We start from the raw sequence: 122,736 nt of genomic DNA, 5'->3' as shown, positions 1-122,736 counted from the left end.
AGAAAATGGGGAAATAGCCAGACTTGCATAAAGCACGATACCAATATTGTTTTGGGCACTTTTTAATCATGTCTATAATTTCTCCAGAGTTCACCTTCTTCCCTTTTGGAACAACTTTTTTAACATTTCCTAAATCTAAACAAATATTTTGAAGTATTTAGACACAGTTTTCCTAAAACACCTAACTTAAATTAAGCTGATTTTAGGGGGGGGGGAAGCATTTTTAAAAATAAAAAAAAAGTCGGAAAGCAATACTGGAGCAATGGAAAAATCACTGGCTTATTCAGCAGAATTCAGAAGCTAGTATGTTGCAAAGTTCATAGCAGTGGTGCAGATGGCAAGCAATGGGAATTAAATTTAAATTGGGAAATAAGAGGGGTTTTTTGGTGTGTTTTTTTAAAAGAATAGTCTTCCCTTCCATCCCCCAAGGTACATGCACAGGTATCTGAACTGTTTAAAAAACCTTTTATTTGAAATAGTCGAGAAATCATTCAGGTCTCTGCCTGACAACACTCTGCCCCCTTTCCCTGGGAACACTCACAAGGTAGTAAGTTTCTCAAATACTGCGGAATTGTTCCAGCACATGAAAAAAGTGTATATAAGTTCTTTTATTATATTAACAAACAGTTCACCCTTTTGCGTTTTCTCCCTTTCAGAAATGCCCAGCGACCCATTTTTAACAACAAAGTAGAAAAAATAGCCTTTTGTGTGTGTGCATAGGTAGCCGATAAGATTTCAAGCAATGCTGCAACCCAAACTGCCCTTCTATCTACTCAAAAGTGGGATTGTAGCACCTTTGAAAACAGAGGCAAAAACATTTGTTTTACCGCAGGGCAGGGCGGTTCTGTTTTATTTTTTAACTAACAGATCTATAGCACATTTTGTGGGCTGGAAAAATATATAGACTGCAGGTGTTTTACAAGTCCGAAAATTTTCTCAACTCTGCAATACAAGCCAGGACTCTTTGATATGCAATTGCTCCCAAATCATCCTGATTCTTAATGATGCAAAGACAGAGATTGCACAGACTAGACATTAGAAGGGTTTGGGGAGTAAAATCTCTGCTTGGTTTTTCTTTTTAAAATGACAATGGCCCAACCAAAAGGAACAGAACCACCCACGCCATCCAAAGTAATAATAATAATAATAATAATAATAATAATAATAATAATAATAATAATAATATTTATACCCCGCCCATCTGGCTGGGTTTCCCCAGCCACTCTGGGCGGCTTCCAAAAGAATATTAAAATACTATGGTACATCAAACATTAAAAGCTTCCCTAAACAGGGCTGCCTTCAGATGTCTTCTAAAAGTCTGGTAGTTGTTGTTCTCTTTGACATCTGGTGGGAGGGCGTTCCACAGGGAGGGCGCCACTACCGAGAAGGCCCTCTGCCTGGTTCCAATATGTATTTCTTGAAGTAGTCCTTTCAAATCTCTACACATCTCTCTCTCTCTGCCCTCCATTCAACTTTAAGAAGAAGAAAAATCCATACTTCCATCAGTTTCTGCTCTCTTCCTCTCTCCTCAGTGGAAGTGAGAAACATCAGTAGATTTATCAAGTGAGAGGGAAGGCTGGATGGCCCCTCACACTTCCTGTGTATGCATTGTGAAGGGGAAAGAGCTCTACGGAGCCTATGGGTACCGTTAAATGCAGAGACTGTACCTATAGGATGGTCCATGCCCATTTTATTCTTACCCACCCAGAACCCCAACATACAACCAGCAACAGAGCTTCAGCATCATGCTTGAGTGACTGACAAAAATTTAGTTTAAAAGTCTGCATCACTGATATGTTCCCTTAGTATAATTGTCTGTACCAGGGCATTAATGTCAGTCACACGGCAATTTAAGGAATTGTTTGTTCTCGTGGCCTTATGAAATAGATCTCTCCCAGTTTGGTTAAGCTGTGGTTTGCAAATGGGCGCTAAAAATATAAACTTAATATAAACTGGAAGAGATGTCAAGTTTGGACTTTCAATATTGTAATATTCAGTGAGGTCTACGTCTAGGGACACCCCACCCCCTGCCATCAATAAATGTAGACTGTAACAGTAATTTCCGTTTTTCCGGTATTTGGCAGCCATACTCTGGTCTCTCTTCAGATCGTATTCAGCAAGCATTCTGACAAGGGATCAGCAAGTTTTGGCCAAGCTGTAAAGCACTCCGGACGTGATGCGAGAGTGGACAGTGGAGAGTGCAAAGACTGACCTCAGGACTGCGTATTATGGAGGGTATTTCTCCATAATATTTCTCCATTTCGCCTCACATGGTGGGTTCAAAATAACAGCCCAGACAATTTTATGGTGCACTAAAGCAGGTTGCTGTGGGTTAAACCACAGAGCCTAGGGCTTGCCGATCAGAAGGTCGGTGGTTCGAATCCCTGCGACGGGGTGAGCTCCTGTTGCTCAGTCCCAGCTCCTGCCAACCTAGCAGTTCAAAAGCACACCAGCAGTGCAAGTAGATAAATAGGTACCGCTCCAGCAAGAAGGTAAATGGCGTTTCCGTGCGCTGCTCTGGTTCGCCAGAAGCGGCTCAGTCATGCTGGCCACATGACCTGGAAGCTGTACGCCGGCTCCCTCGGCCAATAAAGCAAGATGAGCGCCACAATCCCAGAGTTGGCCATGACTGGACCTAATGGTCCCTTTACCTTTAAAGCAGGTTTCAGCTGATTTTTCTTCAGAGGCTCTTAGACATGTACTGACTTCTGCAATGCACAAGAACACTGGACAATGGATCTGAGCTATTTACCTGTCAAACGGTCCTGATTTCGCCCACCCCCCAAGGTTCCTTGAATTCCTGAGTCATTTGGCAGAGCGAGATCTTGGCACATAGAACCTACCGATGCTACGACAAATGCATTCGCCCATAAGGAGTCACATGGCTTTATAATAAACCGCTATTTATTTATTTATTTCAAGAATTTAGCAGATTTTTAAATTTCCCAGAGTTATTTTCAGCATGTTTCAATAGAGTTGGGGGGGGAGGAGGGGGGGAGGAGGAGAGAAACCAGAAAGAGAAGTTCCATTGTCTATTGCATGTGGATTCCACAATGTTACAAGACACTTTTAATATCGACATTCATTCACAGACATTTAAGGCAACTGGTTAAAGAGATAAAATCAACGATTTCCCCGCCCCCTTCCTTTCATAAAAAAGTGAACATCGAATGAAAATGGCCTGCGTTATGTACAAACAGATCACGTAAAACTTGTCAGAAGGTCACGTCGTGCTAGAAAGGGCGGGACGAAGGACAAGCGATGGTTGGAAGATCACGGAGCTTCATGGGGGCGAGAATAACCACCCGCGGTTGACTTCTCCTTCGTTCCAACCATTCTCCGTCATCCCTGCCCTTGCTACAACCTGAATACTTTTCCCTGCAGACTCTACTCGAGGCTCAGGAGACCAGAAGCACAGTGGAAAAATACTGCTCAGAGAACACGCTTTGGCAGTAACAACCGCTTTTCATTATTCTGCATTCAAATACAAAAATTAAAGAACACTTTGATTGAGGGTAAGCTTTAAATGGACTAGCCAGAATCCATACTTAAAAAAAAAAATCAAAATGAAAAAGAAAACAACCCCTAGGTTTTCTCTTACGTTGCCAGGTTTCCTGGCGGACAAAACATACGGTACTCAGTTAAATAACCTCTGGTGGGCAAGCAAGGGGTGGAAAGGTGGGCGGTAATTTTGGGACAAGTGGGATTGTAAGAGGCTCTGCGAACACCGTGCAAAATTGTACTATGGAGTGACAATTCTGTTTTCTGCTGTGCCTGTGATAACCTATTTCATGCCCATGGAGGCTGGCTTTTCTTATGTATAAATGTGTTAAAAGCTGCTTCTTCGATGTTTTTAGTGTAAATAGTGTAAATCCTATTTTTGGCTCCTACTGGCCATTACCCAGGTAAAGGCAGGTAGAGACAAGCTGTTTCTGCACCTGACAGTTTGCTGGGCTAAGCACCAAAGAGGGTTTTTCTCCCCTCCTTTTTCCTTTTGGACAATTCCTGTCCAGTATGGCTAATCTGAGCAACTATAGATTTCAAGTTGGTGCAAAGGGGAAAAAAAGTGGCCTCAGATATTGATCGGGAAGGAAAAGAGTAGAGAGGCAAATAATCAAAATGGGATTGTGCTGCTGGGTTCGTCGTCTTTGGAGCTTCAAGTGGTGTGTGTGTGAGAGAGAGACAGATGAGGGTATGAAAGATAGAATCCTATGCTATTAAAAAAATTATCTCTCTGTGGATAAGGCTGACATGCTTTACATGAACAAATTAGGGGCAGGGGCGATAGAAAATGCAAAAAGCATAAAAGCCCAAGCTATGGAGAACACTTTGAGAGTCTTAACACAAACACTCCAATTTCAAACAACTGGGTAACTCCAACATGTACGTGATATAGGTAACCTCAGTTCTGTTAGTCTGAGTTTTTCTGCAAAGGGATGATAATCTGAAATCTCATCTAGCAAGTGGGGAAAATAAAATGAAATGAAATAGAGGAAGGTCGTGGTAAGCATAGAATTGTCATTTTTGTAATTCCCAAAGCAGGGAAAGTGAGTTTTTAAAAAATCCCACAATGAAGCACATGAGAACACAACCCCAGTTTGAAAGAGTTTTGCAGGACACGTTTGATTTAGCTGGCCTATATAGCTCAGTCACTAGAGCATGAGACTCATAATCTCAGGGTTGTGGGCCTCAGATTGGGCAAAGGATTCCTACATTGCAGGTGGTTGGACTAGACAATCCTCATGGTCCCTTCCAACTCTACAATCCTATGATTCTATGATATATAAAACTGTTTGATACACAAAGCTAGCACTTCATTTGTTGCCCATGTTTTGCAGCTTACAGAAAAAGGTTTTCAGTAGCACAGGCACAGTGGCGAAGAACAGTATAACAGCCAGGGTTCAGCTCTGCTTGGTGAACCTTCAGTTGCAGCAGTTAAGGAAAACAAAATATACAGGGCAGAAAAAGGGGGGGGGAACTGTCTCCTACACACTGACACCCCATTGTGACAGGAATGGGAGTTGTGCTCTTGTGTGATCTCCTGCACTCCTTTCACTTGGGGGGGGGCCTGGGCCCACGCTTCTTAACAGCTCAATTTGCATCTTTCGGTAAGGAAGGAATTCAAGCTTAATAAATAAACCCCCATTTGTCGCCGATGCTTATCGGTAGCTCACCGCTAACAGCATCTGAAACACCTGGCAGTTGTGCGTTAGCTAAGACAGTACAAGACCCTCTCTCTTTCCCCACCTCTTGAAGGTGCTGAAGAACTCCTTGCCACTGTGTGTTTATCCCATTCCGTTTTGTCGTATGCAGTCAAAAAATGCAGAGATACCCTAAGCTATGTGCAAAACATGACTCAAATTAGTAAGACAGTTGCGTCACCAACCTATATATAACCCAGATGACTTTCTCCTTGTATAGATTCCTGAACCTTTTCAAACGTGACACAAGCGCAGCAAATGCAACCCCAATGTCACCATCTTGTAGGCAGGACCTCTTTCAATTTTTGCCTTCGTCTCCATATATTACAGTGCTCTATAAAAAGATTTCCAACTTTCTCTCTTCTTCTTAAAGCATTTAAACAATACAAGACTAAAAGATGCCTGGAAATACGCCTTAATACAAAAATGTCTCTTTTTTTCAAAATCTGAAAACAACATTCAAAAAGGCACTTCATCGTGGAAGAAAGACAAGTTCAGAGTCAGGTCAACTGCTCTTATAAGCACGGCGGGGTGGGAAAAATGGTCTGCATAGCAGGAGGGCTTGGGTGGGGGGAAAGGGTTCAGTCGACTTGCTGAAACATCAAGCTTTCAATATATATATATTTTTGGCATGTTTTTAAGAAAAAAAGTGGATCCTGTAAATTGTGTCCGTTTATGAAATTCATTAAAACAGTCCCCATTCAAAATGGCTTCTTTTTAATTTTCTTCCTCTCCAAGTAGTCTCGTTGCTTTGACGGCATCAATATTCCCATGATTTAAGTCGCATCGATTCATGATTGTCCTTCATGCACAGCAAGTTAAGAGGGAGATCGAGAGCATCGTGACTCTTGACAACTCGAGCTGCCTCTCTGAGGTGCTGCGCTGGGATTGGCTGTCCTGGAGCGGCTACGGTCAAGCAGAGGCGTGGCCCTGCAGGGCTACCTGTTGCAGAGTTTATGGAGCATAGTGTAGACTTCCTCCTCTTTGCTTAGTCCTTCGAAGAAAGGAATGAGGTCTAACAATTCCGTGTCTGTCATGTCATCAAACCACGACTGCACAGGCACCTGAAACAAACAAACAAGCAAACAAGCAAGCAAACAGTGTCACATTAAACACATTCGTTGAAAACAAATCAGCTACCCTCATCCCCAAAGGAAGTGTCTTGAATGAAACTTTAATTCAAGGTATTTTATATATGGCATAAAGGTAAAGGTACCCCTGACCGTTAAGTCCAGATGTGGATGACTCTGGGGTTGCGCGCTCATCTCACTCTATAGGCCGAGGGAGCTGGCGTTTGTCCACAGACAGCTTCCGGGTCATGTGGCCAGCATGACTAAGCCACTTCTGGTGAACCAGAGCAGCGCACAGAAACGGCGTTTACCTTCACGCTGCAGCGCTACCTATTTATCTACTTGCACTTTGATGTGCTTTCGAACTGCTAGGTTGGCAGGAGCAGGGACCGAGCAACGGGGGCTCACCCTGTTGCGGGGATTTGAACCGCCAACCTTCTGATTGGCAAGCCCTAGGCTCTGTGGTTTAGACCACGCGCCACCTGCATCCCATATACGGCATAATGGTTAGAATAATTGTGCAGAGAATAAACTGGGTACAAAATCCATCATAAAATGGGACTTAAACCAAAACACTACTTTAAGATGCCTGCTGGAATAATAAAAGTCTTTGTCATGTGCCTGAAACTCATCAAAATCTGTGTGCCAGTCTGTTTAATCTGAGTTGGAGGGGGTTCCACAGGCTTCTGGCCCGCAACACTGAACACATGTCCACTAGTAGTCATGAACTGTGCGTCTGAGCCACAGGGTAGCTGGGTGGGGGGGACAGAGTCATCACTGGGACAGAGTCATCACTGGGGAGTCATCACAGACTCCCCAGACTCTATGGGATCAGGCCGGGATATATAATTCAGTGGGTAAAGAACTCTTACTGGCTACATCAGCATGCCATGTCTGCGACTGGTAGGACGCTGATGGTTGTGCACCAGGGTAAGGGGAGATGGAGTCTGAGTCGGGCAGGGGGAGCAGTGGTTTGTGGGAACCTGTACCAGCCAGGAAGGAAGAATCATAGGCAGAGGAAGCTGCAGATCTGGAGGAAGAGGAGGAAGAGGCAGGCCAGGCTGGTGAAGGGCCAGGTGCTTCCCCACCCTCCTCTATACCACTCTCTCCCAGAAGCAGTAGAGAACTGAAGTGGGAAGAGCAGCAGCAGCTTCCGTTCTGGCATAGTCTCTGGCTACGTCAGGGGGAGGTACATAAACAGATGGAGGGGGAGTGGTCCCCAGTTGCTGCAACTGCTCCATAGAGCGCGGAGCTGGGAACAACTGTCTGAGGGCTAGACAGGTGCGCGCAGGTCTCCAGAGCTGAGGAAGCGACGGTGTTATCGTTGACAATGAAGAGTTAAGTCTCTGCTGTGTGCACTCCTCTGGCTGCGAAGCACCCTTGGCAAATGCTAAGCCAAACTGGAGCACTGGATGAGTGCGCTGGCTCCCAGGGAAGAGATTGCAGTCGCTTTGCTGCTCCACAGGCATTATGGGACCATGTGGTGTAGCAGCAATGCTGAGGTTTGCCAACAGGTCATGGTTAAGGAGAAGAGACCCGAAGAACCACGATCCCAGGTTCGGACAACCCACTAAGCCACGTAGTAGTAAGCATCAGTATTGTCCCACATCCAAGGAGGAGCAAAGCGGCTGTGAGCTTTTCGCTGGCTTGTTTGTGCTGTCGCAGTAAGCTATACTCTGAGTTCACGCTAACATGCAAACTCGGTCATTGTAAAATCGCATACCAATACAAACTCGATTATCTCTGGTGCTTCTGCAGGTGGCTCTGTACTGCTAATTCTCTCCGACATATACAGATAACTGTAAGGTTGTGAAAAGCTCTTGTCCTCCCTCTGCCTCTCTGTCACTTTCAGAGTTCATTCACAGCTCCACAAAAACAAACATTTGGTATCATTCAGATTCTGCCCCCCCCCCCCCGTTGAACATTTGGTACCTTATGTAAGATAACGTCTAGCTGCTCTAAAATTAAACAACCAATGAAGAATTTGAAAATACCAGCTTTCCAATGGTCTCAAAGAGCTGAACAGTTGGAAGAGTAAAAAACCTGTAATATCGTTAAGAACTGTATGCATGTTCCTTCGACTCTCAAGCTTTCCCCAATTTTAAGGGGGTGAGTGAACAGGAGCCCCTAAAATCCAGGTGCCTAGTTGCCATCAGGCTAAAAAACAAACAAAAATAAAGGGCTCGGCAGCTCTGAAATAGGCTGCTGAAAAGAGCCACAGCTTCTTCTCTTGCCGCCTCTCCCTATTCCCATTCCCTTCCAGGATTCCTTAAACTATAGCAGAGCTTTGGCGCAACTTAATTATAGTGCAAGGTAGCAGAAAATAATAAAATAATGTGGCCATGATCCTCTGCATAAGCAAGGCAGGGAGGACAGGGAGAGGAGAATACCCAACGAGAGAAGAATCCTCTCTCCTTACTGGCACACTGTGGAGTAATAATCCTTGTATCCTTGATTTAAATTCACCATGAACTCCTGCAGATGGTGGTTTGGATATCTGGGATTAATGAGGAGGCGGCTGCTCTCCTCGCAAGCCCTCTGGGGTGGGTGTAGCCAAAAGCGGGTGCGGCCACCCCAAATATGCAGGCCTCTCAAATCTGTGTGGATCAACTGGTGTCTGTTGAGGGGGTGGTCACCACTTTTCCACTCAAAAGAAATTGGGGAGAGTGTTGCTGTGCTCAGGCCCTGTTTTGGGGTTTCCTGCACAGCATCTGGCTGGCTACGGTGAGAAGAGGATGCTGGACTAGGTATTCCTTTGACCTGACACAGCGGGCCCTTAAGCATCCCCACTGGGGCACTGGGTTTTGTTCTTCCCAGCACTATTAAATTATAAAATTTCATTTTGTTTTCACTACCAAAATCAACTGGCCTAAAATGCTCCCAGTGCCTTATATATACAGGGTGCGCTCTCTCTCTCTCTCTCTCTCTCTCTCTCTCTCTCTCTCTCTCTCTGTGTGTGTGTGTACGTACACCCCCCCCAGGTTGTCTGCTCTGAAGATCCAGGAAAAAGAAAAAACCCCTACTTTCCTGGTCAACACCTTGGCATCTTTCAAGCAAGCCCAGAAACAGAATGCAATGAGTTTCTGACACAAACAAAAGAGTTCCCATCTCTTGCCTCTTAACACCTAAGCCAGGGGTCAGCAAACTTTTTCAACATTGTCTCTCAGACCTTGGCCGGAGCATTTTTTTTTGGGGGGGGGGGGGAATGAACGAATTTCTATGCCCCACAAATAACCCAGAGATGCATTTTAAATGAAAGGACACATTCTACTCATGTAAAAACATGCCGATTCCTGCACCGTCTGCGGGCCGGATTGAGAAGGCGATTGTGCCAGATCCGCCCCCCGGGCCTTAGTTTGCCTACCCATGACTTAAGCATTTTGTAGCATTTGCTCCTCAGGCATTGATGCTGTTGCCGTGCTCCATTTTACAGTAGCGAGAGCAAGCACTCGTGGATCTTAGCAAGCAGCAAATGCCTGAATAAACAAACCCAGAGACAAAAGAATTGACTCCCATCTATTGCAAAGTGCTAGTACTTACTGCATTTTCAGGGTGGAAGATGTAAGACGCAGGGGAGTTGTCCACTATAATAACTTTGCTCAGCTCCCGCCCAAGCCGGCTTAGATCCTTCACGTAATTCCCTCTGTGGAAAACGCAGGATTCTCTGAAGAGCCGAGCTCTGAAGACGCCCCAGCGATCCAGCAAGTCGGCCACGGGGTCTGCATACTTTGATTAAAGGAAGGAAGCGGGAGAAGAGGAGGACACACGGTGAAGACATATGTAACCCTGTGAAAACCAAGCAACTCTTTTCGACATAGATGTTGAATGAGACAGAAGGAAGAAGAGGAGGAGACATGGCTTTGATAAGACTCTTGTCAGATGCCTGCGACATGAAGGTGCAACAGGAATGGGGAGCACTCCTGACCCCCCCCCCCCCGCTCTCCGTGAAGAGGGTTTGTGGTGCTCTGCACATGAGCCAAATAGCTTCCTCCAGAATAAACCTTCACAAAAGGTGCTGTGGATATCCTTTAATACAGTGACCCTCCCTCAACAGAAGGGCGAGTGACTGCCCCAATCTTTCAACACACACACACACACACACAGACACCTTTGTTCTATGTGTTAACAATCATTTAATATACTTTTAATGTCTCAACACAGTCAGGGCAGTCAAAGGCAAGGTGCACACAGCATCTGCGACAGGCAAGTTATTTAAAAATTTACTTCTGAGAGATAGTATACGTTAGACCCATTTAAAAACATCCCCAAGGGCCATGTTAGATTACGAAAGAGGCTCTGAGGCGAAAGAAAACACTCCCGACTCCATCCTTAAGGCTAAAGTTCACCAAATGGCTTTGTGTAAGGATTCCCACAGGGGAATACAGAGGGAAATAAGCCGCACAAATTGAAAGTGTGCCGAGGATCTTTCAGGAGAACCGTGAAGAAGGAGGACAGAGGAGCTGCCTGCATGCTTTTCTCCAGTGAAACGGCAGGGCGGAATAGCCAAGAGCTGCCCATGCTGCCAGCTTCGCTTCCAATTCAAGGTGCTCCCATTAAGTGTTCAGAGCAATAAGCAACTCAGGCCCCAAATACCTGAAAGTCACCCCCCTGGTCCTTCGCTGCAGCCTCTTTGGATATTAAGATTGGCTGAGGGGGCCCTATTGGTTGTTCCACTGCCCTCAGAAGCTCGGGAGCGGGGCCCGATCCAGGAAGAGGCCATTCTCTGCTGCAACCCCTAAGCACTCCTTCCCTGCAGAGATGTGTAAGGTATCTTCAATACACAGCTTTGGGCAATCGCTGAAGACACACCTCTGTATCTTGGCTTCTGATACCTGAGAGGCATATTTTTAGGACCCACCTGATTCCTGGGATTGTAAATTGTTTCAAACCACTTCTAACATTATACCTGAAGGAGCCCAGTATACCTGAAGGAGCGTCTCCACCCCCATCGTTCTGCCCGGACGCTGAGGTCCAGCGCCGAGGGCCTTCTGGCGGTTCCCTCACTGCGAGAAGCAAAGCTACGGGGAACCAGGCAGAGGGCCTTCTCGGTGGTGGCGCCTGCCCTGTGGAATGCCTTCCCATCAGATGTCACAAGAGATAAACTACCTGACATTTAGAAGACATCTGAAGGCAGCCCCGTTCAGGGAAGTTTTTAATGTGTGACATTTTAATGTATTTTTAATCTTTGTTGGAAGCCGCCTAGAGTGGCTGGGGGAAACCCAGCCAGATGGGCGGGGTACAAATAAATAATAATAATAATAATAATAATAATAATAATAATAATAATAGTCATATCCTGCCCTGGGACCTTTGGTAAACAATGATGATGATAAAGGTGATGTTCTCTCGAGTCCAGGTTGCTTCTGGTTAAAAGGGACTCAGGGAGAATATATCTGTCTTTTGAGAGCCACTGCTGGTTCATGGAGGAGAGGGCTATCGATGGCTACTAGCCATGATGGCTATGCTCTGCTTCCACAGTTAGAGGCAGCAATGCTTCTGAATAGCACTTGCTGGAAATCACAGGAGGGCCTGATCCAGCAGTGCCCATCCTGTGGCCTTATGTTCAGAAGAGACCATATTGACCCAGATAGTCCAACTCAGGGGAAAAGCAGCTCATCCCTTTTATGTAACTGCACATTAAATTTGCAGTAGCCCAGCAGGATTCAACAGCTGCACTGATCAGTTTCTAAAACAGCCGTGAAGCATGAAGGTGTGGTGGGGAGCTGCTATTTTCAAGGAAAGCAAGGCTAACACCCCCCCCCCCGATCTTGTGGAACAACTTTCACTGGTTCTTGGGATCCTGGCCACCGACTCTCTCTTCTCAGCTAAAATGCTGCCCAACAAGTCTAGCAAATTATTCGACAAGCACAGCCACAGGGTTAAGTACAGCCACGATATCCGTTCTAAGCTACTTCGTACCAAGTCTGGTTCCAAAGACAAAGGCGAGAGAAGCCAACTTGGCCTGGGGATCCTGGTGTGGCTTCTCCAAGGCGCCATATGCAGAAGTTGGTGGCATGAGCAGGAAATGGGCCCTCAAAAAGTTCACAGGAAGAGGTGGGGAAAAGTCATTGCACAGATATCAAATATACTTTGCGCTACCGGTGCATGAAGGAGTAGTGTCTTATTGTGGTCTTCCTTAAAATGTACCTTATCACATGGGGATACAGACTAGGGCCGAGGCAGGCCAAAATTAAAACAACACACTGCAAACCCTACACTCAACTTTTATATCATCTCTCAACCAAACCTACTACCTCGCAGGGTTGTTGTGAGGATAAAATATGGAGGTGGAAAAGGGGAAACCATTTATACTATTTTGAGCTCTTTGGAGGAAAGGTGGGATATAAATGTAATTTTTTTTTTTAAAAAAAGAAAACTCCTATTTTGCTTCATCAGGTGGAATTTCAGGAGCAGAAACCTGTTTTCATTGCTGAACTGAAGAACAACAGCCTGAGCTACAAGAGGCTCTGGTGATTTTGAGTGGAAAGTATGAATTTGTTCCTATTTTGGTCCAGCACAAGAGACAACCCAGAAACTTCTGAAAGTATATTGGTGAAGTCTGTTTGAACATTACTAGGAGTGAGGGAGGCGGTCAAAGCTGCCTAAATTATGAAGGAAGGAAGGAAGGAAGGAAGGAGCCCATGTGCTTTTGTCAGAGTCCTGGGTTCAAGGTTCTTGGGGTGAGAGCAGAAGCTCTCTTGTAGCAGTGACAGTTCATAGCTAATCTGAATTGTACGTTGGATTTGCACCACTGGACTCAGATTGATGTGGCACCAAGAGGAGAGAAAGCTTGGGGCTTTCCAAACAACTCATAATCACTGCAGGGATAATATATGTTAATGATTATAGTATGCTATAAAAAGGTAAAAGGACCCCTGACCATTAGGTCCAGTTGTGACCGACTCTGGGGTTGCGGCACTCATCTCGCTTTACTGGCCAAGGGAGCTGGCGTACAGCTTCCGGGTCATGTGGCCAGCATGACTAAGCCGCTTCTGGCAAACCAGAGCAGCGCACGGAAACACTGTTTACCTTCCCGCTGGAGTGGTACCTATTTATCTACTTGCACTGTGTTGCTTTCAAACTGGTAGGTTGGCAGGAGCAGGGACCGAGCAATGGGAGCTCACCCCATTGCGGGGATTCGAACCGCTGACCTTCTGATCAGCAAGCTCTAGGCTCTGTGGTTTAACCCACAGCGCCACCCGTGTCCCATAGTATGCTATAATTTTTTATAGTCTATTATAGCATACTATAAATACTATAAACATTCTATTTACAGTCCCCTAACTATCCCCCCCCCAGCTAGTTATCGGACAAAGCAGGCAACAAAATTCAAGTAACAGGAAATCACATTAGCAATGTAGGCAGATTGTTAACTAACAAGCAGCCTCCACTGTATTACAATGTGAGAGAACTTCTCAGAAAAAGTCCAACAAGATCTTCAGATCTTTTTAGAAAAAACCCCAATGCAAAGGCAAAAGCATACTTCATCAGATCAAAGTCTACAAATTACTGAAAAGCAACAATCTAATTTGAGGCTAAGAGTTGTGTAGAATGCACAACTAACACCAGGCCCACAAAATTCATGCTCCGTAGAACTGGAAGTTCACATCCAAACAATATATTTAGGGCACTCTTATACCATTTTAACTGTTATGGATTCCTCCAAATAATGTTGGGAACTATAGTTTGCTATAGAGTGCTGGGAATTGTAGTTCTGGGAAGGTTCTCCTACTAACTCTCAGCACCTTTAACAAGCTGCAGGTGCCAAGGTTATTTGGGGGGAGTGTTAGAGCGGCGTAAGAGTGCTTTAAATGTGGTGTGGATGTTATCCAAGTCTTGAGTATCATCTCCTAAGCTACAGAAACCGCCTCTATCTTCTGAACAGGAAGAAGATTTAATAGGCAAGCTCGAGGATGCTGTGGCGACTTCACCCCCAAGCACTCACTGCAATGTATGCAAAAGTCTACTGGAGGGTAGGGTATGGGGAGGAATTAAGCCAATCCCGATTTCTCACACCCCAAATGCTGGGGTGCACCCCCCCAGCCATGTTTCTATGCATATGCTAAAAACGAATGGCAGGTATATATCAACCCTGGCTATATTGACTTGAATAAAAGATTCATTTCATGGCAAGTTTAACTGAAGCGCTTGAAGGCTGTAGCCGAGAAAAGTGATTGCTAAAAGACAACAAGGGGAAGAATTGAGCTTGAGCTTTCTCCTGGCAAGTGCCCACCCGGAGACTGCGCCCAACAAAATGAGCTTGCGTGAAGCCAGGAGCAAAAAAGGCTGCTTTGCAGGAGCAGTACATGTGCCCCCCAAGTCCTTGTTGCAAACAAGACGCTCTTCTCCAATGACCAGAGAAGCACACTGCCAATGCGTGGAAAGCCTCTTCCAATTATCTGCTAACCGAGGCAACGTAGTTGGCCCCCGCCTCCCAGTTTATCCAATACGGTGGGAGTTTGCAAAAGTTTGACTTTGTTTTCTACAGGAACGTGCTGCTATTGCCACTACAGACATCACTGGCAAACATCACGGCTGCTAGAGACGGCTAAATCTACTGCAGAGCTTGTGCTCTACGCACTAGCATTTCTACAACTACTCCAAAGTGCACACAAAATATTGAATTATCCCTGGCTCCCCCTGCCACAAACCCGCCAATGCAAATATCACCATCAAGCTTTGCAAGCACTTATACGTTATAAATGCTGCTTTGGTAAGGTGTGCTCTGTAGTCTTCAATCAGCTGGAGCCCCGACTATTTGTTGCCTGTATGGGCACTGCATTGGAGCCCGGTACACTTTATTTGTGTGCAGCTTTAGGAATACTACATTATGTAATAAGCTATTTATTCCCATTCTCCTCCCCACCCCTCCCCACCCTCCATAACCATGGCAACTATATATATATATAAAAGGCCTTTCATATTGCCATCATGAGCAATACATGGAGGCTACATTATGAGACAAGCCCATATGTGATATTGTTACCATGGGAACACTTACCCACACACTAGCAGACAAAAGTACACGCTGCCAAATAAAGCAAGGAGGGGAGAAAGGGGGGGAAATTAAGACAATTATTTTCTCTTCAATGGGAAAGAAAGCCCAATATATTTATTTTTTTAAAGTCCTCGAAGGGGACTTCAGGCATCGCGAAGGATAAAGAGAGAGAGGGGTCTGCCTACGCTGGCAACACCCTTGACCCAGCTGAGCTGCTCTGGGTTCGGGTTTAGAGAGACGCTTGTTCGGTGACTCTTCTGAAGCACTTCGCCCTGTAATTCTGAGGGGCGGCTCTCAAGAGAAGCGGCTCTTATATATTAAGTGGCAAAGGTTTTCCAGCCGTTCTGAAAGTTTGCTCCAGCCAGTTTCTGAGGTACCTGGAAGGAGGTAAAATATACCAAGACACACAGAGAGGCACTGACACACGACCTACCTTTGCTAGACTGGCTGTGAATAGCACACATTCAAAGAGTTCTCCCATCCTCTGGAGGAACTCGTCCACGTGTGGTCGCTTTAATACATAAACCTGGAAGGACGCAGGGAGGAGGGGAGGGTGGGAAAAGAAGAGAGGTTGAGACTCTGGGACAAGCGGAAACACACCGCGGAGATTAAATCGGCAGAGAAGAGGTGTTGATGGGCCCTATTATTACTTGCTGCACAAAAGGCGACAGGCAAAGCAAGCTTGCAAGGTGGGTAACTGGAGTAGAAAATTGACAGTGGCGTGGAAAGCAAGGCAGCTGCGGTTGTTCTTTATTTTTCTCCATTTGCAAACAATCAGTTTTTAACGGAACCAAATAAAAGAGCTGTCTTTCTAAGCCAAGGAAACTGCAGTACACCTGGGACATTTAGTGCTTTCAAGGAACATCTGCTTGAAACGGTGTTACATCTGCACACTGAAAAATGAGCATCACAACAATATAGCACATGTTCTCTCCCCTCCTCTCCATGTTTAATGCAACGTTGGATCCTTGATGGTGAAGCAGATAAACATAGCAAAGTTGCCCTTGGTACCCAATATATCTGGTTGCTGGTCTTCTTGCTGTTAAAGAGTTAGAAGACGCGTGGACTGGAACCTCTCAGCACCGCCTTCACTGTGTTGTGGCTACCTCCCAGTGCAAGTAATCAAGGATAGGCCATTTAGAAGGCACACAGCCTATCCTGGATTACTTGAACCAGGTCACAGCCTCTTCTGGAAAGATCATTCAAGGAGGACTGCCCTTCAGGGAATGAAAGTCATCACATACTAAAGTCATGCACACAGCTTTCAAATGACATGTTCCCCGTTCTTCTTATTTCCCGCTCGCTATTTTTGCGGTTAAAAAAAAACAAAAACCAGAATCCTTAGCTCAAAAAAAGACTACTACTGTTCAAAACAAAGCCCTAGATCACTGGGTCTTATGCAGAGCTATGCTGCTACATTTTGTTTGAGCTCCCCACCCCGATCATCCTGGACAGAGGATGGAGAATGACTTCTGTGTTCGAGAAAATGCAGCTCTCTCCAATCATTATTTAGTGGTACAACGGTTTATATTGTGAAATGCAATTTAACTCATCACAAACACCCTTCAAATCAGAACTTCATAACTGGGGGAAAAAAAAAACCTTTTCAAACAGCAGCGATTCTCTGCGCAAAGAAAGGAGGCCTTGGATGTTTCTTAAGACACCTTTTAATGCACTCCTCAGTCCTTCTCCATGCTAATGTAGGTAAGCCTGCTGGGCAGGGACACAGCACTCTGAAGGCAGAAAGCCGTGCCAAGTGGTCATGGGACTGGAATAGAAATTTACTGAGCGACTGCAGAAGATGCTTTGTTATTCAGATGGGCAAATACAGTAGGCAGCACCTGCAAAACTGCTGAAGGATCACCCTGTCTGTAGTAGAGGACAATATGGGATCATGATCATCTTGTTCTCTTTTTTTTTGGGGGGGGGGAGAGAAAATTGTCCCACTTGTAAAAAAAAGCCTCTTGCTCTATGCTGGCAATTTACAATTCTACCCCATAAGTTTTACACTTCTTATCTTTGGAAAGCGTTACCTTGGCACGTGAGGCTGATTAGGCAGAGAGAACTGGTAAATAAAGATTGGAATTTGTGGGTGGCAAGTGACCCAGGTCCTGTTACAACAACAAATATATATTAGTTTTAAATCTGTTTGACTGTCATAGCTTGCCCCATACTATCATGGGAATGAAGGATCAGATGGTTAAGAGAACTTCAGGTCTCCTCATAGAGCCGCCATTCCCAGGGCCCCTTTGGATAAAAGAATGAATGTTCCACCCCTTTTAAGTCTGTAGCGAGAGAACTGGTTCCCTGCACTCCTTTGGGAGAAAGGGCAAATTTCATAAAATAATACAACTGACTAAATGAATGGTGTGGATACATATTGGAAAAAACATTTTTATCCTGCTGAACAACAAAATGTGTTTATAAAATATAACAGTTTCCAATAAAAGCAATTTAAACAAGAATGTAACAAGAATGTAACAAGCAAGCCATCTTAGTTGAAGTTTTCCTCCTGGCTTTTCTCTGGGCAACACTTTCATAATAAAAAATTGTTCACGCCACACTGAATTTTGTTATCGACAAGAAATATATTGCGACGGCAAAACAAAAAGAAACAACTTCCAGCAGTGCTTGATTTGTAACATAGAACATAACTACTTTAGAATATGATCATGGGACATCCAGAAAGAAGAAAACAGTGCAGCTACATAAGAACACGAACCATTTCCAAATAATTAGAAACGAGCCTCTTATATATGTACCTTAAGTATGTATACAAACTCAATGAGAGGGGCAAGCTTGCTTTTGCTGGGTAATCTCATTTATATTAGGTCTAATTGGAGACAAACACAGTCTTATATCCTCATCAACACAAAGAAGCTTTTCTATTTTCTGATATTTCATATTTTTCAGAGTTGAAAATCCCTGTTCCATATCTATCCACATTCTGCAAATATATATATTTATGCTATACTACACTGAAATGTTTGTTTATTTGATTGTCCTTGAATCTTCTCACCCTTGCCATCCTCTCCTGCCACACTCTTTGAGAACCATGGCCATACCTTAACCCATTCTATTTAGGTGGATACATTAGAGAAACCAGTTTTATCAACTAGATGGGACAAAGGCAGAAGTTCTCTAGTCAAGTGAATAAGTTATGTGGACAAGTCTGTGTTCAAAGTTCTTAACGAGATCATGCAGCAACAATGTGCTCTGAGTGCGCACAAACAATTTGTTACTGATTAGGCAATCTTTTCTTGCCTACCCTTTCACCTTGTATGAGATCCCCTTTCCTCTGCAATTCTAGTGATAACTTACATATTCTAGTTAACAGTTCAGCCATTTCAAATCCGATTGCAAAGACTTTCAAGTGAATGCCATCTGGCCCCAGTGACATGCTATTTTTAATGTGTCAATTAGTTCTCAAACTCCATCCTTTCATAATCTGACACCTTTCTTTAGATGCCCAACTGGTGGGAAAGAACTCCAGGGTGAATACATATCCATTCTTTTCTTTCAATTTGACAATGTTTTTCTTTACATAGGCATTCAATTATTGGCTTTTTAATGGAACAGGAGAGGAAAATCACAACATGTAGCCACACACACATGTGAACACTTTATAAACTTACTTGATAATGGGTCCAGTTTCTATACACACTTTTACAATGTCCTCAATAATATGTATCGATGAGCATATTCTGGTGTCTTGTTAACACTGATACATAATAAAGAAACTCCATTTCCAGCTGTCAAGCTGCCTCTCTTCTTTTACTCTATACGTTACTCAAGTGTTATCATTTGGGTCATTTCTCAAACAGGGGTCATCCAACCATCTAGTGTTGGAGCATTTATTTTTCTCCAGTTATAGTTGCAGTTAAAAGATGTTCCATCATTTCCTGGTCTTTCGAGACAACGAGATCTTTTATATGATTTTCTATCCTGACAGGACAGCTACAGCGCTACCTTGGTTTAAGAACAGCTTAGTTTACGAACAACTTGGATTAAGAATGCTGCAAACCCGGAAGTAGGTGTTTTGGTTTGTGAACTTTGCCTTGGAAGCAGAACATGTTTTGCTTCCTGTTGAGTGTGTTCCATTTGTAAATTGAGTCCTCCGCTGCTATGGGAAAGCACGCCTTGGTTTAAGAACACTTTGGTTTAAGAACGGACTTCCGGAACGGATTAAGTTCGTAAACCAAGGCACACTGTATTTCCTTCCCCTTCCTGAGGGTAGGTTTACTCTGTGGGATCACTATGTGTCTCCTGATGATGGGAAAGGACTTCTGAGATTCTCAAAAGTAACATAAAGAGGGAAAGACAATGTCCCAGCAATACAGTTGTGCCCCGCAAGACGAATGCCTCGCAAGACGGAAAACTCGCTAGACGAAAGAGTTTTCCGTTTTGGAGGTGCTTCGCAAAACGAATTTCCTATGGGCTTGCTTCGCAAGACGACAATGTCTTGCGAGTTCCTGCTGGTTCCCCCCCCCTTTTTCCAAGCCGCTAAGCCGCTTATCAGCTGATCCGATCAGCAGATAAGCCGCTAAAAGCTGCTAAAAGCCGCTAATAGCGCTAATCCGTCAATGGGCTTGCTTCGCAAGACGAAAAAACCGCTAGACGAAGAGAATCACAGAACGGATTCTTTTCGTCTTGCGAGGCACCACTGTAGCTACCCACCCAGACATGAAAAGCTGCATGGGAATACCAGCACACCCAAAACCAGCGAAATGGTGAATAGAAAACAGCGATGCTCACCTGATGTATAGTTCCATCAATTTCAACGGGAACAATGAAATCTGCATTGCTAATTGGCTAGGGGGGTAAAAGTGAAAATAAAATCAGTTTGAGAAAGCATGAACAGTCTGTACTATTGTAAGCTCCCCGCACATGTTCCAGGGAAACATACTGGGAGTGACAGCACAGCTCCCGTCGAAGCCTGCAAAACCTTGACGACAACCGGCACAGAAAACTCCTTCGGAACAACTGCCAAAGAGCTGGAAAATTATCCTGTTCACATATTTACACACAAACCCAAATCTATTGCACAAACACATTTGCGCTTTCAGCTTTTGCAATATGGAAACAATGGGTGTCGGAGGATGCTTTCATTCATGTGCTCACACAGGCGCGGGGGGGGGGGGGACGCTTGCTTGGCTTCCACAAACAGAGCCAGCAGGTAGAGCAGGCAGCAGATCTTCCTCTCAAGCATGCCTGCTTTTGAGATAAGGGTTTCAGCCTGCTGCGTGAAGGGGCAGGGTGGGAAACCTTCCCTTCGCCTGAGCAAAACTGAGAATGGCCCCCTGCAGCAAGGATGGAAGAAGGCATCATTTTCTCTTCCGCTTTGTACTCATGACATGCGGCGCCGTCCCCCTTCCGCTGCAGTTCGCCTTCACCAAAAACTAAGTTACTTGTCTGCTGCGTTGAAACTATGTAACTTGTTGCATAAATTATGATTCTTTATGCTGTTCTACCCCATTCATTTCAACGCAAAGGAAACAGAATGCAAACAGGGTGGTAGAACGTAATCATTTGTGGACTGAAAGTAAGAACAATGAACACTGATCTTATTCACTGGATTGATTTCCATTCAGGACATAGCACGAAAAAAGTAAAAATGGTCATTTTTCACTCCTGCTTCCATTTTTGCTGGATTTCTCTGACATCCGTACTCACAGATCAGTTAGTGGGGAAAGTAGCAGCCTTGGTTAATGTTGGTTAACAATGCAGAGGAGATGAGGGGACCTTGGCGATGCACTCTCTTTCCAAAAGGGGGAAAGAAGCAGGAAGTGCAGTCCTAACAACTAACACCACCAGGAGGAAGAGAGGACTGCACCAGCTTTTCCTGCGCCATGCGTTAAGAAAACAAGTTGGCTTTCCCTTTACCAAGGACTCAGAACATGTTGCAAACATTTTGAAAGAAGGTGTGTCCATGTTTAATGGGCAAAGGCTATGCATTTTCAGGCCTGGTCTACACATAGCAACAAAATTAGGTTTACTGCTCCATTTCAGATTGCATTTGGGAGAATCTCATTTTTGAATGCTTTCCTACATTTTTTAAAAAAAGATCACTGCAAAGAAGACCCTAGCAGATGTGGGAGAAATTTATTCCACCATGTACCCTGCTGTGGGGAGTGTTTTGTTTTTTTAAACAATAGAGGATCATTCAGAAGTGCTATTCCCCCACCCAAATTCTGAGGTGGCAGCCTTTTTAAATGACTGTCAAAAATGTTACACCAAGATGGCTTGCTCTCTCAAAAGCATGTCACATGACCTCTTGCTGGACGGCAACCATGCCGTTTATTGTAACACTGGTGACAAACTGTTGTTTACCTCATCTTCAAAGTATTAAAGCAAGGTACAAAAGAGACAGGCTGAATTTAGAGGATGTGAGATAATCTCACTAGCTCCTGGAAACAATGATTGGCTGCCAAGCCAAGGCAAAATTTATGGAGGCTGTTTTACTGAGCATACGTTTTTGTGGGCAACAGGCAACTTCAACATATGCATGAGGTGAAACGAACTAAGAAAGTGGTCACTTTGCACTTACACACACACACACACACACACACACACAGTCTGAGTCTAGGAGATGATGACAGAGTTAAGATGGGGACTGAGGATATATAACCTATCTGCTGAAGTACATGTACAAAGTAAAACAGTTAGCATCATGAGTACTTTAACACAGTGCCTGTTCAAAATGGGAGGCTTAAACGAAAATCGAAATACTAAAACACACACCTATATCCATTTTCGAGACCCCCAGGGATTTGTTAATAGTTAAAGCCTCCATTATGAAGCTTCTCATTCCACTATCCTGCACAGCAGCCCTTTATCAGACAGAATATCTAGGAAACGAAGTCTTGGTGCCATCATAAAATGCCAGGTATGGATGGCCACTAGGTAGAGACAAAACATGGATCAGGGCAAGCCTCGTTCCTATGCCAGCACTCTTGGAAACGGCTGCAGAGCTAGCTGAGGAATATTTAATTCTTCTCTGCCTTATAAAGGAATGCAGCATTTCTTTATAGAAGTTTTCCTTTACTGGAAAGCCTACAGGCTTCACATGCGCATTCTCACTGGATTCTCATCACTTGGAGCTCATTGTGTGAGGTGGCTTCACTGAAAGGCACCAACTTTTGCAGCTACATGGAAGCGCTCTCTCTGCCATGGTAATTCATACATCTAAATCATCACTTAATGCTGTGCTATGACAACATTACTCTGAGGCACAGTTGTTGCTGGACACAAGACATGTGCCCCCTTTCCCAAAACAGATGCATTCAGCATTGGATCCCAACGCTTAATATTTCAACTATTGTGTGTGGGGGGAGAGGTAGGAGTAGGTTCCATTGTAGGACGTGTGTGTTTCTTCAGACAGTTATGGCCTATACATGCATCTACCAGCCTATCACAAAGGATACTATATAGCATACATACCTTAAATGAACTGTGCACCAGTGTTTCATCTAGATCAATGACCACACATTTCTTTCCATAATCAGATATTGTCATTTCTGGCAGGAGGTATTTAGCTGGTGGCTGAATGGAAGACACAGGAAGACCAAGCATCTTTAGAAACATATCCTCAGAGAAGTTGTTACAGTATAATTAGCACTGATGAGTCACACAGACATGTTGGGGGCAGTCGGTGGGAAACACAAGTGAGGAGAGCGGTGTTGTGTTCAGGTTCTGCTTCTGGGCTTCCCATAGGCCTCTGGCTGGCCAATGTGAGAACAGGGTGCTGGGCTAATTGGCTAATTGGGCCTTTGGCCTAATTCAACAGGGCTCTTGTTATGTATTTAGGTGTTTGGGAAGTGCAGCAGATGGAAAACACTGATTTGTGTAGTTAGTGTGTGGGTTTCAGTGTTGCTACGAAAAATCCTGTTCATAAACAATGAGAATGAAGAGAATCTCAATTCTGAAGGAGGATGAGATCTTCAGGAATAATTCTCATAGAACGCCACCCATCACAATCTCTTCCACAGCAACCAGTAGCTAAAGTTCATAACGGACTAACAAGAATGCAACGAGAGAAACGATTCTTCATGAAACCTGGCGTAATCCCACTTTTAATCTTTTTTCTTAAGAAACCCAAAGCTGATCTCCACAGTAAATCTCCCTATAGCTCAAGTTATTCTACTGCTCTGTGGTCAGAGTGTGACGGCCCCTCAATTCAACATGGGACAGGAAAAGCACTGCCAAGGTATTGTAGTCTCACTGATGCTCCATTATCCCATTGTTTGGCTTCTCTGTCTCTTTCTCTCTCACACACACAAACACACAGCTGAAACATGGGACCGGTGTGACAAAACCCTGCGTGAACAGTCCTCTCCCAACTTCTCGGGATGTGTGTGTATAAGAGCCAGAGGCATATGATGCTTTAAAGAGGTGATCGGCAGCATGATCCCTCCTCCCTCTCTCTTGGCAATCGTTTTGCTGTTACTGCATCTTTCGACAGGAGCATTGCCCACTCTTCCCCTCCCATGAAGTGATGATTTTTATGCTGATGACCAAATCCCGCAGAAATCTGGTATGGCCAAATCAGATAGCATTTCCTCAACCAACTGGAACATGGCAAACACTCCCCCCCCCCCAAATGAGCCAAGGCACTGAGTCCCTGCCAACCATAACTAACTCCCCTTATGCACATGGAAAGTACCTGCAGGGGTAGAAGATTAAGGCCTCCGATTGATAACAGACTAGAAACAGTCACACAAATGGCTGATTCATAACAGAATCAGATTTCAACCAGTATGTACATGATATTTATCTACACTGTAAGGCCTTCATTGCCTGGTGGCCACCAAGTGTTTGCAAATGTACTTTGGACATGAACAGCCTTTTGTTCTGGCAGTCACTGCAATGTAACACACAACACAATAAAAGCCAGGCCGCTGAATAAGGCTATTGCGGAACTGCATGGGGTGGCTTATCTTTTGACGGGTGTTTATTTTAAGTCTCTGCGTGTAGCCAGATAGCTGGAAATGGAGATCCTTTTATTGTGCTGCAACAACAGGGCTGCTGGTTGTAAACTGATCAGAAATGTGAGGTAGTTGGGATGTGGTAGGAATTTGACACATAGCTGGTCGCTATAGGCAGCTTTGGCTACATGCTACTGTGGGGTGAGCAATTTTCTATAGCCACCAAGGTCACATTCACACCATGCATTTAAAGCATGCTTATACCACTTAAGGGACACGGGTGGGTTAAGGGACGCGGGTGGCGCTGTGGGTTAAACCACAGAGCCTAAGGCTTGCCGATCAGGAGGTCGGCGGTTTGAATCCCCGCGATGAGGTGAGCTCCCGTTGCTCGGTCCCTGCTCCTGCCCACCTAGCAGTTCAAAAGCACATCAAAGTACAAGTAGATAAATAGGTACCGCTCTGGCAGGAAGGTAAACGGCGTTTCCGTGCGCTGCTCTGGTTTGCCAGAAGTGGCTTAGTCATGCTGGCCACATGAGCTGTACGCCGGCTCCCTCGGCCAATAAAGTGAGATGAGCGCTGCAACCCCAGAGTCGGTCATGACTGGACCTAATGGTCAGGGGTCCCTTTACCTTTATACCACTTTAATAGCCATGACTTCACCTGAAGAATCATGGGAAATGTAGTTTGTTAAGGGTGCTGAGGGATGTCGGGGGACCCCTCTCACAGAGCTACAATTCCCAGCACTCTTAATGAACTACTGTTCCTAGGATTCTTTGGGACAAGTCATGACTGTTAAAGTGATATAAGCAGTACTTTTGGGGGTTAAAAAAAGAGGTGCCAGTATTGTGATAAAAGTGCTGTGGGTGCCAGCACAATTTGGCAGCCATGGGCAGAAAAAATAGAGGTGAAGGTACTTGACACAGGTGACAAAAATTCACTGGGTAGAAGGGTGCTTAAATCTATGGTGCAATCCTAAAGCCCACTGGGAAATGGATTAAAGGAACACCAAGAATGTGGAACAATTCTCTTCTGGTCCAATAAGGCTAAGGTAGTTATGGGCACTTATCACTCTAGAAAAAACACCCATGTCTGATCAAAATAAAAAAAGAAGCTGAAATTTCCTTTACACTTGGCCACGAGGGAGGCCTGTACACAGTGATAGAAATTGGACATCTATTATACAGTGGTGCCCCATAAGACAAATGCCTCGCAAGACGGAAAACTCGCTAGACGAAAGAGTTTTCCGTTTTGGAGGTGCTTCGCAAAACGAATTTCCTATGGGCTTGCTTCGCAAGACGACAATGCCTTGCGAGTTCCTGCGGGGTTTTTTCCCTTCCCCCCCTTTTTCTAAGCCGCTAAGCCGCTTATCAGCTGATCTGATCAGCAGACAAGCCGCTAAAAGCCACTAATAGCACTAATCCGTCAATGGGCTTGCTTCGCAAGACAAAAAAACCGCTAGACGAAGAGAATCACAGAACGGATTCTTTTCGTCTTCCGAGGCACCACTGTATTTTGTTACCTTGTGGGCTAATTGATGCTTTTTGTTGTGCAATAACCATTTTTTTTTAAAGTGTGTAATGACAAAGGTTTAGTGAATGGTTCAAGACAGATTGAAGACCTTTATATGTTTCGTTTGGTTCCCGTTAATATGATTTGTATTCATCAGCTACTGGTACTTCATCCTCTTAAGATCTTATCAGTTAGTATAAAAGAATGGTCCTACAGCATGCAACAAAAAAACCCACATCAATCTAGACTCAACACAAGAGATAAATGATTAAACCAACCCCAAATTAAGAAAATACAAGAATAGAAAAGAAAAAGAATAAAAATACATACACTTGGTATGGGAATGACCTGCATCTGGTCACCCTGAAGGGGAAAGGAGGGAAAAAAAAGGTCACTGTCAGAGTAAGGTATTTCAAAAGAGAAGAACATAAAAATAAGTGGAAGTATCATCAGATTTAGTACTCAAACCATTCCAACAGAAACTCAAAAAGTTGCTTAAGAAACCAGATGAATAAAAAGGATCTAGCACTATGGCAACTAAAATTATCAGTTAATAGAACAGAAGCATTTGTAAGAAAGGTGGGTCCCTAGTTGTTAATTCCTATATTCTCAACAGTATTGTTTGAAAGAAATTTGCAAAAAAACCTCGTAAATAGTGAAAATGCATAGGGGCTCAGTCAGTACTGCAGTATTTAAATCCCCAAGATGACAAGAAAGTAAAATAGTAACCAAAATTAGTGTTCAGAATAATTACCATATTTTCAAACACAGAGGACAGGCTAGCTTGTCACGTGTGGGTGGGTGCACTTTCAAACTTTTAAAAATTTCTACCACACAGAATTATTTTAGTGTTGCACTATAAACACAAGCATTCACTGGAAAAACCAACGGATGCTCATGCTTTCTGACATCCATTTGTTCTCATGAGTTGAACAAGAGCTCTTCTGCTTGTCTAGAAGTAGGGCTTGGTGGATTGGGACTATATAAATTGTGCCAAAGTATCGTTTGAATTGGAAACACTGGACAAGTCCCCCCCCCCTTTTAATAGAATTTTTGATATGAGAGGTGCTGAGAGCCCAGCCTATTTGAGATGACTTGTGAACTTGGAAACTGCTTCTTCTGATTCCTGATGTGCAGTGGCTGGTTCAAGGTTTCAGAAAAGGCACTCTGTATGCACTCTAACTGCCCTGACATCTTATGACGAAGGGCAGAACATAAGTCTAACAAATAAGATAAAATAAATAACACAAACGCTTTCCTAAGCCTTGGGGCTAAGCCTTGGTGAACCACACTTCCTTCACATTGTCATAATGTCTATTTTTGAAAATAACTTTAACCCCCTTCCACTTTTCTTACAGCTTCCAGTTGTGTCAATGCCAATGAGTTATTAATTATTTTCTGAGCAACTGAAGTCACTGTGGTTATGTCAGAATCTTATTCCACCCGCTTCCAATTTCCTTCCTCTTAAATTTGTTCCATATCTTTGTTGCTGCTGCCTTGAAGCAAGGAAGACACAAGGAAAATACATTTTCGATGTTTTGCTGCACATCCTACACTACCTTCTCAGAGATTAGCAATGCACTAGTTTGACGGCTGAAGACTGTCACCCTGAATCAACAGTCTACATCTGTTGTGTGGTCCTGCCACTCTCCATTTAATATAACAGGTCCACCCAAGCAAGCAGGGTGACAAACTGGACCTCCCTGCCCTTCTACCTTAAAGGGCTTGCAGGCAGAAGAAGAGAGACAAGCGTAGCTGTCATAGCACTGTTCTACATTTCCCCCAGTTTTAGGGTATAGATTTGTTGATCCAGAGGAAGAGAGACAATCTGATGCACTGGAAGTTACTCCAGTGCAATGCTTTGTGTCTACGAGACAAGCTCCTGCACTGATTACTGTAAATTCATATATGGAAAGATTATACTTCACCGGAATAGGCAATCTATGGAAGTTGCTGCTGACAATCGTGTTTCTGAAATAACCATCAATTCTCTCGCTGGCAGGAACCAACACAGATATTCTTCTACAGAGCCTAAGAAGGCAGCCCTATATGTGTTTACTCTCAGAAGTCCCACTGAGCTCAATGGCACTTGCTCACAAACAAGTGGGTATAGGATTGCAGCTCAAGTGGCATTTTCATGATATTAATTCCCAAAGGAATAATTGTTAAATTCCCGAGTAGTCTAAATAGGCCTTTTCATTTAAGAGGTGGAGTATGTAGGAACCTGCAGCTTACACACCATCTCCTTTGATGATTTTGTCATTAAGCTTCCAACTCAGAATTTAACTATCCTTTTAATTATTACCCTCAACATAAAATTGACTTTATTCTATTTAAACTACTGTTCAGTCTCCTGTTTTACCCACGGTTATCTATTCAGCCAATTGTTATACAATCACTGAACACCTACAATCAGGTTGTATTAGTATTAATTCAAAATTAGGAAATCCACGAGATTTGTTTGAGTTATCTGAACATGGCCATTAAACTGTCTGTTTTAAATTATCAGCGGAGCCAGGAGGCTGCAACTATTTGCAGCAGGCAAGCACAACTTGGGGTCCACAAGCGGCCCAATAAGTCGTCTGTTTATGGAGACCTCTAGCCAATCCCATGACAAGCTACAATAGATGGCTGGTAGGATGCTTTTGGCTTGGTGGTCCACAGTTGGGTAGGATTCCAGCAGTAGAGCAAGAATCACCAAAGAGGCCTTCCCTGGTACCCACACCTTTACCTACTGAAATTAGGCTTGAAGGAAGCATTCTGTTTCAAAATAATAGAACAAGATGTGGCACGTGCTTGCCTGCAGTGTGTGTGGTACTAACAGTTTCATTAGCTTGCAATATGCTCCAAGATTTTGGTGACACCCCCCAATTAGAGGATGGCTTCATACAACAACCGCTCAAGCTAGTTTGCTGTCACACTGAATGCCAGGAAATTTTCATTCTATTCTAGTGTGAAAAAGATATCCTCAAGTGAGTTCTATTTAAAACGTTTGCCAGCCCGAAAGCTTGCTAAGTGTCATCAGTTCAATCTTCTTGAATTTTTACCACAATTTCATGAAGAATATGGGAAAAGGCAAAGTCACATTTTGCTTCTTCTCATAATTACCAGAAAAAAGACTGTTGGATCAGCTCTGTTCCCTCCCCCCTCCCAAACAGTCAACATGGCCAAATTTTTCTGCCCAGCATAGCAGAAAAGAGATCAGTTAAAAGGCAGGAGCTGTGATGCAAAACAATCCACAACCACATTCTGCCCTTGCACCCAAGAGCATGCACCTGCATGCGCTTATCGCTTCCATTTCCACAAACGGCTGCCATGGAATTCCTAGGCTCCTCTTTAAACTCCAGACCCGAATTAGTATGTGGAGCTAAGTAACAACTGGGAATAGTTTAGAAGGAAAATGGAGGGGGGGGGAGAGAGAATATTAAGTTAGCGCATCCACAGCAAGCTTAGCCCTGTTTGGTAATTTGGTAGTTGCTAGGTTGCCTGTGATGATTTAAAGATGGCACGGCTCCACCACTGAGAGCAACGGACTCAGATAGCAGAGAGCTGCACTAACTAGAAAGCAACTGCAGTGCTCTGTCATCCAGCTGAGTTGCACAACCGCCAAGTGGAAAGAAATATATGGAGGCCTCCTCGAGCTGGGCTTCTGAAGCGTGTTTGCATGTTGTGATTTGAGCACCACGCTGTGTGCAGCAATGGAACAACGCTGTTCCATCTTCTCATCACAATTCATTAAGGGAAATGCTAGCTAGCAAGCCGTGGTTGGGAAGAAATCCTTGGTTAAGGCTGCGTGACATCACAAAAACCTACCGCAGCAAAATAAGGAAGGAGAGGAGGAAGCAGAGTGCTTCCTGATCATGAAACCTGCCTGCTGATTGGGCAGTGTGAACCTGAACCAGACCACAGACATTTTCATCTAGAGGCTAGGTTTGCCATGCAATTGATAGTGATGTTGTTTTCTTCAACAGCTGTGGCAGCCTGCAAATGACTTATTATGTTTCAAATGGTGGGAGGGAAATGGTTTCATCAACTGCCATACTTTGCAACATTTCCCCCACTCCTCAGAAACTTGTAGTCATGGTTGCAGCTCAGTGGTTTCCAAATGATATTGCAGGATATCCAGCCACACACAACTTTTAACGGAAGGTTTGTTTGCATTAATCCAAAAAGCAACTGTTAGCAAGAAGATGCCAACCTTCTGGAGTCCGCCATTTTCTTCCACCAATGGAGGAAGGACACTGGTGCTGTTGGTAGATGGTGGCTCAACATTGTAGTCACGAAAGCAGCAGAACAAAGTGCTAAAGATGCTTCGACTCCTCTGCTTCTTCAAACTGAGATTACATTGGGACACTGTAAAGAAAAGCAACATTTGAAGTGAGGTGTGTAACAGCTTCCTAGGCTCTTGAAGAAATGGGTCAGTTATCTTACATGTGTTCATAGTACTTTTAAAGTAACATCATAATGTTGAAGGTGAAAGCCTTATTTCTAATCATCTTCTTTTGAGTTATGCCAGGAAGAATTGCGGCCTCTTTTCTTCAAGGCTGTTTGGTGCCAAGACAGCAGTGCCAGGTTATACCAGAGAAATATACTGGGCATAATTTTGCTAAGCTGTGTGTCTCCCTGCATGCCTTTTTACAGCAAACCTACACATTATGCTGAAGCAAACACTGACACCCATTACATTCACACTTTATATTTAACAAGCAAGAGAATAATGCGTGAAGCAGTTCTTTGGTTTCTTATGCAATAAAGAAACACGGGGAATTGCCATGGCACTATGACAAACAATACAGGAGGGAAGAGAATGTTCTATCTACGACCCATTTGGGCAGGACCTTTGAGTAGGCACAGCAGATGTGAAAGGCATCTGTGCCTCTGCGGCCCTTCAGAAAAAAACAACAACCACCAAACAAAACAACCAAACAAATTGCTGACACATGCATTTCAAAGACTGTCAGAAGCACCTGTTCAGAAGTTCATTTCAGGACACAGCTCTGGCCTTGGATGTGATCTGTATATGTAATTAAGTTGTGACAGCTAGGATTTAAGTAAGTGGGGAACCAGTGATGCAAGCCCGAAATGGTTGGGGGGAGGGTTAAATGTGTTCCTACAAACAGCAGGACCTTATGCCCCATAGCAAGCTGCTTCTGAAATGAAAGGTTTTTCCAAAGGCCTTCTGTGATAGTGCTTGGGCAAAAGGGTCAGCTGTGCATGGAAACATCCCCCCCCCCCCATCAGCATAGCACAAACACTATGTAGTAGCGGTGGGTAGAGACCACAAAATTCAGCTCAGGTTCCCCATTTGGCACTTGGTAAAATAGCCTGATTTGGCTCAGGCCAAATTCGAAGCTTTCCAGTTCAGCTGGGGTGTCTGAATCTACTTTGCTCCCCCCTCCCCAAAATTCACTATTGGGAAATTTAAACACACAGACACACACACTTTAACATTTCCCCCAGTTTACAGAATTTGATGAAATCAGCAGATATATTGATCCAGAATGGATCAATTGGATCAGGAGCTGTTTTGTTGGATGTCTCTAAAACGTGACTTTGTTTTTACAAAAAATAAAAAGGCTATAACTTTCATTTTGGGGCAAAACCAGATGAAGTTTGCAGGCAGATTACTCCTTCTGAGGACCCAAACCTCAAATTTCAGAAGGATAGCTGCAGATTCTTGCCAGGGGGCCAGTAATATTTTAAGTGGGGGGGGGGGAATCATTTATTTTCCCTTAGCGTTTGTGGACAATTGGTCTAAAAATGGAGGCACCAGAGAAGTCATCCTGGCCAGAAAAAGAAAACCCTGTCAAATTGCAGACAAATTGTTCCAGGGGCTTTGGTGCTAGGTATTTGTGAATTTGACTATGGGTTGAGACAGAAGGCGATTAATTTTCATTCCCTATGACTACAAGCTAGATCTGTCAGTCGCGGAAGAGCTCCCCCTGTCCTGATTCTGCAGTTTTCCTTAAAGTTAAGAAATATTTCCCCCCTTGCAAAGCTGTTCTTTCTCGCCACACACCGTTAAGGTACAGGATGCTTCATGAGTCCCTCTGTTGGCTCATGTAGCCTCTTGTAGAGCCTGCAGTGCGTCAGACAAGCCCAAAACGTAATCTTCAAACATTTTAGCCACCTATTTGGATCCACCTTTTATAAACCGCTGTACCTCAGCTGAGTTCCCATGCCAGAGCATATGACTGGGTATCAACTGGCTCTAGTGGACAACATGGTGCTCACTTCCTGCACTAGTACAATGGTGTGACAGGGAGGTGTGCTGCTAGCATGGCAAGCAATCAAGACACTTATCCAGGCTAGTGTGGTCCCGCTTCGCCAGCTTACCTCCATTTAGCTAAAATGTGGCAATCCCCTACAGCATCATACTGAATGACCTAGATCCAGGCATTCACAGCAACAATTTTACACTTGCTTCACTATTCCTGCAAACAGTTACAGATAGGTAGCCGTGTTGGTCTGCCATAGTCAAAATAAAAAAATTCCTTCCAGTAGCACCTTAAAGACCAACTAAGTTAGTTCTTGGTATGAGCTTTCGTGTGCATGCACACTTCTTACACTTTCATGTGTATCTGAAGAAGTGTGCATGCACACGAAAGCTCATACCAAGAACTAACTTAGTTGGTCTTTAAGGTGCTACTGGAAGGAATTTTTTTTGTTCCTGCAAAATAACCCTAAGCACTCTCTACCTGCACTTCACTACAAACTCGGGGTGTGTGTGGATCAGCCAAAGGTACCAGGTGTGACTACCAATTTGTGTTCCTGGAGAACACTTAGAAGGATTCATGCAGCCTTTTACATAAAATCACAGAACTGTGGGGTTGGAAGGGACCCAGAGGGTCATCTAGTCCAAACCCCTGAAATGCAGGAATCTCAACTAAAGCATCCATGACGGATGGCCACCCAACATAAACTCACAGGAGTGACTGGCCTGCTGGAAGGTGTCAGAGGAAGGCTGGAGAATCCCCCCTGAAGCCTGTCTGGTTTCTATGCTAGGATGTCCCTCTTCTGTCGATCTCCTTGCTCAAGGACATGGAATTCATGCACCTGCCTGCAGGCAATTTCTTGTTGCCTAAGATAGAGGCAAAGCACAAGTCTGATTTAAAGAAAATACTGAATAGCATTGCCCTGTAAATACAAAGTATTTCCCCTCTCCGATGTTTCTCAGCTCAAGCATCTTAAACCTCTTTGCACCTTCAACAGCTTTAGTTGCAACTTTCTGGTTGCAGAAGTTTTAGCATTGTTATTGCTGACTAAGGAGGTGAGTAACTGACGCACACATCAGACTAGCCAGTATGTGCATAGTACTAATAATGCTATTTTGTGGCAGATTAAATATAGCTTATTCACCATTTCCTTCCATTACTTCCTGCACCACTTGATGTCTTTTATATAGAGAAACCCCTAACAAACATTTATGAGTAAAGGTTCTCAAAGCAAGTTCAGCTCAGTTTTGCCCTACAGGACCAGGTCTGGCCTGAAATGAACCCCTCTAGATCTTATGGCAACAAAAGAGTAGTTGGCAAAAGAGTAGAGGCAAAAGATTGGAAACTCAGGCTTCCTCCTGGGCTGTGTCCAGAAAGTGGTGGTGGGGGATGAGTGTTCAGACCCCTGGGCTCTCACTTGTGGGGTGCCTCAGGGTTCCGTCCTCTTTCCCATGCTTTTTAACATCTACATGAAGCCGCTGGGAGAGATCATCAGGAGGTTTGGGCTGGGTGTTCATCAGTATGCGGATGATACCCAGCTCTACCTCTCTTTTAAATCAGAACCAGTGAAGGCGGTGAAGGTCCTGCGTGAGTGTCTGGAGGCGGTTGGAGGATGGATGGTGGCTACCAGATTGAGATTGAATCCTGACAAGACAGAAGTACTGTTTTGGGGGGACAGGAGGCGGGCAGGTGTGGAGGATTCCCTGGTCCTGAATGGGGTAACTGTGCCCCTGAAGGACCAGGTGCGCAGCCTGGGAGTCATTCTGGACTCACAGCTGTCCATGGAGGCGCAGGTCAATTCTCTATCCAGGGCAGCTATCTACCAACTCTATCTGGTACACAGGCTGAGACCCTACCTGCCTGCGGACTGTCTCGCCAGAGTGGTGCATGCTCTAGTTATCTCCCGGCTTGGACTAGAGATGCGCTCTATGTGGGGCTACCTTTGAAGGTGACCCGGAAACTACAACTAATCCAGACTGCAGCAGCTAGACTTTTGACTGGGGGCGGCCACTGAGACCACATAACACCAGTCTTGAAAGACCTACATTGGCTCCCAGTACGTTTCCGAGCACAATTCAAAGTGTTGGTGCTGACCTTTAAAGCCCTAAACGGCCTCGGCCCAGTATACCTGAAGGAGCGTCTCCACTCCCATTGTTCTGCCCGGACGTTGAGGTCCAGCGCAGAGGGCCTTCTGACGGTTCCCTCACTGCGAGAAGCAAAGCTAAAGGGAACCAGGCAGAAGGCCTTCCCTTTAGTGGCGCCCGCCCTGTGGAACACCCTCCCATCAGATGTCAAAGAGATAAACAACTACCTGACATTTAGAAGACACCTGAAGGCAGCCCTGTTCAAGGAAGTTTTTAATGTGTGGCATTTTAATGTATTTTTAATCTTTGTTGGAAGATTCCAGAGTGGCTGGGGAAACCCAGCTGGGCAGGGTACAAATAATAAAAAATTATTATTATTATTATTATTATTATTATTATTATTATTATTATTATTATTATTATTATTATTTTGAGTCATGCTTGCAAAACCAGAAGGGTCTTAGTTTATTTCCATCTGACTCATATGTGAGCAAATCATGCAGGCTTTTGAAAGTTTCTGGCAGAAATAAACACATTTTGGAACAAAAAGGGATGGTCACTGATATTTTACCAAAGATTAAGCCCCATGTTAGGTCTTTACTTAGTATGTAAATTTTGCACTCCAGAGCATGCAAAATTCTTGTAGAGTGTTAGCAACAGAAGGGCCTATGCCTTCATGAATTGCCTTCCCAAGACGCAGTGGCAGGCAACCTGGGTGGCTGGCAGATCAACCAAGACCTAATGGACTTTATCCCTTCCAGCCCACCTGCTTCCTTACTGTCAACCACTGCTGTATAACATGGCTGAAATCTTCACAAATTTTCTTCTGAGGGGGCCACAGCTTGGCATGCACGTGGTGGGTAGTACTACCTATTTCCTGCAGTTCTCTCTCTCAAGAAATGCAGGCTGTTTGTGTGTGGCCAACTCCAATTAAAATAAGAAAGAACGATTACCCAGCTGCAGTTATATTGGTTCTAAAACAAAAATAAAAAGGGGGTGGGGAAGGAACCTTCTGAATGAATTAAGGAACCATAAGGCAAGTATCTTAAGCAAAAGGCCTAGAAAAACAAGCCCTACCAGATCAAGTATCTCAAGTGTGAATGGAAGAAGCCTCAAACCATTATACCAAGTGGGTAGGTGGGGTGAGGGGTGGTGGAGAGCCATTTCATATCCAGGCCTAGACCATTCAACCCTCTTTTAGGAAGGGTTACTGATTCATGTGGGGTTATGCTCCTGACCCCTGTGTGTGTCAGCAGAGAATGAATAGGCCTTTTCTGGCCATTTCCAGGTCACTGCAATGCGCAGTTACACATCAATTGGACACGTGTATATTGGTCATTGCCTGTACTTAAGGCTGCCCTAGATGGGTCCTACCTATGATCAAATATATTTTTTAAAGATGCAGATGTGTACATTATTAAGGCCTCAGTGGATCTGTGTTACTAATTTTCAATTTCTTACACAAGGAAGATGTTTGTGTTGCACAACTAACGCAGAAGTCTATCCAAAGGTGAATTTTCATAGCGCAGCAGCATATAGGCCATATTGTACCTTACACAAGATTGGAGTTTCAAGAAACCATTTACATTAATGTGAAATGGTTTTACTTCATAGCCTATGTGCCTCAAAAGCACATGACTTGAGCCGACCACTGACTCACATTTCCTTGTGGAAAGATGTTCTGGAATAACCTTTGACATCTTTATAGTTTTGCAAAATTATGCAAGGACTATGTCTGTTACTGTGATGCAAGTGTGAGATCTAACACTTGAGAATGTAAACCCTTTTAAATGAATTTATCAGCTCTTTACAACTTTTAATTTTGTATCTTGTGGTTATTGTCTTAAGAAAAAGGGGACAGCTAACAAATTACCTTTAAATGCACATAGGAAGCATTCCTGGAAAACTATTTTATACTTCTTATACAGCAACACCCCCCCCCCGAAAAACCCCCAGAAGAAAAAAAAATTGCCTAAATGTCAGAATTTTACATTGAATATTCAAGGTGTATGCTACTGATTAAATGCATAGTGAATATTCTGAATTGATATCCAAGGTTCATACAGTTGCAATTCAAAGATGTTATGGTACTTTAGTGTGGTGGACAATGGGAACTTGCTGCATTTGTGCCACTAAGGGCCATCATAGATCTATGAGGATATGAAACAGGTTCTGTGTGAAAGGCGATGAAGAGCGAAGAAAACAAGACTCTCACATAATGGCACTAACAGTGCTATCCGTAGACCACTTATTAGCCATTGTTTCAATGCAGTCAAAGAGGCAAATGCTTCACCAGGATTTGCAATTCTGGACCAGTCACAACACGTTTGGTCCATACATAACGCTGTTTTGGTTTTGTCCTCCTACAGAGTTCTGAGTTGATCAAGAAAAGACCCACCCATTCTGCATCTCAGTGCATGAGAGACATCAGCTTCAATTTATGTATCGACATTATATTATTAAATGCCTGCAGACCACCCTTTTCCTTCTTCGCTCAGGCATACAGGATGAGCCTCAAAAGGTAGCACTCAGTGTCAGACTCCAACTTCCAGTCCCCAAGGTAACACATTTAGCATTCCTGGTGCATGACAGTAGCATTTAGAGTTCCCAGCCATATTTCTCCAATTGGGGGTGGGGGAGAGGGAGAGGCAGGAGGGGAGCTCACCTGCAACACTTGTTTGCACAGGTGCTATAAATCTTACTCAAATTTATATTAAAAATGCCAAATGCTCAGGAGTTCGCATTTAGAGAAGCCAACTCAGCAACAAGAAGAGAGAAAAAAAAACTCATTCTTCCATACGACAGACATTCCAACAAAGTAAAGGCTCCAAATGGTGTAGCAGAACGATCACTAAGGAACGAATAAAACCCCCTGTTCGCTTTCTCGGTCACATTTGCGGCCACTCCACAAGATGCTCGCTCTACTTAAGACATTTTTCTGGAGACACTTTCAAGTCAAAACATCAATGCAGCTTTTAAAGCCAGATAGAGCTTCCTCACCTTCCCATGTCCAAATTGCTATTTCCAAAAGCATGAGATGTTTTTACTGGACTTTAAATATAGATCAGTCAAAAGAACAGCTGCCTAACCAAGCAGTGAAGAGCTACCCTGTATTAAAGTGCATGTGCGTGAGTACAGAATGAGTATTTCACAGTAGTAACTGCACTAAAGGAGAGGCACGCAGCCAAGTATGTACCACATGTATGAGCAAGTAAGGTGGTTATAAGTCCTGCTGATAAATTGGCTTGTCATACTACCCTTAGGATTCTATTCTTTTTAAGCAGAGTTAAAATGACAGAATATGCAGACAGCATCATAAAGCAACGAATGAAGAGTTACAGATGAATATAAAACCCAATGTATATAGTGTTAAGTGGCAGGCAGATATGCAGTAGCTCTGTACGGTAAGGTACACATATATGCTAACTGATAGCAAGGAAAGCAGTAGCAGTAAATAATTACTTATTTTGTGCAATTCAAGCATTCCAATAAGAGAATGAAATAATGAAGTAATATAGCCTTTCACCACATTATCTTATGGCTGTCTAATAAGCTTGGCCAACACTATTTACGTATTGTAGGTAGTAGGATGAATCCAAGAGAGCAGCAGCTTGCTTAAAGGGACCCCTTGTGAGTTGAAAGGTTTCCTGGGACAGGGGTTTCCTGGCTCACAGTTCATTCAGCCACTATATTAGCACAGGGGAACTCACGGTCCTCTGCTGGGGCTCAAGCAACCAACAAGTCCTAGAAAAAGTGGCAATTCCAGGAAAGCTAGCTCGCCAAATCTTCCGAAGGAGTTTTTCGAAAGGCATCCACGGGAGGATTGCTACAACTTTCAGCTGGGAGGCACTGTGGTTTGTTGACCTTATGAAGCAATGATGCCTTTGGCTCCCTCAGCCCTTTATCTGGAGGCCTGGTCTTGCCCATTTTGCACCGGGGCAGACAATAACTCGCAGAGTCTCAGAAACATGATTGCCACTGGTGGCACATTTGTGGATCTCTAGTCGTGGCTTTGTTTTACAGGTGAATTTTGGCTTCACATATATTCTTTTGATTCTAAATTCTATAGTGACGTTCTACATGGCATTGAGCTTCATCTTTTTATTGCTTGGGATTACTATTTCCTAAGAAAGAATTCTATTCTTCTAAAGAAAACATTCCTTCCTTTTAACAGAGGGAATTTTCAACACTGTGCTAATAGATAGACCAAGAATGATCCAAGAAGTCCTCAACAGCAGAACATGTGGAAGATAACAAGTGGTATGTTACAACAGCTGTGAAGGTGGATGAAGGCTGCAGCAGATCTGTTGTGATACTCATGCCATCGGAATAGAGCATTATTGCGAAGACTGTGCGTTGGTCAGCGTACACTGATGCAGACATAAAACAAATTCACACACAGGCGTCTTCCAAAAATACAGAATGGGTATGCTGTTAGCCTGCGCTGCCTTTCCTCACACCTTTTTGAACTTCCCCATTTACACTTCCATTATGCTGCAAGAGCAGCTGTTCATTGGGATGCTGCTCGTAAATTAACTCCAAAAGCGCTGCTCAGCAAATAGCTCGGTAGTTCATTGCTGCGAAGTGACCTCATAGCACGCACGCACTTCCCAGGCAGCACATATTGGAATAGCTGCTTAGTAATATCCAGGGTAATGAGGTGCTAATGATGCAGTTTGCTGAGAAGCTCAGCTAGTTATTTCTAGAGCCCTGGCCTCAGATTTACATTAGGAAAAGAGCAAAGAGGGGACAATTCTGTTAGGGTGGACACGTGCGCGTTGCTAGAGAGAGGGCAAAAGAGGACAGAAATTTGCATGAACTTTCCATATGCTGATTTAAAAACAGTATCATTTACTTATTAATTGCATTTACAGGCAACTCCCCATTTATGCGGGGGTTGCACTCCAAGGCACTGCATGAGTTGGGGGGGCATGCATAAGCCTGCCCCATTTTGCCCCTGCTCCCTTCCAGTGCCAAGAATATGCCAAACACCAGCAAATGGGGATTTGCCTGTATATCCACCCCCAAGGAAGTATACATGGTACTCCTGCTCCTCACTTAATCCTCACAACAACCCCTTGAGGTATGTTAGGCTGAGAGGCAGTGACTGGCCCAAGGTCACCCGGTGATCATCATGGCCAAGTGGGGATTTGAACCCTGGTCTCCCAGATCCTCGTCTGACACTCTAACCACTATGCCACACTGGCTCTCAAAGGTAAGAAAAGAAGTATATGGATGTAGGTTTAGAAACAGTAACTTAAAAAGAAGTACAATTCCCCAATATGGAGACAACAGTGACCAAGTAACCTATGAGCCTGCTCAGTCCTCTGTTGTTAAATGTTGATGTCCAACTTCAAGGCACCTGCTCTCCCTTCTTAGAGCTCTTGTCTTTTAAATGCTGTATGAACTATCATGCAGTATGGAATATGACCTGACAACCCATCAAACAGAGGACAGACCTCTGTGAAGCAGGACACTTGTCCACCCTAAATTCTGTTTCCCTGCTCTGCTATGAAAGATTACCTGGTTTCTGTTTGCTTCCAAATCCTTCCTAGAAAATGCACATGAAATCCATATGGTTTTCAATTCCAAGATAACACAGGCACATGATTCCCAATAGCAAGAAAATATAATATACACCAGAATCCGATTCCAGGATGGCACTGAGCAGTGAAGCTAGTATCTGCTTGAGAACGAGCTCCCCATGTTACACGTGAAAGACAATATTTCTTCTGCAAAATTTATTTTTATTTTTGGCATTTTCTTAATATCATTTTAACCAACGATTCCAATATGCAATGGAACACACTATCAATCTTACGCCACGTTGGCTAAAAACATGAAGAGCAAAAGTCCTTGAAGGGGATCCTCCCAGCGCCTTCTAATAACCAATCAGAAATAAAAACTTTCCAACATATATCTGGTCTAAAACAATTGCTAAGTAGTCTAGACGCACATCCATGTACTATTTACCTGAAGTAGAATACATCTCTAGTAAGGCAGTAGGAAGGGCTTGGTGGGCTACTTCTACCACCCCCAGTACTTTAAATGCACATTTCATCTCTGATCAATGCACTAATCATCCTACCAATGCATTCAATTAATATTTCCTCTTTTCATTAAATTGTAACTACAAGGGAGATACAAAATTCATTAGCTGCAAATATATTTCACAGTGTTTTTAGAATGCAGGGAAAGTAGCTCCTTGCTTTGCAAGCCTGTTTCCAATCTGGCCTTGGGAGGGGAAGGTCCTGATTGACTCCAGCTACAAAGGCTGAGGCTGCTGAAGAACCCAGACACCATCTTGACTGTCTCTTAGTGCAGACTCAGGTCACTGAGCGTGAGCTTTCACTGCTGCCACCTGTCATGAACCACCATGGCAGCAACAGTAACAGTTAAGTTCTATGCTTATGATAATATGCTATTCTCTTGCTAATTATGCTGTTTTAAATGTGCATTTCATTGTTATTTTTTAAATAACTTTTTATTGGGTTTTAGAAACAAGTTAAATGTGAATTGTAGATCTTACTTCCTTTAGTAATGCTTTCTTTTGAAACGTTTAAGGTAATTATTTTGTTAACTTTTCTGCGTTCAGTGTCTGTTCTGTAGTAGACCACCTTTGTAATGTTTTCTTCTGGGTGGTTTTATTTGATGTTTTAATGTGTTTTAAGCTGCTCTGAGACTTTTTTCCCTTTGAAATATAACGTTAGCACAGAAATGAAATGCGTAACAGCAGCAGCAAATGTCTTTGCACTGGCTTCAGAGCAGAGATTGTAATGGGGAATAGGTGCCCTTGTAGTATCTGTCTGTGCACAGTAAGATGTAAAATTATGTTATCGAGAATGTTTTCAGCACCTTGTCCTCACCCAGCTGTGTATGAATAGACTTTCATTCACATATGTGGATCTGGAACTATGGATGCAAGTTCAATGTAGTGCAAGTACAGAGCTTCTGAATTTGGATGAAAATCGCTTTCAATATATATACCTTTTTTTATACATGACTATAACCAAACCAGGCTAACAGAACCTTTAACATATAAGTTTAACTTGTGTACAAATATGTACCATAAAAGTATCTTTCTTTTTTAATTAGGCAGGGAGTAGAGCATCACATTCTTCCCCTAATCACTCCAGTATCACTACTTTCAAGTTAGTTCAATGCTGGGCAAACATTTGGCTCTTATCTGAACCATCACCCAAAAAATCAGAACTAGAGCAGAGCAGCAACCTGAACTTATTTCAGCTTTATAAGCATGTATGCACTCTTGATATTTTTCTCAGTCCCGTTCAGGAAGTGCTTTTCTTGCTCTGAAAACGCCCATTCATTGTTGCAGGGAGTTAATGGTGACTGAAAAGCCTAAAATGATGCTATCTGCCATCCACTTCAGTTCCCACTCCACACACGCACACTTCCTCTTTTCTGTCAAATACTTAACAAATGATGTAATTTATTCCCATAGCTAAGCAAATCAGACTAGACCCAATAGGAAGAACTAGTAAATTCAACATGTGTTTCCTGTTCAGTACAAGGATTGCTAAGTTAAAAAGGAAAGGAAAGGAAGTACATGACAAATATTGTTCCTCTACAGTCCGGGACAAGGTTTTAATTCAAGGGTCTTTACTTGATCCAGAATGTATTTCAGTTTGGGAAGGAGGGGAATTAGTAATTTAAACAATCTTAAAATTATGCTAATTGCAAAAAAACACACCATTAAGTTAAGCTCTGTAGAGGCAATAATGGAGTTGCTTACCTCCAGTTAATACTGCCCCAAGGTCTGTGGTGCAGACACACATTTGGGAGTGCCCTGGAGCTGAGAGAGAAGCTCAGTCCACTATCCTTCTGGATGGCCAATGCAAAGTAAGTGAGCTGGAGGCTGCATTAAGCTTTGCCTTGTCCAGTTCCCTCCTGGCTGCCAAGGAGGCCACAATGGGAGGAACTGTTCTGAGGCTTAAAACATGCTTGTCGTTACCAGGCATGAACAGTTAAATGAAAACCAAATATTAAGCAGACTTTGTAAGAAAGCAGACATGACTCTTTCGGTCCCCAAAAGCCAAAAGGAAAAGGGCCAGTGCTTCGTAATAATGCACAATCTTTGCATGCAGATCCCAGGTTGAATCCACAGCATGTCCAGGAAGGACTGGAGATGACCCGTTTGAAACCTGTAAATTCACTGCCCATCAGCAATGACAATACTGAGTCTGATGGACCAATGTTCTGACGGCATAAGGCAGTGTCCAACTATGGCCAATTTCTTTCAGGTTTGAGCCTCTGTGTGTATGTAATTCCAAAATATGAGACTTCACAGAGGCATCAACTGCAACATCTTCAGAAGAAACACAATATAAAATATCCAGCTTAGATGATAAGAGCTTATCAGCCAATTAAGTTGCTTTCACTGGATGAAACAGTCAACTGCATCTCCTATAGCAATTAAGCCAGGGATCAGCAAACTTCTTCAGCAGGGGGCTGGTCCACTGTCCCTCAGACCTTGTGGGGGGCTGGACTATATTTTTTGGGGGGAAATGAACAAATTCCTATGCCCCACAAATAACCCAGAGATGTATTTTAAATATAAGCACACGTTCTACTCATGTAAAAACACCAGACAGCCCCCACAAATAACCCAGAGATGCATTTTTTTAAAAAAGGTCACATTCTACTCATGTAAAAACACGCTGATTCCTGGACCATCCACGGGCCGGATTTAGAAGGCGATTTGGGCCAGATCCTGCCCCCGGGCCTTAGTTTGCCTACCCATGAATTAAGCAATCTGTCCAGACTTCCGTCTTCCATACAGGACCAACTGAGATGCACTAAATGTGCACCACTAAAAAAAGGATCTGAATTTTGAAAAGTCAAGCACAGCAATACTCATTTAATCCAGCGGCCTGCTGTCTGGATTGTTCTATATTCTAGATAAATTACTATTTACTACTCCATGCGTCATTCCGATGCCTCGTCACAGCAAGCAAACTTCCACAAGGAACGGCAACTAAATGAAGCTGGTATATATTTGCCAGCTTTAGATCTCAAAATGGCAATGCTGTTTTGTTTCGTGTGCATGTATGTGTGTTAAACTTAGCAGACTGAATTCTTTCCCTCAGCAGAAAAGGATGTTTGGATTCTGTGGCTGCATCTGCTGTTGAACTTTGTGCAGCTTGTCTCTTTTTACTAGAAGAAAGCTTTGTTTGTTGGCCCCTCTCTCAGGGCGGGAAAGGAATGCAATGCATGCACAGACTCTGCAGTATTTCCTGTTACACTCCTGTTCCAAACCAATGTACTGGGAAAAAATCCAGGCAGCACAATCAAATCCTTGATCTAAAATGAAGGAAGGATGCTCAATGTTTATATGTGTAGAGAAGTTATCTACATGGATTGGCGGGCTGTAAATAAATACAGAATCTACCTTCTAATCTGGACAAGACTAACTAAAATTCCCAAAATAACAGCATATATACCACCAGAGTAGACAAATGCCAGCCAAAACTAGATGAAGTTTAATGTGTAACAAGATTTTTCAACGGTAATTGACACACTATAAGGACCTTATCTCTCTATCTACTTTACCTCTCTACAACCTGCTGCAAGTCATGCTTCTAGCTGGTAACTCTTTCCATCCTGCAACTGAAACAGATGATTGACCAAGGGCATTACCCCACATATGCCTGGATAAGAATATTTTATTTTATATCCAACCCATCTGTTGTCTTGCATGCCTCTAGGTCTCTAATACCAACTGAAAATCTAATTTTGTACACCAATGTACACTATCAAAAATGTTATCAATAATCTATAAGATAATCAGTGATTTACAAGTAGGCCAACTTAATTCTATGAAACATCTTTGGGAGTTAGACCTAGAGGCTCAGACTGAAGAGGACTGGCATAACCTAGGCCCTAATACACATCGACATGTATTACGAAAATATTTTAAAATTATTGCATAGGTGGCACTTAACCCTGCTAAAGTGCAATTGTATTAGCAAGCTTCCTTTGCTAGAGGAGATGTAATGACATTGGTACCAGATGTGGTGTACCAAAGTAGAACCTTTCCAGCAAAAGGTCTTTGAGGAAATACACCTCATCACAAGACAAAATATTCATGTGCCAAGGCTAGTTTTCTGGACAATTGTCCAGAAAGAACCAATGGATCTTCAATACAAGGGACCTATTATTTTTCTTCTAGTAGCAATAGGGCGGCTTACAGCCCCAAACTGGAAATGACTGAAACACTCAGGGCTTATCCACACCTCTGTTTGTCCCACCACTTTCCCTTGGGAAAACCCGCAGTTTAGCACTGAACTGGAACAAACAGTGATTGGATTTTCCACGGATTGCTGTTCCGTCTGATTTAGCGCTAAAGAGCAGGTTTTCTGGGGGGAAGTGGTGGGAGGGAAGGCAAAACCACTGGAAAGTGTGGGGCAAACCACTTGCGCCTGTGCTTTCTAGGCATGGGGCAAGCGAGAGTGTGGATAACGCCTTACAAATTTCTATGTGGCGACAAAAAGTATGGAAGATAGCATTATCAGAAAAACCGAGGGATATGGTCAACAAATGAGATTGCACAACCTTTTGGAAACTCATTATCCTTTCATAACATTCTTGGTTGAAAACGTACCAGACACACACCTGCAACTATGGTCAAATGTATTTCCATAATTTTCTGCTCCAAAGGGAAGGGGGTTGGAGATTTGTGACTTTTTTGGAGGAAAGTTTTATTACACCCCCCCCCACGATTTATTCTTACGAATATAATGCATTTACTGTACATACCATCCCATTATTCTACCTCCCACCTTTGGTCAGGGAACCAACTGGGTTTGGGTGGGAGGGAAAAGACCATGGACTTAATTCTAAATGGTACCCAGGACCTAATGGGAGATGTGTCTAGAGGCAATGCTGTCTAATTCAACATACAGTGGTACCTCGCAAGACGAATGCCTCGCAAGACAAAAAACTCGCTAGACGAAAGGGTTTTTTGTTTTTTGAGCTGCTTCGCAAGACGATTTTCCCTATGGGCTTGCTTCGCAAGACGGAAACGTCTTGCAAGTTTGTTTCCTTTTTCTTAACACCGTTAATACAGTTGCGACTTGACTTCGAGGAGCAACTCATAAAACGCAGTGTGGTAGCCTTTTTTGAGGTTTTTAAAGACTTTGGTGATTTTTGAAGCTTTTCCAAAACTTTCCCGACACCATGCTTCGCAAGACGAAAAAAATCGCAAGACGACAAAACTCACGGAACGAATTAATTTCGTCTTGCGAGGCACCACTGTATTGAACAACTTTGAAGAAGTTCAACGTGGATTTGAATTCCAATGAGGAAACCTCTCAAAATTGAGGGGACTGCTCAAAAGGAAGCTAAAAGGGGAAATAATCAAGAGGGTCAAATCTCTCCAGAGCAACAGTAATTATTCAAAACCACAATGATAAAAGCCTAGCTATAATGTAATGTTTATTATGGATCTTAACAACTATACAGAAGACATAGGAAAGGAGGCCCTCTTCAAACAGGTTTAAAAAGACAGCAAAAAAATGAAATGCAGAATAATTATGCTTCAGAAGGAGAAGGGAAATTCCAGATTTAGAACCATATATTGTTAAAATGAGGCTTCTTGAGATCTTTTGAACAGTGGGAGATAATCTATTGATTATCAGAGAAGAAGATGCAAGAGTGGATATATTTAAAAGTCAATCATGTGAAAATAAATGTGAACAAGGTAATATATGCAGAGAAATCAGTAACAGAAACATATAATCCTGATGTAAGAGAAAAGACAGGAATTGAAAACAAAGTAAGGATGCGTGGCTAAATGTGCATTATAGCAACATGAAAACAAGACAAAAACCAATGAGAATGAGCTTTAGCCATATTTAACAATAGAAAATGACAGCTTTTGACAAAATCTAAAGAGGGAAGAGGAAGATGAAAGCTTGAAAATCAGGGAAGTGGTATCAGGAACAGATAAAGAGAAGGAAAATGGAAAAAGAATCAAGCAGATAAGACATTATTTGAAAAAGACTGAAGTGGGAGAGAAAACAATTACGAAGAAATAGCAGAGACAAGATGAAGGATCAGCAAAAGAAGAATATATTATCAGAAGTGGAAGATAAAATAAGAACAGAGAACTGAAGCTGATGTTTGAACAGAAAAAGGAAATGAGTTAGAAGTTTATGTTGAATGATAGGGCTGGAAAGAGCTTTTTAGGGATCAAAGTGTGTGTCGTAAAAAAATGGAACACCAACAGATCCACAAAACATTCAAGTAGTTTAGAAATCAAGTAAAGGAGGGAAACAGAATGGTAGTTAGCCAATAATGAACGGTCACAAGAAGCTATTTTAAATAGGAGAAACTAAAGCAGATGTTAAGTAGGATGGCAAACACACAGTAGCTTAATAAAGACTGAGAATACAAAGGAAGCAAAGAAATCTGTTTAAGACAAAGAAGGAAATGGGATCAAGGGGACAAGTAATAGCTCTTCACGACAAGAGAACAGTGACGAATTTCTAAGAAAGAGGGAAGGAAAGAAAATGAAAAAAAAATATGAAGAAGATTTCATTGAGTACAAAAGATGATGACACGGAGAACAAAGAGGACTGGAAACTAAAAATAGAAACAAACAAACAAACAAACCAGCCAGTTTTTTTTGGAATAAAAATTGACACATACACTCCAAAAAATACCTGAATGAAAAAAACCCCTGAGAACAAGTTGGAGGAAGAGAAGGAGAATAATAGTGTAAAAAAATGACCGGGGGGTGGGGAAGAACGTAATAATAAACAAGAAAAAGTTGTGCTTAGCAGAGCAAGAGCACGTGAAGAAGAGGTAAGCATAAATGGGTAATGTGCCAAAAGATTTTTAGTGGGTCAAGCACATGAGTGAAAATTTCAGTCACAATGCAAGCAAAGGTTGAGATGGACAAAGGTCAACAAAAATAAATAATGTGAAAAATCAATTTTAATGGGGAAAGCAAAATAAAGTGTCTTTACATTTTCATTAGAGAAAGTGAGGCAAGCACAGGAGAAAGTAAAGGTTAAACGAGAGGGAATAGAAGTGGGATCACATGCATGTCAAATCGTTGAAAGGATTAATAACAATTAGGCAAACCAACGTTTGGTAATAGAGATGATGATTAGATAATAGCAAGGAAAAATCAACAGGAACCAAGAGATGAAAAAGCAAAAGTTGCTCCTCTATCTGAAGCATGACTATCAGAATCGGTATTTATGGTAGAAAGTTCAAAGGAATCAAGAAGAGCAAGAAAATATTTTATGTCAGCATTACCGAACATCACCTAGTATAAAAACTAGAGAAGAAGGCTCAGAAAGCAAGAAGGGTAAATAATTAGATCTGGAACCCAGAGGATAACAGGGGGAAAAAGAGAACTTGAAGGACAATAAAAGGCTCAAAAGCAAGAGAAGAACATGCTTGAGGCAAAGAAATAGTACTAACCTGTTGCCCTCTGGTTGTTTTGGACTACACCTCCCATCAACCCCAGTCAACACAGCCATGTTGGCTGGGAATGATGGGGGTTGTAGTCCAAAGTATCACTAGGGCAACAAGTTGGTGAAGGCTAGAATAGAGAAATGACAATGCAAGAAGAAGAAAATCCACTCCAATCCCATTGGCTTAGTAAGGGGAGTGAAAGCAAAAAAGAACCACCAAAATCCCACAAAGGGTTGCCAGAATTAGAGTCAGATGGTGGAATCCAGTTTTACACCAAAGCAAAACAAGGAGTGAGAAGCTGCAGGTTTATTAACACCTGAGCACATGCTCAAGAAAGCAGATAAAAAAGGAATAAAATTGAAATCAACCAGACAGCAGGCACAAACATATCAGGGCCCAGATTCAAATGATTCGCAGTGGGGTTGATAGGTAAGGTGAGAACTGAAAAAACAATTTGCCACATGCACACTGGTTAAGAAAACTGCCAATGTGTTCAAGCAAGGGAATGGGAAATGCAGGGGCAGGGGCAGGAGTTTTCCTAGCCTATTATTACAGCGAAAATTGCAATTCTGGAGAAAATGGCTAGTCGCAGGGAAGCAAAAGAAGACACTTACTGCAGTTTGGCTACCAGGCCATTGTAAGTGTGCAGAGTTAATAACTGCTGACAGAATAGACTAGCCAACCTCAGGAATGGACCTTGTGGGAAGCCTACTTGGCTGCGAAGTTTCTGACAGCATCTGCAAAGGAGCTTTCAAGCACCAATTCACCACCAGGAGGCATGCTGGAAGTTTATAAAACTCTCTCTCTGTTTGTTTTAAACTTTTTAGGCTGCAAGATTATGGGTGTGTCTGAAGAGCTAAATATGTTTTCCATAGAATATGTTCTCCCACATATAACTGGAAAAGCTGATAAGTGATCCAAGGTTCTAGCCCGGTTTTTTAATTTAATTTTGTAAAAATACAGCCTGAAGAACAACCTAATAAAAACATATTTCCCCTTTTCCAGTTTTGGCATTGGCTCCTATGTTATCTTTCATTTATGCTACCAATGTCGTAATAAGGTTTTTTATTTTATTTTCAATGCTAAATTTTTATATTTGGGGTTGTTTTTTTAAGCTACATTGGGTGCTTATTTTACAGTGGGACTGACTGATTGATTGATTGTCCAGGTCAGCTGGAATCAGCTGATGATATACAATATTAGTAGCTAGTAAATAAAATGTTTCCATTGTGAAGTTTGAAACATCTTAATAATTTAAAATATTGTTACCCATTCTTCCACGACATAGTCCAAGAGAGCTTCCCACACTTGGAATATTGGTCCCACTGCAGAAACATACTACCAACAGTGGCTGGTGCCCATTGGATCTGGTGGGGCTGACAACAGATCAGAAGGGTGTGGCCAAAATGTTCTGATTCTTTCTCCTTCATCCCTTACCAAACTACTGTGGATGCTTCAGCACTGCACTTTTACAAACAGATAGCACTTCATGACGAAGAGGATATTTAAGTCTCCAGATCCTCTGGTGTGCTTGTGTTTCTGGAAGGTGTAAAGACAATGATGTTCTTTCCCGTTAGCTTACTAAGAAGGAAAATGTGCAGGCAATATTCTACTCAAAGTGTGAGGCAGCTTAATGGGTTGAACTATTAGCACCACCAACTCCTCCTCACAAACCACAGCCTCCCATTAGAGAGGAACCGTGATTAGGGAAATAAAATAAATTTATACACCGCTTGATCATAAAAAACACCCCTCAGTTTGTTTACAAAAAGATAAAGCAAGAAAATTAAGAAAAAATGGCACCCACACTATAAAACAGGCATAGGCAAACTCTGGCCCTCCAGATGTTTGGGACTACAATTCCCATCATCCCTAGCTAACAGGACCAGTGGTCAGGGATGATGGGAATTGTAGTCCCAAACATCTGGAGGGCCAGAGTTTGCCTATGCCTGCTATAAAACATACAAAGGTTAAAATACTAAAACAGCACCCTTAGTGGCCAAGACTCTGCTGCGTACCACTACTAAGTAAAATGATAGTGTGATTGTAATGAAATTTAATTTAATAAGCACAGTTTAAGCCCCAAGTAATCCAAAGTGACCTCTTAAAATTTAGGTCAGCTGTTACCCAGCCGCAGCCTGTGCTGTTTTCCTCTGCCAGAGCTTTGGGAAACTGTTACAGAAAAGCCTTCTGGAAACCATGCAATTTATGCCTGAACCAGCTTGCCACCTGCAATCCTTGAGGCTGCTTGACTCCTAATTGAGCCCTAACGAACTCTTCTGAAGTCTTTACAAAGCCAGCTAATGGAGGGAATTGCAATGAGGAGGCTTATTTGCTCCCAGCATGCCTGAAACTTTCCTGATTGAGTACCAAATAATGAGGCTGTGCTTATATAATTAACTGCTTTTCATAAATTAATGAAAAGCAATGCCAATAGCCAATTGCATAAATGCAGAGGGGGGAAAATATTGTCGTCATTTACACAGCGAGATGCCTTTCACTCATTTACACTATTATCTAAACAAAGGCTGATAATTTTATTTCTGCCTGGTCGCCTAGATATCTGATAGACTTCTGGGAATGTGGAAGATTTCTCTCCTATCATGATCCAAGCATGTTAACATGTTTGGGAACATATATGAAAGCTCACCCACCCTGCAATTTCTTGGTTTAGTCACAAGGGATCTAAATAATGCAAGCCTAGTTTCTGGGGAAAGCTTGCAAGATTTGTGAATGAAGGCCGCTGAAAAACAAGAGGCATCTTCAAGTAACAGCAACCCCAGACAAGGATTTATTATTACAATAATATTGCTCTCCCCAACAACCACAGTGAGATAGATGCTTATTAATCCCCTTTGCAGAATAAGAACTGGAGGTTGGTATCTAATGATCAGACCATAGCAAAATAAAAGTGCTGATTTGTCCAAGCTGCTATTTGAGCCCATTACTTGTCATGGTCTACAATTTTGCAGAATCAGTTCGATAACTGCCTGGTCAGCTAAATCAGACCAGATACACATACACCAGAAACTAGTCCAATATTACTAAGACAGAAGAAAGCATAAACACAATCACTGGAATAAGGACTGCGATATAGTGTTTGTACAGTGGTACCTCTAGTTATGAACTTAATTTGTTCCGGAGGTCCGTTCTTAACCTGAAACTGTTCTTAACTAGAGGCGTGCTTTCGCTAATGGGGCCTCTTGCTGCTGTTGCACCGCCAGAACACAATTTCCTTTCTCATCCTGGAGCAAAGTTTTCAACTCGAGGTAACTCTTCCAGGTTAGAGGAGTTTGTAACCTGAAGCGCTTGTAACCTGAGGCGTTTGTAACTCGAGGTACCACTGTATTATGGCCAAAACTAGGGGGCACAATCAGGATCAGATAAAACACATGGTCAAAGTACAGTCTTCTTACCAAGTTGCTGGAGGGAGAAGGGGCTCTATGTTTATTTGTCAGTGTATGGCAGCCTTTTGTTACTGGGTGACATGCAAACTAAGCAATGAGATATATGAACAGAATGTGATTACTCAGGATTTTAATTCATGTAGCAAATAGAAGGCTGAGCAAAACATAGTGCTCCATCAGACATTATCATCTTGTAAGGATAAGCCAGAGAGGGATTCCAGTGTCATTTGTATATCATTAACAGTCTTCATGAAAGGCATCTGAGGATCAGTTTATACATTCAGCAGTTGTCAAGGATTGCATCCAGTGCAGTGCTCCCATGCTCACTGTGGCCCACTATCCCACGCCTTTCCTGGGAGCCCCGGTGCACTGGAGAGGTCTTTTGGAGGGAGCAGGGACCTGTACTGGGGCGGATAGGATGGGGAATTCCTCTGCCAGATGGGATACAACCCAAGAAGTATTTTGATACTCACCCATATTAAGAACACTCTCTAAGTCAATGAAAAGTTTCAGCCTCATCTCCTTTGATATTTTACTGTGAGAAGGGATGTACAATACAATCATATGAAAGTTGCCATCCCCACCAGTGGTCTGTAGTGGTTGAGCTCAGGAAAAGCCTCACCAACGGCTTCTGCTGAACATATAAAATGGCCCTTAAAACTAACTAGAAGTTTTCTGACAACAGCTTTATACTTTCTTTTTTAACTTTGGGACAGCCAGAAAATGGTTGCACTACAGCGGGAGGTCTGCTCACATAAAGGTTTTCCTCTCTGAGCAATATACATTGTATTAGTTTCTACAGCACTGACATCTTTAAAACGTGATGAGAATTAGCCTGCAAACAGATTTGTATCAGTTAAGACAATACACTGAAATTTCAATTGCTTATTCACCAAGCAGCAAATAATGCTGGAACTGTGTACGTATTGGTCTAAGAACTGCAAAACTACACTACACCAGATTTTGTTGAAGTGTACGGTATTTCAAGACAGTAGATATAACAGCAGTACAGTAACCATCCTGGATCAGACTGAAGATCCATCTTAAGCAGCAGTATGTCAAACTGATGCCCCTAGGAAGCTCTCAAGCAGAGGAGGATTGAGATAAACACCACACAGTGCTTGTTTGCAGCATTTGGGAATCGGCAAGGTGTGGCCTCTCACCAGAGATTCAGTTTAAACTTCACTGCTTTTGGTATCTTCTTCTCTTCCAAAGCACTCAATTCCGATTACTGTGCAAGCTAGAAATAACTTAAGTGTGCTGCAGAACACTCCTGAATTTCGAAACTACTCTCTACCTAGAAGATTGCTAATGATAACAGCAAAGTGTTTTTGACCAGACTGAAAATAAAGACGTCTTGCAAGTCATACAAATGAAGTCTACTATATATATTTCTGCATCAGGCTTAAAGATAGGCTGCATGATATTTGAATACCTAAATTCTTTGTGCCTTTTCAAAGCAGAGGTTGGCAACTTATACCTTTCCTTGGCAGAATGACACATACCCTTCCGTGGATGCAAAATAGGTTGTAAAGGTTTGTTCACAACTCCAATAGGGCTATAGAAGCTTCAGTATGTTAAAGCATGGATGAACTACACAGCCTTGATAAAATTGCTCCAAAGGCAGAGCTGTAGCTACAGGATAGCCAGCTTTTTTTGCCCCAGGTGAAGCCTCCAAAGGGGTGCCATTGAGGCTTCCAACCTCTGTGTGTGCGCAGATGTGGGTGGGTGCGCCAAACTGGGTCTATGACCTGGGTGAAAATGAGCCTAGTTTCGTCCCTGCCAAAGGCACCATGCAGACAAGATACTACCTGCCCACGTTCCTAAGGTCTTCTAAAAATATTGCTGTGAAGGTTGTACATTTGTGTTCCACTGTAGGGGCAACTCTGGAGCAGAAATTGAAGCAATCTCAAGGAAGAGGGTATGTTTTCAGCTGATCCATTGCAGGCAGTGAATGGTGAAGGGTACAAGAATTGTGCAGCCAAAACTTCTCACTCTGTTCATTGGAACTGACTGAAGGGTGAATTAATTTTGCGGATGAAACTTGCTTACAATTTCCCGTGGCAGGTTCCTGCTATGATGGTAAACCCCTTCTTGCCTCTTGCAAAGTCAGCTTCCCTTGCCTGTTCAGCAAATAGGGATAAAGAAATGCAAGCCATTCTTAGACTCACAATAAGTAACCTTCCATCCTGAATGGACCAGATGATGGGTAGAAGATCTAGGATGAACTGTCAGGTTGTTGTTGGTGTTTTTAGTCATGAAAGGTGGCACTACCAAGTCAGGGCATGGAATACAGAAGGGCAATGCCGCAAGAGTGTAATTTCAGGGGTCAGGTGTTTTGTGGCATTTCCCCTTAAAACACCAGGAGCCTTTTGAAGCATCTTGAGAAGTCATAAGAAATGTTTTCTAAAAGGATGCTCCCTCAAAAACAAGCTAGTGGAAGGGACTGCAGCATGTAAAAACTAGATGACTGAATAGCAAACCTTTGCCTACCATCTGAACTGAAATCTAGGTTGAAGGACAGCTGCAAGGCTGCAGGATTCTTTGATCTTCTGATCCTGCTTGTTGGCAAGAAAGGGGATATTAAAATACAAAGGTGGGAAAAGATGGTTGTAGCAGAAGTAGAAGCTGCATCTGCTAAGAACAGGAGTCACTGACCTGAATCTGAAATTGAATGCTGTGGAATACCCACCTAAAGGGAACGGAAGATTTTGTACATGACAAAATAATATGAACTATCTGTGTGAAAAAGCAGGCACAAAGGTTTAATAGGAACTCCTAATTATCTTTCTAAAGAACTTAAATCATGTGTTTAATTGCTGCTTTAATGCAGAAAACAAATTCAATTCAGAATAAGGGCTATAATCCTCTCACCACTCTTCCAAAATACACAGAGTTCTCCCATCAACAGTATTTGTTTTATACACTCAATATGAGGATCTCCATACTTCATCAGAGTTTTTTCCCCAACACTGATATGTGAAACGCCTACCCATGTTCTCTTTTCTTTCTTTTAGGAGAGGTAAAAGCAGATTGCTTTGAGAAAATAAGCTGCCTGACATGCTTACTAATTGGGCTTGGTCAAACAGCAGCTTCACAGACATCAAGTGCCCAAAATGTCAGCCTCCTCCCAAGGCAGGAAGTCCACCAAGCAGTAGCTGGCCAATGCCAGAGTAAACTGAACCTTCTATGTTTGTCCAATTACCCTTTTTTCCTTTTGGCTGCCTTTGCTGTTCATACACACTCAAGCTTCCCTTGCACAGGAAGTTGGGCCTCAAATTTAATCCTGCAGATTGAAGCCTTGCTTCATTTAAAGCTACCAGCATATTTTTTAAAAAAAATCAAACAAACCACCACTCTTGCTAACACTAGCACATGCGGGAGGTGGGGGGGGGGGAGATCATCTGTAAACTACCAAGTTAAGTTTTGACTTCAACAGGAAGGTGGGGAAGGCTACAGTTATCACAACTTCCTAATGAAATTATGTGCCTCCAGGAAGAAAAGCGTCAGCAATTCTTTCACATTTGTGCGGCCAAACGTGTGTACTGTGGGTACTCAGTGTGGAGATCAGAAAGAGGCACCAAATCCTACACATTTCCAGTTTTAAAACACAGGTAAGGAGCCACGTGACGAGGAAAAATTCCAAGTTAGAAAGCAGAACCACATAAGCGTCCCTCGTCCATCATGATTTTGCCTACATCTCTCCTGGTAGTCACAGGTGACCAGAAGTTTAAGACTGTAAGAACGTAAAAAGAGTCTGCCAAATCAGGCCAATGGCCCATCTAGCCCAGCACTGACCAGATGTCATGGGAAAACTGCAAGCGGGACCTCGACACAAGAGCATTCTCCCCTCCTGCAGTTTCCAGCAACTGGCATTAAGAAATATTGCTGCCTCTGCTCACGCAAGTGAGTGAATTGAATTCCATGCAGATTGAGTAAGCAGCCCATTAGAAGACTGATGAATCACTCTGTCCCTCCTCCGCCAGCCCGCATGGTTTTTAGCTACTGTGGAAGAAAAGCTCTCCTCTCCAACCAGCATACAAACACAGGGTAGTCCTCTCCTGCCCCCAGGCTTGCATCTTATTAATACAGTAATGCTGCTTTACACCATCCACAGCTGCTTGTTCATCATGACAGAGAGAACTTTGAAATATTTTGTACACCACTAAAAGGGAACTACAGTGGATGCTCAGGTTGCGAACGTGATTCGTGCGGGATGCACATTCGCAACCCGCAACGTTCGCAACCCACGGGTTGCGATTCGGCGCTTCTGCGCATGCACGACCGCCGAAACCCGGAAGTAAACCATTCCGGTACTTCGGCGGTCTGTAACCCAAAAAAACACAACCTGAAGCAGCTGTAACCCGAGGTATGACTGTATGTGGCATGGAAGTGACCGATACTATCAAGACAACCAAAATGTGATGCATCCATAAATCTTACACCATATTAAAAGAACACAAGGATTTTACCAACGGCTTAGGAAGCTTCATTATTTTAGAACTTTTCATATACACATTTAAAGAAAAGTTCTCTTTAATTCATATTCCAAATGGAATGGAGAGAACCAGTGGGACACCGTTATCCCTGGATATAAACTCAATAGGAAGCATAGATAGGAAATGCCAGAGGTCGTGTCACTCTATGTCAAAGACAGGTTGGAGCAGACTCCTCCATTGTGGGTGGTGATACCGGACCCCAAGAGTAATTTAGTGCTGGGGATACGCACTGAGTCCAGAAAGCTAGAAATCCCCAAAGGGGAAGACTTCTCCACCTACCTGAAATTTAGAAATAGCATCACCAGGTGAGAGGGTAGACCAACAAGTTAGGTGGACCAGCATGACTATGCAGGGTCTGACAAGGGTAACAACCCTTTAATAACATCACACTTTTTCCTTCCCCCACAGCTCTACAGCCCAAACACATCTCATCTCTGCTCAGAAGACACTAAGGGAATGAAGTTGTAAAAATGTTTCTCTGCATAGTAGTTAACGTAACATAAAACAAAATTTCAAAGTAACTTACAAAGTTACAGAAAATCTCTCTTCTGCCACCATTTTTTTAACCAGTTAAAATTACAGCAGCTAGCACAACAGCAGCGATAACCAGTACAGTGATACCTCAGGTTACATATGCTTCAGGTTACATATGCTTCAGGTTACAGACTCCGCTAACCCAGAAATAGTGCTTCAGGTTAAGAACTTTGCTTCAGGATGAGAACAGAAATCGTGCTCCAGCGGCGGCGCGGCAGCAGCAGGAGGCCCCATTAGCTAAAGTGGTGCTTCAGGTTAAGAACAGTTTCAGGTTAAGAACAGACCTCCAGAACGAATTAAGTACTTAACCCGAGATACCACTGTATTAAAGTGCAGATATGCCATTTCAAAAGGCACTTACAAAACCTAAGGTACAGTTTCTTTTTGCAACAGCGTATATAAAGCGCAACAGCAATTTTAAATTGCAATTGTGCACAGCATGAACTATATTAATCCTCCAGCAGTTTTACAGTACAGTGGCAATTAAATTGCCCATGTGCAATATGCAACAATCATCCAGCACTTTTGCAGTGCAGCAGCAGTTTTAAGGTGCAATGATACAGCACAGCAGCCACATTAAAGTGCAGGTGTATAACCATATGAACTAGGCTGATGATAATCCAGTAGTTTCCCACCTTAATAAAACGGCAGGCTCTGCCACCCATAATCTGGGAGCATCCTTGACTTTAGTCTACCATCCTTGGGTGACCCCCCCTTCTGCCTCTCACTTAGGGTTCCAAAAATAGCCCTTGTCACTTATCAGGAAGGTTGCTGCCCCACTCCTCATTATTTCCCAAGTGGCAGCATGCCCACCAACTGTCCACCCAGCACAAACTGGACTTTTATCTCCTACTCCAAGCAGCATCCTGAGGGAAGGTTGAGCCAAGTGCCCTGCTGCAGCATGTGGGCAACTGTAATTAGAGAGCTGGTGAGTCAGTATTTCAGTTCAGCTGTCACAAGCTGCTGGATGTTTCTGGCTTAAGGTGGAATACACTTCAGCTAGTGGCGGGGAGGAGGGGAGTGCTCTCACCTGACTCTCTCACAGCAGCTCAGCTACTTTCTCCAGTGCTGCCCCTGGAGAAATCATGCTATGAGTACTGTATTATCCAGCAGAATGTTAGCTTTATTTCACTAAAAGATTTTATTAACATCCTTTATCTAACATAACAGAGAGGTGGGGTTTTATATATATATAATAGCAGATCAATTTGAAATGCATGACCCAGCCCTAAATAAATATAACAACAAAGTGCAATTCTAGCTTTAGGTTTTACTTTCATAGTGCATCTTTTCATTACTTTCATAGTGCATCTTTAAAAGTAGTGCATTTTTAATAACATTCAAAACCAAGCTTTCAATAAATAAGACTAGCATTGTAAAAACTGCAAAAAGTCAAAAAAATGTTTGATATTTGGAGCAGACCAGAGATCTGGAATAGCCGTTAGTGATTCATATTTCTTCACATTAAAGAACCTACTAGTCACTGCAGTCTCTATGGAGTTCCCACCCACTTTGTAAAAGGATCAGACTAAATGTCATAACATTGCTAACTCTAGCGGTTTGCTTATGGTTTACAAAAACCTCATTTTAGATGTTGACTTAACAAAGCACCTACAATATACCGTATTTTTTGCCCCATAAGACGCACTTTTCCCCCTCCAAAAATGAAGGGGAAATGTGCCTGCGTCCTATGGGGCGAATGCAGGTTTTCGCTGAAGCCTGGAGAGCGAGGGGGGTCGGTACGCACCGACCCCTCTCGCTCTCCAGGCTTCAGGAAGCTCTGCGCAACCCTCGGGAGACCGGCTCCGAGGGTTGCGCAGAGCTGCCTGCAGTCCCGGGATCAGCGCAGCTTTGCGCGGCCACCGGGAGCCGGGGGGCGAAGCTCCGCCCCGCTCCTGGTGGCCGCGCAGAGCTGCCTGCAGTCCTGGGACCAGCGCAGCTCTGCGCCGCCATCCGGAGCGGGGCACTAAGTCCCGCCCCGCTCCGGATGGCGGCGCAGAGCTGCCTGCCATCCCGGGATCAGCACAGCTCTGCCCATCGCCAGCCCCACAAGCTCGTCCTATGGGGCGCAAAATACGGTACTTAAACCACCTTGACTGGCCTAAAATGGGAGTCCATTTCCATGATTAAAAGAGTCATTTTATGAACAGATATATATAATGTTAACATCTTAACAACCAAACTAAATGCACAGGGACCAGGTGGTCTCTGCAGGGCTGTAGATGGAAGAGAATGTTGGCAAAAGCATGTCCAGTTGGGTAGCCTAAGTGGGTGAGAAGAATCAGAAGACTCAAAGCTGGACAGAACATTGGAAGAGAGCAGCAAGGCAGTGGCATGGAGAACAGAAGCAAGAAGTGCATTAGTAGGCAAGTAAGGTTTCAGAGCAGGGTAAGAATCGGGGATGGGGGTGACACAGGTGTTCAGAGTACAGAACTATAACTAGCAAACACAGAAAGTGAAACTTAGGAATATGGGCAGCAATGGCTATGTAAGCTCCCTGTATTGCTATGGTCTGTGCACAGTACTATGCAAGCCCTGATGGGTGGGCCCTGCCTGACCTGTGCAGGGCAGAGTAGATGAGGATTTGGCTTGCTGGTCATTTCCAGTCCACCCGCCACTGCTATTCTCATAAAAACAGATAGATGATGTTAAACTAGGGGCAGTCATAGAAAGAAACTTGAAATGTTTAATGGAGGATAGCCCAACTAGGCCTAGGAGAGTCCCAGCAATCCCAGGGTCCTTTTGGCAATGTGTTAACAACTCCTGGGAGATGAAGTCAGCGTATTATTAGATGACATGAATGCATCCTCATTCCTACACCGTAAACAATTTCTTTTATGTTAATACATATTGACATTTTTCTGAGCAGGAAACATTTACACCATGATCCCCACGCTGCTAGGTTCTTCCCACGCACCACTGAACTGGAAGATTGCCATTTTCCTTTAGAACTTAACAGTCACACTACCCAGAAAAAAGAGGGATGGTAAATTTGATAAACTGATGCGCCTCAGAGGAATCACAACTACAGGCATTAAAAGCTAGGGTTTGAATGTAAGACACTCTCCTGCTTAGTCCATATCCTTATGTGAATTTGCCCATCCTTTGAGGTTAGCCATTGCATCACTCTTGCATGTCCCATCATCCCCCAAAGCAAAGCTGGTGACAAACAATGTTAGAAACTGAGATATGAAAGCCGGGAGCTAAATGGCATCTTAAACCTAGGTTATGGGCACAACAACGGAATGTCTAGGAACACTTTTTTATAACAAGAATACAAAGCTGAAAATGGATTGCAGCTAAAATAATATGCTCATTTTTTCATATGGTCTAGTCCTTCATCTGCCCACCACACTAATATTCTTAGGAGGATCTCTTTTCTCATGTCTTCGGAGAGTAGCTTTAAGTGGGGAAGCAGGAAAAGGTCATTCTTTCCTTCTACTCTGCAGTTTTAATCTGAAATTTTAGGCACAGTACTGCACCCAGAGATCAGAAACTGCTTGCACTAATGAAATTCCCTGTTGCAAAATGCACCTAGAACAATGGGAGTTTTGAACACTGGTGACAAGACATGACAGAGGTCTTTCTGTTGTGGTGTTCCATATGGGGAATTCCATGCCCAAAGAGGTTAGGTTTATTTTGCTCCTTAATTTGTATTCCACTTGGACATCCCTTTTTAAACAAGCTTTTGATTAGCGCTAACTTTTCATCTTCTTGCTGCTGTTTTTAGTTTGGTTGAATCATTGCTGCTTTTATATTTGCAAATTGCTTTGAGTAACTCTTAATGCAAAGTGCCTGCATATCCAGAGAAGTCCCTGGGATTTCAGCATATTTGCTTATAACAGTAACGGAAACTAGATAAGTTTCATGCTGTTTTATCTTAGTTTGGGGCATACAAACAAAATGATTCTGGCTTACACTGTCACCTTACGAAAAATTATTTACTAGCCTTATCCCCCAATGTGGATTAGAGTTCTATCTAGAGCTATTCTGAATAGGTAAAAAGATAAAGGGGTACAGGACCCCTGGATGGTTAAGTCCCGTCAAGGGCGACCGTGGGGTGCGGCACTCATCTCGCTTCAGGCCGAAGGAGCCGGTGTTTGCCCACAGACAGCTTTATGGGTCATGTGGCCAGCATGACTAAACTGCTTCTGGTGCAATACACCGTGACAAGTGCCAGAGCACATTGAAATGGCATTTACCATCCTACTGCAGCGGTACCTATTTATCTACTTGCACTGGTATGCTTTCGAACTGCTAGGTTGGCAGAAGCTGGGCCAGAGCAATAGGAGCTCACCCTGTCACACAGCCACAGATTCAAACCGCTGACCTTCCGATTGGCAAGCCCAAGAGGCTCAGTGGTTTAGACCACAGCACCACCCGCGTCCCAGTTATTTTGAATATAGCCACTTCAGTTTAGTTGTTATGACATGAACATGAATGAGTAAATGTGCAAATTGCAATGATATTGCTGCCTCTATTCTTTGGTTACAATATTAATTGTGCTTTTCTGTGCTTTTAAAAACTGTGTCCACACTAGGTTTTAGCACAAGTATTTGCCTTGCTTTGAAGCATCGGTGGCCTACATTTGACCCACTTTGCTTAAGATACAAACACCATCAGCACCCATGTATACAGATGGGGCATATCAGATCAGTGAGAGGATAGAAGATTCTAGGTCCAGAGTCCAAGGTCACTAGTCAAACGATTACAGGCCAGAAAAGATCCTAGAGAGCTGCTGAAAGGGTAGATGACATTGGACTATGTAGATCACAGGCTTGACTCAAAAGAAAGCAGCTTATTTGGATCTAACTGAGAACTGTACCTCTCTTAAGATTCTCCACCTCAATGTCATGCATGGGCAGAAATGCATGTTAAACTTGTAGAGTCACTTTTAATGTCCCTCCCCTCTGCCTACTCACCCCACAGACCTTTTGTGCATGTGTATACTTTGCATGATACCCTTGCAAGTAAGCTAGATTAGTCTCAATGCTCTCTACAACAAGAAACACAAGAGCACACGGAAGTCCGATCACCACCACCACCAAAGCAAGCATCATCACAAGACAAATGATTTATAAGGAACTTAGGAGCAGAACCTCAATGAAAAACTGAGATATTTTTTGAAATATTAAGCAGCATAGAAGTGCTTTAAAATAAACCAGGCATCATATATCCACATTGGAACAATACAGCCTACAACAAAGGCAAACAGAAGTGGGAGAAACTAATACTGCAATACTCAGCTAATACTGAAAACAGTGGGACACACAGGTTATTTTATTTAAATTTAAATACCCTAAGAAAAAAATAGAACATAGCAAGACATCTGTTACAAAGGATGAAACTGGATATGACAGAATTTTAAAATGCAATTGTATGTAAACATGATTATAAACATTTATGATGGGTGAGCGGGGAGTCATTAGTATTGTAGAATAGAATTATGACTGTTGAGTGACAAAGTGTAACTTTGAATCTTGAAATAAAATAAAATATTCAGTAAAGAAAAAAAAAGAATTTAAAGACTCAATGTTCCTTTAAGATGACAATAAAGGTAGTTTCAAACACAAGATATCTAAACTTCAGATAATTTATTTTCCTGCCAAAGTGCTGACGAAGCTAATACACTTTGGGCCAAGTTTCACTTCCTTGCTGCAGTGTCCTTCATTTTTATTACTGCAATACTAATGAACCTTCAACCAGCCAGCTCCTTGCATTTTACCCCCTATCTGAACTGCAAACTTACTGAAGAAAAAAGAAAGTTTAAGTATCCAGTATTAGGAAGAATTCATGCCTGCACTGGTAATGCCATTCCACATTTTTCAGAGAATAGTGTAAAACACCTTTAACCTTGCTACAAGGCATCCTACGTATACACGTTAAATTGATTGCAGTTATTGTAATGGACAGCTCTTGCAACAGCTGCGAATGTTACAGCAATCTTTATGATGCCCTTGTGTAACCCCAAGTCAAATGTTTCTTTCTAGAGGCAATTTGGCTAGCTAAGTGTGGCACACACAGCTAACATCTGCTACCATGAAGACTAAAACATAACAGCATTTATGGGAGATAATCATATACATAAACATCAGTTCAAAGCGTTTTCCAAACAGTTAACCTGTAAACCAACGCTGCATACTAACACCATCATTTTCTGCAGAGGAAGAAGTCAAGAGAAGAGCAATGTTAATGGAGCAATAATGATTCTGTCAATGAAACAACAACAAAAACCTCCCCAAGGATACCAACCAAGAATTGACCAAGAATTAAGAGCAGGAATGAAAGATGCAAAGAAAAGGACACTAGGTCACTTTCTGGTCAGAGCTCCAGAGCAACAACATTTTTTTTAAAAAAAAAGTATGGGGGGGGGGAGGAAAACACAGCAGCGAGCTGGAAGATGTGCACATCTCACAATGTGAAAACATATAAGAAGGCACACTAGACCCTCAAAGCATCTGTAAAAAAAGTGTCTAGGTTTTAAGACACCAAAGTGGCAGACAGGAAAGGGAACCTGACCCCAGAGTGCCATTTCTTTTTCTCCCCCAATGCCTAGCACCCCATAACCTCCATTTAATGGGAAAAAGTGCTTTAGGGAATAGTGTGCAGCAGGCATAGACGTTCAGCAACTCCACCCAAATATTTCTTTTTGTATTATATACTACCTACACTCCCTGCTTTACAAGTGATTGAGGGAGGTCTGCGTTTCAAGATTCAGGCCTGCCACCATCCCAAAATTTGGGCCTCAAGCTCCAGATCTGCAGAAACCAAGACTCTACACTTTTGTAGTTAAGCAACACTGTGGCCTAAGCAAGTTTGTACTACATATAAACCTTCTGCCGTCACTGTGCTTACAAGATAACAGGAAGACAACATGAGAATGGAAAGGTTCTTAAGGCTGCCTGGGTAATTTTAGCATGAGCATAACGTTTCCAAAACCAGCAATCCTCAGGCTGTACTAGAATATCCTAAAATAGCTGAACTGGACAAGTGGTGAAAAATTGTTGCAACTATGTACAGGTTTATTTTTATTGCACAAGGGTGGCAACTATGTATAACCAGTGACTTGCCAAACATAATGAAAACTTCCTTCCATGGGATACACTTAGGCCAGCTATGGGGGAGGGTTAGGATTTCCTTTCCTTTGGATTTAAGTAGCTTTATGCTGCAACCCTACAATCACTTACTTGGGAGTAAGCCCCACTGAATTTAGTGAGGGACTGTATAGGATTCTACTATCAGAAAATGAAATTTTATACATCTGTGGGTGTGGGTGTGTGGGGAGCACTTTTCCACTGGTTATTATTTGAAACTGGTAAAACTCTCATGTAGGAACAAATATGCAACACGCACAAGATTATCTACATGCAGCTTGCAAGTTATAAAAACACAGACAGAAAAGCTGTCAAATGTGATCAATTCGTCTTATTTGAAGAAACCTTTACACTAATCCAAGTTTTCTTCCCTAAATCTGTCAATCACACTCGGCTTAAAAACTCCTAGAAGGATTCCTGGCCATTGGATTAAGAAAGGAACAACTCCCTCAACTACTGATGGGGGAAGAACAGCTCACACACAAAACAGCTCAAACCAAGATGACTCATTTGTATTTTAAAAGCTGCTATTTTTCCAAAGTAGAAAGCGGACAACTAATACAGAACTCAAACTGTACTTGGAAAACAAATAACATCCCCCAGTTTAGGGAAGGAGCAGCAGCTGCTTAGCAATATTTAAGAGTAGGAAGATTCGTCATAATCCACCAGGAAACAAGGGGGTGGGGACACAAGTGAAAGTAAATTGTTCCTTGGCTATAAAATTTTCAAAGACATATATTTAAAAAGTCTATTGTGGGCATTTCATAATTGGTTAACATTACTCTCTTGCCCATCTAATGCATTTTTGAGAGGAAGTTTCGTTGAAGGCAAAAAGAAGTGACTGTAGTTCTGGAAGATGTGATGTGTCTGCAGTTAGCAAACACCACATTTAGACTTATACATTCACAAATTCATTGATACTTTTATGCTTTGAAACTACTAAGTCTCACCCTCTTATACATTTGGTTTTGCTTCTCTGGTATTTTATGGGTACTCCGTGTGTGTGTCTATACACACACACACACGGAGGGGGGGGGCTTTCAAGAGAAAATAAACATATAAATGTTATTATAAAGAATAAATAAATGGGCTGTTAGAATCAAGATCTGATAATCACACACATTTGTCCACTGGTTCGCAGTCATGGACTGCTAAATGCGGATGAAGCTGACCTGAAATGGGGAACACTCATAGCTCAGTAGCAGGACATCTGCCTTGCATGCCAAAGGTGCCTAGATTCAATCTCCATTTAAGGTTTGGGAAGACTTCCTGTCTGAGAGCTTTGAGAGCTGCTCTAAGTCAGTGTGGACATTACTGAATTCAGCGGATCATCAGTCTGATTTGGCATAAAGCAACTTCCTTGTTTCCTGTCATATTTTATTCCACTACATATATATAGACCTGGTCTAAGCAAACAACTCAAGTGTTTTGCAGACTGATATTCACTTGTACACAATTATGTATGCAGGAGATGATCTGCTTCATTGCCAGGAGTGATGTTTCAACTAGGCATTTTATTATATAATAGCAATTTGCTATTATAAGTAACGTTAAAGGTCTAGAACACATCCAGCCACTTTACAAACTGCAATCATATACATCTTTGGTTGGGAACCTCTGGCTCTTGTGCCTAATCAGGCCTGTCTGGCTTCTGGCTTTGGGTCATAAGGCCCATCCATATCCACTTTTCCTGCACCTTACAACATATGACACAATTCTCAAAGTGGCATGCAGAAAATTGACTACTTTGGGATCTGGTCCTCTGGACAAAAGTGGTTCCTCACTATACACATGTACTTGGTAATAAGTCTCATTGAACCAACAAGGCTTACACCTGCAGAGAATTACACTGGTGTGATACTATTTATTAATATTGTGGTAAACTGCATCAGAAGTGGGCAGAAGGTAAACCTGGATCTACTGCTAGATCTCTGAGTGGTTTACAATAGATCAGTAAAGATTTCTGACTCCCAACTATTTCACAATAGCAGGAACAAATTTATTCCCCTCTTCCCAAAATACACTGCTGAAATAACAAAAGCTTGGGATCTGCATGACTAGATTTGTGTGTGGTGCTCATAACAAACTGTTGGACTGAGAATTCTTTAATTCTATGTGTTTATCTTTTGCATGTCAGGCTTTGGTTCTTGGATCTCAGGGATCTAGGGGGGAGAAACACCTCACAAAGTAGAACCTGCAAGCCTGAGCTTGCACACCTAAACTTACAGAGAAGTTTATGACTGTGTGTTTAAAGCCCTACATTAATCATAAGTATCTGAAGCTGAAGGTAGCCTACAACGAAAAGCCCACCCCAAATGGTTTTGTTAACACCTAGAACTCTAGCCAATGATGAAGTACAGCATCACTGTTCTCATAATGTAGATTTCTTTTGTTTTGCATTCAGCATCTTAAAAGCTTTACCCTAATGAGTAACAAACCAAACATCATATAACCTCGACTTCCATTATACAAAGCCTATTATACAAACATTAAAAATGTTGGGGAGGGAGCATTATGTACCAAATTTATTATGTACTTTATTCATTATTGTTATCGCCTAGAGCCATTTTTTAAATATATCATTCAGTTGTAATTTCAAAAGATCTTTAAAAAAGTCAGTGATGCTAATGGGTTTATATAATTTAATACTTATTTGGAAGGCACTGTTACATTCCAACATATGCTTTGAAAAACTCAAATTACCGCTCAGGCCATAGCAATTTCAGCTCACATGCATTTCATTCACTCTTCATTAGCCACCTCCCACCTCTAGGCGCCCTCTCAAAAGTTACTGTAGTAAAGTGTCCCCTTCCTTTCTTGGCTACTGCTGAATTTATATAGCTGGCCTTATAATGCTTAGAGAGCTGATCATCCTTTAGGGTAGGTCACAGCTGACAACATGGTGGCATGAAGAAGCTACAGGAGATGATTTGTTTATAATTTATACTTAAGCTGCTAGGCAGCACTTTTATTTTGCACAGAAGATATAGCCCAATAATGATGTTCACAATAAAGAAAGTTTCTGAAGTCCGGCTAATAAAACTGTGAAGATTAATTGCCAAAGAATTGTAACTTTAAACAGGTGGGTCACGTTTTGAAAGCAGGGTAACATAGAATGAAACAGATAAGGGATACAAACAAACGCGCAAAAAAACAAGCTTTTTGTATCTCCTTAAAAGGATCAAAATTGCAATCTCTTGATGTTTACAAAGTTAAAGGCCTGTAATAGCAAAGAGATGTAATTTGTAGGAAATGGTTTTGATTAATGAAAGCAATGCTTTATTAATGTATTGCTTGACCATTTAAACACACAATATCCACATGAGGCTATGATTTTGTTGTTGCAGGTTCTATCCAACTCTTTCAAAATGGCTTGAGACAGATAACAGTTTAAGGTGACCCATAACAGAAATACGCACACTGTTATGTGGACTGTCTGAGGACTATGGTGTGGTAAGGGAAAGTTAGGAAACTCCTCCTTGAACACCATTGTCCCAATTCTCACTCACAGCAAACCATTTTTTAAAAAAGATTCACGCAGTGCTAAACTACCTATTTAGTTGGTCTCTAGAACATGTAGTTGGTCTCTAGAACAACTTGAAATACTTTTCCAGTATTGGATCAGAAATGTCTCCAGGTTCACCTGACTTTCTAACACATGCTCACATATACATTACATGGCCCTTACAGTTACATTGATTACAACTTTGAAAATGAGAAATTTGATCAACACTGTATCCATTCATTGTATTATTACAAATGGAAATTTTGTTATGCAACACAGTTTTGTTAAAAAAAAACACCACACACACCCTCCATTGGAAATATAAACATTCATATTGTAATATAAAAACTATGTATTTTTATACATGCATGCGTAGTTGATTTTCTGTTACTTTAGCATCAAGTTTTCAGAGCACACTTAGAAACTAACACAAACTGTATGTAAACCATTGTTTTCTTAAGTCATTTTATGAGTCTGATCCTAACAAATTCTGATATAAATTAAAGAGCTTTAGCCCAAATAGTGTACATCAATATGGGTCAACTTCTTTATCAGGCTGGGAAGAATTCACTTATTCCATTGATGCAACAAGAGTGACCATTATTGACCAGTAACTGTGTCATTCTTTAAAACCAGCCCATATCCATTTTGTGTGACATGATGACACCACATCATGAGAAGGTCTACGCCAGCTATTGGTCTGAAGCAGGCTTGCTTACCAACTGCTATCTATATGGAGCACAAGCGGTGTTATTTGCCTCCATACTATAGTGTCTAGAGAAGGCATAGGCAAAATCGGCCCTCCAGATGTTTTGGGACTACAACTACCATGATCCCTAGCTAACAGGACCAGTGGTCAGGGATGATGGGAATTGTAGTCCCAAAACATCTGGAGGGCCGAGTTTGCCTATGCCTGGTCTAGAGTATTGAGTTTGAATGTGGGAAATTAAAGTTCAAATCCCTGTTCAACTATGAAGTTCACCGGGTGAACTTGGGCAAGCCACCTTCTATCACCCTAAGCTACTTTAGATCTGTAGCAAAGCTAAAATGCTGAACGAATTTTTTCAAGAGGAAGAAAGCATACAAAAACTTATAAAGCAGCTCCAGAGACAGCTTATGCTGTAAATTGTCTAGCTGCCCATCCGCAAAGTCAATATTGTATGTGGATAAATAGTCCATGAATGTTGACTTGGCCTACTATGAAGATACCATTTGCTGTAATTAACAAGTGCTTTGGTAGGCAGGGTTTTCTCCTATTTGTGCTGTGATTTTGAGAAGGTAAGAGCAACAAAATCTTTTCTTACCTACTCCAAACCTCAGCAAAAATGAGAATTCTGGATGGCAACCTGTGAGCTTCTGGCTTTTTGTTCACCAAAAAGACCAGAACAATTACAACTGGCAGGCAGATGTGTCAACACCTGCACATTACTAAAGCTTCACTAATAGCAGGGGTCCACCGTTCCACTCCCCGCGCTCACCATGGCGAGTGTTTCATCACCCTCTGGCAATGGTGATGAGGAGACAAAGCAAACAAATAAGAATCATAAACAGCTGTAGAAACAGGCCCAACATGAAAAAAGACAGCTGCACAAGCAGTTATTTCCCGCCGCCTTTGCTGCATTTAAAGAAACCACCCTCTTATCTAAAAATCTACCGGGCGGGAGGGGGGGACGGACGGACGGACACCCACAAAATTATATACACTAATCCCCCAAGTATGAAATTTAAAATCCTCTGTTGTGTAATTCTGCAATTTCTTTTTACAGCTCACTAGCATCAAGTTAGAGGAAGTTGTGGCTGGGCATTTTGGTGGTGGGCCACTTAGGCACTTGGAGCAGTTCCATCACCTGCTGCCAAAACAAGTCCCAACTTTCACTAGAACTCCAGAGGGGAACATATGTGCGCTGCTTGCCAACCAACCAAACCTTCATCTCCCTGGCTCCAGCTTCCAAAACCCAACACACCAATGCTGGAATAAACCCCACTGAGCACAGTGAAAGTTTATTTTGAATAAACATGCATGAGATTGCATTGAAGAAGAGGGACACAATCCTGACTCTGTTAGCAAGGCAATTCAACTTTGTGGATCCTAACGGGTAGTCTCCAGGTGCATAATTTGTTAAATCTGATCGGGGGCCCCATCTAGTCCTGCCTTTCTAACTGTAGCCAGTCAGCTACTTCCAGGAAGCTTATAAGCAGAGCATACAGGAGACAGTCCTCTCTTGATTGTCTCCAATATCCAGAGTCTGATGGAGAAGGTCTCTTGCTTCACTCCTTGCGTTTAATAGGTTTTTCAATTAAATCATCTGTTTCTGACAAGTGTTGGTTTATGCAACTGCTTCAGCATGACACCAGTAGTGAGAAGTACTAGGAAATTTCCTTGAGCCAGTGCAGTTGTAATGCTCTTGTATCTTAGTGGGTTTTTTTTTTAAAAAAAAAAGCAGGCCACTAGATCAAATGTTCTTTCCCCACCAGTCCCTCTACTCACATGAGCATGTTTCATACTCTAGTTTTAATCAGTTAACACTAATAATGGTTTGCTAGCAAAGTTCCAACCCCAGCTAAAACGGTGGCTAGTATTAATCGTGCCTGTTAGCAACCATTAACCCTGGTTAAGATCTGGCAGGGAAGGGAATCAAGCATGCAGTCCCACAGCCTGTTCCCTCTTAACCACGGTTCACATTGAACAGAGCACCTTAGTACAGAGGTTGCTAGTAAGTTCTCACATTTCTTCCTAATTTTCCACTGCCACCACTATATTTATCTGCTAGACATGGGTTTATATTCCAAAAACAACGCAAACATTACTGGTCTCTTTAGTAACAGGACTCCCTATTACAAGAGCATGTACAAGGAGCATGATGAACAAGACGAACGGTTTGGAAACCTGAAAAATCTGAAAGCTTCCTCGCTATAGAAGGAAAAGGATTATCCAACATGGATGAATGCTTTAACAGCATTAAATTGGTTTCAAAATAAAGGCTTTCTTTTTTATTTGATGGTGATGATGAGTATGAATGGCATGAGGGAAATCACAGAATTAAAACAAGTAAACCAAAATCAAAAGAATATCAAACCCCTACTCCACAGCAGGATACTCTAGCCATCATGACAAAGATTATTACCTATTAGCCACACCAAACAAGCAGAGAACTGGAGCAGTCACAGTACACTACAGTAAAAGAGATAGCTACAACAACTTGAAAAATAAATCTGCAGCCATGAGGAAGATTATAATCTTTATTATTTTTCAGGTGACTACATTTGTACCACCAGGTTTATTTCATGTCCTTTTTTTTTAAGGACTGCCCATTGCATTTCATGCCACCACACATTGAGAGCACAGTCAATGACTTCTTTCATGCTTCACTGGTCTAAAACGCCCCTTAAATTCTGAAGTTTTGACCATCCACCTTGATCTTGGTTCAAGCCTTGCTTTTGCTGAAGGAAAAATGAAAACAGTTTGACCTGGTTTTTGAACTGGAGGGCAACGTTCAAAGCATGTTATGGGTAGGATCTTTACATCCAAACTGGTACACCTTATTGCTTTCCCTGACCATTTTTAGCTGTTTCAGCGCAAAACACCTTAAACAAAAAGTCTCCAAATCAATCATTTTAATCCAGAGTTTGAAGAATGTTTACACCAGCCTCTTCCAAAAAACACAAATTCCTCAGTGCCCAAATGCCAAGATTTCAAAACCATCCTACTAAGTTCAATAAAGGTCTGCCTCCCTAGAGCTTGGACTTGGCCCAAACTCTAGCTGGCAGAGGAACAACAAGGTTACACGAGTTGCACTCAACACCAATTGGAGTAGAGACAAAACACAGAAAGGCACAAAAATGCATTCCACTTCAATAGATATAGTGATGTCTTAATTTACTGCTGGACTGAAGCAAAACAGTTAAGTGAAGAGGTTCAAGGTGCTACACCAGAGCAGCAACCTGAGTCTGCACTGGCACAATGCTGAAAGGAATATTACAGGAAATATTAAAAAAAACAGCTTGCCCATTTTGTATGCAACCATTAGGACAGTATTGTGTACCCACAGAGAACAGTTTCTCACCTTTATCCTGAGAGCAAGACAGGATTTCTTCCTCTTTGGGGTTAGTCACCTGGGTGATAATGGACGGGTTGTCCATGGAAACAGAGTGCGTTTTCACCTGGCTATTTCCCTCCCAGAGGCAGGTTCGGTGTGCGTTTATGGGTTCCTTTTTATTCGTTTTCCTTTTAGGAAATCTAGAGGCAGACTTATGTGTGAAAAAAGAACTCCTCCAGGAACGAAGCCAAAAAAAAATGTTATAGAAGGCAGCACGCATACAGGTCTCTTCTGTAGTGCCTTGTCCTCTTTCCTTCTTCAAAGAATGGAGGGAGTTAAAAAAAGATGGGGGGGAGGGAACCCCAAATCCAAAGACTACCCTACCTAAAGCAAAACCCTGTACGACTCTGAGTTAAAAGAAAAAACCCAGTGTCACTCCAAATCCCTACTCCAGGCACAAAAATACCCGCCTGAACAGCAACCTCAGGACAGCAGTAGAGAAAATACAGATACGGGGTCTTGGCGGCAGCTCACCTTTGCACCCCCAATTTGTCCTGTGCCTCCTAAATGGCTGCCCTGAGCTGATTCCTAAAAAAACAACACCCCACTCGCACTCACCCCAATGCCAAGGCTTTGTATTACCCCTCCCCCCAAAAACCCAATTCAAAACACCCTACATGTAACCCCCCCAAACCGTGCCTCTGATCTATCATTTCCCCCCAAAATCCCCTTGCCCCAAAAAAGAGGGTTCAGACCCCCCTCCTCATCTGGAGACAGCACCTTCCTCCTCCCCCCCTATTTAGATCCCTAAACTTACCTACCTCCCCCCCTCCCGCCAGAAGAAAAAAAAATGCCCCTTTCCAGGAGGAGGAGCTAGAGGTGCTCCCCACCCCGAAAGAACCCTCCCCCCTCCCCTCCCGTGCCCCCTCCCCTAATCAAGCCCCCACCCGCCCTGTCCTCCCCCCTTCCCCCCTCCCCTCGGGGATTATCTCATCCCTCCTTCGCCTCCTTCCCCGGTGCAGCTCTGAGGGGGGGGGGAGTCCGAGGGAGGAGGGAGGAGGAGGAAAATGGGGGGGAGAAGAAGAAGAAGAAAACGGGGGAGGGAGAAGGGGAGGCAGCGCCTGCGGAGGAGGCCGGTCTCCGCGCTGCGCCACAGCAGCAGCAGCAGCAACAGCAGCAGCCGCCTTCCCGCTCGCCTTCCCTCCTCGCTCGCCTGTCAGCGCCAGTCCCAGGCGCCGCCTCCTCCGCCGCCTTCCCTCCCCTCAGCGCCCCACAGGCTTCGCCCGCCCCCGCTGCCTTCCCCTCAGGCCCGCCGCGCGCGGGACAGCAGCCGCCTCAGCCTCCTCCCGTCCTCCTTGTGGCGGCGGCAGCGGCGGCGGCGTCTTCCCCTCAGGCAACAACATGGAGGCGGGAAGGAGAGCGGGCGCCTCGCGCCGGGCGGGAGGGGGGGGGCGGTTTGAACTGCGCGCGCCCGCCCGACCCGTTTCTCCCTCCCTGCCTGCCTGAGCGGTAAACAACGGGGCGTGGCCGAGCGCTGGCTGTCCGTCAAGGCGGGGGAAGAGGCTGGCCCGTCCAACCGGGGTGGGCGTTAGGGGCGGGGCTTGCGCTGATTGCGTCCGAGGGGTTGGGTGAACGGGGGGAGGGTGTCGGTCCTCCAAATAAGGAGCGGAGGCGGGGCTTGTTTCTGATTGCGTTCTTGGGCCGAGGGGCGTGTTCGATCCCCGAAAGGGGCGGAGGAAATGAGTGGCGTGGGCGGGACTTGCTTCTGATTGCGTTCTTGGGCCGAGGGGCGCGTTCGATCCCCGAAATGGGCGGGGAAAACGAGTGGCTTGGGCGGGGCTTGCGCGGATATTGGGGACACGCTGGCTACTGCAAAGCGGGTTGTCTCGGTCAAGGGGGGGTGGAGCGTGTCTTGTCTGGGGCGGGGGGGGTGATGCGCCGCTTAGGTTGGCAGCATACACACCCCAAGAATCCTGGGGGACTTAAGGGCGCTGGGAATTATAGCTCTGGAGGGGCGAACTACAGTTCCCACTACAACACAGAAATCCTGGGGTATTCAGAAATTCAGGGTATTAGGAATTGTAGCTCTGGGGAGGTGCGAACTACAGTTCCCAGGAATCTTTGGGGCGGGGGGGGAGGTTTGCTTTAAATTTATGATGTGTGCACAGCAAGTGGGTTTGCTCTCACCACTGGCTAGTCCCTTCATCGCCCACTACCAAGCAATGCCTGATTTAAGACTGTGCTTCTGAGCATGCACAGAATGTATTTTTTTAAAAAAAAACCATTCTTCCCAGACTGTGTAGCATTAGTAGATTAACTGATCAGATTCCAATTAGTCCAACAATTCGTTTAAATAATTTTAGTTGATTAACTAATGTAGATTTTTCAGTTTCGTTGTTCTGTGTGGGACAATGACAATAAAGATTATCGTATCGTATTGTAATCTGTATATTTAATTTGCATATTGGTAAAAAAACAACAACACCAAACAATATTTTGTAGTAGGTATCCCTTTCAGAAGAAAGATTCCTACTGTGAGACTAGGGAGAATATCTCTTCTAAAATGGAGCTTATTTTCTGCAGTTTTCATGAACAAGTTTAAAATACTGTGCATATGTTACCCAACTAATCAGGTGGCACACCATTTTATTGGATTAAAGGTAAAGAGACCCCTGACCATTAGGTCCAGTCGTGACTGACTCTGCGGTTGCGGTGCTCATCTCGCTTTATTGGCAAAGGGAGTCGGCGTACCGCTTCAGGGTCATGTGGCCAGCATGACTAAGCCGCTTCTGGCGAACCAGAGCAGCGCACGGAAACGCCGTTTACCTTCCCGCTTTCGAACTGCTAGGTTGGCAGGAGCAGGGACCGAACAACTGGAGCTCACCCCGTCGCGGGGATTCGAACCGCCGACCTTCTGATCAGCAAGTCTTAGGCTCTGTGGTTTAACCACAGCGCCACCCACATCCCTTTTTATTGGATTAGAAGCTTTTAAATCAGTTAATCTAGCCAATTGCAGCCCTAATTTAAATATATTTTGCATACCAGGTAAAAGCTCAGTATAAAAGATACTGAAGGTATATAGTAGTATATGCTGTTTTTCATTTTCTTTTGGCTTCTAGAATTTTTCAGAGAATGAAAAAAGTTCTGCTCTCATCAGGAAGAGAGGACTTTCAAAGCAGGTGTGTTGAAACTGGCCTTCCAGGTGTTGTTAGACTGCAACTCCCATAATCCCTGGCCATTGATCATGTTTCCTGGGGGTGATGGGAGTTGTAGTTCAGCAACATCTGCAAGGTCTGCCCCCCCAGTTTTAAAAAGAATATCAGCATTCAGCAGGCACAGTTGCTTTGAGTTGTAGGACAGACCTGATGGGGTGGGGGGAAGGAATAATTAAAATTCCTGACATGACTTCAAAATATGTGACGTTTTCGTATTTTAAAAAATGCGTTCTTTCGACATTATGTTGAAATGAAGACACCTGCAATACTGCCTGAGGGAAGAGGCTGCTTTATTATTTCCCAGGCCCTTTTCTCTGTCCAGGTGTGTCTGTTGGCAGTCATCAACCGAGTGAAACTCTCTCTGTGTGTCTCAATAATACTTCAAAACATTTCTTTTTCTCTTCCATATGCTTTGAGTAAACCTCTGTGCAAGGATTCTTTGTTATTCTCTGTGGTTTTTCTTTTTAACGTTGACAGAGGGGATGATCCTGCTGGTTCCCAATTAATTATTGACAGTTAATTCGGTTTAGTTAGGAGAATTTCTAAAACGAAGTCTAGGACTGGAGCATGTGCAGTAGCACACACCATCCAGTTTGTGCCCTGGGAAAACACTGTGCAAAACTAATCTTGATATAACCACACGTACAATTACATCCTAAGGGCGCAGCTGCAAATGTTTTCTTTTGGGGTGGATCCTCAGTTGCACTTTAGCAAACCGAGCCCTCCCCACCTCAAGCAAATTCCTCAGGAATATTCTGAATATCCACATGGTACTTTTGGGGAATCCCAGGCTATGCATTCCACTCCAGAGATGGAAAGATATCTTTTGATCTGCAAATTGTTCTCTAACTACTTCTTCTTCTTTGGCGATTCTTTGTCGCCAACTAAGATTGTCTTCCATAAACACGGTTTTAACAATGAGTCCGTAGGTGACTGTGGAGGCCCCTTCTGGATCCACACGTCCTTCCACAATGGGGACATTGGTTTCCTGGCGGGTGTTGATCATGGTGTGGATTTGCCAGGCATCCCTTCCTCTTAGCACGTTCCTCCCTTGCGTCCTGAGTTCGAGTGTCTTCAAAGCCCATGACACCTTTGGTAAAGGCTGTTTTCCAACTGGAGCACTCGCAGGCCAGTGTTTCCCAGTTGTCGGTGTTTATACTATGTTTTTTAGATTTGCCTTGAGACAGCCTTTAAACATTTTGTCGAGTGTTCTCTAACAGCTCTGAACTAGTGTCCCATCTTCCACAAGCTTTGCAGATCAAGAATGGTGGAAAGGCTGGTGTCATCCACAGACATCTGAAGGCAGCCCTGTTTAGGGAAGCTTTTAATGTTTGATGTATTACAGTATTTTAATATTTTTTTGGAAGCTGCCCAGAGTGGCTGGGGAAGCCCAGCCAGATGGGTGGGGTATAAATAATAAATTATTATTATTATTATTAGATTTGCTTCACCTAAGCTTGGGATGCTCTGTAATTGTCGCTCCCAGGCCTCAGCTGGCCTTAGTGGTGCCTTCTGTCAGCTTCAGCTGGTGGCCCAACTATGCCCCTATCTGGACAGGGATAGCTTAACTCCTGTGACCTACACTCTGGTAACCTATAGGGTGGATCACTGCAATGAATCAGACATAGGGCTGCCTCTGAAGACGGTTCAGAAACTTCATCTAGTCTTGAGATTCCTGCCTTTCAGGGGAGTTGGTCTAGATGACCCTCGGGGTCCCTTCCAACTCTATCATTCTATGATTCTAAACAGGGCTGGTGAGGGGGCATGGCCTGCCGAGAGTGGGTGTCGCTCAAGAGGAGGATGTTGGTTGGAGAGAGAGAGAGAGAGCCCTGGGGGCTAAATTCAAGCTCCAGGCCTGAAGATATCCATCCCTCTTTTACACATACATGCACTCCAGACAAGCAAGAGGTATTATTTGTTAAGTCAGACGACACAGCGATTCCTCAGACAGCTCTTGTTTATTCACAGACCAGACCAGAACTGAACTGAAGGGTTCAGCCAACCTGCTTATATAGAGCTCAACTACAAAGCAACAGTAACAACTTTCTGTAACTATCCAATCACTGAATGTCACTTTCAATTCCTTATTTGCATATGCGGACCTGAGTGGAAACTATCTACAGTATCCCCCTGCTGGCCCAGGGTGAGAACTTCAGTACATAACATTATTGTAGATCTGGGACACATACCACCCAGGGGAAAACACCTGAAGAATGTGAGTAGCAGGACCAGAGAGAATATGGCGTCCTGTTTTCCCTCCTTTCCCTTCATGCTTGGAACTCCTTCCTAGAGACCATAAAAACACACACTTTGCTCGCAAAGACCTTGTTCACGACCAATTCTTCCTAGCTTCATGAACTATGTACCCCAAAATGTTGTATCCCCTGATATTATGCATGAATTCCTAGTCATTTTTTGGAGGGGGGCTACAAAATACAGGTATACTTTAGATGTTGCTCCAGTGTATGAGGTTCCCAAGTTCCATATCTGTCAACTCCCCCCCCCCTTAAGGGAAATTCCCTTATTCTGAATAGGATTTCTTGCAAGAAAAGGGAAAAGTTGACAGCTATGTTCCCAACACATGCATGCACTAGGTCTAGATATTGAAGAACGATAGGTCTGGCTCACACGAGGCCTAGAAGGAGCTCCCTCTCGGTCAGAAGCCTCTATCTGCTTGTAGTAGCTTTTGGTTCTAACAGCTGCTACAGTCAACCGGAGTCCCATTTGCAGCGACATCCAATTTGGCAGTCCCTGGCACTGCAAGAAAAATCCACGCACTGCCAATTTCCACACTACTTTTGTACGTGCAGGCTAGAGCGCATTCCTCCCCCGTCATGTCGGTGCAGCTTGCAGGAATGCCACTGTTTTCCTTTCCCCCAAAAGTTTTGAAAATACATCTGGAGACAAAAAAAGAGTTATTTGTCGCTTCTCAGAAGAGCTGCCCTTTCTGAGCAACTCTGTGTGGTACCTGTTGCGACAAGATTTGTTTTCGATTTTTTATTTAATTTTACAGCTTGAGTATCCAGACACCTCCCTAGCCTGCCTTAACAGCCGAGAAGAGCTGGCTTTCAGCGATGTGCTGTGACTTGCTTCCCAGTGCCATGGGGCATGTTTGTACCCGCGACGTAGCCCCAATTTCTCTTTTCAGTGGGAAAACAGCAAGTCATAAGGGAGAGGCAGTCGCAGACGAATGAATGAATGGAGGAGGTGGCCCCTCACGCCCGCTGGGGAAATAGTAAGGCTGTCTGAAAGGGTTGCCTTCCTTTACTGCGCAGCTGCCAGCCAATTTTGCAACCACCCCTTCCAGCAGTGGCGAAAACTTGAGCATGTTGACGCTTTGCCTACTTGTGCAATGGAGGCTTTTAAACGTTGAGGGGGGCATTTGTAGCGGGGGAAAGGCAGCAAGCTATAAAAGGTAAAAAGGTAAAGGACCCCTGGACGTTTAAGTCCAGTCAAAGGCAACTACAGTGGTTCCTTGGTTCTTAAACGCCTTGGTACTCAAACACTGCAAACCTGAAATTAAGTGTTCTGGTTTGCAAACTTCTTTTGGAAGCCAAGCGTCCTCCGTTTTGAGTGTCACGCTTCCGATTTGAGTGCCACACTTCCATTTTAAGTGTTATGCTGAGGTCGGTCTGTCTATTTTACGTTTTTGTTTTGGTGGCTCTTTTTGTTTTGTTTTTGTGATTGTGTGGAATCCAGTTCAGCTACTGATTGATTGATTGTGTAGCTGCAGTACATTGTTTATTGCTTTCATTTTAGGGATCAATGGTCTCGCGAATGGGTGAGCTCCCGTTGCTCGGTCCCTGCTTCTGCCAACCTCGCAGTTCAAAAGCACGTCAAAGTGCAAGTAGATAAATAGGTACCACTCCGGCAGGAAAGTAAACGGCTTTTCCATGTGCTGCTCTGGTTCACCAGAAGCGGCTTAGTCATGCTGGCCACATGACCCGGAAGCTGTACGCCGGCTCCCTCGGCCAGTAAAGCAAGATGAGCGCCGCAACCCCAGAGTCGGTCACGACTGGGCCTAATGGTCAGGGGTCCCTTCATCTTTACTTTTTATGCGTGCCCCCAGAAAAAAGCACTGGTTTCCTTCATTTGTTTCCTGCTCTTCCCTCTGTTTTTTAATCCGCACAACAACTCTGAAAGGTAGTGACAGGCCCAAGGCCACCCAACGAGTCTGATGGCTGAACCGTGATTCGAACCTGGGGCTCCCCAGAGGCCACACAGCCAATTTAACTGCTAAGGAAGTATTTGAGTCCCCAGTTTGCTTTGCACTGCAGTCCAAATCCAACAATTACCCCCAGACTTGTTCTCTAGGATGTACTGCAAGAGGAAAGGACTCCTCTCTCTGTGAACCTCTCCCAAGAACCACCCAAACGGGCTCAGAGTCGGTAGCTTTTGGCAATTTAATGCATAAACTATCCATTGGGTAATTTACATTTGTCTGGACAATGTGCTATGGGGAGGGAGACTTCTCCCTGTTGTGCCACACTCTGGGAGAGCCTTTCCTGATGTGGCAAAAGCTAAATGGAAGCAAATGCGTAAAATACAGTAAATAAGTTAGTGCTTGACATTACTTGACCCGGGCCCACATTCCTCCTAATCTTAATTCAGCACACAAGGGAATAAGGGAAATGGAGGCCCATTACCCAGCAGCCAGGAATTTGAAATACTGTTTAGCATTTAGATTACCTATTAGCTGATGATGATCCAGGCTTGATCTTAGCCTGTTGGTACAATGTGAGCTGGTTCCTTCTTCCTCTACTGTTGATAATAATAATAATAATAATAATAATAATAATAATAATAATAATAAAACAGCTCGCTCTTCCAGTCGTTCTGTCTGCAAAAGCATTTATCATTCCCTGGTGGAATGATCTCCCCTCTTCCATGTGCGATTCTGGGGGTTCTCCAGCCACCCCCTGTGCCAATTTGGGGGAGTGGGGGGGCAGTCAGATTTACGTATAAGCTAAACAAGCTATAGCTTAGGGTCCCACTCTCTTGGGGCCCCCCAAAAAAATTTAAAGGAGAAGAAAATGAACTTTTGTTATTGCCCAATACCAATGTGCTTGAACTATGAAGTTTGTTATGAATAAAATCTCATTTTAAGTCAGAGCTTAATAATTATTTCACTATTAATATACCGTACTTCTTCTTAATTGTATTTCACTATGAATATACTTCTTCTTAATTGTATTTCATTTCAGCAGTTACTTTGATAAAATACATATTTTGTTATGTGCAAATGGCTTGAGATACCTATTAGGTCCATAAATTAGCATATAGCATATATTCAACACAAAAAACAGCGACAATTTGTTGTTGACAAAGGACAGCTGGACATATAAAGGGCCCCATTACTTTCAGTAGCTTAGGGCTGCATTAAACCTAAATCTGGCCCTGGTGGGGGCATGTCGGGGGGAGGAGAAGGGGGAAACCCCATTGCACTAGTGGTGGTTATTGCTCTTAGGCCTGGAATCAGATGCAGGTCAGCATAAAAAACGCAAGGCTCCATTGTCGGCGACAGTAACCCCACTTAACTCTGCTGGTTTGTTTCTGCCCATCTTCCCCTTGCAAGTCAAACCCCACCTTGCTTTCTCTTCTCTCTGTAAAGGTAAAGGGACCCCTGACCGTTAGGTCCAGTTGTGGCCGACTCTGGGGTTGCTGCGCTCATCTTGCTTTATTGGCCGAGGGAGCCGGCATACAGCTTCCAGGTCATGTGGCCAGCATGACTAAGCCGCTTCTGGGGAACCAGAGCAGCGCACGGAGACACCGTTTACCTTCCTGCCGGAGTGGTACCTATTTATCTACTTGCACTTTGATGTGCTTTCGAACTGCTAGGTTGGCAGGAGCTGGGACTGAGCAACGGGAGCTCACCCCGTCGCAGGGATTCGAACCGCCAACCTTCTGATCGGCAATCCCTAGGCTCTGTGGTTTAACCCACAGCGCCACCCGCGTCCCTATTTTCTCTCTGTACTTCCACGCTTTTCATTGTAAGCACCTGGTGGGCAGGGTGATGCCACAGTGTGATGTAGTGGTTGCAGTGTCAAACTAGGGCCTTGGGAGACCAGTGTTCGAATCTCCACTTGGACGCAACGCTCAATGGGTGACCTTGGGCCATTCGCGGCCTCTCAGCCTAACCTACCTCACAGGGTTGTCGCGGGGATGAAAGGAAGAGGGGGAGAACCTTGTGCTCCTTGGATAAGAAAGGCATGATATACAGTGGTACCTCGGGTTACAGATGCTTCAGGTTACATATGCTTCAGGTTACAGACTCCGCTGACCCAGAAATAGTACCTCGGGTTAAGAACTTTGCTTCAGGATGAGAACAGAAATCGTGCTCCAGCAGTGCAGCAGCAGTGGGAGGCCCCATTAGCTAAAGTGGTGCTTCAGGTTAAGAACAGTTTCAGGTTAAGAACGGACCTCCAGAACAAATTAAGTTCTTAACCCGAGGTACCACTGTAAATCATGGGTAGGCAAACTAAGGCCCGGAGGCCGGATCCGGCCCAATTGCCTTCTAAATCCCAGCGTGTTTTTACATGAGTAGAATGTGTGCTTTTATTTGAAATGCATCTCTGGGTTATTTGTGGGGCATAGGAATTCGTTCACCCCCCCAATATAGTCCAGCCCCCCACAAGGTCTGAGGGACAGTGGGCCAGCCCTCTGCTGAAAAAAATTGCTGACCCCTGATATAAATGCAACAGATGAGTAAATTAATTAAAAAGAATTTTACATATATACTGTGAAGTGCCATAGACCGCAGCAGTGCTGAAGAATAAACTGATAAGCCTGGCGAATAGATGCATGCCAACTTAAGGCAAGATTATTTTTATTTTAACCTACAGCACCGCATCATGTAAAAGCCGCTGCTTTAGTTTTTGGGTGGCCCTCTATTTTTTTTGCTTCCGAACCAACTGGCACACAGCCACTTGAGTTTGCTGTGACAGGGGGAAGGAAAAGCATTGTCCCTGGAACAGGGTGGGGAGAAACTGAAAGATCGTAAGCGTTTATTATGGGTGCCTGCTGCTAGACTCTTTCCAGTAAATGGTTTGATAGATTAAGCATCCCAGCATCGCTGCAGCTATTAAATCATACAGTGTCTGCTGGCTGTATATTGCTTTGTATACGTCCAAGTGGTGAGGATTACCTCTTAATTTCCCCCTTACAGTCCATTTATTGTTTCCCCAACAAACGCCACAACGGGGGTGGATTTCGGTAACGAGATATTGCTCGAAACAAAGTTATGGCGAGGACATCCCTTCTTCCTTACGAAGCGCTGTTCAGAACGTCAGCTTCTGAGATGCAATTGCCGTTTTGGCACATAATTGGGGGGAGAAGGGAGCTGGTGGAGAAGAGAACCCCCTTTTTAGACAAAATAAAAAATTCCTTCCAGTAGCACCTTAAAGACCAACTAAGTTAGTTCTTGGTATGAGCTTTCGTGTGCATGCACACTTCTTCAGATACACTGAAACAGAAGTTGCCAGATCCTTCTATATAGTGAGAAGGTGGGGAGGGGTATTACTCAGAAGGGTGGTGGGAATGGGAGATTGGCAGATAGCTGAGATGAGCCTGTTGACGACTCTTAACGACTGTAATAGGTCTTACAGGAAAAGGCAAGGGGTGAGAAGGTGAGAAATGGCTTAGTCATGTATAATGAGATAGGAATCCAATGTCTTTGTTCAGACCAGGTCTCTCCATGGTTTTAAGTTTGGTAATGAGTTGCAATTCAGCAGCTTCTCTTTCCAGTCTATTTCTGAAATTCCTTTGTAGTAAAACAGCTACTTTGAGATCTTGTATAGAATGTCCTGGGAGATTGAAGTGTTCTCCTACTGGTTTCTCTGTTTTGTGATTCTTGATGTCAGATTTATGTCCGTTTATTCTTTGGCGTAAGGTTTGGCCTGTTTGTCCAATATAGAGAGCTGAAGGACACTGTTGGCATTTGATGGCATACACAATGTTAGACGATGAGCAATTAAATAGTCCCGAGATGGTATGTGTGATGTTGTTGGGGCCAGTAATGGTGTTGTCCGGGTGTATGTGGCAGCAAAGTTGGCATCTGGGTTTATTGCAGGCTCTGGTGCCAGTGTCCGTGTTAAGTCTGGTTGTAGTATTATTGTGGGTTAGGAGTTGTTTAAGATTGGGTGGCTGTCTGTAGGCAATGAAAGGTCTTCCTCCCAGAGCTTGAGAAAGAGAACTGTCATTGTCCAGGAGAGGTTGTAGATCTCTGATGATGCGTTGTACTGTTTTAACCTTTTTAGAGGTGATGGGAGGAAAAGGAACTGAAATGCAAGTCTATCAGGTGGCATCACCCAAGTGAATCAGAGGACAAAGCATTTGCAACCAATATGTTATAGGGAAGGAAGTGAATTAGAGGACAAAATATTTATCTGGCATGCCCTCCCACCATGATGTTGCCTTATAATTATACAGAGCTGAGTTGGAACATAGGGACTTAGGAAGATGGAAGGTGGAGCAAGCTTGTTTTCTTCTGCTCTGGAGGGTAGGACTCGAACCCATGGCTTCAAGATACAAGAAAGGAGATTCTGACTAAACATCAGGAAGAACTTTCTGACAGTAAGAGCAGTTTGACAGTGGAACGGTCTCCCTCGGATTGTGGTGGTCTCTCCTTCCTTGTGGGATTTTAAACAGAGGTTGGTTGGCCATCAGTCAAGGACGCAATTATTATTATTATTATTATTATTATTATTATTATTATTATTAATACCCCACCCAGAATATATACTTCCAACAGAATATTAATATACAATAGTCTATTAAACATTAAAAGCTTCCCTAAACAGGGCTGCCTTCAGATGTCTTCTAAAAGTCTGGTAGTTGTTTATCTCTTTGATATCTGATGGGAGGGATTTCCACAGGACGGGTGCCACTACTGAGAAGGCCTTCTGCCTGGTTCCCTGTAACTTGGCTTCTCACAGTGAGGGAACTGCCAGAAGGCCCTCGGCGCTAGACCTCAGTGTCCGGGCAGAACGATGGGAGTGGAGACACTCCTTCAGGTATACTGGACCAAGGCCGTTTAGGGCTTTAAAGGTCAACACCAACACTTTGAATTGTGCTCAGAAACGTACTGGGAGCCAATGTAGGTCTTTCAAGACCGGTGTTATGTGGTCTTGGCTGCCGCTCCCAGTCACCAGTCTAGCTGCCGCATTCTGGATTAGTTGTAGTTTCCGGGTCACCTTCAAAGGTAGCCCCACATAGAGCGCATTGCAGTAGTCCAAGCGAGAGCTATCTAGAGCATGCACCACTCTGGTGAGGCAGTCCGCGGGCAGGTAGGGTCTCAGCCTGCGTACCAGATGGAGCTGATAAACAGCTGCCCTGGACACAGAATTGACCTGCGCCTCCATGGACAGCTGTGAGTCCAGAATCACTCCCAGGCTGCGCACCTGGTCCTTCAGGAGCACAGTTACCCCATTCAGGACCAGGGAGTCCCCCACACCTGCCCGCCCCCTGTCCCCCCAAAACAGTACTTCTCTCTTGTCAGGATTCCACCTCAATCAGTTAGCCACCATCCATCCTCCAACCACCTCCAGGCACTCACACAGGACCTTCACCACCTTCACTAGTTCTGATTTGAAAGAGAGGTGGAGCTGAGATCCCTGCATTGCAGGCGGTTGGACTAGATGGCCACGGGGTCCCTTCCAACTCTATAATTCTATGATTCTGGTTCGCCAGAAGCGGCTCAGTCATGCTGGCCACATGACCCAGAAGCTGTACGCCGGCTCCATCGGCCAGTAAAGCGAGATGAGTGCCCCAACCCCAGAGTCGGTCACGACTGGACCTAATGGTCAGGAGTCCCTTTACCTTTATATATTAGGAACCTGGGGGCAGACGGGAAGCCAGTTGGAACGGAATCCTGAATAGCAAACACTGCAACATTTTGTTGCAAGCCACACTGGTCTTCTCCAGTTGCTCACTTCCTGCGTTCGGGTTTCCTAAACCAGAGAGTGTTTCTGCATGGGAGTTCCTTCTGTCCGTATTTCGAAACGGCGCAGCCCCTGGAGGGATGTGCCCCATTTGAAAACAAGCACAGGGAACGGCTCTTATGTAACAGCTTTATCAATGCTCGCAGTATTCTCCGAAGGGTGAACGAGATGCGTGTGGTTTCTTCTCTTTCTGAGCCGGTTCCTCCCCCCGCACACCCTCCCCCCGCTTGCCGATCAGGAGCAGAAATGATGAATGAGTCCTGGAGACGAAAAGCAACTGGACCCCCTCCAGGATTATAAGCGGCACAAAGGAGTTGTGGCATATATCATGCTACAGACATGTTTTTGTGGTGCAGACAAATAACAAGGCGGGGAGCTTAACAAGCCACCCATTGGCAAATCACACTGAACCATTGTTCCCCAGCAAGTGAGAAAATCCATGCGTGTTTATTTTTGCAAACCACATCCTAGCAGAGAGAGGGAAGCACAGGGCAAGGAAGGTGGGATCCTGCAATTTCTTCAATCAGGGACAAGGGGCAGGGCTTGGTGGGTGTTCTGACACAGCCTTCCCCAACTTGGTGCCCACAATGTGTTTTGGACTGTGTGTCGGCTGGGGCTGATGGGAGCTGTAGTTCAAAACTGGTGGGAGGAGATGACTGTCAGGAGTGAGTGCAGGAGCCAGGCCCTGTGGCCGGTAGGACTTTGCAGGACTGGGGCTTTCCTAAGTTGGTTCTGAAGAGGCAAGGCGCGGCCGCACAGGTGAGATTGGTAACTCACAGCACCTGATGGCAAGAGCCGGGAAGGGATATAAGGTCAGCATTTCCCTTTGGCTCTTTGCCACAGCAACACGCTTCCTGCCTTGGGCTTCTTGCTTCCTGATCCTTGGACCCTTGACTTCATGACTTCTTGATCCTTGGACCCTTGACTTCATGACTTCTTGATCCTTGGACCCTTGACTTCATGACTTCTTGATCCTTGGACCCTTGACTTCATGACTTCTTGCTTCTTGATCCTCGGACCCCTGAGTTTGTGACTCCTTCCTTCTTGATCCTTGGACCCTTGACTTTGTGACTCCTTGCTTCCTGACCTTCGGACCCTTAGCTTCTTGACTCCTGGCTTTCTGACCCTTGGACTCTTGGCTTCCTGACTCTGGCTTCCGGACTTCCGTTCCTGCTCCCATCCTGCCATCTTGCCCCCGGTCCCAATGTCCCCAGCTAGGACTTCGATCACCTGTGAACTGGACCGTGACAGTGACCACACAAGCCTCCCTCCCTCTAGACATCTAAATGATAGGGGGCAGTGAGGGCCACCTACTAGGATGATGATGATGATGATGGTGATAATGATGATGATACCCATCTCACTGGGTTGTCCCAGCCACTCTGGGCAGCTCTCAACAAAAAGCAGTAAAAACACAATACAGCATCAACCATTAAAACCTTCCCAGAGCAGCCTTCAGATGTCTTCTTAGTCAGATAGTTGTTTATTTCCTTGACATCTGATGGGAGGGCGTTCCACAGGGCAGGCGTCACTACCGAGAAGGCCCTCTGCCTGGTTCCCTGTAACCTCATTTCTCGCAGGGAGGGAACCGCCAGAAGGCCCTTGGAGCTGGACCTCAGTGTCTGGGCTGAACGATGGGGGTGGAGACGCTCCATCAGGTATACTAGGCTGAGGCCGTTTAGGGCTTAAAAGGAGGATTAGCCAGATTCATGGAGGAGAGGGCTGTTGATGGCAGGTAAAGGGTAAAGGACCCCGAGATGGTTAAGTCCAGTCAAAGGTGACTATGGGGTTGCGGTGCTCATCTCGCTTTCAGGCTGAGGGAGCCGGCGTTTGTCCACAGACAGCTTTCCGGGTCATGTGGTCAGCATGACTAAACCGCTTCTGGCACAATGGGACACCGTGATGGAAACCAGAGTGCATGGAAACACCATTTACCTTTCTGCCGCAGCAGTACCTATTTATCAACTTGCACTGGCATGCTTTCAAACTGCTAGGTTGACAGGAGCTGGGACAGAGCAATAGGAGCTCACTCCATCACAAGGATTCGATCCGCCGACCTTCTGATCGGTGAGCCCAAGAGGCTCTGTGGTTTAGACCACAGCGCCACCCGCAACCCATGATGGCTAGCAGCCACAATGGCTCTGCCTTGCCTCTGCAGTCAGAGGCAGTAATTGCCTCTGAATCCCAGTTGCTGGAAAAAACAGAAGAGGAGACTTGCTCTTATGCTCAAATCCTGCTTTTGGGTTTTTCCACAGGCATCTGGTTGGGCACAATGAGAACAGGATGCTGGACTAGACGGGCCCTGATCCAGCAAACTCTTCTTATGTGTGGTTACCCGTTGAACCAGCCTCTTTCCTTGCATTTAGCTAGGCATCCCTACTTCTTCTTTTGTACCTGCTTCACCTCGTGCCTTCGCCAATGGACCAATCTGATTTCTGCATTAAAGCCTTTAGCAGAAACAAAGCTGGGAGTCGTCACTCCGGCAGCGAAGGCTTTCTCTCTTCCCTCCTGGAACTGCTGCTTGATTTCACTAATGCTCTCATTTTAGCATCTTGGGAGCCGCGATTTGCGGTTCTACCTTGCGTCCTCCAGGACGTCGTGTCATTCAAGGCAGGCGCTGCCGCTCCCCGCTGGGAAAAGTAATGACCACCTGGCTGTAGGTATTACAGCATGTACTCGGCAAATTGCTGTGCAGCGTCTGCCTGTTGGCAGGGATATATCCACTGCGTTCATCACACCATGGCAACATGTTAAGAGCTTCACCGCATCAGCCAATGGCTTTCCATGTATCCCTCTGGCTGCTGTTTGTGCACCGGAGGGGAGGCAAATGTAATTCGCCAGAAACCACCCAAAGCCCAGCCGTGGAAATAGTGTGGCCAGCAGGCTATTCTCGTTGCAGAATCTGAGCGGGTAGCATCTCATCCTCTACGGATACAAGGCGAGGAGAGATGGGATGAGGTACCCTTCCCCTCTGACCTTTAAAGTCCTTTGTGGCTTAGGGCCCTTGTATTTACCGGACCGCCTCTCCTGGTATGCCCCGCAGAGGACCTTAAGGTCCATGAATAATAATAGTTTAGAGGTCCCGGGCCCTAAGGAAGTCAGATTATCCTCCACCAGGGCCAGGGCCTTCTCAGTGATGGCTCCGACCTGGTGGAATGCTCTGTGCCTTGAAAGCAGGGCCCTGCAGGATTTAACTTCCTTCCACAGGGCCTGTAAGACAGAGCTATTCTGCCTGGCTTTCAATTTGAACTTAGCCTGATCTTTTATTCCCCTTCCTTCCCTCTCCCTCCCCTTTTTATGAAGATTACCCGCTCTGGGATCCCACAGCTAATTCTCCCCTGGTCTCCTCGCTGGACTCATTTAGCCAGCTAGCCCTGGTGATCATCTAATGTTTATTGGATGGATTTTCCCCCTAAATTGATTTTTGAATTCTGAATTTATTGTTATTTGCGTTTTATACTGTATTTTATGCTGTTTTTTGTTGCATCAATTAAGTGTTTTAAATTGGTTGTGAGCCGCCCTGAGCCCGGTTTTCTGAACCGGGAAGGGCGTGGTATAAATAAAAAATTATTATTATTATTTATTATTAAGTGGGGTCACATGAATAGCCCACTCAAATCCGGAACCATGGGGCAGGCCGCAAGATTGTCAGTGGTTGATTTCAAAGCGGTGGCCTCCTGGGCCATGGTCAGGGGATGGAGCCAGGACCAGATGGAGAGGACAGAGCTGGGCAAAACCTGAAGCTAGCCTCAGGGAATGGACTGGCATCCATCTTTCTCGGGAGACCACAGAACAGTGTGCCTGCTCTGTGTTAGAAAGTAACAGCACCTGTCGTGGCTGTAGAGACCAATATGGGAGAGACATGTTTTGTTGCAGCTGGGCCAGATGAAGGCGCCCAGTTGTGTTGCTGCAGATACACCATGGCGTTTCTTTCTCTGTGCTCCTCCCAGTGGTCATTCCTCCTCGGGTCACTGCTGTGGATACATGACCTGACTGGTTGTCTCCAGGTGCTGTGGTCATCTACAAGGGATTCTCAGACAGCAGGGTTGATGTTGCTGGCCTTTATTGTTCGTTTGCAGACATCTCTGTGGGTTAAACCACATAGCCTAGGACTTGCTGATCAGAAGGTCAGCGGTTCGAATCCCCGCGATGGGGTGAGCTCCCGTTGCTCGGTCCCTGCTCCTGCCAACCTAGCAGTTCAAAAGCACGTCAAAGTGCAAGTAGATAAATAGGTACCACTCCAGCGGGAAGGTAAACGGCGTTTCTGTGCACTGCTCTGGTTCGCCAGAAGCGGCTTAGTCATGCTGGTCACATGACCTGGAAGCTGTACGCTGGCTCCCTCGGCCAATAAAGAGAGATGAGTGCCGCAACCCCAGAGTCGGCCACGACTGGACCTAATGGTCAGGGGTCCCTTTACCTTTACCTCTTATGTAACACAGAGTTGGTCTGCCAATGGGGCCTGGGGCCTAAACCCAGCTCCCCATAGAGCATGTCCTTGGGGGATTCTGCCGCCTTCCATTCTGTGAACATGACCAAGCCAACGTAGATGTCATTGAGACAAAAGTGCAAATATGCTGGGGACGTGGACCTGGGGGAGTGCATCTTTGTTTGTAACTGTCCTGCCATGTGATGTCCAAAATCTTCCTGACACAGTGCTTGTGGAAGGCATTGAGATGTCACTCCAGGTGGTTGTAAGAATGCCCACAGCTCACTTCCATAAAGCAGTGTGGTAGACATCCATCTTGGTCATAAGCATTACAGTGGTACCTCGGGTTAAGAACTTAATTCGTTCCGGAGGTCCGTTTTTAACCTGAAACTGTTCTTAACCTGAGGTACCACTTTAGCTAATGGGGGCCCCCACTGCCGCCGCATGATTTCTGTGCTCATCCTGAAGCAAAGTTCTTAACCCGAGGTACTATTTCTGGGTTAGCAGAGTCTGTAACCTGAAGCGTCTGTAACCTGAGGTACCACTGTACATTCTCCCACACACCCTTTTGGATAGGCTAGCTGCCTTGCCAATACACTTGTCCAGCGTATATAAGAGCCGAAGCAGAATTCATCAGATCCGATATAAACCTTTTGTAAGAGCTGGCATACTGAGCTTGCATTTTCCTTGGTTTTCAAACCTTAAAATACTGGTCAGGGTGGTGGGACTGGTGTATATGTCAAAGAGAACCCCAGTTCCTCTTCCCATTTACCTCCAGCTCTATGGGGTGGAGAGAGGTCTTTACCCAGCCTTAAAATGTTTGTTCAGAAGTCTCCATTCTCTCCCCTCCCCTCTGCCACCCCACAGAAAAAACTGCAAGGCCCTCAATTTACTTAATGCAGAGATATGACGGCTGCTGAGCCATCAGTGCCGGAATGTGACCTTCGTGTTTCCAGTGACACAAAATATTCCAAATGCTTTGGGTGCCGCCGGTGGGTAATCTTTGGCATGCTAAGTGGGGGGGGGGGGGAGAGCAAAGGACGAGAATATCCAGAGATAACACTAGTTGACCCAGCGCTGTCCAACAAAGGTCCGTATAGTTAAAGCTATGGTTTTCCCAGTAGTGATGTATGGAAGTGAGAGCTGGACCATAAAGAAGGCTGATCGCGGAAGAATTGATGCTTTTGAATTCTGGTGCTGGAGGAGACTCTTGAGAGTCCCATGGACTGCAAGAAGATCAAACCTCTCCATTCTTAAGGAAATCAGCCCTGAGTGCTCACTGGAAGGACAGATCTTGAAGCTGAGGTTCCTATACTTTGGCCACCTCATGAGAAGAGAAGACTCCCTGGAAAAGACCCGGACGTTGGGGAAGATGGAGGGCACAAGGAGAAGGGGACAACAGAGGACGAGATGGTTGGAGGGTTCTCGAAGCTACCAGCATGAGTTTGACCAAACTGCGGGAGGCAGTGGAAGATAGGAGTGCCTGGCATGCTCTGGTCCATGGGGTCATGAAGAGTCGGACATGACTAAATGACTAAACAACAACAAAGTTTTCTTGCACTTACACATACAGACACCCCACCCCCCACCCAACAGCCACCCCCATTTTATGAGACTCCTACCTTCATTAAAACTTAATTGGCTGTTATGAAACGTTTTTCAGAGGGGCATTGCTTTAATTATGAATCTTTGCTATTAGGAAATGGATATTGGCTTTGTTTATGGATGCAGAAGTCAGACAGGGTAATTGGCTCTGCAGGAGGAGGAGGAGAGAGAAGGATGTCGATGATTGAGAAAGGGGGAAGGAAGAATAAAATAGGGAGGAAATTAAAGTAGTAGCATTCTGGACCAAATACAAAGCAGCCAACAGATCAGGGCAACCATTTGACACAAGCTGATGAAGATGGTCCTGGTTTTGCACTGGAGAAAGTTGGGTGGTATGCCAGTATGTGGACACCTCCCTTCTACTCCAGAAACTAGATTTAGCTGGACTTGGCCTTGGCTTGTCACACGTACAATTTCTGGGTTTTCCGCATTCCTCGCTGCCAATCAGCTCACGTTCCAAAGAAACTCTATTCTCAGGAGCAACAGGTGGATGTGAAAGAAAAAGGCCTATTTTGGCTATCCCCAGAAAAGCTTCACTGGATGTGGGTGGCGCTGTGGTCTAAACCACTGAGGCTCTTGGGCTTGCCGATTAGAAGGTCGGCGGTTCAAATCCCTGCGGCGGACTGAGCTCCGATTGCTCTGTCCCAGCTCCTGCCAACCTTGCAGTTCGAAAGTACACCAGTGCAAGTAGATAAATAGGTACCACCACTGGCAGAGGGAGAGGAGTGCAGGGAGAGTGCACCGCCCCCCGCAGTCCGATCCTGGTAGGGTGCCATTGTAGCTGCCCCCCTGCCCATGCTGGGTGCCCCGCTCCCAGGACACTCGCCATGCCCCCAGAACGTGCGCCACGCCCCTGCGGGTGGTGTGCCCTGCCTCCAGGACGCTCGCCAGCCCCAGCCCCGCCTGCTCTCTGCCCCCTGGTGTCGGACCATGAAGCTCCGCCACTGGGTACTACTCCGTCAGAAAGATAAACGGCATTTCCATGGGCTCAGGTTTCCATCACAGTGTCCCATTGTGCCAGAAGTGGTTTAGTCCTGCTGGCCACATGACCCGGAAAGTTGTCTGTTGGCAAATGCTGGCTCCCTCGGCCCGAAAGTGAGATGAGCGCCACAACGCCATAGTCGCCTTTGACTGGACTTAGCAGTCCAGGGGTCCTTTACCTTTTACCTAGAGAAGCTTCACTGAAAGGTCATTAATAAAGGATGTTCAGCAAAATTATCACCATTCTTCTCAGGGCGTGATAAGGAGGCATTTGAGGCCATCGGTCTCTAAAACCATAAAGCCTGTTTATCTAAAACTCTTAGAATGAGGTGGATCACCAGTCTAAGTGGATTGGTTTAATTCAATCAATCAATCAATCAATCAATCAATCAATCAATTATCATGGCAACTGGAGATGTGGTTCCAGGGAAGAATCTCCCACCCTTCATTCTTCATAGCTCTCCTTTGGAACTGCCCCCCCTTGCTGGGACTCCTCCCCCCTTGTGATTACAGGACGATAATTAATGGGAGCAAAGTTTATTTGAAACCCAACTCCGGATTGCTATGGATGCAATCATGCCAGGAGCCCATAAACCTTTCTTTAATTTGCTAAGGAGGAAATTTACGGCCGCACGTGTCATTTAAAAGTTTCCGCTTGTGCAATCCCATGGCTAATTCCCAAAGGTGACCTCCTTTCTTGCAGCTTCCCTCAGCCAACACTGAACTGCACAGATCCTTCAAAGAGGCCACTGGTTCTTCAATGCCAAATGAAGGGCTTTCTTGCTTCCCAGTGCTGCTGACCCACTCATATCTTACCTGGATTTCTTTGGGATTTGAGCACTTCTTATACCCGCCACGCGGGTGGCGCTGTGGGTTAAAGATCAGAAGGTTGGTGGTTCGAATCCCCGCAATGGGGTGAGCTCCTGTTGCTCGGTCCCTGCTCCTGCCAACCTAGCAGTTCGAAAGCACATCAAAGTGCAAGTAGATAAATAGGTACCTCTCCGGCAGGAAGGTAAACGACGTTTCTGTGCGCTGCTCTTGTTTGCCAGAAGTGGCTTAGTCATGCCAGCCACATGACCCGGAAGCTGTATGCCGGCTCCCTCGGCCAATAAAGCGAGATGAGCGCCACAACCACAGGGTCGTTTGCGACTGGACCTAATGGTCAGGGGTCCCTTTACCTTTACTTATACTGCTTTTATGTATCGTGACTGCCCTGCCCAAGGGATTCTGGAGACTGTAGTTCGTTAAGGGTGCTGTGAGGTGTTAGGAGACCCCTGATCTAAACTACAGCTCCATGCAAAAAGATGCAATAGAAGTGACTACAGAAAGCCAGTCCTCAAAATGATATAAGTTAGCATCTGCAAACAGTCACCAAAGGGCAATGAAGCAACCAAGTCTGGAATTTCCCAGGATTCATCCGTCGGAAATAGTGTCCGGGTGGAATTTCTGAAAATTGGTTAAAATGTCTGGGGGAAATGTCTTCTTATTTTTTTTAGATTTAGTAAAAAAAAGGCTCAGCTAAACAACTTTGCCCCCCAAAAGCTCAACAACTTGTGTTCCAGGATGTACGACACCATATTTTTTGGAAATACCCATTATATACGCTGCTGTTTCAGTTCTAATCAAGGTATCTATTCATTGGTTTCTAGGCAGGAACTGTTTCCTGGTGGAATTACATTGCCCCCCCTCCCTGTTAACACTCTCGCTTTGCATAATGTACTTCCCCCTGCACCATCAGAGTCACTAGGGCCATAAGTCAGCGCTCTCCACAGAGAGCATCATGGCTTTTCCAGTCAGCTGGAATGACCATCTCAGCTTTCCTCTTCTCTGTTTTCTTGGTCCTGTTGTGCTGGGCCCCGGGGTTAACCCGAGCAACGCGGTCCAGGTCCGTTCCCAAATCCAAGGATTCCTTGAGGAGTCAGTCCGACAGGGTCAAGGCAGGAAACCAGGCTAGGTCAGGTACAGGGTAACAGGTAGGTTCTAGCAAACAGCAATGTTGCTCCCGCAAACTGGGTTGGGGTCCAGCAGCCTTTTATGTCTGTCGGAGTAACGGCCGGTCCTGATCCCCCGGCGACTCACCTCCCTGTCTCGCCCATAGGTGAGCACTCCTCCTGCGAGTACTCAGGTCTCTCCTTCTCTCAGTCACTGCAGCTCGGGAGATGTCAGTGGGTTACTAGACCCAGAGGCCGCCTCAGCCTCCCCTGACCCAACCGGTAGTGGAGCAGCTGTAAGCGATGGCCCAGCTGAAGGCAACAAGGTAATCCCTGCATCTGGAGCCAGGGCAGGCTCAGGCCTCTGACTTGGCCCAGCTGGTTTGCTGCAGGGGCACCTGTGCAGACTGGTGCTCTTCAGGGTCAGGCCCCAGACTAGGTTCAGATGATGCCTGAGGCAAAGGATCCGGTGCGGACTGAGACTCCTCTGGTTCCGAGTCTGAGCCCGAGTCCCAGGCCATCACACCTGCTGTGGGGCCGGCTCACATCCCTTCATGGCTCCTCCCCTTAGTCCAGACTACAGTTCTCATCAGCCTTGTCCTAGATGATCAATGGTAACTGAGGATGGAAATTCCAGTCCAAAATACCTGAAGGACCCCAGGTTGGGGCATGCTGAGTTAAAAGGCGCTTTTGAAGCACCAAGCAACACTGGTACAACAAAAAATGTTGTCCCCTGTCCTCCCTGCCCCGCGAACACTTGGTCCCACCCACTCTGTCCAGTTTGTCAACCTCAGTGACAGGCGTCGGGCGATTTATAGCCATGGTAAATCTTGTTTGGGACAGGGGTGGCTCTGTGGGTTAAACCACAGAGCCTAGGACTTGCCAATCAGAAGGTCAGTGGTTCGAATCCCCGTGACGGGGTGAGCTCCTGTTGCTCGGTCCCTGCTCCTGCCAACCTAGCAGTTCGAAAGCACGTCAAAGTGCAAGCAGATAAATAGGTACCGCTCCAGCAGGAAGGTAAACGGCATTTCCGTGTGCTGCTCTGGTTCGCCAGAAGCGGCTTAGTCATGCTGGCCACAGGACCCGGAAGCTGTACGCCAGCTCCCTTGGCCAATAAAGCTTGATGAGCGCTGTAACCCAAGAGTCGGTCACGACTGGACCTAATGGTCAGGGGTCCCTTTACCTTTAAATCTTGTTTGCTTTCGATTCTGGCTTTCTCTCTCTCTCCTCCCACAATACGATAAGTAATCACTACTGTTCCCATCAATCAGTTGCATTTCTATACAGTTAAGTAGCAGGACAGCTTCCAGGTGATCCTAAGCTTTAGTGGCAGTTCAGCAAGAGGGGGTTAGGTTATGTGTGCAGCATGTTAATTATGTCTGGAATGAAACGCCGTCATTTGCCTACGCAGGAGGAACTTATAGCTCCCTATTACTGTAATGCCTTTATCATTTTAAATGTATATATTTCATCTATTCTGTCACGGGGAGGGGCAGCAGTGGGAGCAAAGCGTATGAGTTCTCTATTTTGGTGGACGTTCCAACTAAGTCCCTTTAATCAGAGACCTTATTCAATTGGGTGCTGCTTCTGGGAGCTGCCCGGATGGCGGCAAACTGACAGGGCCTCCTCGGTGGTGGCTCCTTGCTTGTGAAATGCCCTCCCTGGTGAGGTGTATCTCTCTCCCTCATCATGAGCTTTTAACAGGAAGCTTTCCTTATATATATAATGCTTACCCAGACAGCATATGGCTGAAAGATATTGTTCCTAGCAACTTTGACATTATTAGCTGTCGGGGTATGTGATTTCCCCCCCATGTTTTTAGATGTCCTGCAAGCTTTTAGACGCTTTAATAGTTGTTGTGTGCTTTAAATGCATCTTTATTTTACTTGTAATTGTAGTATTCTGCCATTATTATTATTATTAAATGGGCTCTAGAGCAGGCATAGGCAAACTCAGCCCTCCAGATGTTTTGGGACTACAACTCCCATCATCCCTTGCTAACAAGACCAGTGGCCAGGGATGATGGAAATTGTAGTCTCAAAACATCTGGAGGGCCGAGTTTGCCTGTGCCTGCTCTAGTGCAATGCGACAGATTAAGGGACCCAGGAGAAGGCAAACAACAACAAAGGGGAATGGCTGGGGGTTCTGGAGGAAAAGTTGCCCCTTGCGATATCTCTCACCTGAGGCAATCGCTTCACTCTGTCCAATGGTAGGGCCAGGCCAGGCCAGGACAAGCAGCCGCCTGCAGCAATTGCTAGCACTGTGATGCTCCCATTGGGGCCATACCAGGTTCCTGGCGCCGAGCCCGATCAAAACTCGCGGGTCCTGCACTGGATGCTGTTGCAGGCCCCTGACGTTTCCTAAGAATCCTGTTTGTGTTTCTGTGGTTTTGTTCCACGCCTCATCCTCTCATGGAAAGTGACTCTTGGCTGGAAGCCTTTGGTAAATAAAAGATCGTATCAGCTGTGTGCGATCCTGCGCTGGGATTTCTCTTTCTCCCTTTTGCAAGCCGTATCTCGAGTTTACACAGCTGTTTCTCGTGTTGTGATTAAAACAGTGGCAAAGAGGCGCAATCTCCCCCCCCCCGGGAGACGGGCTGCGAGAGGCCTGCTGAAACGTTCGCAAAAGCAGCATATCGTGAGGGCACCGTTAATAAAATATCTTGTTATGCAGTTTTTAATTGTTTTCTCACGGCAGCTCAGCAAAGATCACAACCTCCCTTTCGGAAGAGGCTCATCCCCGGCAGATGGCTTTGGTAATAAGCTGTTATCGGGGTTATCATCTTCCGGGACAACTTGATAATTAGCGATTTGTTTCAACCACGAATCTTCTATCATCTCCGGTTCGCGCTCAAGCACAGCCTCGCAGGGCTGGCGCAAGAGATTTCGCTGCCTGAGGGGAGGTGGGCCAAAGCCACCTATTTCTGCATGGCGGTGGTCTCTTCCTTTGCTGCCTGCTAGCGTCTCTCGCTATCTTTGTAGGGAATGTAAAAACCCTTCCTCAGAGTCAGGCATTTGTGGGTGAAGGGGCCTTGAAGATGGCCTGCACCCCCACCACTGCTGAGAGGCCAAATACAGTGGTACCTCAGTTTTCAAACAGCTTAGTTCACAAACAACGTGGAACCCAAACGCTGCAAAACTGGAAGTAGGTGTTCCGGTTTTCGAACATTTGGTTCATTTGAATATGCAGAAGATGTTAAAAATAAATTTAGGGAACCCGCAGAAAGAGGGGGAAGGAAGTCAAGTTTTGAAATGTCAGAATGAGTGTAAAATTAGTGAAATGTATAAACTTGAAAAGTAAAAATAGAAAATGTAAATAAATAAACAATGATATACAGTGGTACCTCTGGTTGCGAATGGGATCCGTTCCGGAGGCCCGTTCACAACATGAAAAGAACGCAACCCGCAGCGGCGTGTCTGCGCATGTGCGGGTTGCGATTCGCTTCTTCTGCACATGAGCGTGATGGCATTTTGCGCTTCTGTGCATGCGCGAGTGGTGAAACCCGGAAGTAACCCTTTCCGGTACTTCCGGGTCGCCGTGGGACGTAACCTGAAAGAACGTAACATGAAGTGGACATAACATGAGGTATGACTGTAATTGAATAGGACATCCCTATTTTTGTCAGAGCATGAAATTGAGCCCACCCCCCAGGACAAAGGTAGAGCCTGGGGGGGGGTCTTCAAAGAAAGCAGGGTCATTGTGCTTAAAACGGGGTACTTGGTAAGTATGGATCAGGCCTCCACATCAGCTCTTTGCAGGGATGGGGGAAGTCCCACCTGCTTCAATGGGAGCCTCTCCCATGCAGAAATCTTCTTTGGCGATCCCTCGTAGCCGAGTAAGATTGTCTTCCATAAACACGGTTTTAACAGTGAGTCCGTAAGTGACTGTGGAGGCCAATTCTGGATCCACACGTCCTTCCACAGTGGGGACATTGGTTTCCGGGTGGGAGTTGATCACAGTGTGGATTTGCCAAGCGTGCCTCCCTCTTAGCACGTTTCTCCCTTGCGTCCTGAGTTCGAGTGTCTTCAAAGCCCATGACACCTTTGGTAAAGGCTGTTCTCCAATTGGAGCGCTCGCAGGCCAGTGTTTCCCAATTGTTGGTGTTTATACTACATTTTTAAAGATTTGCCTTGAGAGAGTCCTTGAACCTCTTTTGTTGACCACCAGCATTACGCTTTCCATTTTTAAGTTTGGAATAGAGTAGTTGCTTTGGAAGACGATAATCAGGCATCCGCACAACATGACCAGTCCAACAAAGTTGATGTTGAAGAACCATTGCTTCAACACTGGTGATCTTTGCTTCTTCCAGTACACTGGCATGAGTTTGCCTGTCTTCCCAAGTGATGTGTAATTTTTTCCGGAGACACCATTTATGGAATCTTTCGAGGCATTGGAGATGGTGTTTATAAGTGGTCCATGTTTCACAAGCGTACAGTAAGGTTGGTAGTACAATAGCTTTGTAAACAAGCATTTTGGTTTCCCTGCAAATGACCTCAAACACTCTGCACTTCAATCGGGAGAAAGCCATACTCACAGACCTCAGGCAATGCTGGATTTCGGCATCAGTGTCGGCCGCTGTGGAAAGATAACTGTCCAGGTAGGAGAAGTGATCAACAGTTTCCATGGAAGGATTGGAAATACATACCCTCCAACATCCAACAGGCATGGGTCCCAATCCAGATCTCAGGCCTTGCGCTGGACGTTTGTGGAAGGGAAATCCTGTCCGCAAAGGCAAATCTCTCATCAAACATCCCATGCACTTTTGGCCCTGATTCCATCATGGACGTAGGATTTAGCGTCAAGTGTTTATCAGATTTTGCAATGAGCAGGCAGCCTCGCAGAGCGGTTAGAGCGTCAGACTAGCATTCAGGAGGCCAGGGTTCAAATCTCTACACAACCAAGTGACATTGGGCCAATCGCTACCCCTCAGCCCAACCTCACAGGGCTGTTGTGGGGACTGTGATGGCCTGGGACTCAGGCTCGGACTCGGAACCAGCGGAGTCTCAGTCCGCACTGGATCCTCTGCCTCAGGCATCATCTGAACCAAGTCTGGGGCCTGATCCTGAAGAGTCCCAGTCTGCACAGGTTCCCCTTCAACAAGCACCAGCAGGGCCGAGTCAGGGGCCTGAGCCTGCCCTGGCTCCAGATGTGGGGATGACCTCGTTGCCTCCAGCTGGGCCATCACTTACAGCTGCTCCACTACCGGTTGGGTCAGGGGAGGCTGAGGCGGCCTCTGGGTCTAGTAACCCACCAATGTCTCCTGAGGTGCAGAGACTAAGGTTTGAGAGAAGGAAGGACCTGAGTACTTGCAGGAGGAGTGCTCACCTTCGGGCGAGACAGGGAGGTGAGTCGCTGGGAGATCAGGACCGGCCGTTACTCCGACAGAGATAAAAGGCTGTCGGGCCCTGCCCCAGGTTGCGGGAGCAACATTGCTGTTTGCTGGAACCTGCCTGAGACCCTGTGCCTGACCTAGCCTGGTTTCCTGCCTTGACCCAGTCGGACTAACTCTTCGCAGAACCCTTGGATTCGGGACCGGACCTGGACCGCATTGCTTGGGTTTACCCCCGGGCCCAGCACAGGGATTAATTCGGGGGGAAGAACCATGCATACCTCTTTGAGCTTCTTAGAGAAAACACTGGGGTACAAATGCAATCCATCAATCAGTGCTGAAGGCAATCGAGCCAAAAAGGAGCAATGGGAAAATGCATGGTGTTTTTTCCCCTCCCTGGAAGAACAGATTTGCTTTCTCTCTTGAGACTCCCTACGCTTCAGAGTTGTACATCAATTCCCAGGATCCTCTGGGGAGAGGGAACAAGATAAGAGGCCAGATAAGGCAGCAATGCAGGCATAGCCAGATCGGGGACACAAGTGTATCTGCAGTTTATATTGCATTCACTGGACCGTTAGCTTCTTCCCATTTCTGCGCACAATGTGATTTGCGGAAGATAAAACAGAGAACAAACAAAACGTGGGTTTTTTTTTTAGGGGGGGGGAGTGGAAACACGAGATGTCACGGTGTCACTCGAAGGCCATGCTTTCTGAGAAGGATGGAAAAGATGGATTGCGCTCATGTGATACAAGCCCCTGCAGTTTCCTGTTTAAATGTTTCATGCCACCAAATCTTATGCCTGTATCGACTCGGATGCACGTCTGTCTGGGTTAAAGGGTTCTTGCTCCCTTGTAAGCGTGGAAGGATTGGCAGTCCTGCTGGCGGATCCCAAGCAGCTTTTTCCAAAGAAAGTTGTGCCACATAACAACACAGTAAGATCCTGCTGGATCAGGCCAGGGATAATACTTAAAATAAAATATGAAGGAAATGGTGAAGCTGGTGTATACGAAGCCCTTCCTGTAATTTTGAAGGAAAAGATCACCAGTCTGCTTCAAATTCATTCATTGCAATGCTTCCGCAGCCAGCCATTTCTTAGGAAACATGTAGAATGTTTATTCCTTTATTGTAAACTGAGCCTCACACTGTCTACTCACAAGTAAGTCCCATTCAATGCAGCTTACTCCCAGGTAACTGGGTCAAGACTGGGCAGCCTTACACTGCAATCCTAAGCGTTTTTCCTCAGAACTAAATCCCACTGAGTTCAATAGGATTTACTCTCTGGTATGTTCCTGATCATTCTCACAGTTTCTATTATTATTATTATTATTATTATTATTATTATTATTATTATTATTATTCCAATGTTGTTGTTAATTTTCTGCCTTTTCCCCTGACAAGGACTCAAGGCAGCTTTCAACTACAATCTTATTTCATTCCACTTATCTGTGGAGGGCATTATACATGATTCCTTCCCTCTCACATTTTTTTCTTTACAACAACCCTGTGAGGTACGTTGGGTGGAGCGGCTGCAATTGGCTCAAGGTGACCAATGTCAATGTGTGTATGACGTCTTCCTGATGTAGAAGAGGATGTCCCTATTTTCATCAGAGAAATGTTGGAGGGTATGCAATGAGTGTTGAGGTTCTGGCTACAGAGAATCAAGCTTCCCAGTCCCTGGTGATGCCCAGCTTCTCCTAGTTCCTGAGGACTAGCACCTTGGGTTACTTCTCGATTCGTAGCTGAACTTGGATACTCAGGTGAAAGAAGTGGGATCCCTCTGGCAAGTGTAAGTGTAAGAGGACCACAGCTCAATGGTAGAGGATATGCTTGTATCTCCAAATAGAGCTGAAAGACCCCAGCCTAAAATCATGGAAAGGTACTGTTAGTCAGTGTAGACCATGCTGAAGTAGATCCAGGCGTCAGCAAACTTTTTCAGCAGGGGGCCGGTCCACTGTCCCTCAGACCTTGTAGGGGGCCGGACTATATTTTTTTGGGGGGCGGAGAAATGAACAAATTCCTATGCCCCACAAATAACCCAGAGATGCATTTTAAATAAAAGGACACATTCTACTCATGTAAAACCACGCTGATTCCTGGACCGCCCGTGGGCCGGATTGAGAAGGCGATTGGGCTGGATCCGGCCCATGGGCCTTAGTTTGCCTACCCATGAGATAGACCAATGGTCTGATTCAGGACAAGGCAGCTACTATTTGCAGTAGTAGTTTAATGGTCTGGGGCCATGGCGTGCATGCGTGTGTGTGTGTGTGTGTGTGTGTGTGTGTATGAACATTACTATTTCTGCAAGAAGGTCCCTGCCCTAGAGCCACAATCAGCCTGAAAGGAAAATTCAAAGTGTTTCATTTTCAGGCACCAAGTGGTTTGCTTCATTGATATCCTTCCTTTTTCTCCAAGGACCTCGCGGCAGTTCTCCCCCACTTCCTCGCTTAACCCCCACAACAACCCTGCGAGGTAGGGTAGGCCCATGGTCACCCGTTGAGCTTTGTGACCAAGAGGGGATTCGAACCTGGCTCTCCCAGGTCCTAGAAGGACACCGCACCGCTAGGCCGCACCGGCTCTCAATAAACACTTAAGGAAATGTCAGGGAAATGGAAGAAGCGGCCGTGTCCCCTTCCTTCCCATTCTCCTGCCTTCCTCTTCAAAACTGCTGTGATGGCCTGGGATTTGGATTCAGATGGTGAACCTGAGGGATCCCAGCCTGCACAGGATTCCCCGCCTCCAGAACCAGCTGAGCCGGGGCTGGGGCTTGAGCCTGAAGGGTCCTCACCTGTGCTGGATCCTCAGGTGCAGGCACCAGCTGAGTCTGCTCTGGCTCCTGAGGTGATGGAGGACCCATTGCCTGCAGGTGCTCCACTCTCAGCCCCGTCAGAGGAAGCTGAGGTTGCCTCTGGGTCCGGTAACCCTCCAGCCTCTCCTGAGCTGCAGAGGCTCAGGGCAGAGAGGCAGAGGGAACTAAGTTCCCGTAGGAGGTATGCTCGCCTCCAGGCCAGGAGAGGCGAGTCACCAGAGGATCGGGGCCGCCCTATGCCTTGGGGCAGATAAAAACCAGCCAGCCCCAGTCCCAGGTTGCGAGAGCAACGTTGGTGGTTGTCAGTTCCTGCCTGAACCCTGTCCTGCACCCAGCTTCGACTTTTACGGACTGCCTTCATATTGCTTCATCGACCAAGGACTGGACTTGGACCTTGCCTCTTGATTAACCCCCAGGACCAGCACAACTGCACTGGAAGACTGAAAACAATTTGCGGCGTTATTGCAAAGAAAAGGACCAGAGTGAAGACTGTGTGCGCGCATGTATCCGCATAAGCGTCGAGAGAGGACTTCAGCCTTGCCATTAACTTCCCTCTCTTGCAGCAATTACCTTTGCAATGCATCACGAAGCTTCTGCATCCTGCTGCCGGCCTATTAAGGGGAATGGCTTCTCCGCTTCACCTTAGCGTCATTCGCGCCTTTGACCTTGCGGGAGATTTATGCCCCGTCACTCGCTATTGCTCCCTTGCGCTTGGGCAGAAAGCGCGAGCCCCTGCGCCTCATCACTCTTGTAACATCCGGCGCCCCTGATCCATTCTCGTGGAACACCCGTTACTCTGCGGGGAACCTCTGGTGGCCGTCTGCAGGGTTTGTGAGGTGAATTCTGCCCCTCGCCATCTTCTTTTATGGCTCTCCCCCTTCTATTATTCATTTCCAGAAGCATAGGATTTATGCTCCCAGTCACAGCACAGCTCCAAAGCCAGCAGACCGTACCGTCATAGATTTCACGAGGCACTTTTCAGATGTACGGACTTCAGCTCTAGTGAAGGGGGCGGGTTGGGACTCGCCCGGCTCACAGCTATAAAGGGTTGCAAGCCAACTAAGTTCTGCTCAGAACCGACCCACAGAAATTAGGGAACCGAAGTTCGTCACTCGTTGAACGTGACAAGCAGGGCCTGGGAGGTGTATGAGGTTTCTAGTATAAGTTGGGGCAGGGGTAAATCCCAGGAAAGGCAAGGCAAGGGTTGCAGGACTACGGACAGCTCCATGCAGGACAACGGACAGCTCCAAACTCCGTCTGAAAAATGTTAATGGAATGCGAGACAACACCAACAATAGCAGAATGGCAAACAGAATGGCAAAGAGTATTTCCAATTAGCAAAGCTGAGTGGAAAAGTCAGGGGAACTTTAAATCAAAAACTATATGGAGAATGGAAAATATTTAAGGAATGTATAAGACTATATTGTAAAAATAATACCATCCTATCAGTATTGAATGATATTTGTGTATAATAAATAAATGGAATAAACATCTTAGAGGTATATATATATGGAAAAAGAAATAAAACAGTGTGATAAAATCAAGACAATAGAAAAAGCATAATGAGAAGGACTGGAAGCTTTTCACAGAAGACTTTACTGGACAAGACATGATGTTGTATAAATATCTGGTACTTTTAGTTGTTATTTTTCTTCTTGTTACTTTTAAACTTTTTGTACTTTTTGATGTGGAGAATATTTTCTTCTTCTTCTTTTCCTTCTTCCTTCCTTTTCTGTGCTTAACTTTGTTGTACTTACCTTTATTGTAAGATTGTATTTTAAATCAATAAATATATATTTTAAAAAAAGAAAAGAAAGAAAAATGTTGATGGAATCATAGAAGTGTCAGGTTGGGAGGGACTCTGAGAGTCATGTGCTCCAACCACCTGCAATGCAGCAATCGCAGCTAAAGAATCCCTGACCGATGGCCATCCAACCTCTGCTTAAATCAGAGTCCACCACCTTCCGTTGGAGTCCATTCCACTGTCGAGCAGTCAGACTCTCCTTCGTTGCAGCTTGAATCCATTGGTTTGGGTTCTACCCTCTGGGGCAAGAAAAAGCAAGCTTGCTCCATCTTCCATGTGACAGCCCTCCAGATGTTTCGAAGGTGAGTACCTATGTACACATTAACAAAAATACGGCTAGCCCTTTCTAATAATAATAAAAAACCACTCTGCAAAAATTTGAAGAAAAATCCTTTTCTATTCAAGAGTGTCATTCATCGTCCTTAAATGCATGAATCCAAAACCAGCTCCTTGCCATTGAAGATCTTTTAATATGATGGGGAAACATTTAATGGCATTCATGTTTGTCCCTGGCAGGCTCATTTTAACATTTTGGCAACGCAAGAGTTAAATCAGCTTGGCCATGTTGGCTGATGGGAATTGCAGTCCAGAAGGGAGCTAGTGTGCTGCAGTGGTGAGAGCGTCGGACTAGGACCCAGGAGACCAGGGTTCGTATCCCCAATTTAGCCATGAAGCTCACTGGGTGGCCTAGGGCCAGTCACTGCCCCTCTCAGCCCAAGCTACGTCGCAGGGCTGTTGAGAAGATAAAACAAGGAGGAGGAGAGGTCATACGTGTGGAGGAAAAACTTAAAACACAACAGCAGAGATTCAAAAAATAGACCAGAGGCAATATTTCATTCAGCAGAGCTTTTACTTGTGCTGAAGGCAAGCGAGAATAATGGTCACCGATCCAGTACATTCAGGATTGGCACTGTTATGTACTGAAGTTCTCACCCTGGGCCAGCAGGGGGATACTGTAGATAGTTTTCACTCAGGTCCACATATGCAAATAAGGGATTAAAAGTGACATTCAGTGATTGGATAGTTACAGAAAGTTGTTACAGTTGCGTTGTACTGGAGCTCTATATAAGCAGGCTGGCTGAACCCTTCAGCTTCAGTTCAGTTCTGTTCTGGGCCTGTGAATAAACAAGAGCTGTCTGAAGAATCGCTGTGTCATCTGATATGTTCATCCACAACTTAACAGGCACAGTCCATAAAATTCCAGTTGCCGCACTTACAAAAATTTATAAACTTAACTCATAATAAGACTAAACCTTAGCACTAAGCACACCATGTACAGAACACCACACCAGAAGGGAGATAGAAAGAAAGAGAAAGGTAAAACCCAGACTCCTTCTGACCTATATTTATAGTCAACATGACCTTAATTGGAAGAGAGATAATCAGCTCAAACCAGCTTCCCAGAAGGTACAACCCAAACAATCACTAACCCTTCTGCCTGCTTCTCTCACGCAGAGAAGCTTCTAGTAGCTTCCAGAACCCTGTTGAATGAATTAGAACAGGAAAGATCTCTACACATCAGATCAATACTTTCTGCGCTAAGAAATGCAAACTGACAGGAGAGAACTACGTAGGCCACCTTGAGCTCTTGGATGAAAGATGGGACATGAAGGCAACAGATTATATAAGCTGTTAAATAAGCCTAAGCCACGTGCAACTTCCAACACTGAGTCTCTACAACCATCCAGCAGGTCTTCTGCCCCCTGATTCAAACCATTAAGCTTTGTTCCCTAAGTCCCACACCTTTCCAAACTGGGCACGGGCTATTCTTAGCGTCTCAGTCATCCCCGCCAGAGCTGACATAACCCTTTCGGCATCATGTGCCACTTAGACATTCCTGGAGGGCCATCTGAGACCTCCCTCCATGCTCCGGCAGTCCAATGCAAGAGCCGCTCTCCTCCTCTGGCTCTTCAACCATCATCGCCATCTGCTAGGGAGACAGGCTGCCTGCCCGGAAATAGCATCCGAGGTTCAAAAGGCCAAGAGGGGACTGCCGTGAAGGCACTCTAAGCCACGTGTCAAAAAATAAAATACACTACTAATCCCCCACACTGTGTCTCCCCATTGGCTTTGTCAGGGAGGGGAGCAATCTTTGGGGTGTTGAAAGGGGTCAGGATCTGAGGTTGGGGGCAAACCAGGTATTTATGTCTACCAACTCCATCTGGTACACAGGCTGAGACCCTACCTGCCTGCACACTGTCAGTCTTGCCAGAGTGGTGCATGCTCTAGTTATCTCCCGCTTGGACTACTGCAATGCACTCTACGTGGGGCTACCTTTGAAGGTGACCCGGAAACTACAACTAATCCAGAATGCGGCAGATAGACTGGTGGCTGGGAGTGGCTGCCGAGACCACATAACACCGGTTCTGAAAGACCTACATTGGCTCCCAGTACGTTTCCAAGCACAATTCAAAGTGTTGGTGCTGATCTTTAAAGCCCTAAATGGCCTCGGTCCAGTATACCTGAAGGAGCGTCTCCACCCCTATCGCTGAGCCCGGACACTGAGGTCCAGCGCTGAGGGCCTTCTAGTGGTTCCCTCACTACAAGAAGTGAAGCTACAGGGAACTAGGTTGTAGGCCTTCTCGGTTGTGGCGCCTGCCCTGTGGAACACCCTCCCATCATATGTCAAGAAAATAAACAGCTACAGTGGTACCTCGGGTTACATACGCTTCAGGTTACAGACTCCGCTAACCCAGAAATATTACCTTGGGTTAAGAACTTTGCTTCAGGATGAGAACAGAAATTGTGCTCCGGCGGTGCAGCAGTAGCAGGAGACCCCATTAGCTAAAGGGGTGCTTCAGGTTAAGAACAGTTTCAGGTTAAGAACGGACCTCTGGAGCAAATTAAGTACTTAACCTGAGGTACTACTGTATCTGACTTTTATACAACATCTGAAGGCAGCCCTGTTTAGGGAAGCTTTTAATATTTGATGAATTATTGTATTTTAAAATTTTGCTGGAAGCCGCCCAGAGTGGCTGGGAAAACCCAGCCAGATGGGTGGGGTATAAATAATAAATTATATTATTATTATTATTATTATTATTATTATTATTATTATTATTATTACCCTTCCCAAACTACAGTTCCCATAAATCTATGAGTGGGTGGGTCTTAAGGATTGTGTGATACACAACCTATATCATACACCATGCAGCCAAAAGCGAATGTGGAAAGGAGGTGACCTTTTGCCTCTCTCTCTCCGCAGAAAAGATTTTCATTTGTCGGGGAGCGTATCAGTGGAAGTGCAGGGCCAATTCACGCTTGCAGGCATGAATGAGGCCTTGCTGCCAGCGTCGGGGTAAATTCTGAAATGCAGGAGCAAATCAGGGCAGGATACAGAGCCTCGAAGGAGAGTCCTTAGCCATCCCCCACGAAGAGTCCACAAACACAGGCAGCTGGGCTGCTGTCTTTAATATAAAAGACAAATGCCAACTCATTGAAATCCGCAAAAAGCGAGTTTGCAGAGTTCATAAGCGTTGCCCATTGGTAGGATTTCACACACGGGCTCCAGGGTGCTTGCAGAGATTAATACCACGTACCCCACAAAAGTAACACGTTGACATCCCTGAGTGGCTGTGATCAGCTCTGGGTCTAATCCAGAAAGGAAGGGGGGAGAAACTGTGGGTGGGTGGGAAATGGCACTAGATTCTCATCATCATCATCAGGAGCAGCCAAGGAAAAAGCGGTGGACCCAGTGCCAGATTTACGTACAGTGGTACCTCGGGTTACATACGCTTCAGGTTACATACGCTTCAGGCTACACACTCCGCTAACCCAGAAATAGTGCTTCAGGTTAAGAACTTTGCTTCAGAATGAGAACAGAAATCGTGCTCCGGTGGTGTGGTGGCAACAGGAGGCCCCATTAGCCAAAGTGGTGCTTCAGGTTAAGAACAGTTTCAGGTTAAGTACGGACCTCTGGAACGAATTAAGTACTTAACTCGAGGTACCACTGTATAAGCTAAACAAGCTATAGCTTCGGGCCCCCCAAAATATTTAAAGGGGAAAAAAACCTGGATGTACATTTCCAAAATATAAGATAAAAAAACAAATAAAATAAAACCTACATACGGTAACAGTGTTTTGTGTTGTGTAGGCTCCTATGAGGTAAGTAATGGGCCTTAGTTTGCCTACCCATGGTTTAAGGCTTTAAAGGTCAGCACCAACACTTTGAATTGTGCTCAGAAACGCACTGGGAGCCACAAACTCCATTTGAGACTCCCATTGGATTCGTAAGTATTTTGCCTGGCTGTGAGGTGTGAGGAAGAGACTTTGTTCTTTTTTAGGAAAGCAAACCCTATAAAGCAATTTTGGGCCCATGGACACAGTGTCGCAGGTCTTTGATTCCCAACCCCTTCATTTTAATCCCACAGAATTCACATTTTTGAAAACTCTCAAGAGACTTGGAAATGGATGTTGCCCTATGCCCAGGATGTGGGAAGGTAGTGAGTCTCTCTCTCTCTCTCTCTCTCTCTCTCTCTCTCTCTCTCTCAAAATAATAAGGCTTCTGTTTGAAGGCTCCACTACGTCGCCTCAAGTATAAAGTGCTGTTTTGTTTTTTTAAAAAGGCAGGATCGGTGCTGGGGCGAAAGGAAGGCGGGGGATACAGCAAATGAGTAACTGAGGGAAAACAAAATCCCATCACCTGCTGTTCGTACGAAAAAGGAGCTATTTAGGTGCCTCACAGCGCTGCTGTCGCCACTGCTGCCCACAGCGCCAAAGTTTTGGCATGTTCGCCTGAGAAAAGGAAGGGACTGTGACTCATACGGGACTGAGGGAAAGGTTGCCAGTGTGCCCGTTGGCGTGGTCACTAATTATGGCGTTTTGGCAACAGTATTTTGCCCATCCGGCTCCCAAGCAATAGATCAGGAGCTGGAGGCGGCACTGAATGGGCAAAATTTGTATTTCTTAACCAAGTGTTAATATGAACTTCCCCCTCATTTCCCAGCAAGAAGGATGGAAGAGGAGACAGACTAGCTGGGCCCCGTCTCGGGAGAAGAGCTAAAAGTAACTCCCCGGAGAACATTCCAGAAGGAAGCGCAGAGAACCTCAGGATAACCTCTCCTGTGCCCTTGGCAAAAGATGAACAGATCTGCTCCCTCATGCTGGGAAGCTTACGGGAGTCCTGTCTGAGTCTGGAAATATAACTATATGAGCGGAGGCTGCAACAAAATGTTGTAGTGTAAAATGCTCCTGTTCAGGGTTCCAGCCTCGCAGGCATGCCTTTTTTCATGATATTCCATTCCATCTCCCCCGCTGTCCGCTGTACTTTTCCTTTCTCTCTCTCTCCATTGCCGCTTAACATGCTCAAACCTTAATGGCTGTTTTATTCCTGTTGAACACCTTAGATTTTCCATATCTGTATCTATATTTGCAAACCTCAGAGTTCCTCTCAGCCTGCTGATATCTCTCTAGTTCCTCAGTGTCCCTGATTTGGCTATGTACCCACTGGAATTCAGCCCCCAAATTGGCTATTAAATAATCTTAGGTTTGAATGTTCTGTATTCCTGTAAGATGAAATGGTGAAATCCTGTAAATGGCGAAAGGACTCACTTTCTGTAAATTGGGAGGCCAGAAGTCAAGCTTACCCAGAATCTGACATGATTCCCCATAATCCTGAATGTGGTGGCTGGCCTCTGTTTCCACAGTGATACGGAGGGAGCACTCTGTACATGGCTCAGAGACACCCAATTATCAGTTTGTATGTTTCTGCCAATCCTGGATCCAATTGTCTATGGAATGAGCCAGCTGTTCTGGAGGGACATTTTGGCTTGGAAGGCTCAAGTGACCATGTGACATATCTCAGAGACTTATTGCTAAGAGCTGCAAACTCCTAGGCATTTAGAAAAGTCCTGTTCATCCTTGCAGTGGTGCTTATTTCCTGACCATGAGACCATGGAATTTCTTCGAAGTTCTTCCCGACTCCACAAAAGAGACAGAAATAAACGCTGATTTTTTTGGGGGGGGGAGGGGTTTACTCCTTACTGTTGAGCACCAAGAGACGCCATTTGGATTTCAAGACAGCTATCTCTCTCTTTTTTTGCTTTTCTAAGCATCGCTATTACTGTCATTTATTAAATCCCTATTCCGGCCTTCATCCGAGGATCACAGGGTGGTGATTCATTTAGGGAGATGGCAAGCGTCGATACGAATACCCCCCGATTCCCACATTTACGCAGAACATCTGTTGCAAACGACTTCTTCTTTTTAAAACATCTTCATTTCCAAGAACCCAAAAAAACAACAGCCTTTTCCAAGAATGGAGAAAGCCTTCATATGTCTGCCCTTAGATGTCAGCCTGATGACAAGCTAGTGCCAGCTGACATATGGGGTCGATTTGGGAAGCGGACAGAAAACCGAACATTTGGATAGATGGAGAGAGGCAGAGGGAATGGTTTGGAGTTGTGTGACACTGTCATTTCTCAAGGGGTCAGGGAGGGCCTGACCAGGGTCTCAACCCCTCCCTGATCCAAATTCTGCATTACCAGAGGCTGGTATTCAGTTGGTAAGGATCAAAGTTGTGGGCAAGGTACTTGGGTGAGCCAGGGTTACCACTTTGCTCCTCTTGGCTGATAAAAACTAGCTGGTTGGAGACAGCTGAGTGGGCCAAGGAGGTGATTAATGCCTCCTTGTGAAAGGGGATGGTCCTTGCCTGCTTGAAGGAGGCGGTGGTAAAACTACTCCTTAATAAATGCTCTCTGTGTGGTGTAGTGGTTAAGAGCGGTAGTCTCGTAATCTGGTGAACTGGGTTTGATTCGCCGCTCCTCCACGTGCAGCTGCTGGGTGACCTTGGGCTAGTCACGCTTCTCTGAAGTCTCTCAGCCCCACTCACCTCACAGAGTGTTTGTTGTGGGGGAGGAAGGGAAAGGAGAATGTTAGCCGCTTTGAGACTCTTTCAGGTAGTGATAAAGCGGGATAGCAAATCCAAACTCTTCTTCTTCTCTTCTTCTTCTCTGAGCTTGGGAAATCTAAGTAACAGCTGATCTCCCCTTCTTGGGCAAGGTTCTTGAGCAGGTGGTCATGGACCAGATCTAGGCACTCTGGGAGGAAACTGATTGTCTAGATAATGGGTAGGCAAACTAAGGCCCGGGGACTGGATCCGACCCAATCGCCTTCTAAATCCGGCCCATGGACGGTTCAGGAATCAGCATGTTTTTACATGAGTAGAATGTGTCCTTTTATTTAAAATGCATCTCTGGGTTATTTGTGGGGCTTGCCTGGTGTTTTTACATGAGTAGAATGTGTGCTTTTACAGTGGTACCTCGGGTTACATATGCTTCAGGTTACATACGCTTTAGGTTCCAGACTCTGCTAACCCAGAAATAGTACCTCGGGTTAAGAAATTTGTTTCAGGATGAGAAAAGAAATCGTGCTTCGGTGGCGTGGCAGCAGCAGGAGGCCCCATTAGCTAAAGTGGTGCTTCAGGATAAGAACAGTTTCAGGTTAAGAACAGACCTCCAAAACGAATTAAGTTCTTAACCCGAGGTACCACTGTACTTAGTTTGGCTTAGCATTATGCGACAACCAGGCCAGTCAGTATGTGGATACACAAACAGAAAATCCCATCTAGAAGAAGTGCTTCTTTGACAGCGGACGTTGCAAGTGTACAAAACAGGCCACTTGCCTCTTACGTTTGGTGTACAGTGGTACCTCGGGTTACAGACGCTTCAGGTTACAGACTCCGCTAACCAAGAAATAGTACCTCAGGTTAAGAACTTTGCTTCAGGATGAGAACAGAAATCGTGCTCCGGCGGCGTGGTGGCAGCAGGAGGCCCCATTAGCTAAAGTGGTGCTTCAGGTTAAGAACAGTTTCAGGTTAAGAACGGACCTCCAGAACAATTTAAGTACTTAACCCGAGGTACCACTGTATTTAAAATGCATCTCTGGGTTGTTTTGGGGGCATAGGAATTCAATCATTTTTTCTCCTTCCAAAATATAGTCCGGCCCCCCACAAGGTCTGAGGGACAGTGGACTGGCCCCCTGCTGAAAAAGTTTGCTGACTCCTGCTCTAGGTCCTCTTCAATTGGGGTTTAGGCCCTGTTTGGGCACAGAAACTGCTTTGCTCGCCCTGTGCGATGACCTCTGTTGAGAGAGAGACAGGGGAAATGTGTCCCTGTTCATTCTCCTCGACCTCTCGGTGGCTTTCGATAGCGTCAACCATGGCATCCTTCTGGAGCAGCTGTCCAAGTTAGGGGTGGGGGGGGCACCACTTTGGGGTGGTTCTGGTTCTACGTGGATGATTCCTTCCTGAGGTTGATGTTTGGGGAGTAAAGGTAAAGGGACCCCTGACCATTAGGTCCAGTCGTGACCGACTCTGGGGTTGCGGTGCTCTTCTTGCTTTATTGGCCGAGGGAGCCGGCCTACAGCTTCCGGGTCATGTGGCCAGCATGACTAAGCCGCTTCTGGTGAACCAGAGCAGAGCACGGAAACGCCGTTTACCTTCCCGCCGGAGCAGTACCTATCTATCTACTTGCACTTTGATGTGGTTGGCAGGAGCTGGGACCGAGCAACGGGAGCTCACCCCGTTGCGAGGATTCGAACTGCCGACCTAGGCTCTGTGGTTTAACCCACAGAGCCACCTGCGTCCTTGTTTGGTGAGTAGGTAAAGGACCCCTGGATGGTTGAGTCCAGTCAAAGGTGACTATGGGGTTGCGGCGCTCATCTCGCTTTCAGGCTGAGGGAGCCAGCGTTTGTCCACAGCTTTTTGGGTCATGTGGCCAGCAGGACTAAACTGCTTCTGCCCCAGCGGAACACCGTGATGGAAACCAGAGTGCATGGAAACACTGTTTACCTTTCTGCCGCAGTGGTACCTATTTATCTACTTGCAGCGGTGTGCTTTCAAACTGCTAGGTTGGCAGGAGCTGGGACAGAGCAACAGGAGCTCACCCCATCATGGAGATTCAAACCGCTGACCTTCCGATCGGCAAACCCAAGAGGCTCAGTGGTTTAGACCACAGCACCACTCTTCAGTCTGACCTTGCCTGATCTCTTCTTCCACCCCATCCTGTGCTTCACCCTCCAGCTCTGAAGCTTCCCCTGACTCCGAGTCTTGCCGCCTGGCTGGAACAGTTCCCCATAAATCACTGCTCCCCTTTCCCAAGTCAGACTCAAACTCCTTTCCCCCCGTTCACACTTGCCAGTCCTTGGCGGCTGCCTTGTTGTTGTTGTTGTTGTTTAGTCGTTTAGTCGTGTCTGACTCTTCGTGACCCCATGGACCAGAGCACGCCAGGCACTTCTGTCTTCCACTGCCTCCTGCAGTTTGATCACTCATGCTGGTAGCTTCAAGAACACCATCCAACCATCTCATCCTCTGTCGTCCCCTTCTCCTTGTGCCCTCCATCTTTCCCAACATCAGGGTCTTTTCCAGGGAGTCTTCTCTTCTCATGAGGTGGCCAAAGAAGTGGAGCCTCAGCTTCAGGATCTGTCCTTCCAGTGAGCACTCAGGGCTGATTTCCTTCAGAATGGATAGGTTTGATCTTCTTGCAGTCCATGGGACTCTCAAGAGTCTCCTCCAGCACCATAATTCAAAAGCATCAATTCTTTGGCGATCAGCCTTCTTTATGGTCCAGCTCTCACTTCCATACATCACTACTGGGAAAACCATAGCTTTAACTATACAGACCTTTGTTGGCAAGGTGATGTCTCTACTTTTTAAGATGCTGTCTAGGTTTGCCTTACACTGACTCAAACAATTGATCCATGTAGCTCAGTATTCTCTACACCAGGCTTCCTCAACCTCGGCCCTCCAGATGTTTTGAGACTACAACTCCCATCATCCCTGACCACTGGTCCTGCTAGCTAGGGATCATGGGAGTTGTAGGCCAAAAACATCTGGAGGGCTGAGGTTGAGGAAGCCTGATCTACATTGACTGGCAGTAGCTTTCCGGGGTTGCATCTTGCCTGGAGATGCCAGAAAGCCACTTCCAACATCAGGAGGAGGTGGTGTTGCGGGCTCACGCCCCCAACAATCGCACGGTGGCTGGCTTTCAGCCCCGCACTATCAGGGGAATCCTCAGGCCGCGTCAGCCCCAGAGCCAGCCAATCGGCTGGGGGGCATGGCCTGGGTCATTTAAGGCTGGCACCGCCCCGGGGTCTTCCCTTTTCGTCCATGCAGCTGATTCAATTTCCCACCCACCCACCCTTTAGGTCTTCCTTCTGACCTTGCTATGGACTTCGGTTGGTCGCCGTTGAGGGGTCTGGTAGGAATTTTTTCCACTTGGCGAATTGGCACCGGCCATTTGGTTTTCCACCTACCTCGTAGCAAATCATCACAACGTCTTTGGTTTTGGCGGTTAGGCATTGGTAGGGGTATTATTATGTGTTGGGGGGAGCACCATCACCTCCCCCAAATATTGAAGGGTAGTCCGGTAAAGGATTCCGGGGGGCTTGGCCTCTTCTGAAACCTATGGAGGCCAAGGCCTAAAGCATGCCCCCAAGCGGTGACCCTGGGGGGGGGGAGTTCCTAGTGATGTGCATCACAGGGCTCCCCCTGCTGGTGTTAACCCTTTCCGCTTTCCATGCTAACAGGCTGAAGACAGATAGTCTGATAGGACCAATGCCTAAGCCAATACCGCTCTTACCTGTAACCAATAAAGTTGTGGCTAATTTTTGCCCATTAACCTAAAATAATGGTGTCCTGTGTATTTATTTATTCCAACTGGTGGGAGGCGGGAATCACCACGCAATCTGCAGCTTGGCCCTTTTGCATGCATAGCAGATGTTACTATCTTGGAGGTCCGCCTCTTCGCTACGATGGGAATTCCTTACAACTGGGCTCGGGGTGCTAGGTAGACCTTTGGTCTAATCCAGCAAGGCCCTTAAAACCACTGAGTTAAAGCGCTGGGGAAGGAAGGTCCACAGCTCAGTTTGACCCAGCTTTGTTGTGCGTTGTGGTTTTGAAGAAGCGGTTCTCCTCCTCTGCAGAGCGCAGGATGCGTTGTTGTTGCGTACGCCTTCTGGCTTCTGCACAACGGTCCAAAGACTTGGGCGCTATGAATGGTATGCAGATAACAGAAGGGAGGAGAGGTCTTTGCGAGTGCAGAGTTTTCCTTCAAAGGCCAAATGTTCCTTTAATTGCAGTAGCAGAATATTTGCAAGGGAGGACGTCTGCTCGGGGAGGCTGTGAATAGCAAGACGTGTGCCTGCGTTTTATGGAGGCGTTGCTGCTTTGATAGATTATCTGAATGAAGGAGGAAGCATCCTTTACTGAGAACATTGGTTGCCTGGTGCTTTTAGACAAAAGGATTAGTGGTTGCCCATTTATTCCACAAATCCCTGCATTGAGAGCCTGGCTGCACAAGCCCAGTATTGTATTTGTGTACCTGATTCTCTCTCTCTTTCTCTTCCCCCCTTTCTCTCTCTCTCTCTCTCTCTCCACACACGGAGCTTCTCAGGTAGACTGAGGGGAACAAATGGGTGACTTAAAGGTAAAGGGACCCCTGACCATTAGGTCCAGTCGTGACCGACTCTGGGGTTGCGGCGCTCATCTCGCTTTATTGGCCGAGGGAGCCAGCATACAGCTTCCGGGTCATGTGGCCAGCATGACTAAGCCGCTTCTGGCGAACCAGAGCAGCGCACAGAAATGCTGTTTACCTTCCCGCCGGAGCGGTACCTATTTATCTACTTGCACTTTGACGTGCTTTCGAACTGCTAGGTTGGCAGGAGCTGGGACTGAGCAATGGGAGCTCACCCCGTCGTGGGGATTCGAACCGCTGACTTTATGATCAGCAAGTCCTAGGCTCTGTGGTTTAACCTACAGCTCCACCTGTGTCCCTAATGGATGACTTAGTCCCTCCCAAAGTGAGCTAAGCCTGGCAGGACAGCTTACTCTATGGTCTTAACCCCTTCATGCATTAAATGGACTTAAGCATGTTGCTTATATGAGGCTGGTGATCCCACACAGGGCTGACAGCCCCACTCAGCCATAAGGCTCACTAGGTGGCCTTGGGCCAGTTACTGCCTCACAGCCAAACCTACATTTCAGGATTGTTGTTAAATGGGGGGGGGGGGGAGAGAAAGAATCATGTGCATCATCTTGAGCTCCTAAGAGGAAAGGGGAGATATAAATGTAATAAATAAATCAATTTGCTGCTTCCCTCTCTGTTCTGCACCTCCCCTCTTCCTTCTTCCATGCCAGCTCTGAAAGGAGCCTTACCCTTGTGTCAGGGAACTGACATCGGAGGGAGAGGCGAAGGGGAGGCTCCCAGATTATGCTGGCGAAGGACCCAGCAGCAGGGGGAGAAACAGCTCAGTAGAGGGGGAAGCCAATCAGAGCAACACCGGGGATAAAGGGAGGCAGACGGGGGAAGTGGAGAGAGGGCTCCAGGACTCTTCACTGGACATCAGTGAGGAGAGCCCAGGTCCTCCGCTACCCACGCCTTCCCTGCGCAGAAGACTCCCGCGCAGTGAGAGGAGGAGGAGACTGGGTGTCAAACAACTTTTATGTTGGAAGAGGTTCAAGAAACGCCCACTGACGGATTCTGCCAGTGACTGAGGCAGCCACGATGAGAAGGGGCTGTGCAGTCAGAAAGGTTTAACAAGGCAAATTAACCGAGAAAGGCACCAGCTTACGCACGAGTAACTCATACTCATTAAAATTCCTTCCAGTAGCACCTTAAAGACCAACTAAGTTAGTTCTTGGTATGAGCTTTCGTGTGCATGCACACTTCTTCAGATACCACGGCTACCTATCTGTAACTCATACCCATTACACCTTGTACCTCCAAAAGGAGCACAGGGAGCCAAATACATAAAACACAGTTATATAAAGCAAAATAAATAAATAAAATAAAATAAAATAAAGTAGCAGCACAAATATCCACCGTTGAAAACACTTCGAATTCCCCCAAGCTGTCTCACACCAACAGAAGCAGAAGCAGAGCATTATTATTATTATTATTATTATTATTATTATTATTATTATTATTCACTGACATTTTTCCTGACAGGGACTCGAGCTAAAATCATGTATGTGCCCCCCCATCATTAAAATCATTAAAAAATCTATTAAACATTAATAGAATTAAAATCAGATAATAAAAAATAGCACAGCACCAGCCTTTTCATTAAAAGCAGCCTGTTGAAGCAAGAAAGCCTTCAACTGCCAGTGGAAGGACCACAAAGAGGGAGCCAGTCTAGCTTCTCTAGGGAGGGAATTCCAAAGTCTGGGAAAAGCCACCACCAAGAAGGCCCTCTCAAGTGTCCCCACCAAGCATGCCGGTGAGGGGGGGGGGGTTTGGGACTGAAAGAAGGGCCTCCCCTTAAGATCTCAAAACCCAGGGAGGTGCATATGAGGGGGTACAGTCTTTCAAATAGCTTGGACCTAAGCTGTGTAGGGCTGTCTAGCTCAATGCCAGCACTTTAAATTGTGCCTCATTATTACAGGGCAACCAGCGCTCAATTTGACGCAAAAGATGAAACATGTTTTCAATTTACATTTAGAGATTTCTGCTGGGGGTGGGGGGCAGTAGCGGCTGCCCCACTGGGCTTCCCCCTCGACCTCAGCCTGCCTTCATAATATTAAAATTCTACTGAGTAATATCAATAATATAAACACCCTCACGACTCTTGCCAAACTGACCAGACATGTTCAACTCGTGTGTGTAGCACAACGCAACATGCACCATGCCACAGCTTTGTTGCATCCACGCGGTGTTTCACTCGTGGGGCAAGTTCAGATGCACGTAAAAAGACGAGGGCTCTGCTGTCACGGCGTCAAAGTGCAAAAGCGAATGTTCGTATAGAGTCGGAAATGCTCTGTTCACGGCATAAATTCGAACGCCGCCATTCAGAATCGTGCGTGCATTGAACACGAAATATATTTTTTGTTAAGAATTGCGCAAAACATAGGCAAGCTAGTCAGGCCCCCCAGGGCTCTTCTTCCAGACTTCTGGGCCCTGGGGTATAAATAAATATATAATATTGTTCATATAATAACAATACCAGCGCCTGCCACCTGTCATTGGCTCTGGCTTCCTCCCTTAGCGTAGAGAGAGTTCCACGTCAATCTGTTTTTTGAGCTGAGAACTCGCGTCGGCACATTTTCAAACTGCAAACAGAAGCAGATATCTGTGTTCGGATCCACGTGATAGTCTGGGAGATGCAAGTCTGCGTTGGAATGTGCAAAGACTGATTTTCTCTCTCCTCTGGATCCCCCGCCCTGCTTTGAATAGCCCGATTCTGACCTCTCCCATCCTTGTTTGCAGTCCTGGGACTCAGCTGCTCCCTGGTTTGGACTTTGTGCCCATTTCTGGCCCCCTCAGACGGACAACACCCCTCCCCCCATTCCACAACCCAGTTACCCAAATCCCTGACCCTTCAAAGAGCTGATAGGTAATCTCTCAATATGGAGACTGTGGCCCTTGTGGAAGCCAGCCCAGAAATGTCAGCTAGAAGTATCTTCTCTGTTAAGTTTGCAGGTTACTGCTAACCTGTTTCCGGATTCTTGCTGCTTATATTTATTTCAACAGCTTGTATGTGCTGGGCCCGGGGGTTAACCCAAGCAACGCAGTCCAGGTCCAGTCCTGAATCCAAGAGTTTCATGAGGAGTCAGTCCAACAGGGCCAAGGCAGCATACCAGGCAGGAAACCAGGCTAGGTCAGGCACAGGGTCTCAGGCAGGGTCTAGCATACAGCAATGTTGCTCCCGCAACCTGGGGCGGGGTCCGACAGCCTTTTATCTTTGTCGGGATAACGGCCGGTCCTGATTCCCCATTGACCCACCTCCCTGTCTCACCCAAAGGCAAGCACTCCTCCTGCAAGTACTCAGGTCTGTCCTTCTCTCAGACCTTAGTCTCTGCACCTCGGGAGACGTCGGTGGGTTACTAGACCCAGAGGCCGCCTCAGCCTCCCCTGACCCAACTGGTAGTGGAGCAGCTGTAAGTGATGGCCCAGCTGAAGGCAATGAGGTAATCCCCGCATCTGGAGCCAGGGCAGGCTCAGGCCCCTGACTCGGCCAGCTGGTGCTTGTTGCAGGAGAACCTGTGCAGACTGGGGCTCTTCAGGATCAGGCCCCAGACTAGGTTCAGATGCCACCTGAGGCAAAGGATCTGGTGCGGACTGAGTCTCCTCTGGTTCCGAGTCCAAGCCTGAATCCCACACCATCACAGTATAACTGCTTTGCTTGCAGAAGGTCTCTGTTCCCCAGCCTCTGCAGGTAGAGTTGGGAATGTGCCTCTACTTGAAACCCTGGAGCGCTGCTGCCAGCCAGTGCAGACATCACTGAACTAAATGGACCAACATTTTGACTCACTGTAAGCCGGCACCCTGTATTACTATATGGATGCTTCTTGAGAAACAGAGCAAAGGTTTAAGCTTACATTTCCTCAGTCCCGTCTCCCAGACTCCACCCCTCCTTCCTCCAGCGACGCAATCATGGCTAATGAATGAATTCATTTCTCAACCGTCTGCCTTTGCTCTCCCAGATGGGATTATTATTTATTGCCATTCATTTGCCAGCTAGGCTGCGTTGGAAACGCAAAGTCTCCTGGTTCTCGGAATAACGCTCCTTGACCCTGGAGGTGCGCGAGAGCGAGGCCCCACTCAAACGTAAATCATGGCAATCAATTAAAATTAACAAGTGGCCAGTCCTCAGTGGACACCTACTAAGGTCACAAATCAGGCAGGAAGCTGGAAGGTGTTTGTTGCCTTCATTAGAGCTGAGTGCTCCTTCTAAAGGAGAGGAGGAGAGAGAGAGAGATCCGGCTGAGGCTTTGCACAAAGCTCAAGGTCAAGACCGATCTTAATTATCGGAAGAACCGTATCAGGAAATGTCACCCACAGCTGCAGACAGCGACACTGGGGATAGAGTTGAGTTCGTTTGCAAAAGGGCCACAGGCAAATCCCTTCCTCTGTCCTAACCGGCAGATGTACCACCCGCCAGTGGATATTGCATGATTCCCTCCATGAACACAAGGATGAGATGAGAGGCAGGCCGATGAAGAGCTGCTGTAGGCATGAATAGCCTCTGGCCACAGTAGGGGTGGAAAGTCTCCAGCTAGTAAAGGTAAAGGGACCCCTGACCATTAGGTCCAGTCATGGAAGACTCTGGGGTTGCGGCGCTCATCTTGCTTTATTGGCCGAGGGAGCCGGCATACAGCTTCCGGGTCATGTGGCCAGCAGAACTAAGCCGCTTCTGGAGAACCAGAGCAACACATGGAAACGCCGTTTACCTTCCCGCCGGAGTGGTAGCTATTTATCTACTTGCACTTTGATGTGCTTTCGAACTGCTAGGTTGGCAGGAGCACGGACCGAGCAACGGGAGCTCACCCCATCGTGGGGATCCGAACCGCCAACCTTCTGATCGGCAAGTCCTAGGCTCTGTGGTTTAGACCACAGCGCCACCCGCGTCCCTTTCTAGCTACAGTATAGATGGCTAAACCAGGACTCCATCCTGAAGCAGGAGTTACATGCTGGCTGATTTTTGCAATGATTTGAATAACAACTTGGAACAATACACAGTGCAGCTGTTTGCAGAAGTCATTCATTTTCACTATGAGCAAGAGAGAAGGCTAAATGGTGTATAGCAGCTCCCCCTCTGGTGTCCAGAGGGGGGAGAGTGCGGTCTCCAAAGGCTAGTTGATCACCAAAGGTCTGATATTTGTGGAATACATGGTAATATTGCAAACAGCTTTGCCTAACAATTTTACTTGGAAGGTAAGTAAAGGTAAAGGGACCCCTGACCACTAGGTCCAGTCGCGGACGACTCTGGGGTTGTAGCACTCATCTCGCTTTATTGGCCGAGGGAGCCGGCATACAGCTTCCGGGTCATGTGGCCAGCATGACTAAGCCACTTCTGGCGAACCAGAGCAGCACATGGAAACGCCGTTTTCCTTCCCGCCAGAGCTGTACCTATTTATCTACTTGCACTATGACGTGTTTTTGAACTGCTAGGTTAGCAGGAGCAGGTACCGAGCAACGGGAGCTCACCTCGTCACGGGGATTCGAACCGCCAACCTTCTGATTGGCAAGTCCTAGGCTCTGTGGTTTAACCCACAGCACCACCCGTGTCCCAACTTGGAAGGTACTGGTTCAATAAAGCTCAAAAGGAAGGTTTGGACAATTAATGATTGGGAGTTGCTGCGCTATTAAACTTCAGATAACAGTCTTGGACAACATCCCGGATTGGATGGAGTCAGAGGAAGCTGCGCTGATAAAAAAAGGCAGTTGGGAAATATATACTAATAAAGCTGTACTCGCCAGATGAAAGTATATGATGTTTGACATGAGTGAGAATCGTGGATCCAGGGACAGAATTATAAAGCGTCAAAATTGAGATGTGGAAAATATGGAAACAACAAGGAGAGGCAGGACTGAGATGTGGAGATATGCTTCAGAGATCCAGACCGTGGGGAGCTCTGAAAAATTAATAATTATAATTTGGACTATTTTTTTTTTAAAAAATAGTTTTTTATTTTAATTGGAGTATTATGGTTGGATATATTAATTGGATGTTTTTTATTGGAAAATCAATAAAAATGATTAAAACAAAACAAAACAGGACTCCCTCCTGCTTCCTCCTGCTGAGAGATGTGGCTCAGCACAGGAGCACGGCAGCCTAAATTTCTTCCCTATTTTGGCATGCTGGGCAAAGAAGTTCAAATTTCCCTCCCTGCTATGTGTGCTATGGTTAGGAAGAAAGCGACCTCGGTAAAAGCTTTCTGGGAAATGATATATAACGAGTTAAAGAAAATGATTAAGAAAACTTTTGTTAAAAAAACCAGAGGCATTTTTTGTTAGGAATAATAGGTGAGGAACTACCAAAAGAAAACAAAAGACTTTTTATGTATGCAACGATGGCAGCAAGAATGCTTCTAGCCCAGAGATGGAAGGAAGGAAAAGTACCAACAAAAGAAGAATGGCAGACTGAGCTGGTGGAATATGCAGAAATGGCGAGACTGACGGGAAAGATCAGAAACCAGGAAGATCAAGGATTCCTAAAAGATTGGAGTAACTTTTTAACATATTTAAAAGACCACTGCAGACAGTTAAAATCATTCCTTCCAGTAGCACCATAGAGACTAACAAAGTTTGTTATTGGTATGAGCTTTCGTGTTCATGCCCACTTCTTCAGATGCACACGAAAGCTCATACCAATAACAAACTTTGCTGGTCTCTAAGGTGCTACCGGAAGGATTTTTTTTATTTTGTTTCGACTATGGCAAACCAACAAGGCTACCTACCTGTAGTTAAAATCATTGGCAGGGATACAATGACACTTGTAACGTGAAACAAATTTTGGTTACGATGATTATATAACAGGTGGATAACGGTAAAAGATGCAGAAAAAAGAAAAAAAATCTTTGGAAATGGAATGCATGGAGGGAGGGGGGAGGTCTGTAGGCTCGAAAGAACCTTTTTATTTCTATGTTTTGGAACGGTTACATTAATTGTGGCAAAACTTATATAAAACCAATATAAAAAATGTTTTTTTAAAAAAGGAGGAAAACCACCTTGGCAGATCATCTAGGGAGCAGCGAGTGGTTTTCATCAAAGTCAACACAACACACACATTGGAGAGGGTCAGACTCTGCCTAGCGCAGCAGTGGGGAAATGCTTTCTCTAGGTCTCTCTCGGAGAAGAAGAAATCCCACCTCTGACACAAGGAATATAGAAGGCCCTTTCACACACACACACACACACACACACACACACACACCTTGCAGACTTTATCCGGACCCCTCCTTCAAAGAGACCAGAGTTGAAATGGGAGCAGCCTTATTTTTAGCCATCTCAAATGTGCCCGGCCATCGCTCATTCTCCAGATACATTCACACGGCCTGACGACAACACACCTTAAATAGAATAGCACCCTCCCCCCTCTGTGTGTGTACCTTCCGCCCTGAAGGAGGAGGTCTGGAGAAAGTGGGGGCAACTGAAAGCGAATCTCTGTTGTGGTCCGGTTGCCAAGGGAGCGGCGTCAACCTCTGAGGCTAACATTCGGAACGGCGAAGGGCATTGACTCTGCAGCCGTCATCTCCAGCTGCAGAATGTGGAGCGGAAGTGAGGCGGCCCAGATCCCCAAGCCCAAATCACCCCAACGGGCAAAGGGCACATCCTGGGATATTTGGGTGCAATTCCAGCCTCTGTAGGCAAGAATCAGTTACGGGGTGACCCGAGCAGAGTTTTGCAAGATGCCTGGTGCAATGTTGCTGTTCTAACATTGGCCAACGATTATATCATTCCTCCTATTTCCAGTCTCCAGGATGTGAGCATCTTTCCCTTTTTAGCCCAAGCAGCAATCCCATGCGCAAGAGGGAGCAGTCAGCAGATTCAGGGGAACCCTAAGTTTTGCAGAAATTCAATAAAAACAAAACCTGTAGCTAAAAGTATTTTAAGGGAGGGGAGTTCCCCCCCCCCATAGCTCAACGATGAGTGCTAAACATGAGCTACAATCCATTAGTTTTCCCAGACTCAGTTTGCCCAATAGTCACAGAACACTGACTGATGGTTGTCTTTCACGGCAGAAACAAGAGGAACGTGATTCATGAAGGCAAAGATGTTTGGAAAACAGAGTGATGCTGGCTTATAATTGCATTATATAGTAAGAAATGCATGCATATTTTCCCCCAAAAAAATTAATGTATGTATGTTTTTGTAAAGCAATTTCCTCCAATAAAGTGCATTGTTGTATGATATTTTTGCTCATAAGTTTACATACAGCGCATTATTTTTTGCACAGATTACTCGGCTGGTGAACAGCACTGCAAAATCCTGAGAAATGCACATTTTGAAGGTTCCCTCCCACCCCAAAGGATGGCTGTGTTTCATGTCAAATATTTAATTTAATTTAATTAATTTGTTAACTTTCTGCTCTGTCCTTTCTCCCAAAGCAGTACAGGGCAGCAGGATTGTTTCAGGAAGTACAAATAGGTAGACCTGCATGGAATCCCTTCCGAACCACTTCGAACTTATCGTAGCAGAGAAAAGGGAGATGAGAAAAGGGGCCCTTATGGAGCCCCTTCTGGCCCTCATCCTGCTTCGCTGGGAAGCCTGCAGAGCAAGAGGCGCTGCGCAGCTCTCACTCTTCATAGAATCATAGAGTTGGAAGAGACCACAAGGGCCATCGAGTCCAACCCCCTGCCAAGCAGGAAACACCATCAGAGCACTCCTGACATATGGTTGTCAAGCCTCTGCTTAAAGACCTCCAAAGTAGGAGACTCCACCACACTCCTTGGCAGCAAAT

The 122,736-nt window shown here is 45.2% G+C and overlaps 1 protein-coding gene across 1 annotated transcript; it reads right to left on the bottom strand.

Annotated features, from left to right (window-relative positions):
- Window positions 1–2,886: 2,886 nt before the first annotated feature.
- On the bottom strand, window positions 2,887–71,967 carry CTDSPL (CTD small phosphatase like). The gene is made up of 8 exons (XM_083467244.1): window positions 70,551–71,967; window positions 29,901–30,055; window positions 26,033–26,065; window positions 22,710–22,811; window positions 20,025–20,081; window positions 15,703–15,795; window positions 9,812–9,997; window positions 2,887–6,265 (listed from the first exon to the last, which is right to left on the bottom strand). Exons 1-8 carry the CDS (start codon window positions 70,801–70,803, stop codon window positions 6,140–6,142), a joined length of 1,005 nt encoding a protein of 334 aa, XP_083323370.1. The 5' UTR covers window positions 70,804–71,967; the 3' UTR covers window positions 2,887–6,139.
- Between the last annotated feature and the right edge of the window lie 50,769 nt (window positions 71,968–122,736).

This window comes from Podarcis liolepis (genome assembly GCF_965112155.1).
Source record: "Podarcis liolepis genome assembly, chromosome: 12".
Taxonomy (NCBI): Eukaryota; Metazoa; Chordata; class Lepidosauria; order Squamata; family Lacertidae; genus Podarcis; species Podarcis liolepis.
The sequence above is the reverse complement of the archived record's forward strand: the minus strand, read 5'-3'. Positions and strand labels throughout refer to the sequence as shown.

Excerpts from the sequence above, each read along its gene's own strand:
- CTDSPL (XM_083467244.1), bottom strand. The coding sequence starts at position 70,803 with ATGCGTGCTGCCTTCTATAACATTTTTTTTTGGCTTCGTTCCTGGAGG. Across the intron at positions 26,066-29,900 it reads AAAATGGCGGACTCCAGAAG|GGTGACCAGATGCAGGTCAT; the intron begins GTTGGCATCTTC and ends TTTCCCCTTCAG. Across the intron at positions 22,812-26,032 it reads AGGTCATTCCCATACCAAGT|CCACCAGCTAAATACCTCCT; the intron begins GTATGTATTTTT and ends TCTTCCATTCAG.